This window comes from Mauremys reevesii, linkage group 22, assembly GCF_016161935.1.
Source record: "Mauremys reevesii isolate NIE-2019 linkage group 22, ASM1616193v1, whole genome shotgun sequence".
Taxonomy (NCBI): Eukaryota; Metazoa; Chordata; order Testudines; family Geoemydidae; genus Mauremys; species Mauremys reevesii.
Window position 1 is genome coordinate 751,421 of NC_052644.1, and position 130,033 is coordinate 881,453.

The 130,033-nt window shown below is 61.3% G+C and overlaps 5 protein-coding genes across 24 annotated transcripts; all 5 read right to left on the reverse strand.

The window, feature by feature from the left end:
- Positions 1–841: 841 nt before the first annotated feature.
- LOC120388073 lies at positions 842–49,936 on the reverse strand. Of its 8 annotated transcripts, none has more exons than XM_039509626.1 (6): positions 46,810–49,936; positions 45,991–46,095; positions 43,848–43,995; positions 40,143–40,212; positions 33,390–33,450; positions 842–1,159 (listed from the first exon to the last, which is right to left on the reverse strand). In XM_039509626.1, exons 1-6 carry the CDS (start codon positions 46,827–46,829, stop codon positions 895–897), a joined length of 669 nt encoding a protein of 222 aa, XP_039365560.1. In that variant the 5' UTR covers positions 46,830–49,936; the 3' UTR covers positions 842–894. The 8 variants fall into 8 exon arrangements, 6 of the variants coding, with proteins under 6 accessions (XP_039365560.1, XP_039365562.1, XP_039365563.1 ...); XM_039509628.1 differs by having other exon boundaries at positions 44,905–46,095; XM_039509629.1 differs by having other exon boundaries at positions 46,564–49,936.
- Positions 49,937–52,927: 2,991 nt separating this feature from the next.
- Positions 52,928–69,691, reverse strand: DHX34 (DExH-box helicase 34). Of its 2 annotated transcripts, none has more exons than XM_039509764.1 (17): positions 69,632–69,691; positions 67,412–68,295; positions 66,591–66,902; positions 64,815–65,075; positions 64,433–64,535; positions 64,025–64,242; positions 62,762–62,936; positions 62,421–62,614; positions 60,791–60,892; positions 60,477–60,707; positions 59,099–59,266; positions 58,123–58,237; positions 57,719–57,825; positions 57,001–57,258; positions 55,210–55,386; positions 53,466–53,601; positions 52,928–53,206 (listed from the first exon to the last, which is right to left on the reverse strand). In XM_039509764.1, exons 2-17 carry the CDS (start codon positions 68,144–68,146, stop codon positions 53,073–53,075), a joined length of 3,426 nt encoding a protein of 1,141 aa, XP_039365698.1. In that variant the 5' UTR covers positions 68,147–68,295; positions 69,632–69,691; the 3' UTR covers positions 52,928–53,072. The 2 variants fall into 2 exon arrangements, with proteins under 2 accessions (XP_039365698.1, XP_039365699.1); XM_039509765.1 differs by having other exon boundaries at positions 67,412–68,250; positions 69,632–69,647.
- A 3,220-nt stretch (positions 69,692–72,911) lies between these two features.
- C5AR1 (complement C5a receptor 1) lies at positions 72,912–83,936 on the reverse strand. Of its 8 annotated transcripts, none has more exons than XM_039510774.1 (3): positions 83,766–83,936; positions 80,723–80,862; positions 72,912–73,964 (listed from the first exon to the last, which is right to left on the reverse strand). In XM_039510774.1, the coding sequence occupies exons 2-3, from the start codon at positions 80,840–80,842 to the stop codon at positions 73,032–73,034; spliced, it is 1,053 nt and encodes a 350-aa protein (XP_039366708.1). In that variant the 5' UTR covers positions 80,843–80,862; positions 83,766–83,936; the 3' UTR covers positions 72,912–73,031. The 8 variants fall into 8 exon arrangements, with proteins under 8 accessions (XP_039366708.1, XP_039366711.1, XP_039366709.1 ...); XM_039510777.1 differs by lacking the exons at positions 80,723–80,862; positions 83,766–83,936 and adding exons at positions 74,991–75,174; positions 77,881–78,011 and having other exon boundaries at positions 72,912–74,098; XM_039510775.1 differs by lacking the exons at positions 80,723–80,862; positions 83,766–83,936 and adding exons at positions 74,991–75,174; positions 75,541–76,152 and having other exon boundaries at positions 72,912–74,098.
- A 5,817-nt stretch (positions 83,937–89,753) lies between these two features.
- On the reverse strand, positions 89,754–95,189 carry INAFM1 (InaF motif containing 1). Its single transcript, XM_039510869.1, has 3 exons — positions 95,174–95,189; positions 91,535–91,634; positions 89,754–90,828 (listed from the first exon to the last, which is right to left on the reverse strand). The coding sequence occupies exons 1-3, from the start codon at positions 95,187–95,189 to the stop codon at positions 90,279–90,281; spliced, it is 666 nt and encodes a 221-aa protein (XP_039366803.1). The 3' UTR covers positions 89,754–90,278.
- Positions 94,596–108,128, reverse strand: CCDC9 (coiled-coil domain containing 9). 5 transcript variants are annotated; one of them, XM_039511082.1, is made up of 15 exons: positions 108,057–108,128; positions 107,336–107,371; positions 106,909–107,013; positions 105,519–105,665; positions 104,889–105,155; positions 103,772–103,855; positions 102,715–102,885; positions 102,279–102,466; positions 101,988–102,040; positions 101,400–101,511; positions 97,295–97,373; positions 96,759–97,149; positions 96,427–96,555; positions 96,071–96,144; positions 94,596–95,468 (listed from the first exon to the last, which is right to left on the reverse strand). In XM_039511082.1, exons 2-15 carry the CDS (start codon positions 107,336–107,338, stop codon positions 95,451–95,453), a joined length of 1,821 nt encoding a protein of 606 aa, XP_039367016.1. In that variant the 5' UTR covers positions 107,339–107,371; positions 108,057–108,128; the 3' UTR covers positions 94,596–95,450. The 5 variants fall into 5 exon arrangements, with proteins under 5 accessions (XP_039367016.1, XP_039367015.1, XP_039367013.1 ...); XM_039511081.1 differs by having other exon boundaries at positions 107,336–107,374; XM_039511079.1 differs by lacking the exon at positions 108,057–108,128 and having other exon boundaries at positions 96,759–97,146; positions 107,336–107,539.
- Between the last annotated feature and the right edge of the window lie 21,905 nt (positions 108,129–130,033).

Here is a 130,033-nt window from a genome sequence, read left to right on the forward strand (position 1 = left end):
AGAAGCGGGGAGGCGGCGCACTCCGGGGAAGAGGCGGGGCCGGGGTGGCGATTTGGGGAAGGGGTGGGAAGAGGCGAGGCCTCATGGAAGGGGTGGAGTGGGGGCGGGGCCGGGGGCAGAGGGGGCGGCTTTTGTATCTTTGTATGAAAAGGTGTCAGTGGTGCGGCTCTCGGGCCAATATCCTAGTCCTCATGTGGCCCTCGTGGTGATTTGAGTTGGAGATCCCTGCTCTAACCCTTAGGGTTAGGCTGAAACCTTCACAGGGGCAGATTCTCCCACTTCTGCCCACTGCACCTTGCATTTTGTACTGGCCACTTGTTGCGACTGGGTAGAGGGAACCTGGGCCTGATCCCGGCAGCAGTGTCTCTGGGTTTACGACCCAGGACATTTGCCCTGCTGTCGTCCCGGAGGTTCCTGTGTGTGGAATGGCGAATGTCACTCTGCAGGGTTGAAATCCAGCGTTTTCCATCAGCGCCAAATTCACTTCATGCCTCCCTATCCTCGGACGTCCCTTTGCCATCCCAAATGCTGCCCATTTCCAAGACTGCCCAACACTGCAGCTCTCATGCTGGGGACGGGGGACGGGGTGGGGGTTAGCCCCCAAGAGCCCGTGGCTCAGTACTGTCCTGTTCCTTTGAGCCAGGGGAGAACGTTAAATCCGGGGCAGTGGCGTGGAGAGAAACATGACGGCCTCGGAATCATCTCCAGAGCACACTGTGAAAGTGCTGATGCCCTGAAAAGCACATTATCAGACCGAGGGGGAGGAGGGATGGGCAGATATTACATATGCACAATGCAAATCAGTTGTAGCTCATAAATAATCATCTGTGCGTGCTGGAGCTCAGAATGAAAACGCCAAGCAGAATTTAATAGTACAACATTAGCAAATTAACTTTAGACGAGCGGACAGGGAGAGAATGCGAATCCAGACTTTCCTAGTGTCCCTGCCCCAGCATCCTTTGAATACACCCTGTAGTGCTGAGCCGCCAGTGGTTGGAACGCGGCTGCTATTAAGCAAAACTGCAAACACCAGAGGCTGCTGAAAGCTCCCTTCCGTCTGGAAACAATCCGGGAACAAACTGCACAGACACTCGCTTGTTTCCGGCTTTGGCTTTCGGATGCAGATTTGGCCTGGGACTTCAGTCCAACACAGAAATGCCTACAGGACAGCAAGTTATGTAGCAATTAATTACCTGCTCTCCCTCTGATATTCAGCATGAGTGACCTTCACCCCGTGTGCATGGTGTATTTAGAGCAGTAGAACTGGCAGCCAGGAGTCCTGGGTTCTAATCCTACCTCGGCCATTGATGTATGGTGCCAAATAGCATCATCCCCACCTTGCAGCTGAAGCTTGGCGAGATGAAGTGACTTGGCTGAGGTCACCCAGGGAGCCTGTGGCGGAGATGAGAACTGAACCCTGATCTCATGAGTTCTTATCCAGTTGCCTAGCAGCAGCTGCTGTCCCAGGTGCCATAAGTGCATTTCACTGTTTGTTACTCTTCCATGAGCACAGGCTCTCGTGCACATTGACGTGTCTGCCCCCTCCCATGCACTATACTGCCACCCGTGCATACAGTGACACATAGACCTCCCACGGGCTCAGTAACCCATCACCTCCGGTCTTGCACGGGGTTCTGATCCAGGAGAGGGGGCCTGAAGTCCCAGGGGCCCAGCAGGGTTCTGCTCTGGCCGCCAATCACTGAGCTGGACTGGGAAGCAGTGAAATCCGTCCCGTTAGTTACAACCACAAGGGAGTGTAAATAACCCCCTGCCTAGAGCCTCAAACCAACTGCTCCATCCACCCCTTTCCCATCCCGCGGCAGCCCCACTCTTTTCCTGCAGAGCCATCCGCTCCCTGCCCATGGGGAATGAAGGAGCCGGTCTGACAGGGTAGCAGACAGCTTTGCTCTCCTATGTGCCGTAGGGAAGGTCAGAGCTGGCCCTGTACCTATCTGTGCCACGGTGGCCAGCATGGCCTCTTCCCCCAGCCAGCTGCACGCACTAGGCCTTTGCGAGTCTCACACTGACTTAGGATTTTTAAAGGTGCCTGAAGATGTGACTAGGCCCCTTTGAAGCCCCCCCAGGCACCCGTCTGCGTCCTTAGGCACCTAGACACCTTTAAACACCCGGCTCTTTGGGTCTGTAGAGAGGCGGAGTAGCCTCCCTCCAAGCCTGGCGGGGAAGGATGACCACAGAGCCACTGCAGAATCTAAACAGGGTTTAGCCTTCTGGTACTTAAATCACTTTTTAAAATGTGACCTAGGCTCCTAAGTCACTTCGGGCCAGATTTTTAAAGGGAGTCGAGTGTCAAATATTCAAAAAGTTCTCTATGCCACAGGAGCCGAAGTACTGTGGCAGTTAGGAGCCGGAATCCCCTTGACTGTAGTGATCAATGGTTCCATGTCTAGTTGGCAGCCGGTATCAAGTGGGGTGCCCCAAGGGTCGGTGCTGGGGCCGGTTTTGTTCAATATCTTCATTAACGATCTGGAGGATGGTGTGGACTGCACCTTTAGCAAGTTTGCAGATGACACTAAACTGGGAGGAGTGGTTGATATGCTGGAGGGTAGGGATAGGATACAGAGGGACCCAGACAAATTAGAGGATTGGGCCAAAAGAAATATGATGAGGTTCAACAAGGACAAGTGCAGAGTCCTGCACTTAGGACGGAAGAATCCCATGCACTGCTACAGACTAGGGACCGAATGGCTGGGCAGCAGTTCTGCAGAAAAGGACCTAGGGGTTACGGTGGACGAAAAGCTGAATACGAGTCAACAGTGTGCCCTTCTTGCCAAGAAGGCTAATGGCATTTTGGGTTGTATAAGTAGGGGCATTTCCAGCAGATCGAGGGATGTGATCATTCCCCTCTACTCAGCACTGGTGAGGCCTCATTTGGAGTACTGTGTCCAGTTTTGGGCCCCACACTACAAGAAGGACGTGGATAAATTGGAGAGAGTCCAGCGGAGGGCAACAAAAATGATTAGGGGGCTGGAGCACATGACTTATGAGGAGAGGCTGAGGGAACTGGGATTGTTTAGTCTGCAGAAGAGAAGAATGAGGGAGGATTTGATAGCTGCTTTCAACTACCTGAAAGGGGGTTCCAAAGAGGATGGATCTAGACTGTTCTCAGTGGTGGCAGATGACAGAACAAGGAGCAATGGTCTCAAGTTGCAGAGGGGAAGGTTTAGGTTGGACATTAGGAAAAACTTTTTCACTAGGAGGGTGGCGAAGCACTGGAATGGGTTACCTAGGGAGGTGGTGGAATCTCCTTCCTTAGAGGTGTTTAAGGTCAGGCTTGACAAAGCCCTGGCTGGGATGATTTAGTTGGGGTTGGTCCTGCTTTGAGCAGGGGGTTGGACTAGATACCTCCTGAGGTCCCTTCCAACCCTGAGATTCTAGGATTCTATGACTTTTCAATGGAAGTTAGGCTCAGCCCCGCAAAGATCTTTAGGTGCCCAACTCCCATGGGTTCCACTTGTACATCACTGCTGAAGAGGGGACCCGAACTCTTAAGTCACTTAAGCATTTTTGAAAATTTTCCCCCTCATCTCTAACCGCTGCAGCTTTCTTTTCCCCCTAAGAGCCTCTTTATTTCCAATAAAGGCGGAATTTGATGAATTGCTTATGAAAATTGTTGTTGGCTTAATGAAAAGTGCTGCAGAGCATGATGTGCCCTTCACGGCACCTTATGGAATCACAGCAGTGTGACGCTAATGCAGGACTCCAGCGAGCTCTGAGTCCAGGGAGGGGAAAGAGACGTCTTATGTGCTGTGAGTAAGGTCCTGGCTCTGTCGTGGAAAGTACCAACGCTCCTTGCGATTCCTCGGACTCCTGCTCCACCCCTCCGGCTGGTTAACCATCAAGCCCCCAGAGTGTCCGAATGAAGGCAGAGTGGAATATTTGCAAAAGTGCCTTTGAAATCCCAACCCCGCACTCTGGTGAAATGTCAACGAATTCCGCTGAACATCCAAAGCAAACGTCTAACGCCTACGGCGAAATGTCAAAGTGGCAGGTGCCACTGGCCCTTGGGGGGGTGTTTGTTCTTTCAGTATTGGGGCTCCACGGACAGGAGGAGGTCACACGAGTCAGCATCAGTAAAGGGTTTGGACACACAACGGTACAATTCAGGGCAGGGCCCTCTGGGCAGACAGCCCAAAACAATCCAGCCCCCCGAAGGCGGCACATTGCAAACAGAACAGGGGGTCTGTGACATTTAGTTTCTTGCCCATTGCGAGCCCCCAGTGTTCACACCTCAGGAGCCAGGCACCTCAAACCCATGAGACTGGCTTGGAAGACGGGATGTTTCATATTCCCGCTCATTTCTGAGCCGTTAGGCAGGTGCCAGCCACGTTTTCAGGGTTTTCTCTGCAGCCACAAGGGCTAGAAATGTACATTTTAAAAACACTCAAAGCTGAAATTCTCCCATGGCTCTCAGAGCTGGGGGCTAGGAAAACACCCAACAGTCTGCGACTCACGCTAAGCCCATGAGAACTGGCAGCACTGCCTTCCCCAGGTCCAGTTCTGCTTGCAGCATCTCAAGCTGCTGCCTCTGTTTGTTGGGGGTTGTTTCCCATCAGCCCTCTTCATGACCCATGTGTCTCACTAAATAACCACTCTTCTTCCATGGAGTACCCGCCCTCTCCTTCTTCCCCGACAGCTCGCCTGGTGCTCCCTTTAATTCCCACTCAGCCCAACAAAGTATGTTCCTTGGCTCACAAGCCAATCCGCCCCACTCCCTAACTGAGCATCACATCCTGCCGCCAAAGCAGAGACCGCAGCCACTCAGCTTCACGTCCATTTCTGTGGCCTCATGGCACCTAATGCAAGGGTTACAGATTGCTCAATTGAGATGTGGGGAGAGAGAGAGAGTGTCTATGGGGATGGATGGAGAGAGGATGGGGATGGATGGATGGATGGATGGATGAGTCAGAGAGAAGGCGTGCGTGGGGATGGATAGAGAGAGGTGGGGATGGAGGGATGGGTCAGAGAGAAGATGTGCCTGGGGATAGATAGAGAGAGAGAGAGGAGGAGGATGGATGGATGGGTCAGAGAGAGGAGGGGGATGGATGGATGGATAGATCAGAGAGAGGTGTGCCTGGGATGGATAGAGAGAGGGTGGGGATGGATGGGTCAGAGAGAAGGCGTGCATGGGGATGGATAGAGAGAGGGTGGGGATGGATGGATGGATGGATGGATGGATGGATCAGAGAGAGGTTATGCCTGGGGATGGATAGAGAGAGGGTGGGGATGGATGGATGGATGGGTCAGAGAGAAGGCGTGCCTGGGGATGGATAGAGAGAGGGGGGGATGGATGGATGGATGGATGGGTCAGAGAGAGGTTGTGCCTGGGGATGGATAGAGAGAGGGTGGGGATGGAGGGCTGGGTCAGAGAGAGGTTGTGCCTGGGGATGGATAGAGAGAGGGTGGGGATGGATGGATGGATGGATGGATGGATGGGTCAGAGAGAGGTTGTGCCTGGGGATGGATAGAGAGAGGGTGGGGAGGGATGGATGGATGGATGGATGGATCAGAGAGAGGTTGTGCCTGGGGATGGATAGAGAGAGGGTGGGGATGGAGGGATGGGTCAGAGAGAGGTTGTGCCTGGGGATGGATAGAGAGAGGGTGGGGATGGATGGATGGATGGATGGATCAGAGAGAGGTTGTGCCTGGGGATGGATAGAGAGAGGAGGGGGATGGCTGGATGGACTGACAGACAGGAATGGCTGCTGACAGACAGATGGAGAGTAAATGGGCTGTGTGACGATGGATCCATAGGGATGTATTTAAGTGGTGCCCATGCCCAGGACTTGTGATGCTCAGAGCTCTGCACAGGATGATTTTCACCGTAAAACAGCTGGGTCCCCATGCTGCAATCCTCACTCAGGCAAATCTCCTGCTGAAGTCCATGGCATCAGCTTGGTGTCAAAGAAACCAGCTATTCCCTGGGTTCCCCAAACTCTCTGTAACCATGGCGGCACCCTCTCCCATCACTAAGAAGTCTGTTGCCATAGTAACCGAGCCAGTTCTCTCCCCCCCCCATTAATTGAAGACAAATATTCACAAATAAACCCAACCCGAGTGTCTCAGAATGGTTTGGGGCCCAGGAACAGAACGTGCGGCTGGAGAAATGGGACATGGAGCTGTAATTAAAACACAGCGCTGATTGGTGCAATACTGATCCACGTATGGCATGTGTGCACACGCACACGCACACGCCCAGGTGAAAAAGGCACACACACACGTGCACAACACACACATCCATACTCATCCCACGTGCAGCTCCCATAGCTGCACAGAGCAGCTCGTAGGACCCACCTGCCCTGATCTGACCTCATGGGGCCTCTGCCCATGGTGCCTGGCCGAGCACAGGAATCCTGTGGCAGAAGCTGCCGCATCAGTGGCATTAGGACTCTCAGACTATTCCCTTTAATAAATATTTCACCAGGCGCGGTGGCGGGTTTATTTTCAGCTTTGTTTCATGTTTAATGGAATGCAAATTTCATGAGTTTTTAATGGCATTTGCAGAGGAGAGCCCTGAGCTGTGCCAGCCAAGAGAACGGGGGCCTGTCTTCCTCAGGGGCGAGCACGGGTCTATTCTCTGGGGGGTTGTGCAATTCCACTTGAAGTGTCTCAAGCATCCAGCCCCCTCTCCTGGGAAACCTGAACTGGTGGAGGCAGAGAGAGCAGAAAGGAGACTGTGGGCAAAGCACCTCTAGGAGACGCAGCAGCAGCATGGCCCACGGGCCGGCACTCAGAACCCCTGGGTTCTAGCCCTTGTTTCGCCACTGACCTGCTGTGTGACCTTGAGGAAGTCAGTCCCCTTCCCTGCTTCAGTTTCCCCTCACATCGTTGTCTGTCCAGACTGTGAGCACTTCAGGGCAGGGACACTCTCTGATGCATGGCAGGCAGGGTGGGGAGCCCAGGCACTGTCGTCATCTAAACAACCACAGCCGCTCGGCCGGGACAAAACATGGGAATTGTTGTCTGTGGAACATTTCTGAATGAAATGGGGGGGAAAACTTGGTATAAATTTTTTCCAGAATTTTCCATTTTTATGAATATTTTAGCAAATTGATTTTACATGAACAATGTCCCTTTCAATTCATTCCAATCTTTTTGTTTGTTTGTTTCCATTGGGGAGGAAGGGTTTTCCCCCTCTTTTAAAAGTGGGGGAAGGGGGGAGGCAGGAAGAGCAATGGGGGGGGGGAAGAGACCTGAAATTTTTACTTTCATGCAAAAATTGGTAAATTTCAAACTACACAGAAACTCCCCAGGGAAATCTCTGTGTCATTCAAAAAGGCATTTTTCCTGGGTGACTCTTTAGCTGGGATCTTTCTCCTCGCCCCGCCGGCTGGAGCTGTTTGGAAGAGTTTGCTGCCTATCTGCTTTCACTGGGCAGAAGCAGCGGCTGGCAGGGAGCTGTCCTGGTGCAGCTGGGGCGGGTAGGAGCTGTGATTATATCAGACTCTGGGACTGGAGCGGGGGAGGGGGGTGTCAGTCTGTATAACTGCTGTGTTTATTGTTGTTGGTTCTGGACACATTAAAAAGATGGGTGGCCTCATAAAAGCCTTCATCACGTTTCCATTACATAACAGTAAAATTATACATTCCATTCAATTCCCGGCTCGTAAAACCAATTTATCCCCCCCATAAGTGCCATTAACTTGCCGCCCCAAAGATGCCCCCGGAGATTAGGCTGCAATAAATAAAGTAGGGACTAGCACTCCCCCTTCCCATGATGGGCGGGGAGCCCGCGGCAGGCAGGCATCAGGAGGGCACCTCCCCTGGGGAAGAGCCAGTCGCTGCAGGGTTTCCTGCACCATCTTCTGGAGCAGCTGGAGGTGGGGCCGCCAACCCTGCTCTGATCAGCCTGGCTGCTGGACTCAATACTGCACCCTAGTCCTGAGTCCCCCAACCCCACAGCTCTGCCGGTGCCCCTCACTCCCGACCCGCAGCCCCAGCTGCACCCCTACACGCTGCCCAAATTGTGTTTTCTGCTGTCAGAAGGACTGAAATCGTGATCATCGGAGACCCTCTTCCTCCCAGCAGCCCTGGTAACAGCAGCCACTCAGGCTACGTAATGGACAGGGCCGGTCTGATACATTCGAATTACAGCCAGACTAGAAACCTGGATTCGCGGCTGAGTCTCGGGGCTGCTGTAGCCAGTGGCAAGGGGGACCCCTACCCAGCTTGTTTTTCTGCGTCTCCGGCTGTGGGTGGCTGTTAAAAGGCAGCTCAGTTGCGTGTGGTGCCCATTTAGGAGAGTATTGTTTCCGGAGCCTGGCGGTGTCTCCTGCCTCCCTCCATCATTACCCTGCACGGAAATGGTGTCATTGACCTTTAAAGCTTTTATGGCTCCTCCAGGGCTTTTACCCCTCTTGGCCGGCAGGTAGGAGCCGTTCCCTCTGAGAGCCAAGTCCTGTCTGACTTCCGGAGGGGCTGCCGCCTTCCTCAAGCGGCCAGCTCTCCCAGGCAGATCTGGCTTTGCAAGAGGGTAGCCCCTGTTCCCCATCCCCCGGCAGCGGGACAGTGCAAATCACAACCACTCCACCCCACACCCATGCTGCACCAGTGTGGATTGCTGCACAACCCGGAACTGGGTCCCCAGGGACTGGAGGAGATACCAAGCTGGATCCCCAGCGGGTACAAATCAGCACAGCGGTTAAGAGTAACAGGCCTGTATGCAGCCTTGGCATTCTGAGACCTAAACATTTTTCCATTTAACAGGCACATTCTGTGTAAATATCCTCCCAGCCCCGCCTGGCTCATCCCTGTGCAACTCTGCATGCTGCTCCCAGCTGGGCAAAGCGGATTTGCATTCCATTTTCTGTCCTGTCACCAAAAGAGCAAACAGATCTTGTAAATGGGCCACATTTCACATGTCTAATAACAGAAACAAAGTGGAAAAACCAGCCCTTTGTCACGGGAGACAATAACCCCAGGGTCAAAGCAGAGGGGAAGACGCCTAGAGAAAACGATCCAGGGAGATGAACGAGCCAATGGGGACCCGCATGTTCATTTTAAGAACCCGTTGATCTGAGCCTGTCCTGACTGTGATGCAGTGGGAAACTTGCTCTGTTTACAAATTAAGCCAGTTCTGCTGATCTTGGTTTAATCCCTGTTTTTGCACATCACAAACTACTGCCCACACTGGATACAATAGCAGGAGGGGCTGCAGGCTGGGACAGAGGGGAATCAGCAGAGCCGGGTGTAGGGCAGGCAGGCCAGGGCTGGGTAGCAGGGGAGCTGTGGCTGGGTTGGCAAAGCCGGGGGCTGCACGTTAGGACTGAAGGATATTGGCAGAGCTAGGGTGGGAGGGAGCCCACGGGTGGGTGGGATAGCAGGGGGTTGTGGGTCAGGATTGAGGGGCACCACAGAGCGGAGTGTGTGAAGATCTCAGGACTGGGAGAGCAGAGGCTGCGGCACTATATTCGGTGATAAGAGTCCACACGCTGGGTCCTGGCAGCCTTTGCGCTCTGGCCGGGGGTCTGTGGAAGCAGCTTGGTAGAAACATCACCAAGTCAGACCCGTCGAGCCCAGGGTCACTTGCTCCCCGTGGGACCAGAGAGGTCTGAGACGAAAGGGAAACTCCTGTGGGTGACACAACCTGGCCCGTCTCAGCGCCACTAACGTCCGTCGGTCGAAGGGTCCTGGCAGTAACACAAAGGCTGCAATTGAGGCCAAGCTGCCAAGCTTCTCCCCAGACAAACGGCTCCTCCAGACCAGCTAAGCAAAGAGCCGCGAGTCGCAATCGGCGGGTTCTAGCAGGATAAATCTGGTCTTCAGTTCTCCTGTGCACGCCACCACCCCCTGGGTGCCTCTAAGAGGCAATACTTCCCCTCTTGCTAGCACAGAGTCTGAGTGTAGCAAAAACTTTTAGTAAAAGGAGGGAAGTAACTCAGCATTAATTTGGAAAAACACCACAGCTAGGCTTCATAAACACAAACCACAAGCAAAAGACCCACCCCTAAGTAAGCAGGGCAGTGTCCTTTTCCCCTCAGGATCTTAAGCCCAGCAACCCAAAACTCCCTTTAACATGCCCATCCCTTCTCTGAACCCCACTCACAGTTGCTGTTGTTGGTACTCGTCACCCCAATGGCCACGCCTCTGAGGGGCTCTGCTGTGGCCCACTCCCCCAGCTGCACCTATCCAGCACCAGCTGCCCTGCTAGCCATGCCTCTCCACCAGCTGTCCACTCACCAAGATGCCTTCAGACCCCCCCCTTAACACAGCTTTCAGTGATTTCACTTGTCAGGGGGGGAGCCTCACTGGTGGTGCACATTGGTCAATCTAGTGCAACACAGACACTATCCCAAAACAGGTCTAATAGTTAGACCCAGGTATCAGTGATTTCAGCTCTACAGCATGTAACAAGACTATCAATTGAATCTAAATTAGCTTTTTTTATTATACCCTAAAAAAGGCCACACACCATCCTTTAATCCTAGCCTCTCAAACCCACTCCCACATCTCTCTACTCATTAAGGTGTAGAACCCATGTCCCCAGCCTAGCAAGGGCTATTTAGCTGAGGGTGAGTGCCTCCATTGGCATATGCCAGGTACAGTTCTGCTGCCTTCAGTTCACACAACAAGGATAACAACCCTTTATTAATCCTGCCCCAATATCAAGGAGACTGGGGATCCAACACCAGCCACCAGGGATCATTTGGGCAAGCAATCTCATCATGCTGAGCACCTAGGCAGGGTGGGTGTGTCCATGCAAACGAGATCAGCTTCTGAAGTTTTTTTCCACAGCTCACCACTAGATGTCAGAGGACACCTCATTCAGACCCTGCTTACAAACATTTGTGCCCCACTCTCCTTAGAGGGTGGCATCTCAAAAACATGAAATTATCCTGACAAATTAAAGAAACAACTCAATAGTGTGTACTACACGTGTGTGCGTCTGCGGCTGCTGAATGACATGAGCAAACATTAATTGTGAAGTGCTAATCAGTGGGCAAAACGTGAAACATCACAGCATTTAGCAGCAAATAAAATGTAACGTCAAAACTAAAAATAATGTCAAATTGCTTTAATTAGTGGAAAATTCCTGTCCAGACACTTTGCTAATAACCCTCTTGAATCTAACACAATGTGCTAGGTGATAATGAATGTGTTTAAAATGAGATCATAAATTGGAGAAGTTATTGCTACATTTCTGTCTCTGCAAACACGCCTCTGTTTTTGTGTCGTTTTTTTCCCATGACTGTGTGTGTGTGTGTGCGCGTATGTTTGTCTGCCGGCATGGATGTGCACAGCTGTCTGTGCATGTGTGTGTGTGTCTGTGTGTGTGTGTGTGTGTGTGTGTGTGTGTGTGTGTGTGTGTGTGTGTGTGTGTGTGTGTACAGCTGCAACACTTTTGGGTGCTGGGTGCAGATCTGTGGCACAGCCTTTCCAAAGATGCCATTTTTGGGGGAAAGTCTGTTCTCCCGCAGAAAGGAGCCGTGTCCCCATACTCCAGATGGGGGCAGGCATTTTGCTGTGTTGGCAATTAAATGTGCCAAGGTGCGGTGATGGGGGATGTGCCAATGGCCCCGCCTCACCGTGGCCATTTCACTGAGCAAAAGGCCGGCACGCCCAGACAGAGCCCTGCGGGGGGTGGACATTGCTCCGGGATTCTCGCACCCCTTGGGGGCAGGGGGGCTAAAAGTACCTAGGCCTCTTGGGGGGTGGGGGAGGTGGCATCCTAGGCCTCCTGTGGGGCAGGGGGCTAAGTGGCCCCTAGGCCCGAGGGGGGCGTCCTGATGTCACTGCAATGCAAAGGCAGGGAGCCACCTTCGCGGCTGAACGCTGGAGCCGTCCCTCTGCGAACGCTGCCTGGCGCCCCCCAGCGCCGTGGCCCCCCAGCTGCTGGAGAGGTGGCGTCTGGGGAGGTCATGGCTACTGTAGCATTTCAACAACGTATCGCACTCGGCGCCCACGGGGCCCAGACACTGAGAGGTGTTAAGAATTCAGCGAGTGCAGCTCGTTTGCCAAGCCCCTAATAACCAGGGTGAATATTTATGCTCATGAAAGTTAATGGGCTGGCAGATCTGCCGGGTGAATTACGCTTATTCTTCTCTCTCTCTCTCTCTCTCCTCCACACACACCATCCGTCTAATCTATCTATCCTCATCCATCTATCTCTCCGTCCCCAGACTGCCCCTCTATCTATCCGTCCCCAGACACCCCCTCTATCTATCTGTCCCCAGACACCCCCTCTATCTATCCCCAGACACCCCCTCTATCTATCCGTCCCCAGACACCCCCTCTATCTATCCCCAGACTCCCCCTCTATCTATCCGTCCCCAGACTCCCCCTCTATCTATCCGTCCCCAGACACCCCCTCTATCTATCCATCCCCAGACTCCCCCTCTATCTATCCGTCCCCAGACACCCCCTCTATCTATCCCCAGACTCCCCCTCTATCTATCCGTCCCCAGACACCCCCTCGATCTATCCCCAGACTCCCCCTCTATCTATCCATCCCCAGACACCCCCTCTATCTATCCCCAGACTCCCCCTCTATCTATCACCAGCCAACCCATCTATCTATCCTTCCCCAGACACCCCCTCTATCTATCTGTCCCCAGACACCCCCTCTATCTATCCCCATCCAACCCATCTATCTATCCGTCCCCAGACACCCTCTATCTATCCCCAGACTCCCCTCTATCTAACCATCCCCAGACACCCCCTCTATCTATCTGTCCCCAGACACCCCTCTATCTATCCCCATCCAACCCATCTATCTATCCTTCCCCAGACACCCCCTCTATCTATCCCCAGACACCCCCTCTATCTATCCGTCCCCAGACACCCCCTCTATCTATCCCCATCCAACCCATCTATCTATCCGTCCCCAGACACCCCCTCTATCTATCCCCAGACACCCCCTCTATCTATCCCCAGACTCCCCTCTATCCATCCCCAGACTCCCCTCTATCTATCCATCCCCAGACACCCCTCTATCTATCCCCAGACTCCCCTCTATCTATCCCCAGACACCCCCTCTATCTATCCATCCCCAGACACCCCTCTATCTATCCCCAGACTCCCCTCTATCTATCCCCAGACACCCCTCTATCTATCCATCCCCAGACACCCCTCTATCTATCCCCAGACTCCCCTCTATCTATCCCCAGACACCCCTCTATCTATCCATCCCCAGACACCCCCTCTATCTATCCCCATCCAACCCATCTGTCTATCCACATCTACCCTCTCTATCCCCACACCCCCCTATATCTATCTATTCCCACACATCCTCTATCTATCCATCCCCAGACACCCCCAATCCACCCATCTATCTCCACACACCCCTGTCTCCACCCCACCCCCTCTGTCTATCTATCCTGTTCCACCAGGGCTGAGCTGGTGAGAAGGGAGTGGGAGCTCAGCCCTGGCCGTACCAACCCACCCCACCCTATTATCCAACCTGTTTGTTTCCTTTCACGGTTTGGCCTGTTCCCCACTTGGCTGCCAAATTGTGCCACGTCGGGCGACCAGCCTGGGCCCATGGGCGGCGTTGCAGGCCAGCGCCCAGTGAGCCCATCACCGCGGTTCCCAGCCCCAGGGGGCGGACAATGTGGGGGAGCGTCGGCCAAGCCCACTGCTGAGGGGGTTGTAGAGCACGCTGGGCCGCCCCTCCATCCCCGGCGCCAGCGCTGCGGGTACGGTGAGTTCGCTCGGGGACGGGGACAGCACCACCTCGGCCAGGTGCTGGGGATGGAAGTGTGTCTGCAGCTGGGCAGTGTGCAGGGCAGCACCGTACGCGTCGTGCCGTGTGTGGGGGTGTCTCTGGCCGGGTTAGGCACTGGGTAGAATTGTGTCCTGCCTTTTGCGATGCTGCGTGTAGTGTTGTCTCAGCACTGGGCAGCACTGTGTCACATGGCTGCCTTAGCCTCACTGTCCCGCTCACCAGCAGCCACCCGAGGTAAGCCCGCGCCCCCAACTCCCAGCCGTGAGCCCCCCAAACCTGGAGCCCCTCCTGCACCCCAGAGCCCCCCCAAACCCGGAGCCCCTCCTGCACCCCAGAGCCCTCATCCCTGGCCTCACCCCAGAGCCCGTACCCCCTCCTGCCCCAGCCCTGAGCCCCCCAAACCCAGAGCCCCCTCCTGCAACCCAGAGCCCCCCCAAACCCAGAGCCCCCTCCTGCACCCCAGAGCCCTCATCCCTGGCCTCATCCCAGAGCCCGTACCCCCTCCTGCCCCAGCCCAGAGCTCCCACCCCCTGCCCCAGCCCAGAGCTCCCTCCTGCACCCTAAACCCTTCATCCCTGGCCTCACCTGAGGGCCATACCCCCTCCTGCATCCCAACCCTGTCCTGAGCCCCCAAACCCAGAGCCCCTCCTGCACCCCAAACCCCTCATCCCTGGCCTCACCTAAGGGCACATACCCCCTCCTGCACCCCAACCCCATCCAGAGCCTCCCAAGCCCCAAGTCCCCTCCTGCACCCCACAGCCAGCACCCCCATCCCAGAGCCCGCTTCCCCAGCCGGAGCCTCACCCTCTCCCACACCCCAACTCCCTGTCCCGGCCCAGAGCCCCCTCCCGCACCCTGAACCCCTCATTTCTGGCCCCACCCCCCTGTAGAGCCCTCACCCCCTCCCGCATTCCAACCCCCTGCCCCAGTGAAAGTTGGTGAGGGTGCGGGTCCCGGGATTGCAGTACAGGCGTACCCGAGTGTGCTGCTCCTCGTCTGCGGACAGAGCGAAGAGCGTGGAGAGGGCTAAGTGACTTCCCGAAGACCTGGGCAGAGTGGGGAATTGAACCCGAGTCATAGAATCCTAGAATCTCAGGGTTGGAAGGGACCTCAGGAGGCATCTAGTCCAACCCCCTGCTCAAAGCAGAACCAACCCCACTAAATCCCCAAATGGCCCCCTCAAGGATTGAAGTCACAACCCTGGGTTTAGCAGGCCAATGCTCCAACCACTGAGCTCTCCCTCCTCCCCGTCCTACCCAGTGGATCATCCTTCCTCTTGTGTGAATAGAACAGGCTACGTAACTGGCGTGGCTTTGCAATACAGACAGGCCCCTTTGGTTCTTGCATAGTCAGATCTTCCCACCCGCTGCTAAGGAATCGCTTCTCCCGGAGCGAACAGCCGCCGCGTGGGGACGGAGGGCTGGCAGCAGCAGCAGGAATTAACTGAATGTTTTAATTTAAAATACATCACCAGCTGCTGAAGGATTTGCGATTTGCTTAATGCAAACCCCGACTGCTTTGCGCCATCTTCTCATCTCCTGCCAGCCCGGCGGCCAGCTTGGCTAATTTGAGGCCATTGAAATATAGACGCAGACGCCTGCCTAAATAATTCTCAGCAGCACCGACTCTGAGCACTGTTCTCTTCCTTACCCTCTACCCCAGGAGACTGCGGTATCCAGCCTGACGGGGCGGTGGCACCTGGCTGCGGTACCTGCTGGCACTCGGAACAAACAAACCGAATCCTGGTAAGTTAGTGAATGGAAATTGTGAACAGTTTAATGAGAGCAATGAGAGCAATACGAAGGCCCCAGTGCGTCACAAGGGAGCAGGCTCGGGGGCCATGAGGGGGCAGTCTCCCTTTATATAATTCTGACTATTCCTGCTAGCCACAGAACTATCCGATCCCTCTTTGAATCTTCCTAAGGTTTTGGCCTAAGCAAGATCCTGTGGCAATGAGTTCCACAGTCCTTTCCTTCCCACGTTGCACAGAGGAAAAAGGAAAGAGACCAAGAGACAGGGGAGTGACTTGCAGAAATACAAACATTTCTGCTTCCGGTGTGACCCTAGCGTGTTGATTGAGACGTCAGTCAAGGTCTTGAGGGCATACAGGATTTGTGCACTAATTTGGCTATATCGATGCAATTGCCATGCTGCTGGGCCCTAGTGCATGGACAGTGTAAAAAGTGAACTTGGACCAGCACAATTCACCCTTTCCAACCAGGGAAAGCTGCAGTGGGGCAAGACTCCTCTGGCAACCATAAGAACGGCCGTACTGGGTCAGACCAAAGGTCCATCCAGCCCAGTATCCTGTCTACCGACAGTGGCCAATGCCAGGTGCCCCAGAGGGAGTGAACCCAACAGGCAATGATCAAGTGATCTCTCTCCTGCCGTCCATGCACCACAGTTACACTAGAGCTTTTGCACCAATATTGGTGGGGAGAAAAAACCTCCACAGCTTCCTAAAGCTTCAGTTACTGGAGAGAGACGTCTCATGCGGAGCTGCCTTGCTGCAATCCACCTGGCGTGACCTGAGCGCACTGATTGAGAAGGCTGGCCTCCTGCTGTGACGAGTGACGGGGGGCCAAGGGGCTGTCACAACCTCTCATTCCAATGGCAGGTGCTGCGGCGGCCTCCTCATTAGGGAGCCGAGTTTTGCCCAGGCAGGATGAGATTCAGGCCACGTTGGAGCAGGCTGTGATGAATTTTCCTCTGTGATAAATGAATATTCCTCCGAGTTTAATTACTTTACTAAGAAGTTCCCGAACCATCTTGCAGACACTTGACGAAGCCCGGCGGCACCAAGTGGGAGCGATGGGACCCCAGCAATGCTGTCTGCAGGAGCAGACGACACGTGGAACCCGGCGGCGCAAGGAGGAGACCGGCAAGTGCCTGTCCCTCCCATTAACGAGCCACAGAGAGGCTGTGACAGGTCAGGGTCTCCTGGCTGGGGTGGGGGATGGACAGAGATGCATCCTAACCCGCCTGAGCGTGTGACATGGGGGTGGCGGGGCCGAGTGCATCCAGAGCTGTCCAAGAGGGGTGGCAGGCACCATGTCCCCGTTTCAGAGCTGGCGCAATGACGTACTCCGGTACGCACTAGACTGTGCCGACTGGTGAAGCTTAAAGAGCCCCGTGGCCCCCTGGCTCCGTCCGCAGGAGCCTGCCTGGCTGTTCTGTGGTCATTTCTCCTGCGGTTCCCCGTGGGTGGCAGGAGCTGCTGACAGGCCAGACACAGCTGTGCCCTGCAGGAGGGCTGTGAATCCCTCCTGCTCCCCTTGCTCAAGGAGCGCCTACCCCAGGCACGCACAGCCGACGAGGAAGGACAAACAGGCGTCGCTGATTTACCTTCTCTCGCCCTTTCTGTATTGCTGTGTCCCCTCTGATTCATCTTCTCTCTACGCCAGAGCACCGGGGAGTGCTGCTCAGCCTGCCTGGCCTCCCCTGCTAGCAGCACAGCTCCCAGGTTCTGCGGCCAACCCATCCGGGGGCCAGGGTGGCCAGACAGCAAGTGTGAAAAATCGGGACAAGGGGTGGGGGGTGTTAGGAGCCTATATAAGAAAAAGACCCAAAAATCGGGCCATCTGGTCACCCTACCCGGGGCAGGGCGTCATTATACCCAGTCAGAGAGCTGCAGCTTCGTCCGCTGTCAGCACTGTGGGGTGGCTGGCAGGGCCTCTGATCTGCAGCCAGCCCCCCCCCCCACCACAACCTGTGGGGACAGCCCCTCCTGAGATGGATTCAGGGGGCTGTGCTGCGCTCATTTCAGGCTTGGTTTTACACATTAAATCCCAGGCCTGGAAGCTTGCGCCGGCCTTGGGCTCCACCCTGCTCCTTTAATCACATCTGTGCCTCTCTGCAAGGTCTGTAGAGTTGCGAGGGCATCGGGCTGGGTGTGATTTGTGAGTCCCTTCCAGCGGCTGCAGCCGGGGATGGTTAGTTCGTCATTCCCGTGTTTTGCAGGGAAGGAGCTGAGACCCTCCTGTGCTGCAGCAAGTCAGGCGCGCCAAGGCGAGTGACTTTGAGACTAAGGAATCATTGGCCGGTTGCAAATTACATTAACCTCCCCGTGTGTGTCTCTCGCCGTCAAGAGCCATAAATCCCTGTCATGCGGGGACTCCTGCGACCTTGCAGCAGGCTGACGCCTCCAGCTTTTGTGTGTGTGTGTGTGTGTGTGTGTGTGTGTGTGTGTGTGTGTGTGTGTGTGTGTGTGTGTGTGTGTGTGTGTGTGTGTGTGTGTGTGTGTGTGCGCGCGCACAACAGGGGAGTGTGGGGGGACGCAGCTATGGGATACAGTAAATAAATAAAGAGCTGGAGTAGGTGTGCAAGCTTCTAGAGGTGACCAGATGTCCCGATTTTACAGGGACAGTCCCAATTTTTGGGTCTTTTTCTTAAATAGGCTCCTATTACCCCCCACCCCGTCCCAGTTTTTCACACTTCCTGTCTGGTGACCCTACAAGGGCACCAAGGCAGCAAAGGAGCCCAGCCAGGAGCAGGGGAGAGGCAGAGATGCAGACAGAGATGCAGACAGCTGCAGATGCAGAACAAGAATCAGAGAATGCAGTGGAAGGAAGGCATAGGAGAGAGACTGGGCATCTAGCTGAGGTCTGGACAGCCCTCCCCACCCCGAGCCTCTTGAGAGATTCATTGGCCTCAATCCCCAGGGCTTTGCCCCCCGTGCTGTCATTTACACTAGGTGAAGAGCAGAATGGCAGTGTTTCACACTCACTTTTGCACTAGTGTAAACGACAGCAAAGGTGCAGGGAATTGGGCCTGTAGGCCTTTTCTAAAAAGCAGGCTTTGAGGGAAAGCCGGGCTTGGCTACCCTGCCCAGAAGGAGAGGCAGACCCAGGATGCGAGCCCCCACAAGCTGCGCAGGGAAGAGACCCGCCTAAATAGCTGCTGGTCTCACGCCTGTTCCCAGACGACAGCGAAACTGACTCGACTTGGGATTTGGAGTGTGGCTGGGGAAGGCCATGTCCAGAGGCTGGGGATCTGCACAATGCACACTCCTGCCAGTGCCGTGGGTCAGCACCAGGGAACTGTACCTGTAACCACAGGAGTGCACGGAGACGCCCGCATAGACCATGCCATGGCTAGCGATGGGGCGGGGAGTCCCCGCTCCTGGCCCCAGCTCCAGCCCCAGCTCCAGCTCCAGCCAGGGAATGATTCTCATGCACACACGGAGCTCAGTGCCAGCTGCGAGCGCCTCCCTGTGCAGCCCCCTGAGAGGAGGCGAAGGGAAGAGGATGAAGAAGCAAAAGAAAACGTCAAGCCCAGCCCGCAGTGGCACTGGGGGTTGCTTGTCTGCGGCTGTCATGGTGACAGAGCTGAGATGCGCCAAGTGCAATCGAGGGGGGGCGCGGGTGAGGGATTCGCTGCTCTGCATCCGGGCAGGGCTCCCATGGAGCCGCTCAGCATGGAAGAGGCAGGGCTCCACCCGCAGTCCCGTCTGCGTCAGATTCACACTCCGGGCCGAGGCCCTTTCGGTGGCTTTTGCTCACTGACACTCACTGAGGGCCTGAGCCTGGGCTATACTCAGGCCCCCCTCTGTGCTGCTCCGGCAGCGTAAAAGGGGATATTCAGCCTGGAAAATCACCTGCACCCGTCTCTTGCACAGGGGCCTCCCTGCCCACTGGGGAGTCCTGTCCCCATCCTACTCAGGTAGGGGGTGTCGAGCATTGCACTGCGGCTATTCTCCGCTCCCAGGGGGCCACAGTGTGAGTTAGAGCAGCCCTGAGGCTGCTGTAACTGACCCCGGGGCCAGGTAAAGCCCTGCACAGAATGCAAGGGGCCAGGTTCTGTGCTGTCCTGCAACCGCTGCAGCCATTCACCCCCGTGACAAGTGTGCTGGAGTAGGGACTGTCTGTGTGGGGGATGGGAGAGCCGGGGATTACTTTAGGTGAGGGAGAGGTACTCAGCCTGTAACCTGAGCCAGGGAGGGGGGAGGTGTGTCAGCACCTTTGTCGGGAGCCAGGGTCGAGCTGCAGACTCCTCCGCCCCTGGGACCGCTCGCTGCGATCCCCCGGGGGACCCTGTTACTGCAAGGTCCTTCTCTCTGGTCACACACTCCCAGGGGTTAATCACCCCTACAATCGTCCCTTCGTTTTACTGCTCCCCAGTCACTTACTGCAGGAAGCGCCGTCCATGGGGTGCAGTAGATCCCGCCGCTGCCACCAGTTGTCACGGAGTGTGGGGGAGTCCGGTCCTGCACCCCTCTTCCTGGGACCCACAGTGACTCTCAGGAACACCGGCTACAGCAGAGCTTGGAGGCACAACCAGGACCCCTCAGTCGAGTCCTTCTGGGGGTTCAGGAAGCTTAGTCCCCAGCTTGGGATTCCCTGAATTCCAGCCACCCAGCCCCAAACCGAAACTGAACCAACCCAACTCCCTCCAGCCGGCCCCTTCCTTTGTCCAGCTCCCCGGGCAAAGGTGCTGACACCCCTCCCGCCTGCCTGGCTCAGGTTACGGGCTGAGCACCTGTCCCTCACCTAAAGTCACCCCCGGCTCTCCCATCCCCCACACAGACAGTCCCTACTGCATCACAACAAGTGCATGCAAAGCACAACCAGGCTGGCCTGGCAGCAGGTTGCACCCACTTTGCCCTCCCGGGTGGACTCCTGGGTTCTAGCCACAGCTCCTGGACCTGAGTGGGGTCTAGTGAGCTAGAGCAGGGGCTCTGGAGGTCAAGTCTCCTGGGTTCGAGTCCCTGCTCTGGGAGGTGAGTAGGGTCTAGCAGGAGTGAATTAGGAATGAGGACGCCTGGGTTCCTGTTCCCAGCTCTGCCACATCCCATTGTGGCCTTGACCAAGTCACTTCTCTCTGTGCCTCAGTTTCCCCATCTGCAAACCAGGAGCGGTGATATTTCCATCCCAGGGCTGCCATGAGGCTTAGGTATGAGGTCCCAGACAAGGGCGGCAGGGGGTTGTACATAACCCGCCATGGGGGATGTCCTCCCCCATATGACTCTGCCCCGCTGTGCGCCAGCCCACTGGCTTTGCGGCTCCTGGCGGCTCCTGTTTGTGTGGCTAGTCGATGTCCCACCCTGCACCTGCGAGAGGCGGTAACGTGATAATTAGAGACTTTTATAAACTCCAAATGCGGCACAGAAGCCATCAAGCCCGGCTGCACTTTGTATGGGGTCTCGAACCTTGTATCTTTTATCCTCAGCTTCCTAGCAGCTAGCAGAGGTGTGGGAGACACTCCCACATTTTAAGGGGACACGTCTGCGATGGTTGCAGAGAACTTTGAGTGCTCTAATCAGCTGTCTCTGCGCCTGCTAATCCCCTGGGTCAGGGGAGATCAGCACCAAGGCAGCTGGTGGCTGCAGTGCTGGTAGCGGAGTAGGGTCCCGGGGAGGAGCTGGCCCGCAGCAGCAGCAGGGCGGGTCCCAGTTAGAGTGCAGGGAGACCTAGCGACCCACACAGATCATCTGTAACGGAGCCCAGGGCTGGCTGATCGCGGCGTTACAGCGCGCTCCCCTCCAGAGCAAACAGCCCTCAGTGCTGGCGCTCAGCGGGGCCAGACAGACAATGTGTGTTCAAAGCAAGCGCCCAGGAGGGATTTCGGTGTCTCTAACCAACGTGGCGCTGCCTGGACTCTGTGCCGTCGAGCAGGCGCTTTTCCCATCCCAGGGGACCAGCTGCCGTGTTCAAAGGCCAGGCTGAACCGGTGCGGCGGCCCTGGCCATCTGCTGTCGGGTCTCATTAGCGCCAATGCCAGCTGCGGGAGCCAACATCCAGATGACTCCCAAGCCCAACACCTGCAGCTGCATATTGATAGGACACAGAGACGCGGCAGGAAAGTGGCATTTGTCCAGCGTTCGGGCTGCCAGCAGGGACGAGCCAGAGAACACAGGGCCTCCGCCCGCAGCGTGCCAGCCCTGCCAGTGAAGGCTGGGACTCGGGCGTGCTGAGGTCAATTCCTGCTTCTGCCACAAACTCCTGGGTGACTTCACCGCTGTGTGCCTCAGTTTACGTAGCTGATAATGGGGATGCTCCCAGCGCACAGACAGGCTGCACGGCCTGCTGGTTAGCTCAGTGCTCAGGGACCTCCTTGGGTGAGTCCCTTCTCCTGGGCCCCCTGGTCTGTTTGATTGTGAGGGCTTTGGGGCAGGGACTCGCTGCTGCAGAGGCTCGGTGATACATAATATCGTGTAAGAATAATGCCTCACCGATTGCTCCACGTGGGTGCTTGGAGGGGGCCTGTGATGACCTAGCGAAGAGACGGGCTGACTGCTCAGTATGGGCAGATCAAAGCTGGGCCGTGTCCCAGGTGCACAAGTAACTTGGCCTGGGAGTCCCCCTGCCAGAAGCCAGGCTTTGTCCGGTGTGACAGTGTTTCGGGAGTGATTGTTCTGCTCCGTTGAACTGTGCCCCTCTCCCACCCCTAAGCAGCCAGCTCCCCCGGGACCCTTTAATGGGAACGCTGGGATGGCCAGACTCACAGAGGGGTTTAATCCAGCCCACTGGCCTGACCCCAGCGCTTTGGAGGAAGCCGCATAAAACCTTGCAGAGATGGGATAAACCTCCCCCCGGAAGCCAGGGATGGGCTCATGCTCTGAAGCGGGCGTGGATGGGGGGCAGGCAAAACTCCTTCTCACGATAACCCTGGATGCTCTGCCTTGGCATATCAATGCTCAGGCCTTTTCTGAACCCCGCTAAGCCCAGGGCCTCCGGGAGAGCCTGCAGCGGATTTCCACCAGCCAGTGATGCTCTGGGCAGGAAAAAAAACTTACTCGCCTGCATCAGTTTTGAATTTGCTGCCTTCCACTTCCACTGCTCTGGTCCCTGGGCTTGTAAGACAAGGCGGAGGGAAGTGCCCCGACCTCTCTCCGCTTGCCCATCCCGCCCACACCCCTTCTGCTTGAAAACCCCATTCACACTCAGCACAGACACCGGCGAGGGGTCTGGAACGAAACTGTTCTTCACATCAGCAGCGACGCGAGCGGGGGCGGGAGCCGAAAGCTGGGATTCAGCTGCTATCGCCCACCGTGTGAGCACTCCATTATTGATGAATTGAAGGACAGTACTGCAGCTAACGGAGCCCACTCCTTCTGATGCCAACACGCCTCCGCAGAGCAGCCTGCTCCTTGGGTGTGATGGAATTTCATCAAGAGTGTTTCCCTGAGAGCTGCAGATGGAGCTGCTGTGACCATGGGGGGCGTGACGGTGGGGCCCTGCTCACTGCTCGGCGTTAGAGACAAATTGCTCTGACCCTCTTGGTTTCAGCCTTGCTAAGGAGACAGCAGCTGGGCGGCTGCTGGAATAGCTGAGTCAGGTGTCTCTCTAGTGAATGTATCTGTCATAGAATCCTAGAATCTCAGGGGTGGAAGGGACCCCAGGAGGTGTCTAGTCCAACCCCCTGCTCAAAGCAGGACCAACACCAACTAAATCATCCCAGCCAGGTCTTTGTCAAGCCTGACCTTAAAAACCTCTAAGGAAGGAGATTCCACCACCTCCCTAGGGAACCCATTCCAGTGCTTCACCATCCTCCTAGTGAAAAAGATTTTCCTAATATCCAACCTAAACCTCCCCCACTGCAACTTGAGACCATTACTCCTTGTTCTGTCATCTGCCACCACTGAGAACGTTCCTATTTTTCCACATCCTTCTTGTAATGTGGGGTCCAAAACTGGACACAGTACTCCAGATGAGGCCTCACCAATGTCGAATAGAGGGGAATGATCACGTCCCTCGATCTACTGGCAATGTCCCCTAGCCTTCTTGGCAACAAGAGCACACTGTTGACTCATATCCAGCTTCTCGTCCATTGTAACCCCAGGTCCTTTTTTGTCATCATACTCATACCTCTAGCCATCTACCCTAGCCATAATCCATCCATAGCCATAGCCTTCTCCCTGTCATACGCATCCCTCTATCCATCCATCTATCCCCATACCCACCTGTCTATCCATCCATCCCCATATACAGCCATCTATCCATTCATCCATTCCCATACACACCCCTCTATCCATCCATCCCTCCCCATACACACCCCTCTATCTATCCAGCCATCCCTCCCCATACACACCCCTCTATCTATCCAGCCATCCCTCCCCATACACACCCCTCTATCTATCCAGCCATCCCTCCCCATACACACCCCTCTATCAATACAGCCATCCCTCCCCAGACACCCCCCGCTCTCCAGCCAACCCACCCCATACACACCCCTCTATCTATCCAGCCATCCCTCCCCATACACACCCCTCTATCTATCCATCCATCCCTACACATACCCCTCTATCCATCCAGCCATCCCTCCCCATACACACCCCTCTATCTATCCAGCCATCCCTCCCCATACACACCCCTCTATCCATCCATCCCTCCCCATACACACCCCTCTATCTATCCAGCCTTCCCTCCCCATACACACCCCTCTATCCATCCATCCCTCCCCATACACACCCCTCTATCCAGCCATCCCTCCCCATACACACCCCTCTATCTATCCAGCCATCCCTCCCCATACACACCCCTCTATCTATCCAGCCATCCCTCCCCATACACACCCCTCTATCCATCCATCCCGGCAGTCACTGACGATTCCCGCACACCTGACTCAGAAACGAAGCAGCAGCATTAGCCTTGGGCCCCCACCAGAACATTACAGGCCCCCAAGGGGGTTTATACACTGCCAGAGCGGATGTGATGCAGCTGAAGGAGCCATACCTGAGCTAGCGCAAACTCGGGTCCCAGGGCATTCAGGGTGGGCTAATTACCCAGGTATCCAGATGGCCTCATACCGCCGGCACTGCCACCGCGGCTGGGCTGGCCTCACCGCTCTGGTATCTGAGCTAGCTGGATTGAAGCAGGGCTTAATTTGTGCCAGGGCTGAGCCCCAGCACCCCTGGGCCTGGCCATTCAGAGCCCTGGCACCCCTGGGCCTGGCCGTTCAGACAGGGGCGGCTCCAGGCCCCAGCACGCCAAGCACGTGCCTGGGGTGGCAAGCTGCGGGGGGCGCTCTGCCGGCGCTGTGAGGGCAGCAGGCAGGCTGCCTTCGGCGGCTTGCCTGCGGAGGGTCCGCTGGTCCCACGGCTTCAGCATGCCTGCAGGAGGTCCGCCGAAGCCGCGGGACCAGCGGACCCTCCGCAGGCAAGCTGCCGAAAGCAGCCTGCCTGCCGTGCTTGGGGCAGCAAAATGCCTAGAGCTGCTCCTGGGTTCAGAGCCCCGGCACCTCTGGGCCTGGCAGTTCAGAGCCCCGGCACCTCCGGGCCTGGCGGTTCAGAGCCCCGGCACCACTGGGCCTGGCAGGCCAGAGCCCGGCACCTCCGGGCCTGGCGGTTCAGAGCCCCGGCACCTCCGGGCCTGGCAGGTCAGAACCCCGGCACCTCCGGGCCTGGCAGGTCAGAACCCCGGCACCTCCGGGCCTGGCGGGTTCAGAGCCCCGGCACCTCCGGGCCTGGCGGGTTCAGAGCCCCGGCACCTCCGGGCCTGGCGGGTTCAGAGCCCCGGCACCTCCGGGCCTGGCAGTTCAGAGCCCCGGCACCTCCGGGTCTGGCGGTTCAGAGCCCCGGCAGCTCAGAGCCCCAGTATATCTGGGCTGGGCAGTTCAGCGCCCCGGCAGCTCCGGGCCTGGCAGTTCAGAGCCCCGGCAGCTCCGGGCCTGTAAGGGAGCAGTTGGAGCATCATAGGAGGAATTAATTGTGATCTGTTTATGTAACGCTGACAGACCCTGGTTGCCGGCAGGCAGGATTGAATCTGGGACTTCTGGAGCTTAATACATGAGCTTCTACTGCATGAGCTAAAAGCCATGTGGCCCTTAGCTAAGGCTGTAGAGCAGACTCATTAATCTGTCTCTCTAACGGGTCTCGGTGCCACCTGATTGGACAGACACCACACCCAGGAGGTGTGAGGGTTACACGCACGCCCCAGGAGACGAGAACTGGCCATTGTCTTTTTCTGCCTACCTGTGATTTGTTGCTTGTACAGTAATCGTAGCTGCAAGCTACGCTTTTGGCTCAAATAAAGGTTTGAATTAATAACTCTGAGTGTCTTGCCCAGACAGGGCCGGCTCCAGGCACCAGCATCCCAAGCAGGTGCTTGGGGCGGCAATCTGCAAGGGGCAGCAGTCCCTGTGTTTTTGCCCCCAAGCAGTGCGCTGAATTGCCGCCGGACTGTGGGGGCAGTCCGTTAGTGGGGCACGCGCGTTTCCGCAGTGGCGGCAATTCAGCGGCAGCTTCTATGTTCAGCTGTCCGCGGCGGTGCAGCGTCTGTCTTCAGCCGCCACAGAAACGCGCAAGCCTCCCTAAATGCACACGGACTGCCCCCGCCTTCCGCAGCAGCAATTCGGCACTCTGCTTGGGGCGGCCAAAACAGTAGAGCCAGCCTGTGCCCAGAGCGCGTCAGCTGCAGGAGCACTGCAGTGCAATGGCTTTTCTCTGACTGCAGCCGGAGCATGACAGCTGCAGGAGCACTGCAGTGCAATGGCTTTTCTCTGACTGCAGCCGGAGCATGACAGCTGCAGGAGCACTGCAGTGCAATGGCTTTTCTCTGACTGCAGCCGGAGCGTGACAGCTGCAGGAGAGCTGCAGTGCAATGGCTTTTCTCTGACTGCAGCCGGAGCGTGACAGCTGCAGGAGCACTGCAGTGCAATGGCTTTTCTCTGACTGCAGCCGGAGCGTGACAGCTGCAGGAGCACTGCAGTGCAATGGCTTTTCTCTGACTGCAGCCGGAGAGTGACAGCTGCAGCAGCACTGCAGTGCAATGGCTTTTCTCTGACTGCATCCGGAGCGCGTCAGGTGCAGCAGCACTGCAGTGCAATGGCTTTTCTCTGACTGCAGCCAGAGCGCGTCAGCTGCAGGAGCACTGCAGTGCAGCCGGTCCTGGCTATCGGCAAACTAGGCAGCTGTCCAGAGTGGCAGATTCCTGGGTAGCTGCCATGGGCAGCATATTTGGCCCTGCTGCCTCTTTGTCATGACAGAGGGGCAGCCAGGCCAAGTCTGAGTGGCCCTGAAGCCTCGTGCACCGGGTCGCAATGCCCCTCACTTAGACTTGGTCCATGCCCCGCAGCCGGGCCAAGTCTGCCACCCTAGACCGACGAGGAGACAGGCAGCGCACTGAAGCTTTGCTTAGGGCAGCAGCTTGTCTTGAGTGGCTTTCCTCTGAGCTCACCTAGCTGGAGTGGGTGCAAACGCGGCATGGTACAAAACCGAAGCAAAGGGATCTGGGTGGATTTGTGTTGGGATTTGCTTAAATCAAAGGGGGGGGTGCACCTGAGGCCTGGCCACCACTTTTCTGTGGGAGGTGGGGGCGTGGGGTGCATGTGGGCAACTAGTGAACATCCATGTGTGTGTCTGTGTGTGTGTATGTCTATGTTCACCCGTGTGTGTGTGTGTGTATGTGTATGTTCACCCGTGTGTGTGTGTACATGTGAACATATGGGCATGCTTGTGCACAGATACACCATTATGTGTGTGTGCATCTCTGTGCTCATCCAGTGGTGGGTGTGTGTGTGTGTGTGTGCACACACACGCACGTGCATGCTCCCAGTGTGGGCAGCCATGTATGCACATCCATGTGCACTGTGCGTGTGCATTCGCACCCACAGGTGTAGCTGTAATTGTGCATGTTTCCCTAGAACCCTCAACATATCACAGCACCAGCCAGCCGGCTCTGTGGGGGAGGGGGGGTGTTTGCATATGTCCTGGCGCATATTTAATCATTCCATTGATTGCTCAGGCCTGGCCAGTCGCTGCTCTGCGATCAATGCAACTCATTCTTTGGAAATAAAACACTCGAATGGAACAATTCCATGCTCCCTCTAGTTGTGGGGGGAGATTGCTAATCAGCACCAGCGAGGGGTGACCAGGCCTTTCATCTCCTCGGTACCTGGCCTCCCACCTACTGCCAATCCCAAATGAATCCACTTCATAATAGAGCCACACCTGCAATGGGGACATAAGAACGTCCATTCTGGGCCAGACCAAAGGTCCATCTAGCCCAGTATCCTGTCTTTCAACAGTGGCCAATTCCCAGCTTCTGGCAAAAATGAAATAAAAAAACAGACAGCGTTTGCATTGTGTGGCTAAGCACAGAATTCAGCCCCATATTCCAGTGAATTCCACAAGCACATGCCAAATCCCCATCTGGTGTAAATCAGATGTAGCTCCATTGAAGTCAATGGGGCCAGACCCCCATCTGGGGTAAATCGACACCGCTCCATCAACATTAACAGGCTCTGTCAATTTATACCAGCGAGAGATCTGTCTCTTTAAAGTAGTAGTCTAAGCCGGGCTCACTTGCCAAAGAGCATTAGTTTAAATGGAGAGGCCAAGATCGTTATTAATTCCTTCTGTTGCCCTTAGTTTCTTAAAGCTGCCACTGACAGATGTTGATATTAGTTTAAAAGCAAGTTAAATCCCCAGCCCTGACTTTCAGCAGCTCTCATTAGAGGAACAGACCTGCAGAAAAATACACCACAGGGATCAGAGAGGACTGCTTGAGAAAAGAAACTGCATTTTTTCACTGGCCCATTGCTAGTTCTACTCCTCAGAAGGATAAATCCAAAGTGCCGGAGCCAGACGATCTGAAAATGGCACCAGATTGAAATTCATGGGATTCAAGCTCATAAAAATTTGATTACTTTAAATTCCCTGCTCGTGACTGATTGTAATGTTCTCTTACTGATCCATATTTAAGAAACGGTTTATTTCACCGAGCCCTCTTCAGACTCAGCCCTTCCCTAGCCCCTCTTCTCTCTCTCAGTCTCTCTCGTATAAAGCGAGAAGATAATTGCAAAGAAATAAATGATGTGGCCCAATCACTGTGCCAAGTAGGAATGGCTGAGGCTCTGCGGATTCATCCCAGAACAGCATCAAGGGCTTTTTGTGCATTTCCTTAGGCCTGGGTGCTCAGCTGCAGTCTGTAAACTTGTGCCCCATCTACGTCTCCTGCGTACAATACCTGGGGGTTCCAAAGCGGGCCCTAGGCAAAGCCTCCCCAGAGCTCACTGCCTGCTTTGCATTGCTGCAGGAGGTTCCGAATGGGGAGCGCCTTTTGCACAGAGGCATTGCTGAGTCTAAGCCCCCGGGTGCATCTAGCCCTTAGGGTAAAATGGTCAAAGGCCCCTAAGTCACTTTTTAAAATGGGATCTTGGCTCCTAAGTCAGGTAGGCGCTTTGGAAAATGTTGCCCTTTGTGTCTCTCTTGGCCTCTGGGATCTGGAACTGTTCGCATGGCCCTGACTTCGATGGGTGGCATGAGGCTCAATAGATTAACAGCGTGTGAGACTCTTCGGTAACGAGAGCGGGAAGCTAGCGAGGCAGGTCTGTGCAATGAACAAGGCTATTTCTCATTCCTGAGCGCCGCTCTCTCCCGGGTGAGCGTGCGGCGGAGCCCTCGCCGCCGGTAGCAGAACTCCCCCGCTGCGGGGAACAATGCAGGCAGGATGTTTATGGCCAAATATGCAAATCAAGGCTACTCCCAAGTTATTTAAAAATAATAATAATAATACTGCAGCTAAACCGCTGTGTCTTGTTTTCGGCACCACAATAGACTGTATTTAATTGATATAATTAAATTCTACTCTGTTCCTCTCATTTACGACTTATTTGTAGTGTAGAATCATTATTTAAAGTGCTGGGCCTCGGGAACAAGCCGCGGCGCTATCTGAGATATTGAAGAAGTCAGTCACCAGTTGGTCTGCTTTGCCACAAAAATAACCTCAGCGTTTTACCCGGGCACCCTCCAGCACACTCTCACCCCCACCCCCAGACCCGTCACCTCGTCGCGCCGGGCGCTGCCCAGACCCCAAGCGAGATCGGGGGCCCATCACGCCAGGTGCTGCACAGACCCCAGCCAAGATCGGGGCCCCGTCGTGCTGGGCGCTGCCCAGACCCTGGGTGAGATCAGGGCCCCGTCGCACCGGGCACCGCCCAGACCCCAAGCAAGATTGGGGCCCCGTCACGCCGGGCTGCACAGACCCCAAGCGAGATCGGGGCCCCGTCGCGCCAGGCACTGCCCAGACCCTGGGTGAGATCAGGGTCCCGTCACGCCAGGCGCCGCCCAGACGCCGAGATCAGGGCCCCATCCTGCCATGTGCTGCCCCAAAGGATCATTCTCCCCAAGTTACAGATGGGAATTGCGGTCCAAAGAGATGAAGGGACCTTCCCAAGGTCACCCAGGGAATTTGTGGCCAAGCAGGGCGGTGATCCCACAGCTTTCTGGGCACCATCCCAGGAGCTCATCCCTTAGGTCCTTTGGTGCCGGGGCTCTTATAGCTCCACTTTACAAAATCTTCCTTTCCACTTGTCTGTGAAGTGTCTCACTTTGTGCCCTAGGACTGTGGGGTCTGGCAGAACTTGCAGGGATCAGTTTGGGATCTTTGGGAGGAGAAGATAAACACACGTTAGTTTGCATCAAAACTCCACTCCCCCCCCTCCGGCTCCTTTTTTGAAGTGGGGTGTCCTGGGATACCCAAGAGCAGGTTCTCACACATTTAAAAAAAAATCCACTGCAGACCCTGACAATCCAGGATTTAAAGTGACTTTCCATAAGGCTCGCAGCCAAAGGCATTTGGGGAATATTTTACTCTAAGGGAACATTCATGCATATTTAACTAGTGCTCAGTAAATAATTCACCAAAATTGATTTTTTATTAATAAACTAATGTGAGCTGGATTATCACGCCAGGATTCAGAGACAGATACACAAGCGCGTGAGCTTTATAAATGGGGCTGGGCGACTGCTTTCATTTCCCATCTCTACATTGTGTTGTAACATGCCGCACCATTTCTTTTTAAAAAACAATGTCCATAAATCACTTAGCACCTGTTATTCATAGTATTTCCAAGCATTACATGGAGTTCTGTCGTGTCACTGAGGTTTTGGCAGAAACGGTACAGGAATTGTCACAGACCAGAGAAACCCCATTAGCCCCAGCAATCCTAAGCCACCCCCACTGCATGCACTTCCTCTGGGACACAGCAAGAAAACGGGATTTTAAGAGCTGAAAAAACTCTTGACTAAACAGCACTTAAAGTCCAGGTTTTCATTCCCACAGCGGGATGCAGCCATGAACAATGGAGCCCAGTCACCTCAAAGTATTAAAGAATTTCTTTCTGCAGATACCACGGAAAAAAAAGAAGTTAACAGCCCTGAAAAATATTCTGCTAAACTTCCACCCCAGCAGGAGTCACTTTGTCTGGGGGCCGTTCAAAGGGCTGGAAAGTGACAGGCACAGGCAAGTGCATAGGTAACAATTATGGTGAGTGGCAAATCATTATGAGCAGCTATGATCTGCATTAGCCAGACTCTGCTTGGGATATCGAATACACCACTGGGTTCCTGGTGCCATGGCTGACTGGGCTCAGGGTGGTTGATGCTCAGTGCTGATGCTGAAGATGGGGGGCAGGGGGGAGGAGTGTAAATTTTGCACTTATTTAGCACCCTTCAGCCAAGGTCTTAAACCACTTTACAAAAGGGGCATTCAATGCTGCCAAACGCTATCCAGGAATCAAGAACGTCGGCCATGCGAGATGAAGACGCTAGCCAGGAAAGCAGTGATTCTGTATAACTGGGGGAGCCATGTTAGTCTGTATTAGTGATTCTGTAAAGGATTTAGGGGCCATGGGTGGAAAGCAGCCGAACATGAGCCCCCCCGTACAACACTGTAGCTAAGAGAGTGAACTCGGTGTATAGACCGGGCCATACTGAGCAGGAGCAGGGAGCTAGATTTACCGCTCATGGAAAAGGTTCAGGAAAGAGTTACAAGGATAATTCGTGGTCTGGAAAATCTGCCTTGTGGTGAGAGACTGAAAAAGTTCAATCTATTTAGTTTATCGCGGGGGTTAAGAAGCAACTTGACCATGGTCTGTAAGTAGATACATGGTGAGACGATAGTAGATGGCTCTTTAGTTTTCCAGACAAAGAGAGAACAAGATGCAATGGGTGGATGTTGAAGCTAGACCTGCTAACACTGGAAATAAGGGGTAACTTTTTAACAATGAGGGGAAGTAGCCACTGGAACTAGCTACCGAGGGTCATGGTGGATTCTCCATCGCTGGAAGTTCTGAAATTTGAGCATCTTTGTAAAAGCTCCTCATTCGCTCAACCCGAAATTATGGGATTGACATGGGAATCATAGAATGAAATTCTCTGACCTCCTGCCTGACACGGGCCAGACCAGATGGTCAGAATTGTCCCTTCTGACCTTAACATTGAAAGGCGGGTCCGTCCCACTATCTTCATCTCACAGGCGAGGTTCAGACAGGAAAGGTGCTTGACCATGTTCACACACAGCAAATCAGAAGCAGTTCTGTGACTAGAACCCAGGAGTCCTGATTTCCAGCTCCAGGTTCTAACAACTAGACCTCACCCTGAGAGATGACATTCTTCAGAGGAACTGTTAAACTGAGGTCCAGGCATCTAGACAAAAGCTATCCATCTTATTCCAGAATGCAGGAGTGTGTTTCTCCCCCCACCCCCGGGTTGTTTTTGAATTTTGCAGGAGGCTTCAGAATGAAACTTATAATGAAGATGAAACTTCAGTGCCAGAGATTTTACTGTCAAGCTGTCAAAATAATATCCTTAATTCAGTTCCCACTGTCATCAGGAATGTCTGCGTATAGCTGACAAGCGTTAACCTCTGCATCGTCAAGGCGGGATAATTCACAGCATAGGGAAACATGCAGTTTATGTCTAACACATTCGTTCACGGTTTCTGAATTAAATCAGAGCAGTGCAATGCTAATGAGTTTATCAGGTCTGACTGCTCCTGGAAGAGTCGGTGGGATGAGAAATACTATACATGATAAAACATCAGCATCTCTTCTAAGATTTTCTTTTCTAAGGTAACGAAATCACCTGAAATGCAAAAGCCTCCTGACGCTACACAGACCTATCTAATGACAGACTCCTAAATATTTAAAGGAAGAGCATGATTCCGTTAGGTAACTCAACAATCAAAACCAATTACAATCAATTTCACCTCAGCAAACAACATTTTTTCTCCTTTATTGTTTTCACTACAAAATTAGTAAAGCACCCAGGGGGCCAATGAACTTTCCCTAACTCATTTCGCTGTAATACACCTCAATGCAACATGGAGTCCTGGTATTATTTCTCGTCTGCCTGATGGAGAGACGCCCCAGCAATAGACTCTCAATTTTACTTGCCTGAGGCAAACAACTGGGGACTGAGGTTAGCAGCGAGGGGTTCGGTTCGTTTGCATCCCCATCGCGAGGTGTGACCTTAAAAGAATCGGCTGCTCATGAGAACTAGCCATCTCTCTTGGCAGCAGGGTGTAAAGATTTCCCTGGAAGTCACAAGCCATGGCCCCGCTCTGTGACTGCAGCATGTACCTAGCCTCGCCCATCAGGCCGGCGGCACGTTGTGCCGGGAGCTGTACAGACAAGCCTTACCCTGAATGCTCACAATTTAGACACAGGAAGAATCAATTCCCCATTTCACAGATGGGAACTGTGCTCTGGAGAGTGTCTCTGGGAGAGCTGGGAATGAATCCAGCTCCTCAAAGTCCCACAATAGCCCATTCCTCTTCCTCTGTCTGCAACACCCAGCAGGGCCCTGAGCCTGACGGGAGGCAAGGGGCCTTCTGTAAGGTCAATGGCGTAACACATGGGCTTGCCTTTCCGTCACTAGCGCATGGGGACTGGGTTTGAACCAGGCCCCAGCACTCTGGGGTGTAGGAACAGCCAGTTCTGACAACAAGCAGATTTCTGGAGAACTGCTGTTCCCAGCATTACTCACCTGCCAGCAGAGCGCACGGAAATCTTGCCATGTGCAATGGCGGGGAAGCAAAACACTCTGCCTGTAAAAAAACCAAAAACTCGTTATGCACATCAGCCTGAGACGCCCACGCAGGGTGACCAGATGTCCTGATTTTATAGGGAAAGTCCTGATTTTTGGGTCTTTTTTTATATAGGCTCCTATTACCCCCCACCCCGTCCCGATTTTTCACACTTGCTATTTGGTCACCCTACTCCCATGATAAATTGCGGGCTCTCTCCAAGAGGTGAGTCGTGGTGCATCATGGGAGATCTAGGCCAAACATTTTGGCTGATATTTTTTGGTTTTACATTTTTCACCAGTGCACTTTTCTCATGTAGAAAAGCTCTTTGGAACAGGTTTAAGCTAAAAATGAAATAAACCACCCTTATTCTGAAATCAGACCATTCACACAGGGGCTTGCCTGGGTTTAACTAAACCAGTTTGAGTGAAGTGGAGCACACTCTAAACTCCTGACATAGCGTGGCTGGTGTTACATTCATTTCCCCTTAGTACCGGTTGAGAGTTGGTCCTTGCCTCATTTTGCAACTAAGAACTCCTCCCTCCCACTCCCACCCCTCTCCACGCCTCCTTGCTTCATCTATGGGGCATGATGCATGTAATTCAGGCCCCATAAATGTAACTGACATGACGCGGGGAAGGCATATTACACCATCATTACTGGCTGAGCTTAACACGCTAATGAGTTCGGTTTATGACACGCTGCTGTCATAACTTTTTCAATTACAAAGTAAGAGCCATTCACAGGGAAAGGCGCCTCCGTTTATTTTCTCTGACATTCGCATTTTCCTCTAATTGCTTTTCTTCAATTAGCTGATTAGGGAAATGGGAAGTGGCAGAGACGGAGAGAAAGGGGTTTTATTCTGGGACAGCTCCTGCTGGGGTAACTGCTACAGACACAGGTTTGTAAATTCCTCAGTGGCGCTGCGCTGAGAGGTGAGGCACCAGGTGAGAGGCACTGGTAGGGCATAGTGGGTAGAGCTTTGGCCTGGGAGTCAGGCGAGCTGAGGTCTCTTTCCGGCTCTGCTACAGACCTGCTGAGGGACCTGAGGCAAGTTCCAACTTCTGTCTCCTCCCACCCTGTGTCTATTTCAGACTGTGAGCTCTTTGGGGCAGGGCCCGGCCTACGGACTGGAATAATCAATTGCATAAATACAGGCTGGGAAATGACGGCCGAGGGAGAAGTACTGCAGCAAAGGGTCTGGCAGTGTGTGTGGCTCACAAACTAAATATGAGTTAACAATGTAACACTGCTGCAAAACCCTAAAAACGAACATCATTCTGGGATGTATTAGCAGGAGTTTTGTAAGGAAGAGATGAGAAGTGATTCTTTACTCAGCACTGACAAGGCCTCAGCTGGAGTCCTGTGTCCAGTTCTGGGCACCACCCTTTGGGAAGGATGTGGACAAATTGGAGAAAGTCCAGAGAAGAGCAACACAAATGACAGGTGGTCGAGAAAACACGCCCCATGAGGGAAGATTGAAAAAATGGCGTTTGTTTAGTTTGGAGAAGAGAAGATTGGGGGGAGGGGGAGGGGACATGGTAACAGGAGCTTGAGTACGAAAAAGGATGTTATGAGGAGGAGGAGGAGGATAAATGGTTCTCGTTATCTACTGAGGACAGGCCACGAAGCAATGGACTTAAATTGCAGCAAGGGAGGTTTAGGTTGGGCATTAGGAAAAATGTCCTAACTCTCCGGGTAGCTAAACACTGGAACGAATTCCCTAGGGAGGTTGTGGACTCTCCGGCACCGCAGGTTTTTAAGAACAGGTTAGACACACAGGACCGCCGGGGGGGAGGGCAAATGGGGTAATTTGCCCCAGGCCCTGCAGGGCCCCCCACGAGGAGAATACAGTATTCTATAGTAATGCAACTTTTTTTTAATGGAAGGGGCCCCCGAAATTGCTTTGCCCCCGGCCCCCTGAATCCTCTGGGCGGCCCTGTAGACACGCACCTGTCAGGGCTGGGCTAGCTAACATGTAATCCTGCCTCAGGACAGGGAACTAGCAAGGTCCATTCCAGTCCTATATGTCTATGATTCTGTAATGTGGGGGGGTCCCTGATTTCAGATGGCCCCACAACTTGCTGCTGTAATGCAAATAAAAATACTCTGCCCGTGCAAACAGCTCCTTTGCCTTGTCAGCACTGGGGTTTGCGCTGGTGCAGCTACCCCGGGTGCTGGGCTGTGGCCAAGGTTTTCCCTAGTCGAACAGACAATGGCACGTGAAAGCTCTTAAAACCCCCTCTTGGGGCAGTCAGTTGCCAAAGGGGTTTTCTGAAGGCTGTGTCATTTTCTAAGGCTATTTAAGGAGTTTGCAGGCAAAGGGGGCTCTGTGTCTGGGAGGAGGGGGGTAATTGGGGTCTGTGCCTTTAAGGGATGAGCGTTTGTGAAGCTCGTTACACACAGCCAATTGGAACCCGACACAGAACAAACCACGTTGTGCAAGCCCCTTGAACTCCGAACCTCACAAAGGCACACGGGCACCTAAGCACACAGGTGGCTCCATGTGCTGCAGTCACACCTGGCTCCAACGGCAGTGTAGACGTACCCCTAGTCTGACGTCTCAGTGCTTGTCTACTCCCCGAAGCGTCGCCCTTGAAGTGCTCACAGGAACGTAAATCCCACCCCAGGGCACCACAGCACATGAACAGATTTTCCCCTTCTGGTGGGATGGCTGGCCGCAGCCTGGGGCCAGCCCCGGCGGCAGGAGGAATCCCTGGTTAACTCAGGAACATGAAGCCTTCAAACCAAGGCTTTTGAAGAGAACCCCATGCTCCAGGAGAGATTAGCTCCAGGCCTGGTCAGGTCTAATACCAGAGAGGGGAACTGCGGCATTAGAGCTGCAGGTCTCCTACTGCAGGAGAAAGGCAGCTGTAGCATCCCTCAAATCCTCCTAGCCGTGCCCCATTGTTTTGGGGCCTGGTGGGGCCTTTAAGCAGAGACAAGATGCTTGAGCTGAGTGCACGATTCACACTAGAGCATGTATGTGCGGCCCGTAGCTGCCTGCAGACCAGCCATGAGCAGATCCCAATTTCCGGCCTTTTTCCAGTTCATTAAGAACATAAGAACATAAGAAAGGCCGTACCGGGTCAGACCAAAGGTCCATCTAGCCCAGTATCTGTCTACCGACAGTGGCCAATGCCAGGTGCCCCAGAGGGAGTGAACCTAGCAGGCAATGATCAAGTGATCTCTCTCCTGCCATCCATCTCCATCCTCTGACGAACAGAGGCTAGGGACACCATTCTTACCCATCCTGGCTAATAGCCATTTATGGACTTAGCCACCATGAATTTATCCAGTTCTCTTTTAAACATTGTTATAGTCCTAGCCTTCACAACCTCCTCAGGTAAGGAGTTCCACAAGTTACCTGTGCGCTGCGTGAAGAAGAACTTCCTTTTATTTGTTTTAAACCTGCTGCCTATTAATTTCATTTGGTGACCCCTAGTTCTTGTATTATGGGAATAAGTAAATAACTTTTCCTTATCCACTTTCTCAACATCACTCATGATTTTATAGACCTCTATCATATCCCCCCTTAGTTTTCTCTTTTCCAAGCTGAAGAGTCCTAGCCTCTTTAATCTTTCCTTGTATGGGACCCTCTCCAAACCCCTAATCATTTTAGTTGCCCTTTTCTGAACCTTTTCTAGTGCTAGAATATCTTTTTTGAGGTGAGGAGACCACATCTGTACACAGTATTCGAGATGTGGGCGTACCATGGATTTATAGAAGGGCAATAATATATTCTAAGAAAATCTCCAACTTTTTATTCTCCAGCCTGAGCACTAAGGCTGGTGAGTGGGCTGTTAAGTCACATGGTATTAGTGCTGTTCCCTGATTGGATGAAGTTGCAAGCACTTCCCGCACAAATGCTTGCAGGTGTGAATTTAAATTCCTGCCTGGGGCTGTCAAATCCTCCTCTGCAGGTATAACACGCTGCTGGCTGGTGAGGGGCATGATAATCTCTCTGCGTGTTCATTTCGTTCAAATGAATATGTGCAGGGACCGGGTGCAGGTCTTACATCTGCACAGAGTATAAAGCCAGACAGGGTTGTTATGATCTCGTCTGCCCGCCTGTATAACGTGGGCCATAGGACTTCCCTGCATTAATTCCTGTGTGAACTAGAGCACAGCTTTTAGAAAAACATCCAAGCTTGATTTTAAAGTTGCCAACGCTGGAGAGAAATGAACTGCACAAGCCCATCTGCAGTTGTGAATGGAGCTAAGATCACACGACCCTCATTTCCACCGGAGTAATTCCCAAATCCATGGAGTAACCCTGGATTTACACCAGAGCAAATGAGCAGAATTTGGTCCCTTGTGTTTACAGCTCAGCTAGGGTGTAGGTTGTCTGCATTGTGTAAGCGGTGTGGAGACTGTGTGCAGTTTTGTGTATAAATTATAGATACCACTATGCATAGAGTTTAAGGCCAGATGATCATCCACTCTGCTCTCCTGTGTAACCCAAGCCAGAGAATTTCACCCAGTATAGGAGTAAAGGGCTTGATTCCCTGCTGCCAGGGGCAGACACTTCCACGAGTGCAAAGTGGGTGCTGGCCACAAGAGAAGCCTTGTGCACTAGTGGAAGTGACAGCGCAAGGTGCAGGGCGGCTCAGGACAGGGCCTTGGGTGCTTTGGGATCAGTGCAGCAGGACAGAGCTGCACACTGGAATTGGCACCTGTCACTCAAGGTGTGGTGTTGGACCAACCCGGGCTCCCTGCGTGACCTTTGGTTTATCTGCAGAGCAGCGCCACACAGGCGCTTATTGTATTTGTGATTTGATTTCAATGCAGCAGTTGAATATCTTCTGCGCAGGCCATTGTGGCATGTTTCTACAGAGCGCACAGGTAATGAAACCCAGAGAGTTTGCTAACAGCTGCTGGGTAATCAGGGGCTCTTCACTAGTAAGCGGCCCCTTTTCTTGTTATCCAGACACCACAGACGGTTCCTCCGGGCGCTGGGCTGCGTGTGACGGACATGTCCCCACACGCTGGGCTGCAGCTTCAAAAATTAATTATTCCACTTGAACTAAACAACTATTTTGATAGGCAATTGCTCCCAGCTGCTGCCTTGTCCTAGGAACAGCGCTGCCCGGGTCCATCCTGTGGCCAGATACAGAGATGGGACCATGGGGCTGCTCACAGACCTTTCAAAACCCAGCGCTGCAGGTCGGGTGGGACTCAGGCTGTGCTCATGTGCAAGCTAAGACCCAGAATGCTCTGCTAGTTCGTGGAGCTGCTGGGTGGGTCTGAGGCATGGGAACACACTAAGAAACCTGGATCTTCTTTCAGGAGACCCTGGGTGCAATTTTGCATTGCCCTCCACCCTGTGAAGTCATTTATACCAGTGCACAATGCTCCCATTCTGCTTTGGTAAAACCAAGATCGGGGCCGACCTTGACTGAGATCAGGGCCCCCCGTTGTGCTGGGCGCTCACAGACCCTGGCCGAAATCAGGGCCCCCCCCTTGTGCTGAGCACTCAGGGTGACCATATGGCAAGTGTGGGACAGAGGGTGGGGGGTAATAGGAGCCTATCTAAGAAAAAGCCCCAAATATCAGGACTGTCCCTATGAAGTCAGGACATCGGGTCACCCTAGAAGTGCTGCTGCACAGACCCTGTTCCAAGCAGCATTTAGACAAGCCAAACAAAGGGTCAGGAACAGAACCCAGGTGTCCTGAGTCCAGAGCCTTTGCCACTGGCCCTGGCTGCTGCTCCGTAATGGTGAGGTGCAGGGGCCATGGGCCATGGGCCATGGGAGGGAGAGAGGATTCTGCAATCAGGAGTGAGGGAGATGCCTTCTCTCTCCCTGCTGAGGCCCAGCACCCCAGGTGGCCAGCAAAGCCACCAGCGTGACAGCGCTGGCCAAGATGGCCTCTAGGGATAAAACCAGGGCCTGCCAGCGCTCGGGAGCTGAGTCGCTGCAGCCTGAACCAGAGAGCCAGGCTCCCGTGCTGGGGCTGTAGCAGGCTCCCCTCCTCTGTGGATTGCACCGTGCACTGAGCGGCATGGTCCCTCCAGCTGAGACGGTGCCACAGGATGCTGTCCTGGGAGGGGGCTTTAAGGCCTGCTGGGGAGACGGTCATGCCTGGGAAACTTCAGCTCCTATTTGCCTCTAGTGCAAGTGCTTTGCTGCTGTTGTAGTGCACAGGTAAGCCCTGGGGGGCCCTTTTTGCACAGAGGGGGGCATGTATCATGCATTGAGCGTGGGCCATGAGTGGCTTTTTGCCCCCATGGCGACCCATTTTATCAGCTGATGAATTGGATGGAGCTGCAGCGGCTGAAATGTCATTTCCAGGCCGATGTCTCTGCACCGGGGAGCCAGCACTTGTAACTTCAATCAAGAACCCATCACATTTCGCACCAGCCTCTCTCCCGCAAGAATCAAGCCAGCACTGGGCCCATAACAAGACGAGTGGCTCCGTCAGCCGAGCCTGTTTCTCCCACCTCCGGGGCTAAGTGCCCGGGCTCAGCCTCAGAGAGCTGATAACTAACAACCACGGATGAGACGGGGTTTAAAAAACCAGGTGCTGCTGCCCAGACGCCTGGAGCGAAAGGGAAATCTTCATGCACATGAGACGGGGGGTGGGGAGAAGAGTGAAATGGATGAGGCAGCCGGCTGGCTGCGATTCACTAGATATCATGATGTTTACTGCGGGTTGTCAGCAAGGCTCCAAGTGATGAAATGTGGATAATATTCCAATTTGGTGCCACTTACCCTCGTGGTCCGTCTCTCCCCCGGCCCTGGCTCGCTCTGTCTGAATCCGCCGCGGCTTCACAGGCTGCGTCTGAACATAATTATAGGCGCTTCACTAGATTAAACGGGGTAATGTTCGCAAAGGGGTTTGAAGATGAAAAGTTCTGCACAGGTGCTAATTGGGGGAAGAATTTATTAATTAGCACTTCTCACAGCATCTTTCCTACCAGAATCTCATCGCGTATTAACTAAGGCATCCTCAAGGATTTTCAGGACACCTAGGTTCTATTCCCAGCTCTGCCACTGACCTGCTGTGACCTTGGGCAAATCACTGCCCCACTCTGTGCCTCAGTTTCCCGTCCCAGCCTGTGGCTGTTTGGCCTGTGAACTCTTTGGGGCAAGGAGTGTCTCTCGCTCTGTGTCTGCAGGACCCGGCACGACAGGGCCCTGAGGTTTACCTATCACCTTACATAGCATCTGTCTCTTATTACTCATTATTTACAGTAACACCCAGGAGCCCTGGCAGACCCCATTGTGCCAGGCGCTGTACAGACACAGAACAAAAAGTTTATCTCTTGCCCCTTTACAGCCATTTGTGACTTTCTCCATATTTATTTCTCTCAGGCTCGTATCTACTGCATTTGGCCAGTTCACATCATTGCCTGAACCTCACAATATTTTGTATACATGCGACATGATGGGGTCGAAACTAGCTGTGACCCCTCAAGACAGAGCTCTGGAGTCACTGTGGATAGTTCTCTGAAAACATCCGCTCAGCGTGCAGCCACAGTCAAAAACGCCAACAGACTGTTAGGAACCCTTGGGAAAGGGATATAAAGAGAGAGGAAATATAATAGTGCCATTGTATAAATCCATGGTACGCCCACACCTTGAATTCTGGGCGTCCCATCTCAAAAAAGATACATTAGAATTGGAAAAGGTGCTGAGAAGGGCAGCAAAAATGATTAGGGAGGTGGAACAGCTTCCGTATGAGGAGAGATTAAAAAGCCTGGGACTGATCATTTTAGTCATCTCTTTTCTAAGAGGGGAGAGGATGGAGGTCTATAAAACCAGGAATGGTGTGGAGAAAAAGTGTTATTTACCCCTTCACACAACACAAGAACCAGAGGTCACCCAATGAAATTAACAGGCAGCAGGTTTAAAATGAACATAAGGAAGTAATTCTTCACCCAACGCACAGACAACCTGTGGAACTCATTGCCTGGGGACGCTGTGAAGGTCAAAAGTATAACTGGATTTAAAAAAGCATTAGGTGAGATCATGGAGGATACGTCCATCAATGGCTCTTAGTCAAGGTGGTCAGGGACACAGCCCCGTGCTCTGGGTATCCTTAAATATCTCGCTGCCAGAAGCTGGGACTGGACAACAGGGGATGGATCCCCTCAGCCTTCTGCAGTCATTCACAGCAGCGCCAAGCGGGCATGGAACGCAGCCAAGTAAAGTAAAAGGAGGGGGTTAGACAAAAACAAACATTCTCACTTCCTGACAATGGTTTTTTTGTGTTTTTTCATCAAAAAGTTAGAAAGGGAAAACTTTCGGGTAAAACTTTTACCAATACTTGGGGGTTATTTTTAAACTGACACAACAGTTTTCGGAATCTGATCATTTTCTAGCTGTCAAGCCGGGACTCTGTAGTGTTGCCCCCTTTGCACTGGGGCAAGCGGCTGCACAGGACGCCGCTAGAGCAACGTGCCCATGACACCTCAGGGCAGAGCCCAAAAGCTCCTGGAAAGGAAAGGGGGGTTTGCGGAACACCAGGAAACTGAGACTCCTGCCCTCGCCAGCTCAAAATATACGAGCGGCCGTAAAACTGCTCCAGAGTCTCATATGAGTCGACAAACCCTTGCCATGGAAAATCATCCATCAGCTGTGTTTACATGTGAAACTTTAACAGAGGCGTGGCAGCCCCCCACACTCAGGGCAGCCTGGGGGTTATTTATTCCCGGCTCCCTGAAGGAGCAGAGGTACCTCTGCTGGCATCAGTGAGGTGCAGGGGGATCGGTTCAGGCAGGAAGTGACATCGATCTGTTAAACGCTCTCAGAGGCTGGAAGCAGCCAGGATGGGTGAATGCCTGGAGCTCTGGGCATGGGGCTGACCAGCGCATTCAATGTCAAAGGTGACGGCCCTGGAATTAGCAAAGCTGGGAACTGGCTGTGAAATAGCAGCACCAGGAGATGGGAAAGAATCACGGTCTAGTGGGTACAGCAAAGGGTCAAAAAAACAGAATGCCTCTCCCAGCTGTGAGAGGGGTGTGGGGTCCAGTGGTTAGAGCAAGGTGGGGCTTGCAGCCAGGACTCCTGGGTTCTCTGCCAGCTCTGGGAGGGCTGTGGGGAAAACGGTACAAATGGCTCCCTGGAGACTGCCAGCTTGGTTAAAATGTCTGTGCTGCCTCTGCAAGAGACTCCCACCTTAAACCCAGGGAGTGCTATGCTGGGGACTGCTTTGGGAGCGGAGACTGGCAGCAGAGCGAGACCGGGACCACATGTCTCTCCTTGCATCTAAATTAACAGCAAGGGGGTAATTTCTCCCCGTTTAATTAAGTGATTGCAGGCAGGAGTGGAGCCAAGATTCCCATGCTGGCTGCCCATAATGTCAAATAAATTAATTGTTAAAATGAGCCTGGGAAATTTCAGGATTTACTTTCACAAGTGTCATAATCTAGAAGGTTTAATTGCAAACTCAGCATCTCCCGTGCTCCAGAGCGGAACAGGGTTGGGAAAACCGCCTCAGCTGGGATCTGGGACAAGGAGAGCCGGCTGAATGGTCAGAGAGGGCAGCAGCTGCTACCGAGAGGCCGTATGGGCTAGTGGGTAGGGCCCTGGATTTAGGACTCAGGACACCTGGGTGCTAGCCTCTGACGTGCAACATTTAGCAAGTCACTGCCCCTCTCTGTGTGTTTAGTTCCTCTCTCACTCCTCTATTTACACTGTGAGCCCTTTGGGGAGGGGCTGTCTCTCACTGTGTCCCGTACAGCGCCCAGCATGATGGGGGGCCCTGATCTCAGTGGGGGCTTCCAGGTGCTATTATAATAGCAATAATAATAGTTATGTTCTGGGTTACCACTGAAGCATCCATGCTACTGCTGCTGTTAGTATTACCGATTGATTGCTTCATTTATTTCCCTCCTCAAAATTGTTTTGACCAAGCCACACAGGAAATCAGGAAAAAGAATTCACACTGAAACAATGCCAAGGGCCTTAAGCCAGGAGCCTCGGGCCCAGGAGAAAAACTGAGCTGCAAACGGTTCTCCAGTCCAGGGAACATTTTCAAGATACTGAATTTTTTTGAGACAAAAAGTCAAAATCTTAAATTTTCAAAAACCAAAATAATCTGAAAAACATGTCAGTTCAGGTCAACCAAAACGTTTGGTTTTGTTTCAATGTAAAATGTTTTTAACGTTTCTTTGCTGGGATTAGCAGGAACTTCCAAGTGAGACGTCACGGAGAACTAGAACACAGAATTTGTTGTTTAGAAAAGTTGCAATGTCGGGGGTGGAGAGGGTGAATCAAACATTTTCTGAGTTTAAAAATTCTTTTTCTGCGGTTTCAGTTTCAGCCACACACACACGCCCCCAAAGATTCCTCTCCCGCTGGAGCTGGGGCCTACGCTGGGCCTGTTTGCTGCCCAAGACCCCAATCCCAGGTTCTGTGCATGGCAACACCTTAGCGCTGCAGCCCACACCCCGCTCCCAGTGCATCCCTTACCGGGCCGAGTCCCAGTCTGGAGTCGGGCGGGTGGGGGCTCATTCTGTTCCCTGTATTCTCTGCGGAAAGCCATCGGCGCCTGGTCTGTTGTGGAGCGGAGAAGACAAGGACAAGGGGTCGGGGGAACGGGTTCCTTCCAGCGTGTGTACTGCAGGGGCAGGGGATGCAAATCAGAACACACTCGCAAATACGCTCTGCCCAGCTCAGGAGCCCCGGACAGGTAAGTATCAGAGGGGTAGCCGTGTTAGTCTGGTTCTGTAGAAGCAGCAAAGAGTCCTGTGGCACCTTATAGACTAACAGATGTTTTGCAGCATGAGGGCGTGTGTGAATACCTTCTTCACTTGATGCAAGACCCCCTTTGACCCTAACCCGGACAGGTAAATCAATCAATCCGCGTATCCGCGTGCCCCTCTCTCGAGCAGAAAGTGCTGGGCACCCGAGAACGTTTGGTATCCGCCGATTTCTAGTTTGCCTGCCTCTGCTGGGAACTGAACCCAGAAGTCCTGACTCCCAGCCACCACCACCCTGCTCTAACCACTAGACCTCACTCCCCTCCCAGAGCTCGGGGGGATAGAACCCAGGAGTCCTGACTCCCAGCATCCCCTCGCTTGAATCCATTAGGCCCCCTCCCCTCCCAGTGGGAGAGTTTAGCTGGGTGCTCCATTTCTGACTTGCTACTGAGCAGAGAGCCTGAAATAATGGCTCAGGGAGAGTGAACTCCCCCTACATTCAGCTTATCGGGTGTTCACTCTGAAACATAACAATGACGGTTTAAAACTGCATTCCCAAACTTTTGCCCACCTCTCAGGAAAATGAAGCCACTCATGGCCCTCTTTGTATCCCAGGAAGGTCGGAGACAGAAATAAAGGCCAGCGATGGGGAGGCCTTAAGGGCAGCAGATTCCACACACACACACACCCACGTGACCCACCTGCAGAAATAGGGCCCGAAACCAACAGCAGCTAGCTCCATATTCAGATACTCCCCTGCACCCCCGTCCAGGCCTCCCCATATCTGTGGGGCTCCGCTACAGCCTGAGGGGAGATCAGCATCCTACCTTCCTGCCCTGCTCCACGGCCTCCGATTGTAACTGGAATTCAGCCCCTGGCTCTGGTACAGCACACGTCATAGCGAGAGTCATGGCGCGAGCCCCTCTGACTCAGGCGACGGCAGCAGCTCAGGCCGGATGGTCACGATGGACCCGTCGGGCCTTGAAAACCCCGAACGTGCCTCGCACAGAGCGTCTGCTGGACATGGCCGGAGCAGCTAGTCGCTGAGGCAGCCCCTTAGTTTCCTCGTGCTGTGGCACAAAGCCAACACAAAGCGTTTCTGGAACGTGGGAACGATCATCCCCCCGTTCAAAACCCAGCAACCTGCCGACGTGAGTCACCCAGAGCGTGACTGGGACGCGGGGAGTCTCTGAGAGACGAGACAGGAACCTTTAGGGAGGGGTTTCCCAACAGGCCAAGACCTGCCGCCACTCACATCAAAGGGAGGGACTCCTGGCCCATTTGAGACTCCGGCCTTTAAAACCTGGACAATGTGGGGGAGAGATTTCCCAGCTGGCTCAGAGCTCAGCAGGCCTGGTGGCAGAGAGCCCATGCCCGTCCTTGCCTCATCCCATGGGCTCCTCAGAGCAGGCGGCTCTGGCCACGCACGGCCACAGAGAGACGGCGGCAGCAGGAAATGCCTCGCACTCCCAGGCAGCGCTGGTTGGAATATTTTTCATCTACATTTTTTTATGAAAAGTTTGTGGGTTTTTTCTTTGTTGGTTTGACCAAAATGACCATTTTCATGAAAAATTTCTATTTGGAGTGAAATTTTCCTTTTTTCCCCTTTTTGGATGAAAACACAGAACCTTTCCCAGGTTTGAGGTATTTGAAAACAAGAGTTTGAGGGGGATTTGGCGTCAATGAAAAAAAAAACCCAAACTTTGGGAGGTGGAGGGAATTTTCCACAAAGTCCAATTGTCATTTTTTGTCCTCTACGGCTGTCCTGCATTAGCTTACAAGGCCATCGGCTGGAGATCCCAGCTGACCCTATGTGTGGCAGCGTTCTCAGACTGGTGTGGTGCCAGCAGCCGACTCTCTCTGCTGCTTCTTTCTATAAACTTGCTAAGGGGAAGTTTACTTGCTGCCCTGACCTCTCATCCGCAGACTGAGTTGAAAAATACCACGCCGATCCCAGGCGTCCTTCTTCTGGTCTCTGATCCATTGATTTCTCTCTTGGCATTTCGATGTTCTCCCACCTGGTGCATATTTAAATCCATCAGCTACAATATCTAAGGAGGTTGAGTTATGTCATTGCCCTTAATATCCGCTGCCATCCACAATCTTTTTAGCCCCCTCACGTATTACACGGGGCTGTCTCTGGCCATTACCAGACCCTGGAGGGCTCCCCCCCTCTGCCCTCATCCTAGACCATTCATCAGGATTCCTGGAGAAGAGTTTGGAAGACAGCAGCAGGGAGACCAGCAGGGAAGCTGCCTGGAGCTCCTGGTCATTGCATAAACATGGAGATTGGCGCCCAAACAGAGAGAGAGACGCCCGTCTCCCTTCTCGCACCCCCTCCCCATGCTGTAGATAGAACCCAGGAGTCCTGACACCCAGACAAGCCCCCCCTCAGCACACCTCGGCTCAAACCACTAGGCACTGCTGCCCTCCCTGACCCATTGACATAACCCACGAGCCGCTCACACCCTCCAAAGGCTGCTTACCGGAGAGGGGCCGCCTGGGGCAGGACATTCAAACGGAGGGGCAGCCCGGTCAGATATTCCCCCCACACACACACACACTCGCCACCATCCTTCCGAGCTGCCGGGCTCTTTGCAGCTTAGTGCGCTGCTCTGGGAGAGGATTCAGCAGCCTTTCGGGTGAGCTCTCCGCATGCACCGCCGTTTAGGAGTGATTCATTCCCCTGCCTGGCCTGGCCAGCAGCTGTGCATTCCCCACACGTCCCTCACCCGGCGTGATGAGCGGCCATAACTCTTTGCCTACAATAACAGTGTCTCTGCTCGGCCTCCGGGGCGTGGCGGGCTCCGATGCGTAAAGTAAATGTATCCCCTGTGGTCCTCGGTGCGGCCGAGCTGCGGGCGAGGGAGCTCTGCTGCGGCGAGTGGATGGATGGGGCCTTGAGCGGAGTGTCAGAGACATGACAAATACAGGGCCTCTCCCAGGCTGCTTTGAACTCGGGAATGGAGACTAGAGGGCAAATTCACCCCATTCAGAGGGGCCAGCACGAGGCCTAGCATCTCCCTACCACCCTGACCCAGAGGCAGATGGATTTCTCCCCCCACCAGCCCAGTGATCGCCATTCTCGGCCCCATGCCCGTGCACTGAACGAGTCACGCATCAGAGAAATGCCACTCGCGGACGCAGCTTTCCTAGGCTGTAATTCTGATCGATCTCCCTCCATCGCCCCGATGATGAACTACAATCTCCTTTTATTATCTCAAGCCTCAGTTCATGAAACTGGTGACATTTCTGTTTATGAGTTATAAATACAATTTATGCCCTAATTACTGCGCAGGAACAGAGCTTCCATCATTTAAACACTTAGCGCAAGAGGGTTTGTAAATCTCATGCTACAGCACCCCCGCCCCACATCCCGTCTTGGGGACTTTTAATGTCACATCATCATTAAAAATCCCTCGTTAAAGAGCAGTTCCAAATGCGCTCGGCTCTCACCATCCCAGCCCAAGCTGCCTGGTGCCTGGTTCCCAAATGCTCTCCACTTGTAAATCGCAGCAGAGTTTGGATGTAAAGCTGCACATGGCGCATTAAACAGCAGGGGCTGGCTGGTTTTACAACGGCGAAGGATTTATCGTGTCTCAGCACAGCGTGGATGCCTCTCTGGCTGTGAGAAAACCAACACACTCCTGCACAGCTGCCTGTCCTGCCCCCTCGCGGGTCGGCCGTCTGCACAGAACACCTCACTTCTCTCCGGGAACAGTAAGATTGCAGTTGGATAGGGCAGCTGTCAGGGGGCGGGGGGCACTGCTGTCACATATGGCCCTGTAATGCCCCCAGCTTCAGCAGCATCACACTGGATTTACACCGGTCTGAGAGCAGCCTGTGAGGCCTGGGTCTGGCTCCAGTCTTAATTGGTATACCCAGTTCTGAGGAGACCAGCCCCGCTCTACAACCCTCCAATGCATGGGGCTGGAAGTCTGTTTGAAGAGACTAAACTATCTAACGCGCCTGGCCCAGAGGAGCTGCTGGCTTCGCAAACTGGGAGACGCCATCCCTGAGGGAGTGAGCAGTGTCTGATCTGACATCCTGTCTCCGCAGACAGGCAGCTGGCTAACCAAGCTGTCACTGTATTTACAATGCACCCAGAAGCAGGATGGGTGGGTGGCTGGGCACACAACACTGGATGGCTTCCCAGGAGACCCAGCTTCAAATCCCTGCTCTGCAATTCCCCTGCTGCGTGACCTAGGGCAGCCACTTTGGGGCAGCTTGTCAGAAGATCCCCTCTCCCCTTCAGGTACCGAACCATGGGCCCGTTTCTCCAAAAAGCAGCAGCATCCAGCATGCTGAGACCTCTGGACAATGTGGCCACTTGAAAGGGCACCGCGCTCATTTGAAAATGCTGCTGCCACTCTCTCTCTGGGCCTCAGCTGTGAAAGAGAGACAAGGGTTCTGTCTTTGTCAGTGTGGTGGGGCACTCTCCGGGGCAGAGACTCTCGTGCTCTGTCACTGCACCGCGCTTTGAAAACACCTGTAGATGCCACTTGTGCACCCAGGGGCACCGACACAGCCAGTATTTGCTCCTCCAATTCCTCCTCCGTGTCATTGTGGCATTGATGCCACCCGGACCCGCCTGTGCTCAGTTTATCTTTAATTGTGTTGAAATCAATAAGCGTTTACCAGGCAGCTCCGGCAACCGCGCGCTAAGAAATTAACTGACATTCCATTAACCTCGACAGACCGATTAATTCCCCAGCACAGGGCAGGATGTGACACAATTACAGATCGATCGCCGGATTCATTTGATCTCTGTTCCTATGCGGCAGCTTCGCTCACAAGGAGAGAGACAAGCCCCCGGGATGTTTGGGACCTGGCTCTGACCGAGGGAATCCTCTGCATTTAAAGAGGGGCATTTTTCTTGCAGTGGGGTGGGCTTGTTCCGTGGGTTGCCTTGTTTACGGGATTGTTTATGGTAGGGTCTCTTGCTGTCCGCGCTGGGATAGGCTGTTTGGAACAGCTTCAGTGATTCAATAACACTTGAATGCATAAACCTTTGGCTGAATTTGGCGTTGGAGAGGAGATGGATGGAGGGTGAGAGAGATCATCTCCCCATTGTGAGCCAACTGCCCCCCAACAATGTGAGGCATAGGGGGACACAGCAGCCGGGACCACGGGCACCAGACCAGCCCCCGTCTCCCCAGCCAGCAGAGGGTCATAAACCTCCAGTGTGAACCTGCCACGAGACCAGGCTACACACCCGACACCTGTCCAGAGCTGGGGAGAGAACACAGGAGTCCTGACTTTTAAGCTCACCAGCTCATCCCCTCTGCGTAAAGCATTCTCTCCCCGTCCCCCCGCCTCGAGTGATGCTTTGTCCAAAGGACCAGTCTGAATTAATTCCATCGTTCCAGTGGACAAGCTACCCTGCCAGTGGTACAAGCTACCCAGCCATTTATGACTCTGCGATCACTCCCTTTCATACTGCAAACTCAGAGCCAGGCCAGTAAACCGCACTGCTCCGGGGGGGCCTGTTCTGCATGATACCCCAACACCTTCGGTTCGTCATCAATCAGGCTATTAACAATGTATGGGCCACCTTCCCCTGTCAGTTCAGTAAACAACACATCTGGCTGCTGATCCCGAATTAGGAGGATGTGAAACCCTTGAAGTGCTGCAAGGAGAAATCACAAAGCATTGCAGCTCTTGGAAACAGCCCGCGAGCAGCATGCAGACAGGGGCAGCAGCAGTTATTGTCTTAAAAGGGACCTTCCAAAACCGCAGTCGAGGGAGTGCGGCAGCCCTGGGAGGGTCTGTGAACTCACAGCTTTGACAGGCCAAACAGCAAGGCCAAAGGAGCAAATTAATTCAGGTAACTTTTGGGTGAACGGTCGTGTAGGCGAGTCCCTGCTCTAACCACTGGCCTCCCCTCCCCTCCCAGAGCAGGGACAGAACCCAGGCGTCCTGGCTCCCAGCCCACCCTGCTCTACCCACCAGCCCCCACTCCCCTCCCAGAGCTGAGATAGAACCCAGGAGTCCTGGCTCCCAGCCCACCCTGCTCTACCCACTAGCCCCCACTCCCCTCCCAGAGCAGGGACAGAACCCAGGAGTCCTGGCTCCCAGCCCACCCTGCTCTACCCACCAGCCCCCACTCCCCTCCCAGAGCAGGGACAGAACCCAGGAGTCCTGGCTCCCAGCCCCCCTGCTCTACCCACTAGCCCCCACTCCCCTCCCAGAGCAGGGACAGAACCCAGGAGTCCTGGCTCCCAGCCCACCCTGCTCTACCCACCAGCCTCCCCTCCCAGAGCAGGGACAGAACCCAGGCGTCCTGGCTCCCAGCCCCCCTGCTCTACCCACCAGCCCCACTCCCCTCCCAGAGCAGGGACTGAACCCAGGAGTCCTGGCTCCCAGCCCCCCCTGCGCTACCCCCCAGCCCCACTCCTCCCAGAGCAGGGACAGAACCCAGGAGTCCTGGCTCCCAGCCCACCCTGCTCTACCCACCAGCCCCCACTCCCCTCCCAGAGCAGGGACAGAACCCAGGCGTCCTGGCTCCCAGCCCCCCTGCTCTACCCACCAGCCCCCACTCCCCTCCCAGAGCAGGGACTGAACCCAGGAGTCCTGGCTCCCAGCCCCTGCTCTACCCAGCAGGACAGAACCCAGGGCCCTGGCTCCCAGCCCCCACTCCCCTCCCAGAGCAGGGACAGAACCCAGGAGTCCTGGCTCCCAGCCCACCCTGCTCTACCCACCAGCCCCCACTCCCCTCCCAGAGCAGGGACAGAACCCAGGCGTCCTGGCTCCCAGCCCACCCTGCTCTAACCCACTGGCCCCCACTCCCCTCCCAGAGCTGAGATAGAACCCAGGAGTCCTGGCTCCCAGCCCCCCTGCTCTACCCACCAGCCCCCACTCCCCTCCCAGAGCAGGGACAGAACCCAGGCGTCCTGGCTCCCAGCCCACCTGCTCTAACCCACTGGCCCCACTCCTCCCAGAGCTGAGATAGAACCCAGGCATCCTGGCTCCCAGCCCCTGCCTCCCAGAGCTGAGATAGAACCCAGGAGTCCTGGCTCCCAGCCCCCCTGCTCTACCCACCAGCCCCCACTCCCCTCCCAGAGCAGGGACAGAACCCAGGAGTCCTGGCTCCCAGCCCACCCTGCTCTACCCACTGGCCCCCACTCCCCTCCCAGAGCTGAGATAGAACCCAGGAGTCCTGGCTCCCAGGCCCCCCCCCACTCTAACCACTAGACTCCACTCCCCTCCCAGAGCTGAGATAGAACCCAGGAGTCCTGGCTCCCCCCCTCAACGGGGCCCTGATCTCTGCCAGGGTCTGGGCGGCGCCCGGCGCGACGGGGCCCTGATCTCAGTCAAAGCTTCTATGTAATAAATAACAGGTGACCCATCACTAATGAGGATCCTGACAAACACAGGAGGTCCCTGTCTCTCCACCCTGCGTGGACAGCTCAGAGCAGGAGCTGGGAACACGCCAGAAAATCCTGCAAACACAGAGCGAGGCTGCCACCCCGTGGCCACGCGAAGTCCAGGCAGAGAAGCCAGCCCCTCAGTCAGCGACCGGCTGGGCTGCGCCTCCATCTCCCGGTACGTCCACACTCCAATCTCAGGTGGACAGGGTGTGCACACCGCCCACGTGAACATGCCTATCCCACGGAGATACCCGCGTGCACCCGCCTTCACGCTCATCGCTCATCCTGTAACCTGGGCACCATCTCGGACTCTCCTCGCCCCCAAGCCCCAGGCTCCGGCTAAGCCTTGCTGACTTCCTGCTGCGCCCATCTCTGCCACGCACCCCATCGCAGTGCCCGCCCAGGCCCTCGCTCACTGCCACTCCTGCTCCCGGCCGGGACAGGCGCAGGCTTCCCCTGCGTGGATCTATTCCGCTGCTGCTGCAGAGACCAGGCGCAGAATGGGGGTGTCCCGGGGGCTGCAGGGCACTGAGCCAGCCAGGGCTCAGATATGGGCTGCCCCACGCCCACGCGAGGGTTCCAGCCCCCGGCCTCGGCCCCAGCCCCCGCCGCAGAGGACAAAGCGGCTGTTAGCACTGGTGAGTTTCCCTGTCTGGGGCTCAGACCCAGAGATGCTGGGGCCAGAAGCGGCTATTGTGCCACCCCCTCCGACCTGCTGCGTATCAGAGACACCCCGGAACAGCCCGGGCCCCCCATTCCGACGCACCTCGGGGGCTGCGCTCCTCAGCCAAGGGACATTTATTCACACATGTACAAACACCTGACATGTCCCCGCCAGGGGGAGCAGGGCCTCTGGTCCCACTGGACAGGCCCAGTCCAACCGGCACCCTGACAGACCCACGGGCAGGGGGTCTCTGCCTGCCCATAACGAACCCACCAACCTGACTCACTCGTAACGAACTAACCTGGGAGTCAGCGAGGGAGCGACGCTGCAGGACCCAGCTCCCACCCGACCCCGCACCGCGAGTCCGGCCAGCGCAGCCAGGATGGGCTGCCATGCTTTGTAGGGGCAGGACCACGTGCCCTCCCAGAGCCGGGGAGAGAACCCAGGAGTCCTGGCCTCCAGCTTCCCGCTGAGCCCACTCCCCTCCCAGAGCCGGGGAGAGAACCCAGGAGTCCTGGCCTCCAGCCTCCCACTGAGCCCACTCCCCTCCCAGAGCCAGGGAGAGAACCCAGGAGTCCTGGTCTCCAGCCTCCCGCTGAGCCCACTCCCCTCCCCGAGCCAGGGAGAGAACCCAGGAGTCCTGGCCTCCAGCCTCCCGCTGAGCCCACTCCCCTCCCAGAGCCAGGGAGAGAACCCAGGAGTCCTGGCCTCCAGCCTCCCGCTGAGCCCACTCCCCTCCCAGAGCCGGGGAGAGAACCCAGGAGTCCTGGCCTCCAGCCTCCCGCTGAGCCCACTCCCCTCCCAGAGCCAGGGAGAGAACCCAGGAGTCCTGGCCTCCAGCCTCCCGCTGAGCCCACTCCCCTCCCAGAGCCAGGGAGAAAACCCAGGAGTCCTGGCTCCCAGCTCCCTGCTCTGACCACTAGGCTCCCGTCAGGGCTAGGCCCAGACACAGCCTTGGCCGTCACTGGTGTTGCTTTCTGTGCCGCAGGATCTCTGTGGACGTGAACACGAAGTCCCGCTCACAGGCATCGCAGTGATACGGTCTCTGCAGAGCAGTGGCTTTGGCTGAACTCTCAGCAGCCTCTTCCAGGGGAGCTGCAAGAGCAGAGGAAACGGCGTCACCGGGGGGCCGAGCAGCCGACCTGGCAGCGGGGACCCCCCAGGGGTGACTTGGCTGGGACGCACCGTCCCCGTGGAGCAACGTGGCAGGCGGCCCCCAGCGACTGCAGCGCCTGGGGCAGAGACCGGCTGGGCTGAGCCCCCCATGCCTGCACGGTGACCGGACGGGGAACGCCAGCCCCGGAACGTGTCGTGTCCCAGCCCAGCGCGGCCCCGGGGACCAGCAGAGACTCACCCTCCTGGGGCTGGGGCTGGGGCCGGCAGCCGCTCTCGTGCGTCATGCGCTCCAGGGGGGTGAAGGGCATGTAGAGGGCGCAGTGCGGGCAGGTCCAGAAGCTGCGCAGGCAGTCGCTGTACAGGTCGGCGTCACTCTGCAAGGGACAAGGTCAGAGGGGAGCAGGTGGGACACGGAGCCTCCGCCTGGGGATACCGGCCCCGATCCAGGGAGCAGGTGGGACACGGAGCCTCCGCCTCAGGGGCTGCCGGCCCCGATCCAGGGAGCAGGTGGGACACGGAGCCTCCGCCTGGGGATACCGGCCCCGATCCAGGGAGCAGGGTGGGACACGGAGCCTCCGCCTCAGGGGCTGCCGGCCCCGATCCAGGGAGCAGGTGGGACACGGAGCCTCCGCCTCAGGGGCTGCCGGCCCCGATCCAGGGAGCAGGTGGGACACGGAGCCTCCGCCTCAGGGGCTGCCGGTCCCGATCCAGGGAGCAGGGTGGGACCCAGAGCCTCTGCCTCAGGGGCTGCCGGCCCCGATCCAGGGAGCAGGGTGGGACACGGAGCCTCCGCCTCAGGGGCTGCCGGCCCCGATCCAGGGAGCAGGGTGGGACCCAGAACCTCCGCCTGGGGCTGCCGGCCCCGATCCAGGGAGCAGGGTGGGACCCAGAACCTCCGCCTCAGGGGATACCGGCCCCGATCCAGGGAGCAGGTGGGACACGGAGCCTCCGCCTCAGGGGCTGCCGGCCCCGATCCAGGGAGCAGGTGGGACACGGAGCCTCCGCCTCAGGGGCTGCCGGCCCCGATTCAGGGAGCAGGATGGGACACGGAGCCTCCGCCTGGGGATGCCGGACCCGATCCAGGGAGCAGGGTGGGACACGGAGCCTCCGCCTGGGGATGCCGGACCCGATCCAGGGAGCAGGGTGGGACACGGAGCCTCCGCCTCAGGGGCTGCCGGCCCCGATCCAGGGAGCAGGGTGGGACACGGAGCCTCCGCCTCAGGGGCTGCCGGCCCCGATTCAGGGCGCAGGTTGGGACCCGGAGCCTCCGCCTGGGGCTGCCGGACCCGATCCAGGGAGCAGGGTGGGACACGGAGCCTCCGCCTGGGGATGCCGGACCCGATCCTTGGAGCAGGGTGGGACACGGAGCCTCCGCCTCAGGGGCTGCCGGCCCCGATCCAGGGAGCAGGGTGGGACACGGAGCCTCCGCCTCAGGGGCTGCCAGCCCCGATCCAGGGAGCAGGGTGGGACATGGAGCCTCCGCCTCAGGGGCTGCTGGCCCCAATCCAGGGAGCAGGGTGGGAGACGGAGCCTCCGCCTCAGGGGCTGCCAGCCCCGATCCAGGGAGCAGGGTGGGACATGGAGCCTCCGCCTCAGGGGCTGCTGGCCCCAATCCAGGGAGCAGGTGGGACACGGAGCCTCCGCCTCAGGGGCTGCCGGCCCCGATCCAGGGAGCAGGGTGGGAGACGGAGCCTCCGCCTGGAGCTGCCGGCCCCGATCCAGGGAGCAGGGTGGGAGACGGAGCCTCCGCCTCAGGGGCTGCCGGTCCCGATCCAGGGAGCAGGGTGGGACCCAGAACCTCCGCCTGGGGATGCCGGCCCCAGTTCAGGATGGGGAGGGGCAGGGAGGGAAGGTGAGGGACCCATAGCTGCTGCCTCGGGGCCCCCCGATCTGGGCCAGAGGAGCTGGGGGGGGAGAGGGAGCCCCGCCTTGGAGGCCGCTAGTCCCCATCCAGGGGGGAGCCCCGGGCTCCCGGCACTCACCGCGAGGCAGTTGTAGGTCAGGAACTCGGTCACCCTGTAGCCGCCTTTCTCCTCATCCGGCGTCATCTCCACCCCCTGGAACAGCCCCGGGAGCCCGGGCGCAGCCGCCACCGTCTGGGGCCCCACGTAGAGGTTCTGCTTCTCCAGCGCCGTCAGCCGGCGCAGGCTGTACTGCACCTGCAGGGGGCGCCGGGGGGTTAGCCCCGGGGGACGAGGACGTGTCACCCCGCTACCCGCCCGGCTGCTCCTCCCTGCCCGGAGGGAGCTGCATTCCCGGGCACACGGTCTGTGCAACGCCCTGTGCAACCCGCCCACCCCACCAGCACCGGGGGGAGCTGCATTCCTGGGGGCACCCCACTACCGGCACCCCCACCCCACCAGCACCGGGGGGAGCTGCCCGGGGGCACCCCACTACCGGCACCCCACCCCACCAGCACCGGGGGGAGCTGCAATCCCGGGGGCACCCCACTACCGGCACCCTACCCCACCAGCACCGGGGGGAGCTGCATTCCCGGGGGCACCCCACTACCTGCACCCCCACCCCACCAGCACCGGGGGGAGCTGTCCAGGGGCACCCCACTACCTGCACCCCACCCCACCAGCACCGGGGGGAGCTGCATTCCCGGGCACACGGTCTGTGCAACACCCTGTGCAACCCGCCCACCCCACTAGCAGCAGGGGAGCTGCCCCGGGGGCACCCCACTACCTGCACCCCACCAGCACCGGGGGGAGCTACATTCCCGGGGGCACCCCACCACCTGCACCCCCACCCCACCAGCACTGGGGGGAGCTGTCCAGGGGCACCCCACTACCTGCATGTGACAAAGTGGGACTGATCTTAATGTCTCTTCTGAATGCTGTGTGGGTGCCTCAGTTTCCCCTATGCTTTTCTTAAGTCTCCAGGGCGCATAAATGGCCGACACTCTGTCTCCTGGCAACTAATGGCCGGGGCCCCTCCCCCCCTGCAAGGGAATAGCTAAAGGGGAACAAAGAGATCAGGTGACCTCGGGAAAGGAACTCAGCAGAGAGGAGGGGCTGGGGGGGTGTCAGTCTGGAGCTGGCCGGGAGGGGAAGTGAGGGCAGACGGGGTTGTTTTGCTCGCTGGGCCCCAAAATGGACCTGGCCGAGGGGTCCCGTTCTCTGTACCTACAAGCTCTGTGTTAGACCCTGTTCCTGTCATCGAATAAACCTCTGTGTCACTGGCTGGCTGAGAGTCACGTCTGACTGCGCAGTGGGGGGGCAGGACCCTGTGGCCCCCCCCGACCCCGCCTGGGCGGACTCGCTGGGGGAAGCGCACGGAGGGGCAGAGGATGCTGAATGCTCCCAGGAGAGACCCAGGAGGTGAAGCCGTGGGAGCTGCTTGCCCTGCAGCCAGGCTGCTCCGAGGGAGAGGAGGCTCCTGACTGGGTTTGTGGGGAGCAGTTCCAGGGAATCGCCCAGGGACTCCGAGACACTGCACCCCCCACCCCAGCTGGGGGAGGGGCTCACACCATGTGCGGATGGGTGGTGGTGGAGGTCACAGCCAGTGTCCGGCTGCCCCCCAGCCCCTCGTATTGACGTGTGGGTCAGAGCTGTCCCGGACAGCGCACACCTGGTGGCATGGGCGTGCGCAGGCCCTGCCCCGTGCCTCAGTTTCCCCTTCTGTAGGCTAGGGAGGATGTTTCCGAGCTGCCTGCGGAGCAGAGGGGTACAAAGCTCAGTGGAAAGGTCTCCCTGGGGGGGCTCCAGGGCCAGAGCTGCCCGGGGACAGACCCTGGCTTGGCCCGGCTGCACTGGGGAAGCTGCAGATACCTCGTGCTGCAGAAAGTCCAGCAGCCCCTGCCTCAGCGTCGCCACCTCCCGAGGGTCCGGCCCGCGCCCTGGCTCCCCGCGCCGCCCCTCCAGCTGCCGGTTCAGAAGCCCCTCCCAGGCGGCGCGGAGCTGCAGGGCTGCGGAGAGCAGACGCAGGGCGGCCGTGCTGTCCGGCACGTGCAGCTCCAGCCAGGAGTCAGCCACCAGCCGCGTGCAGTCAGCACTGGTGTCCAGGGCGCGGGAGAACAGCAGGAGAGCCTGGGGGGGAGCAATGGTCAGATACCCGGGGAGCAATGGTCAGATACCGGGGCAGAGCAATGGTCAGATACCGGGAGCAATGGTCAGATACCCGGAGGGGGAGCAATGGTCAGATACCCGATGGGGAGAGCAATGGTCAGATACCCAGTGGGGAGCAATGGTCAGATACCCGATGGGGAGCAATGGTCAGATACCTGGGAGCAATGGTCAGATACCCAGTGGGGAGCAATGGTCAGCTATGGGGGGTCAGGGTCACAGAGGGTGGGGGGGGCGCGGACGGGGAGGACAGGGCAGGGGTGACATCGGGAAGCGCGGGAGCAGGGAGAGGAGCCAGGGCAGGGGGCCAGGCAGGGGAGCCAGGCAGGGGAGCCAGGCAGGGGGCCAGGGGACAGGGGAGCCAGGCAGTTCACCAGGCAGGGCGCCAGGGGAGCCAGGCAGGGGGCCAGGGCCAGGCACCCACCTGCAGGGCCGGTGCCCGCAGGCAGTTCACCAGGTAGGGCTTGTTGGTCTCCAGCAGCGAGACGAAGGCCAGGAGCTGGTGCCGGCTGCTCAACCCGTCCTGGGAACCTGCAAATCCACAAGAGGGGTCTCAGCTCAGCCCTGTGCAGGGGCTGGGGCGACCACGGGGGGGGGCAGGGCCCACAGGCCCACGGCTCTGAGCGGGGCCAGCAGGCTCGGGAGCTGGGCTGGGCTCCAGGGGCCCCGGCTCCCCCCCCCGAAACCCTGCATGACCCCAGACTAGTCCCTGCGTCTCTCTGGGACCCCGTCGTTCTGCCGGGGGGAGAAGGGCCCTTGCTGGGTCTGGCCCGACTCGGAGCTCTGCCAAGGGGCTGGGGCCGGGCCGCCCCCCATCCCTCTCCCTACCTCGGCTCCTCCCGGGCTCTGCTTTCTCCTCTGTGGCCTGCAGCAGCTCCGGGCTGCCGGCAAAGACGCAGGTCGGGTGCAGGACAATCCCCTGCTTGTTCTTGGTGTGAAAAATCTACAAGGAGGCCAGATGAGGCGTCACGGCTGGGGCCAGCGACCATGCTGGGCGACTGCAACGGGTGCTGGAGACCCCAGCCTGGGGCACGGTTCTCTCGGGCTTCCTCCTTCACAGACTCCCAAACCTCTAGCCCAGACCTCACCCCCTCCCAGAGCCAGAGAGAGAACCCAGGAGTCCTGGCTCCCAACCCTACCTGCTCTAACCACTAGCCCCCACTCCCCTCCCAGAGCCAGGAGAGAACCCAGGAGTCCTGGCTCCCAGCCCGCCCCTGCTCTAACCCACCAGCCCCCACTTCCCTCCCAGAGCCCAGATAGAACCCAGGAGTCCTGGCTCCCAGCCCCTCCCCCGCTCTAACCACTAGCCCCCACTTCCTTCCCAGAGCCGGGAGAGAACCCAGGAGTCCTGGATCCCAGCCCCCCTGCTCTAACCACTAGCCCCCACTCCCCTCCCAGAGCCGGGATAGAACCCAGAAGTCCTGGCTCCCACCCCCCCGATCTACTCCCCAGAACGCACCCCCTCCCAGAACTGGGATAGAACCCAGGAGTCCTGGCTCCCACCCCCTTCTGCTCTAACCACTAGCCCCCACTCCCCTCCCAGAACCGGGATAGAACCCAGGAGTCCGGGCTCCCAGCCCCCGCTCTAACCACTAGCCCCCACTCCCCTCCCAGAGCCAGGAGAGAACCCAGGAGTCCTGGCTCCCAGACTCCCCCGCTCTAACCACTAGCCCTCCCTTCCCTCCCAGAGCTGGGGGAGAACCCAGGAGTCCTGGCTCCCAGCCCCACGCTCTACTCCCCAGACCCCCCCACTCTGCTCCCAGAGCAGAGACGGGCCCCAGGAGCCGGAGCGGGCTCAGCGCACCTGGTCAGAGTCCTTGCGGCAGCTGTTGTACTGGTCGGGCACGGCCAGCTGGGGGTAGAGACCCCTGCACAGCACCAGCTTGAGCAGGGCGAGCTGGTGGGAGGACAGGGCCGTGCCGGCCGCAGCCTGGAGCTCGTCCACGTTGTGCCGTAGCTTGAACTTGACGTCCTGCCGAGGGAAGGGGCGACGGGTGTGACGGGGGCGGCGCTGAGAGGAGCTCAGGGCCCCCCCGGCAGCACCTAGGAGCACCCTACTGCAAGGGACACCACTGCCCCGCCTGGGCCGCTGCAGGCAGAGCCCTGCACTGCCCCCATCCCGGCAAGCCCTGCGGGCCCACGCTCCCGAGCTCCCAGCAGGGAGGGGCCGGCACTGCCGCAGCCACAGGATCCTGACCCCCTCCAGCGGCCAGGCTCGGCGCCCACAGCCCCTCAGGGGCACGGCCCCAGCTTCCAGCCAGAGAGGGGAGGGGACGAGGACCAGTGTCACAGAGACAGGGCCAGGAACTGAACCCAGGAGTCCTGGCTCCCAGCCCCCTGCTCTAACCACTGGCCCCCACTCCCCTCCCAGAGCCAGGGAGAGAACCCAGGAGTCCTGGCTCCTAGCCCCCTGCTCTAACCACTGGCCCCCACTCCCCTCCCAGAGCTGGGGAGAGAACCCAGGAGTCCTGGCTCCCAGCCCCCCTGCTCTAACCACTAGAACCCACTCCCCTCCCAGAGCTGGGGAGAGAACCCAGGAGTCCTGGCTCCTAGCCCCCTGCTCTAACCACTGGCCCCCACTCCCCTCCCAGAGCTGGGGAGAGAACCCAGGAGTCCTAGCTCCCAGCCCCCCTGCTCTAACCACTAGAACCCACTCCCCTCCCAGAGCTGGGGAGAGAACCCAGGAGTCCTGGCTTCCAGCCCCCCTGCTCTAACCACTAGAACCCACTCCCCTCCCAGAGCTGGGGAGAGAACCCAGGAGTCCTGGCTCCCAGCCCCACCCCCCTGCTCTAACCACTAGCCCCCCACTCCCCTCCCAGAGCAGGGTCAGAACCCAGGAGTCCTGGCTCCCAGCCCCCCCTGCTCTAACCACTAGAACCCACTCCCCTCCCAGAGCTGGGGAGAGAACCCAGGAGTCCTGGCTCCCAGCCCCACCCCCCGGCTCTAACCACGAGACCCCCACTCCCCTCCCAGAGCAGGGTCAGAACCCAGGAGTCCAGGCTCCCAGCCCCCACCCCCCTGCTCTAACCCGCTGGACCCCACTCCCCTCCCAGGCTCCTTCCTGGATCCCTCCTGCTCGTGGGCGGAGGGCATGGCAGTAGCCAGTGGGAGACACAGAGAAAGCTCCTGGTGCTGGCTCTGGCCCCAGTGAGGGGTGGGACGGGGGGGGCCCTCCCACGCACCTGGATATCGACGCCAGGCGGCCCGGCGCCGCCGGCACCGGCGCCCTCATCGCTGGAGGAGCCGGCCTCCCCGCCCTGCAGCTTCAGCACCTTGCGCTTCCGCCCCTCTGTCTCCTCGTGCCGCCGCCGCAGCCGGTGCAGCTCCCGGCGCTCCCGGTGCCGGCTCTGCCGGGCGTAGCTGTCCCTGGGCCCCTGCACGGCCTCCAGCAGACCGTGGTCCCGGAGCAGCTCCTGGGGGTGGGGGGCGGGAGGTTAGGGGGGGAAGGGGCTGGGTTCTGAGGGGACACCCAGCCCCTCGCCTGCCGCGCACCCACCTGGAACTGGCGCCGTAGGTTGGCCGCCTCGTAGAGCCGGTGCTCCTCCAGCCCCCGGCGCCGGCACCACTTCCGGGAACCGCCAGCCCGCTCCGACTTCACCTGCCGGCCACACCGAAGCCTCAGGTTATTAGGGGAGGGGTGGGGGGCCATCCTACTGAACCCCACAACCCTCGCCATGGGGATCTCCTCCCCCAGACACCCCCCCGCAGCTCCCGCCATGGGAGATCTCCCCCCCAGACACACACACATCCATCTCCCCCATGGGGGATCTCCTCCCCCAGACACCCCCCCCGCAGCTCCCGCCATGGGGGATCTCCCCCCACCACCCGCACATCCATCTCCCCCATGGGGGATCTCCTCCCCCAGACACCCCCCTGCAGCTCCTGCCATGGGAGATCTCCCCCCCGACCCGCACATCCATCTCCCCCATGGGGGATCTCCTCCCCCAGACACCCCCCCGGCAGCTCCTGCCATGGGGGGATCTCCCCCTCACCCCACATCCATCTCCCCATGGAGGATCTCCTCCCAGACACCCCTGCAGCTCCTGCCATGGGGATCTCCCACCCGCACATCCATCTCCCCCATGGGGGATCTCCTCCCCCAGACACCCCCCTGCAGCTCCTGCCATGGGAGATCTCCCACACACACACACACATCCATCTCCCCCATGGAGGATCTCCTCCCCCAGACACCCCCCTGCAGCTCCTGCCATGGGGGGATCTCCCCCCTCACCCCCACATCCATCTCCCCATGGGGGATCTCCTCCCCCAGACACCCCCCCCGCAGCTCCCGCCATGGGAGATCTCCCCCCCACACACACACATCCATCTCCCCCATGGGGGATCTCCTCCCCCAGACACACACACCCCCGCAGCTCCTGCCATGGGAGATCTCCCCCCCAGACACACACACATCCATCTCCCCCATGGGGGATCTCCTCCCCCAGACACCCCGCAGCTCCTGCCATGGGGGATCTCCCCCCTCACCCCCACATCCATCTCTCCATGGGGGATCTCCTCCCAGACACCCCCGCAGCTCCTGCCATGGGGATCTCCCCCTCACCCCACATCCATCTCTCCATGGGGATCTCCTCCCCAGACACCTCCCCGCAGCTCCCGCCATGGGGATCTCCCCACCCGCACATCCATCTCCCCATGGGGATCTCTCCCCAGACACCCCCGCAGCTCCTGCCATGGGGATCTCCCCACTACCCACACATCCATCTCCCCATGGAGATCTCCTCCCCAGACACCCCCGCAGCTCCTGCCATGGGGATCTCCCCACCACCCGCACATCCATCTCCCCCATGGAGGATCTCCTCCCCCAGACACCCCCCCGGCAGCTCCTGCCATGGGGGATCTCCTCCCCCAGATACCTCCCCCGCAGCTCCCGCCATGGGGGATCTCCCCCCCCACCCGCACATCCATCTCCCCCATGGGGGATCTCCTCCCCAGACACCTCCCCCGCAGCTCCCACCATGGGGGATCTCCTCCCCCACACACACATCCATCTCCCCCATGGGGGATCTCCTCCCCCAGACCCCCACATCTCCCCCACAGGATGTAACCACCCCCAACACACCCCACCCAAGGGGTCTGCCCCCAGAGCTGAGGCCAGCCAGTCCCACCTGCACCCACTCGTTGAAGGTGTTGAGCAGCGTCAGCGGGTCGCCGTGGGGGCTCTCGAGGGGCCGGCGGGCCGTGGCACAGTCAGGGTTGGTGCGCGTGGGGCGCAGGAACGGGGACTGCACGCTCAGCGCTGCCGCCACAGTGAGCACCGGCCCGGCCAGCCCGAAGAGCGCGCCCAGAACCAGCATCTTCCCTGCAGGGGGACGGGGGGAGGAGAGCGTTACGCGGGGGGGCCAGCGAACCACCTCCCACCCCCATCCCCAGGGGCCATGCCCCTGGCGCCCCCCCAATCTCCTCCCGTCCCCAGCCAGGGCCTCCCCAGGCGCCCACAGCACCTCACCGATCACCACGTCCACAGGCAGCTGGGCCAGCAGGCTCCCGATGGGCGTCAGGCTCTCGGCCCCGTCCAGCGCCCCCTGCTCCCTCAAGTAGCGCACGGCCGTCTCCAGGCTGGACTGGGGGGGTGGCTCCAGGAAGGGGAAGGTCCGGGGGTCGCCCAGCCCCATGCTCTTCATCTGGGGGGTGGAGAAATGGAAGATTAGCCCTTTGCCTGGACGGCGTCACCGCTGCAGAACGGACGCGCGGGTCTCGTGCGAGGGGCTGCGAATCTGCCCTGAAAAGTGTGTTCGGAAGGTGTGTGAGACAAGCAGGCCAGAAGGTGACCCAGGTGCTCCTGCTAGGCAGGAGAGAAGAGACGCTCACCTCACCCTGGCTGAGTATCAGGGGGGTCACAAAGACACCCACTTACTCTGGGCGCAAGACGGATCGATAGACTGCAGGTGCTGCACGAAAACCCACAAACCGCAGGGTGACCCTGCTTGGACTTTGGGGGTGTAACTGGGGTACAGAGAGACACCTGGGATCCTTCATCGGCTGGCACATTGTATGACCAGAGGATCACAGCCGTTCTGCTTGGTCCATACTGGGAGACACAGCCCAGCTGTTCATTCAGCTCATGCTGAACGGATCCGCTGGCTGCGTGCTAAGCGGAGCTGTACTCCGGGGGTGATGGCGAGCTGGGGCTCCAGGGGGTGACAGGGAGCTGGGGTGACGGGGGTGACGGCGGGGCGGGCTGGGCTGACAGCGAGCTGGGGCTCTGGGGGTGACGGCGAGCTGGGGTGACGGCGAGCTGGGGTGATGGGGGTGACGGGGAGCTGGGGTGACAGGGAGCTGGGGCTTCAGGGGTGACGGGAAGCTGGGGCGTGCTGTTCCTTTGGGAGCGGCAGAACGGGCTGGATGCCGTAGGGTGGCGCTTGGAGGGCTCGGACATTGGAGGGTGTCTGCTGCTGCCCTGCACGACGGCGGAGCCTGCACAAGCCGAGGGGAGGGCTCGTGTGGCCTGTAGCTGCAGAGCTGACCCCCGGCAGGGACAGATGAGCCTTCCTCACGCAAAGGTGCCTCACGGCCCTGGGCAATCCCTGGAAGCGTCCGAGGCTGGGGGCTGGGCCCAGCGCTTGCTCCCGTGACGCTGGAGATGGGGGGCGAGTTCCCCCCAGAGCAGAGCATCTACCCGGGTTCCCCCCTTCACTGGACAGCTCCCACCAGTGGTGACAGCCCCGCCTGGGGATGGGGGAGAGCCCCACCCCACCCCGGCTCTGCCTACCTGCAGCACCAGGGCGTCGAGCGCCACGCGCTGGATCTCCGGCACCGGGTAGGGGGCGAAGGCGTCGTAGTCAGACTCAGCGTAGAGCCGGTAGCAGACACCAGGGCCCGTCCGGCCCGCACGCCCCTTCCGCTGCTCGGCGCTGGCCCGGCTGATCCAGAACTCCTGCAGCCGCTGCAGCTTGGCCTGGGGGTCATAGCTGAGTTCCTTCACCTTCCCTGGGGGGCAGGACAGGCCGACGCTCTGGTGACAACCTCCACCGGCCTCCCCCAGCACCCACCCGCCCCCGTCCTGCAGTGCTCATAGCCCCGGCCAAAGGGGGGTCCCAGGCCAGCCCGGAGAGCGGAGCCCCCACCCACCAGCTGGTGCCGGCCCAGGCCCCCCACCCCCGAAGCGAGGGGGTCTCACCGGAGTCCATCACAAAGCGCACCCCATCGATGGTGACCGAGGTCTCGGCGATGTTAGTGGAGACGATGCATTTCCGGACTCCGGGGGGGGGCATGTCAAACACCTGGGAGATGGGAGTCACAGCCCGACACACTCTGCCACCCCTGCTGGTCCCCTCTGCAGCCCCCCACACAGCCACTCTCCACCCCTCCCCGACACAGTCACTCCCCTGCCCCTCCCACGGCACCGCTCTCCCAGCCACCCAACGCACTCCCCTTCCTAGCCCCCACAGCCACTCCCCAGCTCCTCTGCCACGTTCCCCTCCCAGCCCCATCTCTGAGGCCAGCCCCCCACTGCCAGCCGCTCCCTGCCCTTCTCCCCACAGCCCCGCCGCCAGACCCACCTTGTCCTGCTCGGCAAGGGAGAGGGTGCTGTGCAGGGGCAGCACCACCCAGCGCTGGGTGTGGGTGGCATAGGCCTGGGCCGCCTCCAGCACGGCGCCGATCTCCGCCACCCCGCTCAGGAAGACGAGCAGGTCACCCCGCTCCTCGGGCGGGTATTTGTGGTCGATGGCCTGCAGCACCCGCAGGTAGGGCCGGGGATCCAGCCGCTCCGGCTTCCCACTCGCTGCCGCCTCCTCCTGGGGGATGGGCTGGTAGACGACCTGGGCAAGCAGAGATGCCGTGGCCAAAGGGCAGAGAGAGCCGCACGCTGGGCAGCCGGCCCCACAGGGACAGCGCCCCCATCTTCCCAGCAGGCTGCAGGTGCAGGGAGAGGGGCGTGGCTTAGCCGGCTCAGCACCGGGAGCCAGGACTCCTGGGTTCTACCCCCACTACAGGAGGGGAGTGAGGTCCAGTGGGTTAGAACCCGGGGGGGCTGAGAAGCCAGGACTCCTGGGTTCTAATTCACCTGTGTACAGACACAGCCGCATCTCAGCACCAGGCGAGGGGTCCCTGTACACACAGCCCCCATGCCCCACCCCAGAGGTGGCCGCATCTCAGCACCAGGCGAGGGGTCCCTGTACACACAGCCCCCGTGCCCCACCCCAGAGGTGGCCGCATCTCAGCACCAGGCGAGGGGTCCCTGTACACACAGCCCCCGTGCCCCACCCCAGAGGTGGCCGCATCTCAGCACCAGGCGAGGGGTCCCTGTACACCAGTGGTCTCCAACCTTTTTATGCCCAAGATCATATTTTGAATTTAAGGGCAACCCAGGATCTACCCCGCCCCTTCCCCAAAGCCCCCCCCTCACTCCACACACACACACAAGCCCCCCCACACACACACACACCCCATCACTTGCTCTCCTCCACCCTCACTCACTTTCATCGGGCTGGGGCAGGGGGCTGGGTGCAGGCTCTGGGCTGGGGCCGAGGGGTTTGCAGTGTGGGAGGGGGCTCTGGGCTGAGCCTGGGGCAGGGGTGCAGGAGGGGGTGAGAGCTGCAAGCTCTGGGAGGGAGTTTGGGTGCAGGAGGGGGCTCTGGTCTGGGGCAGAGTGTTGGGGTGCAGGAGGAGGTGGGGGTGCTGGCTCTGGGAGGGGGTTCAGGGCTGGGGCTTGGGGAGCCGGAGGGGGTATGGGCTGCTGGCTCCAGGAGGGGCTCAGAGCTGGGGGTTGGGGTGCAGCCTCCAGCCGGGCAGCACTTAGCTCCAGTGGCTCCCGGGCAGTGCAGCATGGCTGCCACTAAGACAGGTTCCCTGCCTACCCGAGCCCCATGCCGCTCCCGGAAGGGGCCAACGCGCCTCTGCGGCCCCTGGGAGGGGGTGGCACGTGGCTCCGCACGCTGTCCCTCTTTGTAAGCACCCCCCCCCACAACTCCCATTGGCCACAGCTCCCCGTTCCCAGCCAATGGCAGCTGCGGGGCCGGTGCTGTCAGGCAGGAGCAGCAAGCGGAGGGAGACCCCCCCGCCCACGGGGCTGCGCTGGCTGCTTCCAGGAGCAGCATGGGGCTGGGGCAGGCAGGGAGCTGGTCAGCGGCAGCCGCGATCGACAGGGAGATCCCCTAGGATCGACCCGCCAAGCGCGATAGATCAGTTGGTGACCACTGCTGTACACACTACCCCGGTGCCCCACCCCAGAGGTGGCCGCGTCTCAGCGCCGGGCGAGGGATCCCCAAGGATGCAGTAGGGGTACAGCGAGGGGCTCCCCAGTTCCCATCCACGCCCACCCCCCGTGCTCTCACCGTGATGGGGAAGAGCCGCCCGGGCACCTGCACCACGGGTGCGCCCCCGAAGTACCCCGCGAAGAGGCGGATGTTGATGGTGGCCGACATGAGCACCAGCTTGAGGTCGGGGCGGGCGGGCAGCAGGCGGCGCAGCACGCCCAGCAGGAAGTCGCTATGCAGGTGCCGCTCGTGCACCTCGTCGGCAATCAGCACCTGGTACCCGGGCAGCGCCGGCTCGCGCTGCACCTGCCGCAGCAGCAGCCCCTCCGTCAGGAAGACGATCTTGGTGGCCGGGGAGCGGGTGCTCTCGAAGCGGATCTGGTATCCCACCTGGGGAGGAGCAGGGGCGGGCAGGCAGTCAGCCGGGGGGGGAGCCCAGCACCCGCCAGCCGGGGCAGAGGGCCAGCAAAGAGGGACCATGGTGCTCACCCCAGACAGCTGGTGCTGAAATGCATGGGGCTGCCCTGAGAGAACTCGGCCCAGACCCCCAGGCACTGCCTGCTCCCAGGGCACGGCCCAGACCCCCATGGGGGGGAGGGCACAGCCTAGATCCCAGGGCCTTTGTACCCCCAAGGCACGGCCCAGCCCCCATTCCCTGCATACAATCTCACCCACTGCCCCCAGGCAGCAGGGCTAGGGGAGAACTGCGAGCGGCCACGTGGGGTCTGTTCATCTGGGACCCCCGCCGGGTTAGCCGGGACTCCTGGCCAGGAGGAGCAGGGGGGCACAGCAGGTCTCACGTCCTCCCAGTCCGATCTCCAGAACTGGCTACTAATCCCCCCAGCCTGGCACACACCCTGCCAGAGTCCTGGGCCGCCCCCGGCCTCAGCCCCACTCACCTCAGCCCCATACTGGTGCAGGCTCTCAAAGCCCACCCGCTTGGCCAGCGAGATGCAGGCGATGCGGCGTGGCTGGGTGCAGGCCACGTGACTGTACCCAGCCGCCAGCAGGTACTGGGGCACCTGTGTGGACTTGCCACAGCCCGTGTCGCCGGCTACCACCACCACCTGGTTCTGGGCCACGGCCCGCAGCAGCCGGTCACGGTACTGGGCAATGGGCAGGGCCGCCCGCTCCCGCTGCAGCTTGGCCAGCTTGGCAAAGCTCTGCTTCTGGGCGAAGTCCAGGTAATGCAGCAGGGCGGCCCGGAACTGGGAGAGCCGCTCGGCCGGCACCCCAGGGCCCCGCCGCGGACCCCCGCTCCTGCCCCGCGCCAGCCCCTCCACGTCCCCGCTCAGCACCGACAGGTTGATCCGGTAGCGCGGGTCGTACTCCTGCGGGAGGCCAGCCAGCCCAGGGGCGGCAGAGGAGTCGGCCCGGGCCGGGGGAGCCCGCGGCGCCGGCTCCCCCTCAGCCTTCAGGGTCTGGAAGCGCTGGAGCCGCTCAAAGAAGGCCCAGAACTGGCGGCTGTCCTCAGAGCCCGCCCGGATGTAATCCTGCTCCCGGAAATACAGCTCCTCCAGCCGGCGCCGCGTCTCGGGGCAGCTCCAGTCCCAGCGCCCGCCCTGCTGCCCCCGGGACGGGGAGGGGTCTCTGCTTCGCCTTTGGGCCCTGCGCTCCTTCTCCGACGAAGGCATCTCTGCCCCCTTGGGTCGCCCCAGGGGTGGGAATCTGGATCCGGAGAGGACTGCAGGTAGGAAACAGCGAATCTTGGGGGCGGGGCTCAGCCCTCCTGGCCCACCTGCAGGGGTTCCACACAAGGCTGATCTCCCCAGTGCCTAGCAGGCTGGGGGGCAGAAAGGGAGGTGTAAGGACGAGAACTCGTTCTGGAAGAGCGTGAGCCCCAGGCCCGCTGGGCGCCGCCGCGAGCTCCTGGCCGGGAACCATGTGCCAGGCAGGGGGGATTAAACCCAAACACCTCCCTGGGCTAGATCCATCCCCTGGCACCAGAGGGCACCTTCCCTCTCCCACCCCCGCAACACAGCATCCCCCCATGGCCCCTCTCTGTGCTCCCGCGTGACCCCCCCAACCCCTGCTATCCGCCCACAGACCCTCCATTCCCCTATGGGCCCCCAACCCCTGCTATCTGCCCCCAGACCCCCTCCATTCCCCATGGGCCCCCAACCCCTGCTATCCCCACAGACCCCCTCCATTCCCCCATGGGCCCCCAGAACCCCTGCTATCCTCCCACAGACCCCCTCCATTCCCTATGGGCCCCCAGAACCCCTGCTATCCCCACAGACCCCCTCCATTCCCCTATGGGCCCCCAACCCCTGCTATCTGCCCACAGACCCCCTCCATTCCCCTATGGGCCCCCAACCCCTGCTATCCTCCCACAGACCCCCTCCATTCCCCATGGGCCCCCGAGACCCCTGCTATCTGCCCCCAGACCCCCTCCATTCCCCATGGGCCCCCAACCCCTGCTATCCTCCCACAGACCCCCTCCATTCCCCTATGGGCCCCCAACCCCTGCTATCCCCACAGACCCCTCCATTCCCCTATGGGCCCCCAGAAACCCCTGCTATCCCCACAGACCCCTCCATTCCCCATGGGCCCCCAACCCCTGCTATCCCCACAGACCCCCTCCATTCCCCATGGGCCCCCAACCCCTGCTATCCCCACAGACCCCCTCCATTCCCTATGGCCCCCAACCCCTGCTATCCCCACAGAGCCCCCTCCATTCCCCATGGGCCCCCAACCCCTGCTATCCCCACAGACCCCCTCCATTCCCCATGGGCCCCAACCCCAACCCCTGCTATCCCCACAGATCCCCACCATTCCCCGTGGGCCCCCAACCCCTGCTATCCCCACAGACCCCTCCATTCCCCATGGGCCCCAACCCGCTGCTATCCCCACAGACCCTCCATTCCCCGTGGGCCCCCAACCCCTGCTATCCCCACAGACCCCCTCCATTCCCCATGGGCCCCAACCCCTGCTATCCCCACAGATCCCCTCCAGTCCCCCGTGGGCCCCCAACCCCTGCTATCCTCCCACAGACCCCCATGCCCCCGCTAGCTCTGCGCCCCCGGACCCCCTCATGCCCCCGCCCCGTGCACCCCAGACCCACCTGCACCCCACTGGCTCTGCGCCCCGAGCCCCCACGTGCCCCCGCCCGCTCTCACCGCTCGCTCGGGCCCGCCCGGGCCTCGCAGGCCGCAGCCGCCGGGAAGCGCCGCCTCCCGCCCCCGGTCCCGCCCCGTGTCCTTCCCGCAGCGCCCGCCGGGGGCCGCCCCAGCCCGGCCGGAGCCCCGGTGCAGCCCCCCCGAACCGCTGCATCGGGGGGATCGGGGATCCCCTCCCGGCTGGGCCGGTGCACCCCTCCCCGCTGCATTGGGGGGATCGGGGATCCCCTCCCTCCTGGGGCCAGTGCACCCCCCCGCTGCATTGGGGGCTCGGGGATCCCCTCCCGGCTGGGGCCCGTGCACCCCCCCGGTGCATTGGGGGGATCGGGGATCCCCTCCCTCCTGGGGCCAGTGCACCCCCCCGCTGCATTGGGGGGCTTCGGGATCCCCTCCCGGCTGGGCCGGTGCAATCCCCCCGCTGCATTGGGGGCTCGGGGATCCCCTTCCGGCTGGGGCCAGTGCACACACCCCCGCTGCATTGGGGAGATCGGGGATCCCCTCCCTCCTGGGGCCAGTGCACCCCCCCGGTGCATTGGGGGGATCGGGGATCCCCTCCCTCCTGGGGCCAGTGCACCCCCCCGCTGCATTGGGGGGATCGGGGATCCCCTCCCTCCTGGGGCCAGTGCACCCCCCCGCTGCATTGGGGGCTCGGGGATCCCCTCCCTCCTGGGGCCGGTGCACACCCTCCCGCTGCATTGGGGGGATCGGGGATCCCCTTCCTCCTGGGGCCGGTGCAACCCCCCCATTGAATTGGGGGCTCGGGGATTCCCTTCCGGCTGGGGCTGGTGCAACCCCCCCGCTGCCTTGGGGGGATCGGGGATCCCCTTCCGGCTGGGCCGGTGCACCCCTCCCCACTGCATTGGGGGGCTTGGGGATCCCTTTCCGGCTGGGGCCGGTGCAACCCCCCCGCTGCATTGGGGGGGGATCTGCTCCCGGTGGGGGGTGTTTGGGGGAACCCCTCCCTGCAGGGCCTGGGGATGGTACATGTTCCCCGTGCATGGGGGGGCTGGGGCTCCGTGCAGGGGGCTGGGTCAGGCTCCCCCATTACATTGGTGGGGGGGAATCCCCTCCTTGAAGGGGACCAGTGCATCCCCCCCGCCCATCAGGGCTGCAGGGCACAGAGCTCGGGGGAGGGGGCTGTAGGGTTCTGGGGGTCCCACTGCCCCTGGGCAGCTGGGTCTGGGACAGGGGCACCCTTCATCCGCCCTGTAGCCGAGCCCCCAGATTTGCTTCCAGCTTCCAACTGGAGTCTCCTCCCACCCCCCCGAGACAGGGTTTTAGTGCAGGGGCAGACAAACTTTTTGGCCTGAGGGCCACATCAGGTTTCTGAAATTGTATGGAGGGCTGGTGTGTGGTCTGGCCCCTGACCCACCCCCTCCCGCTTCTCGCCCCCTGGGACAGCCCCCCTGGGACTCCTGCCCCATCCAACCCACCCTGTTCCCTGTCCCCTGATGGCCCCCCAGGACCCCTACCCCATCCACCACTCCCTGTTCCCTGACCACCTCCAGAACCCCTGCCCCTGACTGCCCCCCACCGCCCCATCCAATCCCCCCTCTCCTTCCTGAGTGCACCCTGGGGACCCCTGCCCCCATTCAACCCTGTTCCCTGCCCTCTGACTGCCCTGACCCCTATCCACCCCCCTCCGAACTCCCCTGCCCTCTATCCAACCCCCCTGCTCCCTGCCCCCTTACTGCGCTGCTTGGAGCACCGGTGGCTACCGCCGTGCCGCCCAGAGCACCAGGACAGGCAGCCGCGCCACGCAGCACAGAGACCGGGTCAGGTGCCACCCGGCTGGAGCCAGCCACGCTGCCACGCAGCACAGAGACCGGGTCAGGTGCCACCCGGCTAGAGCCAGCCACGCTGCCATGCAGCACAGAGACCGGGTCAGGTGCCTCCCGGCTGGAACCAGCCACGCTGCCACGCAGCACAGAGACCGGGTCAGGCAGCTACACCGCCCAGCTGGAACCAGCCACGCTGCCACGCAGCACAGAGACCGGGTCAGGTGCCACCCGGCTAGAGCCAGCCACGCCAACACACAGCACAGAGACCGGGTCAGGTGCCACCCAGCTGGAACCAGCCACGCCGCCGCGCAGCACAGAGACCGGGTCAGGCAGCTGCACCGCCCGGCTGGAACCAGCCACACCGGGCAGCACAGAGACCGGGTCAGGTGCCACCCGGCTGGAACCAGCCACACCGGGCAGCACAGAGACCGGGTCAGGTGCCACCCAGCTGGAGCCACCACGCCGCCGCGCAGCAGAGACCGGGTCAGGCAGCCACGCCGCCCAGCTGGAACCAGCCACGCCGCCGCGCAGCACAGAGACCGGGTCAGGCAGCTGCACCGCCCGGCTGGAACCAGCCACACCGCGCAGCACAGAGACCGGGTCAGGTGCCACCCGGCTGGAGCCACCACGCCGCCGCGCAGCAGAGACCGGGTCAGGCCCCGGCTCTGCAGCTGCGCTGCCCCAGGAGCTCGCAGCCCCGCTGCCCAGAGCATTGCGCCGGCAGCGCGGCGAGCTGAGGCTGTGGGGCAGGGGGAACAGCAGGGGAGGGGCCGGGGGCAGCCTCCCAGGCCAGGAGCTCAGGGGCTGGGCAGGAGAGTCCCGCGGGCCCATAGTTTGCCCACCTCTGCTTTAGAGCTCTGCTGGGGCAGGGATCGGGGCCAGGCACACACAGCCCTATGCTCCAGGCTCTCACAGGCCAGCCAAGAAAGGGGCAGGAGAGGGTTTGCCACAAGGCTGTGATTTATGGATGAGCTGTATTGCAGCAGCACCGTACACATGCAGAACAGAGACAGTCCCTGCCCCCAGAGCTTCCAGTCGGAGCAGTTCAGTGGTAATACGGAGCTGGCCCCTTCGCTCAGGGGCTGCAGGATGCTCGGGGGGCAGCAGATCTTACTGCTCCCTCCAGCCGGCTCTGCAGAGACTCGGCTCCCCGCACGTCACAGCACCAGCCAGGCTCAGCGACCACGCCAGGCACAGACGTGGTACCCGCAAGGTACCACATCTCAGCATCCCACAGTGCACCGCAGCCGGGGTGCGAGCATCTCGCCTGGTCAGTCCAGTCCCCTGCTCTCTGAGCTGGGGGACCCCCAGGCAGGGCCGCCCAGAGGGGGGGCAAGTGGGGCAATTTGCCCCAGGCCCTGGGCCCCGCAGGGGCCCCCACGAGAGTTTTTCAGGGCCCCTAGAACGGGGTCCTTCACTCGCTCCAGGAGTCCTGGAAAACTCTCGTGGGGCCCGGGCCCCTGGAGCATCTTCCGCGGCAATTCGGCAGCAGGGGGTCCTTCCGCTCCGGGACCTGCCGCCGAAGTGCCCCGAAGACCCGCGATGGGGGGTCCTTCCACCCCGGGACCCTCTGCCGAAGTGTCGGCCTGAATCCTCTGGGTGGCCCTGCCCCCATGGACCTAAACCTTTGTCTCTGTGGCCTGCCCGCTGCTCGTGGAGGTGAGCTGAGCCTTGGCCTCACCCCCTAGGGCTGCCCCCTCCTCCTGGAGGACGTCAGCCAGGCGGCTTTGCACCAAGCCCCGGAAGCCGCGGCCCAGCCCCACGTAGATGAAGGGGTTGAGGCAGCTGTTGACATAGGCCAGGCTGACGACGAGGGGCTGGGTGGTGTCTGCCAGCTTGTACAGACGGGCGCTGGGGGCGTGGACGGACAGGATCAGCCCCACCACGTGGTAGGGGAGCCAGCACACGAAGAAGCCGACAATCACTACCAGCACGACCACCGTGGGCCTGTGCCATCGGACCAGGCAGCTACCCCGGACGCGGGCCAGGACCAGGCCGTAGCAGGTGGCGATCACCACGAAGGGGACCAGGAAGCCGGCGGCGAAGCGGAAGGTAGCGACGGACACCTCGACGGTGGTCTGGTAACTGCCAACTCCCGCGTACTCCAGGACGCACATCACTTGGTCTGAGAACTCCTTGGTGCGCGTCGTCCGGAAGATGAGGGTTGGGAGGGTCATGAGCAGAGCCAGGAGCCAGGCTGCCCCGCTCAGGCCCCAGGCCAGCCGGGTCGTGCGGTGGTTCTGGCACCAGACGGGCCTGGTCACCAGGGCGCAGCGGTCCACGCTGATGGCCATCAGGAGCAGGACGCTGGCAAACATGGTCAGGATGGTGAGGGATGGGAGCAGCTTGCAGGCGAAGTCACCCAGCTCCCAGCGGTTGCCGCGGGCCGCGGGCACGACCAGGAACGGCAGCGCCAGGCAGCAGAGGAGGTCGGCCACCGCCAGGTTGAGGAACCAGACGGTGTTCACCGTGCGCTTCATCCGGAAGCCCGTCACCCAGATGACAGCCGCGTTCCCCGGCACGCCCAGCAGGAAGACGAGGGAGTAGAGAACCAGAGACACCCACAGGATGGGGGTCGGCTGTGGATCCGTCACGTCGAAGATGGGCGCAGTGAAGTTACCGTATGAGTCAAGATCGTAGTCCTCATGCAACTCAGTGACGCTCATTCTGCAGCAGGATCCGCCCCCTAAAAACCAAATTCGGGTTGAGTAAAATTCTCTCCCTTTTCTGCTCTGAAATGGCACCATCTGCCCAAGGCCCGGTGCTCGCTGCAGGAGCCTGCCAGGCCTGGATGTATCGTTGCATAGACCTGGGGGGGGTCCCCCTGTAGGCACCGCAGCCCCTTCCCGTGCTGGTGTCGCACCCCCAGCAGCTGCGCCAGAGGCTGGTCCTACGCGTGGAGGAGCCACGAGAGCCCGACAAGGCCACGTGCATGATTTCACCAACCAGCCCCCGGCTCAGCCGTTCCAGGCCCCATGATTTCTCTGTGGGTTAGAGACACCCAGAGCAGCAGCCGGGACTCCTGCCTGCTGGATAAAATCCCCCCACACCATGTACATGCCGCAGCCACATCCCAGTCGGGGGGACCCTGCTGCAGGATTCTCTGCCCACGGCCTAGTGGGTGCAGTAATGCCCCCCCACCCCGCTTGAGCATTGGCCTGCTAAACCCAGGGCTGTGAGTTCAATCCTTCTGGGGGCCATTTAGGGATCTGGGCCAAAATCTGCCTGGGGCTTGGTCCTGCTTTGAGCAGGGGGTTGGACTAGTTACCTCCTGAGGTCCCTTCCAACCCTGAGATTCTATGAAGGGCTAATTCTTGCCACCACGACCTCCTTGGCATGGGACAGGGCCCTGCTCTGACGTCACCCTGGCCTGCAGCGGTGGGGGAGTGACCCCCCCCAACTGACACAGTCACACTCTGTGTGCCCAGCTGAGACTGGGGCCCCGTTGTGCCAGGGGCTGCACGCAGAGTGAGAGACAGGCTCTGCCCCAACGAGCCAGCAATGCAAATGGACAGCAGAGGGCTCGGTCTCCCCACATGGCAGCGGGGGGCCGAGGTTGGAGAGATGGAGTTACTCACCCCAGGTCACAGCAGGTGTCTGTGGCAGAGCTGTGAGCTGGAGCCAGATCTCCAGAGTCCCAGCCCAGTGCCTTCCCCACTGGCTCACCCTCCTCTGCTGGGGCTTCGGCTCCAAGCTGTCCCCACCCAGGCATGGGCTGGCCGCTGCTGCGCTCTGTGGGTGGGAGTCGTCGCTGCTTCCCTGCTGCATAAAGGGAAAACTCAGCCCAGGGCACCGAAGGGTTAACAGGACCCCCTGCCCTGCATGCCCCTCCCTGAAAAGACCAGGCTCAGCTGGATCTGGCCCTGCGGTTTCCTTTGCATCACACCAGAGCATTGGGCAATGGGGCTGGCTGCCAGGAGGCAGATGCAAAGCTGCAGAAGATGGGGAAGCTGGGAATTCTGCAGCGGCAGCAGAATGGGCCGGAGGCACAGCCGGGGGGGGGGGGGGTGATGGGACACCCTGTGTTTGCCACGCAGTCCCGGCCCGGGGCTCGCCCGTCAATGCCCCAGCCCAGGCAGGGAGCACGTGCGCACAGGCTGTCGGGGCCGTGTAGAGGGGGTTACTCACTCAGCTGTCACACGCGTGTCACGGACACAGGTTCCGTGCCGGGGATGGTTCCGAGCTGCCGGCCGGACTCCGGCGCTGAACCCTTGATTAGTCCTTTCTATTCAGTCAGTTTATGAAGCAGGGCCCACCACACGGACCCGCACCAGTCCCCGGCGGATGGCACAGAGCGAAGCAAACAAACTAGCCCCAGCCTCTGAGTCCCTCCCCCCAGAGCAGGGTGTGGGTCACTGCCGGCTGCTCCTCAGAGCAGGGCTGGCCGGGGGCCCTGTCAAAATGCGCTGGTGAGAGACTCCCCGCTCGGTGCCTGGCTGCTCTGGGGCTCCAGCCCAGGGTCCCTCCGGCCCAGTCTTCAATAGAGGCCATCGCCCACTGCTGCAGAGCTGGTGCTGGGATAACCTGCCCTCCGCCCCGCCCCTGCCCAGCGAGGGGTCAGCTCCGGCCCCGAAGCAGGGGGACTGATAGCCCTCCACCGGGCGGAGATGGGGGCCGCTTCCCGAGAGGCTGATGTGCTAAGAACTCCACCCAGAACATCTGCAACAGCCCACAGCCGCTTGCACAAGCCCCGGCATTTCTGCATTTCTAACTCCTACAGCTCCCCAACCCCCCCCGCCCCCCCACAGCCGAGTAGGAGCTGGGGCAGCTGCCTCCCTGGGCAGGGGTGCGGGGCCGGTTGTGTCAGCAGCTGCCGGTTTGCTTAGGGCAGCAAGAATATTCCCCAGCTGTCCTGTGACCAGCCTCCAAATAAACACTGGAAACGAGAACTGGGGTTAGTGGCTTGCTACTGCCCTGGGGGGTGGGGGAGAGGCCTGGGCACAACTGCCAAACGCCCCCCCCCCAGGATCCTGCTGGCCCCAGGGTCAGGTGTGTAACCAAACCAGCCACCTTTCAGCTGGGCTCTGGCTTTGTTAGTGGTGTGGGCAGGGCCTGTCCTCTGCAGCCCCTAAGACAAGAGGGGCCAGGCCAGGATCGGGGCCTTTAGGTGGGACCATAATTCACAGGTTTCAGCGTAGCAGCCGGGTTAGTCCGTAGCCGCAAAAAGAACAGGATCCTTGTGGCACCTGAGAGACTCACACATTTATTTGGGCATAAGCGTTCCTGGGCTAGAACCCACTTCACCGGATGCACAGAATGGAACGTACATAATTCACAGCCTCACTGGGGATGGTTCTGCTTGCACCCTCCCAGCCAGCGTGTGCTGCCCCTGCCCCGCCCGCTCCCTTCGCTTGTGGCACATCGAAAAGCCCCCAGCACCTGGGCTCCTTGGGTCGTGACCCCCCTGCACCGGCCCGGATCTGACCATGGGATCAGAATCCTGGGGCCAGGGAACGTCGTGCTCCACGGCCGCCGGGAAGCACCCGACTTGGTGAGCTTGAGGACCATGGACCGAGGCAGAGGGAAGCCCCTCAGACCCCCAGCTCATCGGACCCCAGACCCCACCAGGCACCCAGCCTGCGGCTCCTTTCCGACACGCTGCTTTCATGGCCTGCCCCTGCCCCATGGCACCGCAGCTGTCCCTCGCCACGTCCCACGGCCACCGCCCAGGAAAACGCCAGAGCTGATGAGCTCAGCTATGAACAGGGCTTCTGCTTTTCAGTTTTTAACCCATCAGCACCAGCCCAACATCCCAACACAAACTCAAACGCAGCGACAAAGAGGCTCGTTTATTCACTGAACACGGGGAGTGGTTACTCGGGTCTCCCGGGAGCAGCACCGCGCGCTGGAAGGGCGGGATTCCTATGGACCCCCACTGTGTGGTGCGTGAATTGGTCTGCGTAGGCCCTGCTGGCGGGGACCCTGGCAAAGAGAGACCCCCCCGGACAGTGTGTGCAGAACCAGCGCCCCGGAAAGCCCAGCCTTAAAGAGCTAAATGTCACCCCCCACCCATGCTCCCTTCAGGGCGCGGCAGCCCCACTCCCAGCCCCTCGGGTGCCTTGTCCCTGAGCTGAGGTCCCCCCACCCTGGCAAATAAACAGGTGGCTTCATGCCCCACACACTCATCGTCACAGCAAGACTCAAGAGAGACACGGCAGCAGCCACGTCTGTGTTAAGGGCAACCCTGGAAATACCCACAGGAACACATTGGCCTCGCCCGGGGTAAGTGGCAGCAGAGCCCCGTACAGCCTAATGGAGGAAGGCGTAGCACCAAGGATCAAGCCACAGAGCCACCGGTTTATCTGCCGGGGCAGGGGGACCTCAGCCCAGGGGCGAGGGGAGCCGCTGGGACCGGGGCTGCCAGGCCCCGAGGGAGCAATGCACAATCACACGGGGCTGCAGGGAGGGTCATGGTGAGACCTCCTGGGGGGGGTTCGGGCCCACGGATCAGGGCAGGACTCACTCTACCTCTGCCCAGCCAGTCCCAGCTGCTCCAGAGGCCAGTGAGCAGGGACGAGACTCGAGGGGTGACGGCGCCGGAGCCGAGCCCTGGCAAGGGATGGCCGCTGTCTGTGGACGTTGCGGGAAGAAGCTGTTGGTTCAGTTCAATCGGTGTCTGGCCGCGCAAACCAGCAGGAAGGACGCAGGACAGCTCAAGATAAGCCACTGCTCAGCAAATGCCTGAGTGCTGGTAGGAGATAGTGCAAGGCCTGTGCACGCCGGCGAGCAAAGGGACTCGAGCAGTTTGTAACAAGCGTCTCCTGGGCGGTGGGGGGGAGAGAGGCTGTTTGCGGGGCCAGGGTGACATGCAGGAGCCGCTGGGGCAACTGCAGATGCTGGCCCTGTCTAGATCCCCATCACAGAATGGTTTTAGGTAGGAGAGAAAAGGTCGCAGACGGTGTTTTTAAAACCCTACCCCCCCCCCAAATGCTTTGTTCCTATTGTTAAAACAAACAGTACTTTGGCTTGCTGGTGCCAGGACTCACTCAGATCCCTTGGGTCAGCATGGCTGCTACGCCGGGTGCTGCGTCCCAGGCCTGGGCGTGGCAGAGGTGCACTCAGACCTGTAACCTCCTGGGAAGTCTCTCTGGCCCAGTCAGTCAGGGGCTGGCTTGTGCCCTGGAGCAGGAGGGCAGTGATTTCCTGCCAGTCGTCCTCTCCCATGACACAAAACCCAAAACACCAACATTTCCGGGATGGTGCCCCTGCAGGGTGCTGGAGGGGGTGGGGGGCGATTGGATCCAAAAACCTAATCCCCAAAATCCCAGCCCTAAAAGGGGGAAGTTACAGAAAATTCTGAGCCTCTGGCAACAGGGGCAGGAAGCTGGAAACTCTCCCGTAATCTTCCCCCGGTGGATGCTGCTTGCAGCAGCTTGCACGGGGGCCGCTTGCACGGATGCACATTGGCACCTGGCTCTCAGGTGCTCGGCTGCACCCATGCAGAGTGTCTGCCCAAACGCTGCCCCGTTCCGACCTGTGCTTCACACCCTGGGCTGGTGCCGACGACTGCATGAGGGGCAGGGAGAGTCACGCTCTGCGGCCCTGGGTCTCTGTAAGCCCCGCACTAGGGAGGGCAGGTCTCTGTCGCCCTCTCGTGGCTGATTTGCATAAGAGGGTAACAGGCTTCTACTGCTGCCCAGCAGAGGAGTCACCCCCCGTAGCTTGGGAGAGAGGAGCTCGGGCCGAGGGCCACCAGCACCCAATGCAGGGATCCTGCCTGGGACAGCTGCAGAGCTGAGGGTGAGGCTCCATACGCCACATCTCCATAGTTAGCCTCCTGGAGGCTGGTTCTCTCTCGGAGGACCCCAGCCATAGAGGAGACCCCACTGCATGGAGGTCTCCAACCACAGAGAGGACCCTAGCCAGAGAGGAGACCCACCCAGAGTGTGGCCTGTAGCCATGGAGATGTGGTTGTAGAGCGATTCCAGGTGTTGCCCCAGTCCCGTCTCTATGGCAGAGGGGCTGTTGGGGGTGGGGCCAGACTGGGGGGAAGGGATGGAGAAGGAATTTGCGGAGGGGGGACATGGGGAACTGGAGATTGGGGGGAATCAAGGCGGGAGCTGGGAGGATAGGAAGGGGAGTGAGGTGCCAAAGGGTTGGATGATGGGGAAATAGGAGAATGAAAGCATGAATATTCAGATATGCAAATATAGAGGTGGCACTATGTGCATTATATCACCATCTGCCCCACCCCACAGCCTGCAGGGGCCTGGGGCGTGCGAGGGGCGGTGGCTGTACGGCTGTGCCCCTGCACGGACCCCCCAGGGTAACGACGGCGAGCGAAGGGGAGGCAGCTGTCGCCTGACATGTCACAAGCCCAGCCTGCGGTGGGGCTGCCGGGGGCCCGTTCCCCAGCTCACACCCCGATGCTTCGGTCCTCCATCGTGGACTTGGTCTCCTGCGTGGATCTGGTCTTCTTCCTGCTGTCACCCACGGAGAGCGAATCCTCGCTCAGCACGTTGCGGAGGATGGTCTTCAGCGAGCGCTGGAACCGGTCTTTGAAGTCCTGGCCCATGATGACGTAGATGACGGGGTTGAGGCAGCTGTTGACGTAAGCCAGACTCACAATCAGGGGGTCGGACTCAGAGGCGCCTTTGAAGAGGCTGGTGGTGGACTTCTGGGCGGCCTGGATCAGCCCCACCACGTGGTAGGGGAGCCAGCACACGAAGAAGCCGATAATCACCACAAGAATGACCTTAATGGTCTTGCGCGAGCGGGTGAAACGGCTCCTGTGGACGCGGGCCAGGACCAGGCCGTAGCAGGTGGCGATCACCACGAAGGGGACCAGGAAGCCGGCGGCGAAGCGGAAGGTAGCGACGGACACCTCGACGGTGGTCTGGTAACTGGCCACTCGAGCGTACTCCAGGACGCACATCACTTGGTCTGAGAACTCCTTGGTGTGCGTCGTCCGGAAGATGAGGGTTGGGAGGGTCATGAGCAGAGCCAGGAGCCAGGCTGCCCCGCTCAGGCCCCAGGCCAGCCGGGTCGTGCGGTGGTTCTGGCACCAGACGGGCCTGGTCACCAGGGCGCAGCGGTCCACGCTGATGGCCATCAGGAGCAGGACGCTGGCAAACATGTTCAGGATGGTGAGGGATGGGAGCAGCTTGCAGGCGAAGTCACCCAGCTCCCAGCGGTTGCCGCGGGCCGTGGGCACGACCAGGAACGGCAGCGCCAGGCAGCAGAGGAGGTCGGCCACCGCCAGGTTGAGGAACCAGACGGTGTTCACTGTGCGCTTCATCCGGAAGCCCGTCACCCAGATGACAGCCGCGTTCCCCGGCACGCCCAGCAGGAAGACGAGGGAGTAGAGAACCAGAGACACCCACAGGATGGGGGTCGGCTGGAAAGTCTTTGGAGCTGGCGTGTCGAAGATGGGCGCAGTGAAGTTAAATGAGTCAGGATCGTAGTCACCATACGAGTCGGTGTGGCTCATTCTGCACCAGGATCTGTATCCTGTAAACAAACAATCAAATAGAAATGCCAGTCATTTCCTGCTGCTCTGTGGGAATGGAACCGTAACCGCATCGTTTTATTAAAACACAGATCCAGATCGGCCTGTGGCACTCACCGACATAAGAGCTCTGTGAGGCCAGGAGCTTAGCAGGATTTTAAAAAAAGGACTGAAAATTTGTACTCATGGGACCACCTGGCGTCCCGCTGGGAAGGACTCAGGAAGTGTGGCTGGGATCTAAACTGGCTGACGGGTGTTGTGGGGGGGGACCTTCCCCTGCGGACAGGCTGCTCCAGAGCTCTGAGGATTTTTACACCTTTCTCTGAGTGAGCTAGTGCTGGGCACTGTCGCAGACGGGATACCATGCTAGACAGGCCCTGGCCTCATCCACACTGGGAGGGAAGAGTGATGGGTCCCATCAGTCTCACAGCAGGGGAACACGCAACCCAGACCTCAGCTTAATGGCCATGAATTATTGGGGTTCATCCCCCATTCCTATCCTTAACCTCCCCAAAAAAACCTGCCCTTGAGAATGTTCCTGGTTTTAAACCAAACCCCCACTCCCAGCTAGCAGCCCCCTGGTCTGGGGGACCTCACGGCCCCGAACTGCTGGGAAGTGGGTGGAGACGGGACTCGGAGCAGCTGGAATCACTTACAGGTTTGTTTTCAGTTTTAATCTGCAGGAATTAGCATGCGTGAATTTGGTGCTGGATAAAGTGAATCTGCTGCCTAGGTGCTACCAGGACAGCTTCCCCCAGGCACCGTCCCCGGGGCCCTGCCGGCTGCACCCTCTCCAGGATGAGATGGGACCAAGTCCCACAGCCCACCCAGGCATTGGCTGCACTGGCAATTTGCCCCGATTCCAGTGCCTGCCCCGCTGCACAGGCTACGCCATTGTTTGCACTGCTCCAGCTGAACGCTGCTTGGAAAGCAAATCACAGCGCACAGCGGCATTTGCACGGGGGCAGCTGGGACCCCCAGAGCAGACAAGACTTCAGTCCTTGGCCTCTCTGCTGCGCCTACCCTGCAGGAGCCCAGACGGTACCAATGGGTGGATGCACGCCTGCCCTCTTGGGAGCTGGGCTGAGGCCCCAGCACCTTTCGCACAGGCCAGCGAATGCCCATTGGAGGCTAAGGACCTGGGCCCGAGCGTCTCCGCGTTCTGCGCCTGGGCTGCCCAGTTGCAGGACGACTCTGCACTGTGAAGCCAGTTGCCCAACGTTGCGTCCTTCCCGTGATGAAAGAGCAAAGCCGCGTAATTGGGGCAGGAAGGAAAAGGAACTGCTATTTATAAAGCACTCTCTCCGGGCGAGGGCCCCAATCCGGGAGGCACGGGCAGCAATGCCTACAGGACTGGGCCCTCGGTGAAACCCCCCGTCTGATTGGTGCAGGTTGCTGCGCCGAGCTGGGTAGCAGTAAGTGCCTGAGCTCGGCATCTCCCCCTGCTTTAGGCTGGTGACAAGAATAATGTGATCGTGCAACAGCACAACCTCAGATTCACAGCTTCTCTCCCCAGCTCTGGGAGGGGAGCGGGAGCTATTGGTTACCCAGGGGCTGCTGGGAGCCAGGACTCCTGGGTTCTATTCCCAGCTCTGGGAGGGCAGTGGGGTCTGGTGGCCGGAGCAAGTGATGGCGCGTCAGCACGTACAGTTGCTAACAAAGCTAACCAGGCTCTTTAGCCCAAGGCAGATGGCAGCTCCAATGCTGCAGAGTTTCTAGCCACACAGCAATGCAATTTCCCAAAGGAAGAGTTTCATAAACACAGGAGCCCTCCTGCCAGGGCTCGAAGCAGGCTGCGTGGTCATCACTACTGGGGGACGGACAGCTCAGGGCGTGGGGGTGCCCTGGCACCAGACACATATCGGAGCTAGTTGGCGGAGCAGTGTGGCTCTACACCGATCCAGCCAGGCTGGGTTAAACACAGCCCAAGCCCCTAGCTGCCAAAAACATTGACTTAAACTATTCTAACTGAACTAGAGACTGGAACCAGAAAAAAATCCCTGGTGCAGGGGAAAATCTCAAGCCTGGTCCACAAAGGAAAGTGTGACCAGTCCCACCAATCGAGTTACGCTGGGATATGCCGCTGAGGGGGCATTGAGTCCCGTATCGGAGGGGCTTTTCCCGGTTAGCTCAAACTCCTTCCCAAGCAACCTCAACTACTCTGAAAGCCGCTGCCCTGATGTGGAATAAGTGTGTCTACACGGGTGACACCAGTATAACTGCATCACTTTCCATTCATACCTTAGTTATACCAAAAAGCTCACCAGTGCAGAGGCAGCCCAAGACCTCTTTTACGGCAGTGAAGAGTTGCCTATTAGAGAAGAGAGGACGCGGGTGCCAGGAATTGAGCTGTCAGCATCAAACAGAACAGGCTTGCCACACCACGGACAAACCCCGAGACCGTTCCAACAACTCACATGCTGACCCACAGCCTATCTAAAACTCCACCTCAAATGCAGCCACCGCGACAGGCAAATCCTGACCTGGGACACGACTGGTCTGGGAGCAGGCACCGCCGGCGTGGGGTGATCTGTGGGCAGACTATCAGTGCTAGCCCAGGGGACCGGAGGAAAAGCAAATGATCTAGGAGCACCAGCCCAGAGCCAGCACTTAACGTGGGTGGCACCATCTCACCTGGATTCTGATAGACGCCCTCCTTTGATCAGGCCACTTCCAGCAACGCCCCGACTGGCTTAACAACAAGCTTCCAGGCCTAACCCAGACTATCCATAGCAACTTGTGCCTGTCTGAGATAAGGACAATGCCAGGAGCTGCCCGCAAAGTGCAGGCAGGACGACATCGGCATTTGCCCCATGGGCTCGGCTGTTCCCCGCTGGAAGGCCCCACAACGCCCCAGAGAAGAGATGGCTCTGGGCCCGAGGCACAGAGCTAAGGAAGCACTCACCCCGTGTGCCCAGACCCCGCAGGCTGCGTCCGTGCTGCAGGCGATTTTCGCAAGTGTGGACAGGCAGCGAGGGCTGAGGTTTTATAATGCCGCAAACAGGAAGCTCCAGGGCTCTGCAGAGAAATTGCTTAGTTCAGCCCGTAGGAGCAGGGAGTGGGTCAGAGGTGGGGTGGCAGCCCAGAAAGGAACCTGGCTGTGGTGGAGGCTTCCACCCCCATTCCTGGAGCTCTGCGTTGGATTCCCAGTGCTGCCACCCTCCCCTAAACTGCTCTGGGCTTGCAGCCCCGTTCTCCGTCCCCCCAGCACTTCATGCAGGTGTTTACACCCATGAAACAGCTACACTCTCCCGTGGGGTAAATGACAGCGTAAGGTACGTTCTCCGCTCCGGTGCAAACACACGCCTGCTCAGGACGGAGGCGGTGATGGCAGAGAGACCCTGCGCAGACCGACGAGTTGGGCACAGGAGATCGCCAAGGGGCTGTTTGGAACGGAATTGCATCCTGGGGAGATTAACTCACTCAGCAAAAACCTCATCTCAACCTGCTTCCTGCTGCAGCGCCAGGGTGGGCGAGTGCCCCGCCCCACGCCAGGCTCTGAGCTCCTTGCCAGGGGGCTTCTTGGGCGCTACCCATAGAACCCAACCCCCCCGGCGCACCTCGGCCCTGCCCCTGAGGACCCTCTGGTGGGGACTCCATCCCAGCGCCCATTCAGACGTCTCCTCTGCTGAGGCTGCAGCAAGGGCGGGTAGCTACGGGAGGCTGGGTAGGAACCAGCCCGACCTCCATCTCCTTCCACCCAGGAGAGAGGGAAGCAGAGGGACCTCAGACTGTAGCCCCCTCCCAGAGCTGGGGCAGGAACACGGGACCCCTCTGGGGTAGCTACCTGCAGCTCTCCCAGCTGAGAGGCCTTTGCTAGCTGCGGGGGGCAGGGGCCCACTTCAGGCCTGATTCTGCCGCTGCGTTCCTACCTGAGAAACTCCACGATTGCACCTGTGTGAGTGAAAACGGGCACCTGGGCTGTCTCTTCATTAGGCACCTGGGGTCCCACCTGCCCGACCCCCCCACTGGGACCCAGGACTTCAGGGTCCTAGCCCCCGCGCTAGGCAGGGGCGAGTGGTCAGAGCAACAGAGCTCCGGGTGTAGTAAGAGGAGGCCCTGAAACATAAACTCTTGTCAGAGGCCCGGCATGAGGCCTGAGGCCTGGGCTAAAGTCACGGTCAGGACTTTGCGAACATAAAGCGAAGTGAAGCTGTGAGCCAGAGGCAGGCCCAGCTCCCAGCAGCTGGCAAGGGAAGGGCTGATGCTGCAGACAGAGACACACCTAAAAGGTGCTGGACACCAGATAGCAGAACAGTCGCATCCTTGCACACTCCCCACGCGGATAACCAGGAACAGCCTGACCCACCCCAATGGCTGGTTGTCTCTGGGCTGCTCGCCACCCTGCAAGGGCGGTGGGAGCATTCCAGGGCTGTGTAGCTTCCTTGGATCCTTTTAACTCTTTCTTTGTTACTGTTACTTGCGCTGCCAGATTTGTGGCTGTTTCAACCATCTCGCTGCCATAGACATTCGTGGCAGAATTCTTGCTTTTTTACTTTTATTATTTTTTAGCGCCTCGGTTTCTACCATCGCTCTACATAGGCCAGTCCATGTTTCCCCACTTTTCTTAAATTCATACAGACCCCCCCTTACTGGCAATCCAGCAGGTCCACGAGTTCTCAAACTCTGTGGGTATATAAAGGGAGGGGACCAGGGGGTTCCCTAGCTCGAGGTTTTCTGCCATGTTAGATTGCGGTTCCTACAGCGGACAGCTCGCTTACTCACCAGATCAGCGGTCGGGGTCACCAGTGTTGTCACATGCTCCCAGGTGTGGTGCTCTGCTCTGTTCAGTGTTGATATCAATCGGCTGCGTGCGTGTTCCCTCTGTGTGCTGCCCCGGCTCTGCAGATCACTGACACAGCAACCCCCGAGAGAACCCCCAGTGACCACAGACTCTAGTAAGGTACGAAGGCACCTGGCCAGGTTTAAATTGTCAAAGAGACACACAGTCTCCAGCTCCCTGGCATAGAAGTCCAAGGTGCTGCTGAGGTGCAGCAAGCTAGTACTTATGTGCTCCCTGACGATGGACTCGGCTCAGTCAGGGGTGGGACTTTCCACTGCCCCCTCGGCTGGACAAAGACACCCACTCAGAGGTGCAGCTCAGGTGTGTGAATGAAGGATGCGTGGATAATTAAATCAACCTCCAGCATCAGCCCCTCCTGATAACACCAAGGGCTGAAGATGCAGACAACAGCCCTGACAAAGTGAGAAGAGTCCACCCCAAAGGAAAAGAACAAAGGTGCAATCGAAACAAGATCAAAGCCAGGTCCAAGGCTGAAAGTCACGTCTGCGATTGACAGGTGATCAATCACCCAGTTCCCAGAGGCGGCAGGACACAGCAAGACCCATAGACTCTTGTTCAAACTAAAGCCTACAAAAAGGCTGGGTGAGATGGGAGACTTTGGGTAACGTTCTGCTGCCAACATCAAAGGTCATCGGTGCGCGCCCAACAGAGACCCAGCCCTTCCTCATGCCCGGCTTCCCTGGCCAGTTAGCCACCACGAGCTGCGAACCCAAGCAGCGAAATCAAGCTACGGACTCAAGCTACGTTCAGGACTGGTCACTATCCAGCAGCTGCAGAACATTTGGGGGGGGGGGGGCGGAATATATAGGTATTAGGTATTAGCTATTGGTCATAAATCAAATTGTGTTGTCATAATAAACGTGGCATATTGCCTTGTCCCCTGAAAAGAGCCTGCGTAGTTTTATCAGCAGAACAGCGGCACAGAGCTAAGCAAGCACTCACCATGTGTGCCCAGACCCCGCAGGCTGCGTCCGTGCTGCAGGCGATTTTCCCAAGCGCCAACGGGCAGCGAAGGCTGAGGTTTTATAATGCCGCGAACAGGAAGCTCCAGGGCTCTGCAGGCGAATTGCCTAGTTCAGCCCTTAGGAGCAGGGAGAGGGGTCAGAGGTGGGCTCAGGCCTGTCTGCTCCGATGTGGAACCAAGAATGGAGAGGAGAGTAAGCAGAATCCTGATTCTGACTTGGTGGTAGGAACTGATTATGTCCCTGTAAACAGAGTCCAGCCTCTCAGATGGCGGGAGTGGTGGATCTAAAAGCACGAATGCAAGAGGGTGTCTGTGTAGATGCTCAAAGCCCAGAGGGGCTGCAGTTGGTGGACCCTCCCCAGCCAGCCAAGGGATTCTTTAAGCAGGGAGGTTCAGATCTCAACCCCCTAGGAGAAAGGTGAGGGGGAAAGTACCCGAGCCTGCTGATGGGAAGAATGAGTCAACTCTAAGAAGGGAAATGAAATTTTGCGGTACGCACAGTGATGAGAATTTGAAAACTAGTGTTGGTGTTGATGCAAATTACCTGTCTGACAAGGGAGGGGGAAGATTTGCCTATAGTTCTTGGCACAGAAGATACAGCAGGTCGGAGCTTATAGGGATATTTTCAAGAACTCCTGGCAAGATCACAAAAGGTCCAATCTACTTTTGACCTAGTCAAATATTACCACGGGTTTGTAAAGGGATTCAGTAACATTGTTATTTCCATGATAAACCTTGCCAAAAATAGCCTCTTCTAGTCAAACCTGATTTTGATAAACCATTGCTGTTATGCACTGATAATGTTGCTGTTAAACTGAAAAGTGTAATAATCCTTGTGACGTTGCAGTCTATATTATTTTATGAAAATATGCTAATGAGTGTGAATATAATTTGTAACTGGAATATGCTTCATGCAAAAGGTCTCTTGTATGGTATCATTACAAAGCTTATAATCTACTGAGTGTGTTCATCCTATTTGTATGAATGTATCACTCTTGTACCTGAAACTAGGAATATGAAATATAACTCTGAGGCCTATTGTAATTATGCAAAGGGTGGGCAATTAATGGTGGCTTGGAATCTTGATGGCTCCCATTGACTAGGACAATTGACTGTCGGTGGCTCTGTTTCCCTGTAAGTCTTCCTGGATCCATGTGTGCTGGCCGGTAAGTCTTGCAGTGACATGTGATCATATCACTTGAACTGGAATCCATCTTTAACCTGGTGCTTTTCCAGTTAGGAGGGGCGGGAACCCAGAGAGGGACAAAGGATTCCCACCTTGTGCAAAAGATCTATAAGGGGGTGGAACAGAACAAAGGGGGAGCCATCACGAGACATCCTCTAGCTCCCACCTGAGCTGGAACAAGGCCTGTCCCAGGGGAAAGGGTTGGGCCCAGACTAGGAAGGCGTCCAGTCTGCCACATCTCTGAGGGCAAGATTGTATCTGTATTCCGTTTTCTTACTGTATTAGGCTTAGACTTGGGTGTTTTATTTTATTTTGCTTGGTAATTCACTTTGTTCTGTCTGTTACTTGGAACCACTTAAATCCTACTTTCTGTATTTAATAAAATCACTTTTTACTTATTAATTAACCCCTAGTCTGTATTAATACCTGGGGGGGGGGAGGCAAACAGCTGTGTATATCTCTCTACCAGTATAAGCTTTATACAGGGTAAAATGGATTTATTTGGGGTTTGGACCCCATTGGGAGTTGGGTATCTGGGTGCTGGAGGCAGGAGCACGTCTTACGCTGTTTTCAGTTAACTCTGCAGCTTGTGGGTCACGCGGTTCAGACCTGGGTCTGTATTGCAGCAGGCTGGCGTGTCTGGCTCGAACAAGGCAGGGTGCTGGAGTCCCAGGCTGGCAGGGAAACAGGCTCCGAGGTAGTCTAGGCACGTCAGGTGGCAGTCCCCATAGGGTTTCTGTGACCCAACCCGTCACAATACTGAATGAAAAATTCCTGTGATGCCTCCAGCGGTGCCTAGGGACACCCCTTTCTGCATCAATTTTGTGTGTGGGGTGTGACACTGTTTGGAATATGGGAGACTGGAGGGTATCTGCTGACAGCCAGTCGGGATGCAACAACTCCCACAGATGGGAATGGGCTAAAGTGACACGGTCTCTCCCTCACCTTGCAACCCCCCCTGCTCCCTGCAACCCCCCTGCTCACCCCAGTCCTCACCCTGCAACCCCCGCCCCGCTCCCTGAACCCCTCTGCTCTCTGCAACCCCCACACCTCACCCTGCTCCCTGCAACCCCCCCGGCTCTCTGCAACCCCCCCACTCCCTGCAACCCCACCCCACCCCTGCTCCCTGCAACCCCTCCCACTCCCTGTAACCCCCACCCCTCACCCTGCTCTCTGCAACCCCTCCCACTCCCTGCAACCCCCTGCTCACCCCAGTCCTCACCCTGCAACCCCTGCCCCGCTCCCTGAACCCCTCTGCTCTCTGCAACCCCCACCCCCTGCTCTCTGCAACACCCCACTCCCTGCAACCCCACCCCTCACCCTGCTCCCTGAAACACCCCGCTCCCTGCAACCCCACCCCTCACCCTGCTCTCTGCAACCCTCCCACTCCCTGCAACCCCCTGCTCACCCTGCTCTCTGCAACTCCTCCCACTCCCTGCAACCCCTGCTCACCCTGCTCTCTGCAACCCTCCCACTCCCTGCAACCCCTGCTCACCCCAGTCCTCACCCTGCAACCCCGCCCGCTCCTGAACCCCTCTGCTCTCTGCAACCCCACCCCTCACCCTGCTCCCTGCAACCCCACCCTTTCTGCAACCCCCACTCCCTGCAACCCCACCCCACCCCTGCTCCCTGCAACCCCACCCTTTCTGCAACCCCCCACTCCCTGCAACCCCACCCCACCCCTGCTCCCTGCAACCCTCCCACTCCCTGCAACCCCGCCCCACTCCCTGAACCCCTCTGCTCTCTGCAACCCCACCCTCACCCTGCTCCCTGCAACCCCCGCTCCCTGCAACCCCACCCCTCACCCTGCTCCCTGCAACCCCACTCCCTGCAACCCCCACCCTCACCTGCTCCCTGCAACCCCCTGCTCCCTGCAACCCCACCCCACCCCCCTCGATGGGTAGGTTTGTGGTGAGGCGGGACAGAGGCGGGGGCAGGAGCAGTGCCTGGTTTATTGGACAGACAGACAGACAGACAGACAGCGAGAAGGATACAGGATTTGCTGAGCCCCCAAGGCCCTGGGAGCCTGAGTCCATTATGGCCTTGACACCCACCAGCCCAGGCTCCTGGCGCCAGCACACGGTGCCTTGGGGGGCTGGGGGGGCCTATGCTGCTAGGTTAGCCTGGTGCCCTCCGCCCCTGGCACCGGGCAGCCCCCGCCCACGCGGCCCCCCCCGGCCCTGGAGAAGTGGCGGCTCCCCCGGGCCCGTCCTTGGTCACCTCCTGAGGCTGTTCGGCCTTTTCGGCCCCCCCCCCCCCGGAAGCAGGGTGGGACCTGCCCCCCGCCCGCTCTGCGCTTTGGGGCTTTCACCGTCCGGGGGGGTCCCGCTGCGCGCCCCGAGCGATGCCTGGGGAGCCCTTCACGCCCAGGCCGCGGGCCCCGGCTCCGTGCTGGGCTCATCCCTCCTGGCCCGGCTCGGTCCCACGCGGGGAGCCCCCAGGGGCGGCTCCATCCTCCGGCGCCTCAGTGGCTCCCGTCGCGGCCTCTCCAGCCCGTGCGCCCCGCGGGGCCCTGCCGCCCGCTCCGCTCCTCCGCCGGGGGCCGCCGGCCGCCGCCCAGGGCCCCCTCGGCCGCCGCCTCCCGCTGCCCCGGCCCCGGGCCGCTGTGGTTGCAGAGCCGCGGGGCCCGCGGGCCGGGCTCGGTGCCGTTCTCCGCGCCGGGGCCCCGCGGCGCCCACACCAGCCCGTAGTAAATCACCAGCAGCAGCGCGGCCAGCGAGACGCAGAGGAAATAGGCGCAGACGGTGGCGACTCGCAGCCAGCGCGGGGGGGCCCGGCCGCCCCCCAGCAGCAGCTTCCCGCCCCCCCGCGGCCGATCGCCGGCGTCGCTGGGGGCACCGGCTGCCCGGGCCCCTCGCCCTCCCGCTGCTTCATGCCGGCTGCGCCCGGGGCGCACGGGGGAGGCTGGCACGGCCCTGGGCGCACGGGGGAGGCTGGCACGGCCCGGGGCGCTCAGGAACCTCCTGTCCGGCCCGGTCTGGGCAGCCTCGCCTCGCCTCTCCCCCCGCCCCCTCCTGTGCCAGACCCGCCCCCGCGCTGTGCCAGCCTCTCGGCCCCAGACTGCCCCCTCCCTCCGCCCTGCCGGCTCAGCACCCCACCCGGTCCGCCCCCGCCCCCTCCCCTTCATGCTGGGAGGGGGGGTCCTCAGGGCTTGAGCCTACACCCCCCCCCCGCCCACACACACACGGCTAGTCTCAGGCGGGGGGGGGGCATTTCCTATTCTCAGCCTTCAAGGGATCTGCCTCCCCCCAGCCTGGCTGCCGGGAAAAGAAGTGGGGAGACACCGATGCAGCCCCCAGGACTAGGAAGCACCCGCTGAGCTCTGGGGGCTGCAAGGACCCTCTGCCACACACCCCTCCTGGCACAGGTACCCCTCCACCCCCGCACAGGGAGCTTGGGCTGGAGAAGAGAGCGCTGCCCCCTCCCATTCCCCGCTCTGTGGCGCCTGGAGACCCTCACCCCCAATCCCATCCCTGACCAGTCAGCGCCTGCCACCCGCAGTTTCGCCCCTTCCAGCCCCAATCCCACGCTGGGCAGACTCCACACGGGTGCACAGTCCCCTTGGCTGGGGAGTTCCACACACGCCAGGCCCCAGGGACCCCACTGGTCCCACCAATCCTCCCTGGAGAGTCCCAGCAGCAGCAGGGGGGCTGCACGGCATGGGGCAGGGAGTGACTCGGGGCCTGGTGTAGGCGCAGGGCCTGGCCCCATAGCACCTACCACAGCACAGCCGTGGCCTCCCCCTCGCCAGGCCTCACCAGCAGGCAGCGGCTGGGGGCTGCAGGGCTCTGCCTGTCACACCAGTCAATCCCGTTCACAGCTCGGGAGCGAAGGCACAGGGAGAAGGGACTGGCCCAAGGCCCTCCAGCAGCGCTGTGGCAGAGGTGGGAACAGAACCCAGCTCTCCTGCCTCCCAGCTCAGTGCAGTCACCCCGTCACCGCACGGCTCTGTGCATTAGTGCCAAGGCCAAGATGTCGTCAGGGGTATGTTTGGTCAAAGTCCTGGATGGGTCACAGGGTGGTGAATTTTTATTTATTACCTGTGACCAAAAATGCCTGTCTAAATCTCTACTTCTGGAGCCCTGCTGCTCCAGTGCTGGGGGTTGACTGCCCCCCAGCTTCTGCTCCCAGGACTGCTCTCCGGACGCCCCTGGGGCCACTGCCCCAGCACTCCCTGAGGCTTCCCCCAGGACTGCTGCCCAGAGCGTCCTTAGCAGAGGCTGGTGAGGGTGGCCCAGGACCACCGGAGCAGCTGGCTCCAGGTCCCTCCAGAAGCAGCCGGTGTGGCTGGCGGTGGGGCACCTGAGTAGCTGGCCCTGAAGTCAGCCACACCAGCTGCTGCAGAAGTCACAGCCTTAATTATTGCAAGGAACGCTCCAGCCTGCACCCGTTTGAGAGACACGTCTGGGGGCAGAAGAGCGGCTTGCAGAGAGGTATCTACACCTGACGCTCTGGCCTTGTGGTCTTAACGAAGCCAGATTTCCTCCCCGCGTCTGCTGGCTTCTGCGTCGGATTTCTAACACCTCCCTGTCCCCCCTACAGCTAAGAAACACGCTGGCTCCATGGATTAACGGGCAGGGTGGGGCTAGGTGGTGCCCGCAGCATGGGCAGGGATTGCATTAGCCTCCGAGAGGCTGTGCTGTGTCCATGCCACAGGCCAAGGGCTCACTGCAGGTTTGCTCTGGCACAGGAGGCTTCCTCAGAGCAGCCAGACCGGGTCAGACCAAAGGTCCATCTAGCCCAGGATCCTGTCCTCTGACAGTGGCCAGTGCCAGGCGCCCCAGAGGGAATGAACAGAACAGGGAATCACCCAGTGACCCATCCCCTGTCGCCCATTCCCAGCTTCCGGCAAAAAGAGGCCAGGGACACCATTCCTGCCCATCCTGGCTAATAGTCATTGATGGACCTGTCCTTCGTGAATGTATCTAGTTCATTTTGAACCCTGTTATGGTCTTGGCCTTCACAACATCCCCTGGCAGGGAGTTCCACAGGTTGACTGTGCGTTGTGTGAAGAAATAGACTTTATAGACTGTAGGACCGGAAGGGACCTCGAGAGGTCATCGAGTCCAGTCCCCTGCCGTCATGGCAGGACCAAATACTGTCTAGACCATCCCGGATAGACATTTATCTAACCTACCCTTAAATATCCCCAGTGATGGAGATTCCACAACCTCCCTGGGCAATTTATTCCAGTGTTTAACCACCCTGACAGTTAGGAAGTTTTTCCTAATGTCCAACCTAAACCTCCCTTTTGTTCTATCCTTAGAGGCGAAGGTGAACAAGTTTTCTCCCTCCTCCTTAGGACACCCCTTTAGATACCTGAAAACTGCTCTCATGTCCCCGCTCAGTCTTCGCTTTTCCAAACTAAACAAACCCAGTTCTGTCAGCCTCCTTCCTAGGTCATGTTCTCTAGACCTTTAATCATTCTTGTTGCTCTTCTCTGGACCTTCCTTTGGTTTGTTTTAAACCTGCTGCCTGTTAATTTCATTGGGTGACCCCTAGTCCTTGTGTGATGAGAAGGAATAAACACTTGTTTACTTTCTCCACTCCAGTCATGATTTGATAGACCTCTAGCATATCCCACCCCACCCCGCCTGTCTCTTTTCCAAGCTCAACAGTCCCAGTCTTATTAATCTCTCCTCATATGGAAGCCGTTCCATTCCCCTAATCATTGTTGTTGCCCTTTTCGGAACCTTTTCCAATCTCACTAGATCTTTTTTGAGATGAGGTGTAGCAGATCCGCGCCTCTTGCTGGTCAGTCTGGGAATTAGCTTCCCAGCCTTGGAGCGCCTCCTGCTGGCCGCTGTCTCGCCTGCCTCAGGCCCCATGTCCCTCCCAGACCCCAGCACCCCTGCCCCTTGGGGTGCTGCCCACAGTTCTGTGAGGTCCCATTTGTAGCTTCCAGGGAACCACAATCCTGCCCCTTGGACAAAGAGCGACTGCTCTGTGTCACCAGCAGCCGAGCGCTGAGCACCTGGTGCACAGACCAGCTGTGCTGACTGCAGGAGCAGCCAGCCCCAGGGAGCCCAGCACCTACAGAGCCCCGAAAGCACCCACGAGCCAAACGGGGCTGGGGAGGTTTGGCTCTGTCAGAAGGGAGCGAGGGCCAGCTCTGCGCCCAGCCAGCTGAGCTCTTCTGGTCCCCACTGTGGGGGCTAGATTAAACCTATTAACTGATTTGAAACTGGGTTTAGCACCGAGGTTTGGCCGGTGGGCAGCTGCCCACCCATGTTACCGCAGTGATCCTGCTGGTTCCACCAATCCAGCTACATTTACCCAGCGCCCATCACCGCTGGGACCCTACCGGGCTTTACACAGAGAGCACCCACTGTAGTGCAGCCATCTCTGGGGTGGAAGCCGAAACAGCACACAGCAACGCTGCACCAATGGTTGAGGTGGAGCCACAGCTGCTTTAAATGTTCTGGGGGAGGGTGGCTTAGGACAGGGGATTAATTAGCAAGGCTGGAATGTGGCCAGGGCCCTGGGTTTAACAGGTACAGAAAGCACCAGCTGCCCAGATTTCTGTCTCACAGGGACGGCCCTGATGGCTAAGCCCAGAGGGATTCCACAGGGAGCACGTGCCCGAGTGAAGGGGCACCTGTAAGGTTGCCCATCCCCATGGCAGCGCCCAGGAGCACAGGCTGCGCCGGTAAGAGATTTGTCAAGTCACATGCCCCCACCCCTTTAAGCTGCAGTCTCAGAGCCGAACTGTGCACACAACACCCGCGCTGCCACCCCATCCCCTCCCCGCCAGGAGGAGCCCGACGCAGCCAGGCCCCGCGGCTTTGTGAAGGTTTTATTGTAAGAAAGTCAGGTACACGGGCATTGCTTTTACATGATCGAAAGCGGCCGGACAGCAGGGGAGACCTGGGCAGGACAACCAAGCATCCCAGGGCAGCACCGGGGAGTGAAAACACCTCTAACCCCAAGCTCCTCCCCCCCCAAGCGAGTGGGTGGGGGAGTTCTACCCCCTGTGGAAAGGATTCACAGACTGCACAGCAGTGGGTGGAATCGGCTGCCTGGGAGCGCAGACCAGGAGGACAGGGACACATCCAGCCGGCCCGCAAACAGCCCCTTGCAATGGTTACAGCTGAGAAGAGGCGAAGCATGGCTGGCTCCAGCCCTCCCTGCACAGGAGACCTTGGCTAGCCGTGCTTGGACAGGGCTAGCTGTGGTCCCTGGACTTCGGAGCTAGCAGTGCAGGGCGAGCCAGGGGCAGCCGCATGCACCAGGGGCCCTGGCTCAAATAGTCTTTACACGGGGATTTAGGTCACTCCTTAATCCCATTAGGGGGACACACAATCTAGCCATGGGCCCTCCTGGACTCCAGCAGGGGAGGTTAATTGTGGACAGACGCACGTGGGATCCCAGACATCTTGCGCCGCTTGCTGGAACGACCTCCTCGCCCTGCTGCTCGGTGTCATGCAATTCCCACCAGAATAAACCCTCCAGGCCACCCACCCACCCACACCCCTGCACCCCCAGGCTGGGACCCCGGGGAGGTTAACCCAGACAACATCCACACAGCTGAGCCTCAAAGCACGTCCTGCCCGCACGGCTCTACCAATCTGTGCATGTCATGGAGGGAGCTGCCTGGCCTTTGCCGCAGCAGCCTCACGGGGGTGGCTCTGGGGCGTCACGGCTCTCCCTGATCCTGTCAAACGAAGAGAGAACGTGCCGTGAGTTCCAATCCTGGCCACGGATTGTGTCGCTGCAGCTGACAGAGACACGTCACCCCACATCCCAGCAGGCAGCGCCGACCCGCACCTCTGCTGCACTCCTGCCCCCAGCTCCTGCGGGGCCCTGAGCGGGGATCAGGGTCCCGCTGCACGGGCGGCTAGCAGAGAGCTCCCAGCTGGGGGGCCCAGCAGCTAAAGCCACTCAACCGCTCGCCCCTCGGTGACCCAGCAGGAGCTGCTGCTTTGCCACGTCCTCAGGCCAGACCCCGCCCGATCCTGCTCCACACCACCCCGCTGCCAGCAAGCTCAGGCCCTAGGTTAGCTGCCCCCTGGGATGCACAAAGGGGCCTGTCTCGCCCTCGCTTGGCACAGCCACACGCGGCAGCCCCGAGCCAGGCAGCGGCCGGTTTCCCTGTTAGGGATCTGCCTATCCCCGTCGCAGAGCCCGGCGCGCCAGGCGGGTCAGTCCGCAGCCGGAGTGCCCCTGCCAGCGGGGCCGCCAAGCAGCAGGGGGCAGAGGGAAGGGCGAGTCCCACTAGCGGCCGGCGGGCAAGGCCGAGCTCTTACGGAAACACACCTGCTCGACGTCCGTGATTTGCACCGCGCCCGGCGCCGGCTCCGCCTCCAGCTGGCTCGGGGTCTCTGCGGCTGCTGGGGAGGGGAGGGAGGGAGCATCAGCACCCGGGGGCTGTGGGCAAACCCCCCCGCCCCCGCCCAGCCGCACATGGCTCCCTCCCGGCTGGGGGTGAGCACCCCAGGCACCGAGCCTGGCACGCAGCCCCGCCAGCCCTGCCATGGCTCCCCGGAGGCCAAAGGGGAGCCTCCCCCCCCCACACACACACACACCCCAGGGGGTTCCAAGCAAGTCCCTGGCTCTTGCCCCCCCCCCAACCCCCATCCACGCTCAGCACAGACCCTGCCCACCCCCAGCACCTTGCGTTGCAGGGACCCCCGGCTCCTCAGGCCTCTCTGTGCCGCCAGGGGCTGCTAGCGCCATCAATCTCCCCGCCGGCTCCTCCTGCCGTGCGGCCTCGGCCGTGCGCCGCCCGCCTGGCTCTGCAGCTGGGGGGAGATTGGGAGCCCTTATTTCCTGGGGTGATACCCCCCCGGTGCTCCCGCCCTCTGGGACCGCACCCCAAGCCCCACACCAGGGCCCTCTCCACTGCCCAAACGGGGCACACGCCCCAAGCCAGACCAGCCGGATACCTGCCCCCCCACAGGCTCTCCTCCCCTCCCACCGGCAGAGCCCGGCCAGTGCCCCTTACCTGCCGTCTCTCCAGGGGGCCCTGCCCGCTGTGCCTGGGGGGGGCTGTCCCCCACACTGCCCCGGGGCGAGTTCAGCTCCATCTCCTCGCCCCAGTCTGAGACAGGCTGGTAGCCCTCCGCTGGGGAGAAGGGGCTGAGGGCTTTGCCCTGTCCTCCATGGGCTCCTGGCGGCGGCATGTCCAGCTTGGGGGCTGGGCCCCGCCCAACCTTCAGGGCCCGCGGGGCTTTCGGGGACTCCACCGGGGGTGCTGCCTCCTCCTCCTCGCCCGACGAGCTGAGGTGGCCTTCATCCTCCTCCTCCTCCTCACTGACATCCTCCCACTGGTCCTCATCCTCGTCGGGAGGCTGCCGGGGCTCGGGGGGCAGCTGGGTGGCCAGCCCCTCCGCCTGCTGGCACAAGGCAGGGCTGTTCAGACAGCGGGACCGGGCCTGATCCTGCCTGGGTGAGTTCCCGGGAAAGGATGGGGGGCGGGGCTGTAGGGGAGTGGGGAGACATGGGGCAGAGCTACGTGTGGAGAGGACCCCGCCCCCTTACCTGCGGCTCCTCGTGGTGGGGGTCGGGCTCCTCCACCACCGGCCCCTCGTCCTTCTCCTCCCACCGGTTGTCGTGCATGCTGGGTGGGGGAGGAACAGGCGTCAGGAGGGCCCAACCCAGCCAGACCCCATTCGGCACCCGCCCCACCCAGCGCGGCAGAGCCCAGCCCAGACACACCAACCAGCCCAGGGGAAACAGGTGCAGTGAGAGCCCCACTCCCCTTCGTCACGCAGGGAGTTAGTGGCTTAAATAGGACTAGAACCCAGGAGTCCTGGCTCCCGGCCCCCAACACCGCCCAGTGCTCTGACTTACCAGATCCCACTCCCTCCGCCCAGAGCCAGGAACAGAACCCAGGAGTCCTGGCTCCCGGCCCCCAACACCGCCCAGTGCTCTGACTTACCAGATCCCACTCCCTCCGCCCAGAGCCAGGAACGGAACCCAGGAGTCCTGGGTCGCGGGCCCAAACACCGCACAGTGATCTGACTTACCAGAGCCCACTCCTCCGCCCAGAGCCAGGAACGGAACCCAGGAGTCCCCAACACCGCCCAGTGCTCTGACTTACCAGATCCCACTCCTCCGCCCAGAGCCAGGAACTGAACCCAGGAGTCCTGGCTCCCAACACCGCCCAGTGCTCTGACTTACCAGATCCCACTCCCTCCGCCCAGAGCCAGGAACGGAACCCAGGAGTCCTGGCTCCCGGCCCCCAACACCGCCCAGTGCTCTGACTTACCAGATCCCACTCCCTCCGCCCAGAGCCAGGAACGGAACCCAGGAGTCCTGGCTCCCGGCCCCCAACACCGCCCAGTGCTCTGACTTACCAGATCCCACTCCCTCCGCCCAGAGCCAGGAACAGAACCCAGGAGTCCTGGCTCCCGGCCCCCAACACCGCCCAGTGCTCTGACTTACCAGATCCCACTCCCGCCACCCAGAGCCAGGAACAGAACCCAGGAGTCCTGGCTCCCGGCCCCCAACACCGCCCAGTGCTCTGACTTACCAGATCCCACTCCCGCCGCCCAGAGCCAGGAACGGAACCCAGGAGTCCTGGCTCCCAGCCCCCAACACCGCCCAGTGCTCTGACTTACCAGATCCCACTCCCGCCGCCCAGAGCCAGGAACGGAACCCAGGAGTCCTGGCTCCCGGCCAACACCGCCCAGTGCTCTGACTTCCAGAGCCAGGAACGGAACCCAGGAGTCCTGGCTCCCGGCCCAACACCGCCCAGTGCTCTGACCTCCGCCCAGAGCCAGGAACAGAACCCAGGAGTCCTGGCTCCCAGCCCCAACACCGCCCAGTGCTCTGACTTACCAGATCTCCGCCCAGAGCCAGGAACGGAACCCAGGAGTCCTGGCACACCGCCCAGTGCTCTGACTTACCAGATCCCACCAGAGCCAGGAACGGAACCCAGGAGTCCTGGCTCCCGGCCCAACACCGCCCAGTGCTCTGACTTACCAGATCCCACCCAGAGCCAGGAACGGAACCCAGGAGTCCTGGCTCACCGCCCAGTGCTCTGACTTACCAGATCCCACTCCCGCCACCCAGAGCCAGGAACAGAACCCAGGAGTCCTGGCTCCCGGCCCCCAACACCGCCCAGTGCTCTGACTTACCAGATCCCACTCCCTCCGCCCAGAGCCAGGAACGGAACCCAGGAGTCCTGGCTCCCGGCCCCCAACACCGCCCAGTGCTCTGACTTACCAGATCCCACTCCCTCCGCCCAGAGCCAGGAACGGAACCCAGGAGTCCTGGCTCCCGGCCCCAACCCCGCCCCGTGCGCTGACTTACCAGATCCCACTCCTCCGCCCAGAGCCAGGAACGGAACCCAGGAGTCCTGGCTCCCAGCCCCCAACACCGCCCAGTGCTCTGACTTACCAGATCCCACTCCCTCCGCCCAGAGCCAGGAACGGAACCCAGGAGTCCTGGCTCCCGGCCCCCAACACCGCCCCGTGCTCTGACGTACCAGATCCCACTCCTCCGCCCAGAGCCAGGAACAGAACCCAGGAGTCCTGGCTCGGCCCCAACACCGCCCAGTGCTCTGACTTACCAGATCCCACTCCCTCCGCCCAGAGCCAGGAACGGAACCCAGGAGTCCTGGCTCCCGGCCCAACACCGCCCAGTGCTCTGACCCAGAGCCAGGAACGGAACCCAGGAGTCCGGCCCTTGGCCCCCAACACCGCCCAGTGCTCTGACCTACCAGATCCCACTCCCTCCGCCCAGAGCCAGGAACGGAACCCAGGAGTCCTGGCTCCCGGCCCCCAACACCGCCCAGTGCTCTGACTTACCAGATCCCACTCCCTCCGCCCAGAGCCAGGAACGGAACCCAGGAGTCCGGCCCTTGGCCCCCAACACCGCCCAGTGCTCTGACCTACCAGATCCCACTCCCTCCGCCCAGAGCCAGGAACCGGACCCCGGAGGCCTGGCTCACACCGCCCAGTGCTCTGACTTACCAGATCCCACTCCCGCCACCCAGAGCCAGGAACGGAACCCAGGAGTCCTGGCTCCCGGCCCCCAACACCGCCCAGTGCTCTGACTTACCAGATCCCACTCCCGCCGCCCAGAGCCAGGAACGGAACCCAGGAGTCCTGGCTCCCGGCCCCCAACACCGCCCAGTGCTCTGACTTACCAGATCCCACTCCCTCCGCCCAGAGCCAGGAACGGAACCCAGGAGTCCTAGCTCCAACACCGCCCAGTGCTCTGACTTACCAGATCCCACTCCCGCCACCCAGAGCCAGGAACGGAACCCAGGAGTCCTGGCTACACCGCCCAGTGCTCTGACTTACCAGATCCCACTCCCGCCACCCAGAGCCAGGAACGGAACCCAGGAGTCCTGGCTCCAACACCGCCCAGTGCTCTGACTTACCAGATCCGTGCTCTGACTTACCAGATCCCACTCAGGAGTCCTGGCTCCCCCCCCCCACCGCCCAGTGCTCTGACTTACCAGATCCCACTCCTCCGCCCAGAGCCACCAGGAGTCCTAGCTCCCCCAACACCGCCCAGTGCTCTGACTTACCAGATCCCACTCCCGCCACCCAGAGCCAGGAACAGAACCCAGGAGTCCTGGCTCCCGGCCCAACACCGCCCAGTGCTCTGACTTACCAGATCCCACTCCTCCGCCCAGAGCCAGGAACAGAACCCAGGAGTCCTGGCTCCCGGCCCAACACCGCCCAGTGCTCTGACCAGGAGTCCTGGCTCCCGCCCCAACACCGCCCAGTGCTCTGACCTACCAGATCCCACTCCCTCCGCCCAGAGCCAGGAACAGAACCCAGGAGTCCTGGCTCGGCCCAACACCGCCCAGTGCTCTGACTTACCAGATCCCACTCCTCCGCCCCAGAGCCAGGAACGGAACCCAGGAGTCCTGGCCCAGTGCTCTGACTTACCAGATCCCACTCCTCCGCCCAGAGCCAGGAACGGAACCCAGGAGTCCTGGCTCCGCCCAACACCGCCCAGTGCTCTGACCTCCGCCCAGAGCCACCAACACCGGCCAGTGCTCTGACCTACCAGATCCCACTCCCTCCGCCCAGAGCCAGGAACGGAACCCAGGAGTCCTGGCTCCCGGCCCCCAACACCGCCCAGTGCTCTGACTTACCAGATCCCACTCCCTCCGCCCAGAGCCAGGAACAGAACCCAGGAGTCCTGGCTCCCGGCCCCCAACACCGCCCAGTGCTCTGACTTACCAGATCCCACTCCCGCCGCCCAGAGCCAGGAACGGAACCCAGGAGTCCTGGCTCCCAGCCCCCAACACCGCCCAGTGCTCTGACTTACCAGATCCCACTCCCTCCGCCCAGAGCCAGGAACGGAACCCAGGAGTCCTGGCTCCCGGCCCCCAACACCGCCCAGTGCTCTGACTTACCAGATCCCACTCCCTCCGCCCAGAGCCAGGAACGGAACCCAGGAGTCCTGGCTCCCGGCCCCCAACACCGCCCAGTGCTCTGACTTACCAGATCCCACTCCCGCCGCCCAGAGCCAGGAACGGAACCCAGGAGTCCTGGCTCCCAGCCCCCAACACCGCCCAGTGCTCTGACTTACCAGATCCCACTCCCGCCGCCCAGAGCCAGGAACGGAACCCAGGAGTCCGGCCCTCGGCCCTCACACAGCAAGGCAAGGGAGGACTCACCTGTAGGGCTTGGCGGGCACGGGTCGGCCCTGGCCCTTCCTCCTGCGCTCGGCCCGGTGCTCGGACAGGAACTCCCCAAAGGTGGGCGGCCTGGGGGGGCGCTTGTTCTCGTCTGAGAGGAGAGGGCAGCAGGGAGTTAACAGTCGGGGGGCAGGGGAGCTCACAGCAGGGCTGCCCCGTCCCCTCCCCATGGCTGTGGGGAAGGCAGGCCAGGGCCGGACGACGCTTCCCAGGAGCAGAGGCCTCCGGATCACCCCAGGGTCTGTCCTTGCCGGGGTTACAATTCCAGTCCAACCCGTGGAGAGGCAGCAGTCTGCCCGGGGGCACAGAAACAGACTTCCCCCCACAGGGTACTGCCCCCAGGGTGCAGCATCCCCCAGCCACCCACTACCCCCATACTGTCCAGCAGGGACCCCCCCGCTTCCTTGCGCCTGGGGCGGGGGCTGTCCCACATGGACCCCCAAGACAGACATCCTCCCCTAGGACCCTCCGCCAGGGCGTCGGTATCCCCCCACCTGTGGGGACAGGCAATGGCAGAGGGAGCCCCCCCCGTCTCCACTGGGCCCTGGCGCTGCCAGGGTCACTTACCACGCCTGGCGCCCGGGTCCGGTCCCGGCACCGTGCCACTGCCCTCCTTAAACCTGAAAGACGCATGCTGGTTAGTGTAGCCACGGGCGACACCCCTGAGCTGGGTGTGAGCCCAGAGACACCCCTGCCCCCCACTGACCAGCCCCCAACCCTGCTCCTCAGGCCGGGCCCCTATCTGCCCCGACCCCCCCACCGCCCCGCCTAGCGACCCAGCTCAGGCCCCAAGAACCAGCGCAGCCCCGGGGCCTCCCCCCTCCGCCCCGGGAATCCCACGCTCCGCCGCCCTCCTACATGGTGTCCGTCTTCTCGGCGTCCCACTCCCGGCACCACTGGCCCGTGGGCTTGCGGTGCCGCGCCAGCCGCTCCTGGTCTATCTGCTCCCGCTCCTTCTTCCAGCGCACGTACTCGGCCCGCTCCCGGCCCGTCATGGACAGCGTCATGTCCAGCGGCCCCCCACTCTTGGGGCCTGGCCGGCGGCCCTGCGGGGAGGGGAGAGAGACACACGGCTCATAGCCAGGAACAGGCGTCTCACAGGGCCCTGGAGCGGGACCCCCACCCCGCCCCACACACTCCCACTCAGGCACAGCGCCTGCCCTGAGGGGTCCCAGCCCCACCGGCTGGCCACGGTAGGAGGGGCAGGGGGCTGGGATACACCCCCCCACACACGCCACCTCCCTCAGACACCCACCCAAGGCCCTCCCCGGCTCCCCCTTCCCGGGGTACGTACCGGGGCGTGCCACTCCTTCTCCATGCCTGTCTTGACCTTGTCGAAGTCAGGCCCCCCCCAGTTGCGGACGTGCCGCCGGCTCCCCTCCTTGCGGTCGGCCTCTTGGAAGGAGCCGCTGCGCCGCGGGTCATCCAGGAAATTCCGCACTGGGTTCTTCTCCTGCAGCCCGTCCTGCAGAGAGGCAGGGTCAGCCCGGAGCCACGGCTCCCCCACCGTCTCACCCAGCCCCACTGCAGGGAGGGCGCTGTGGTGCAGACAGCTCGGCACAGGGGGCCCAGAGGCCCTGGGGAGAGGGGGGAACCCACCTTCTCCCCGCACCTCCCAGCAATGGGAGCAAAACGGGGGGCGGGGGAAGAGACGGGTTTTCCGAGCTGGCCACGTACCGGGAGACTTTGGCAAACCAGGAAAGTGCTTGAAACCAGGACGGCTCATTGTTAAAGGCGGCCTGGTCAGCAAGCTGTAAATTGGCCATTCAGCAAACTCAGCTAGGCCAAGGCAGGAGGGGAGGGAGTTTTGGGTGCCACAGAAAGGGCAGCTTGACCCCACGCCCTGCCTGATAAGAATTGCGTTGGAGTTGCTGATCTGCCCCAGGAATGTCTATCGGGGTCTCAAGGCTGCAGACTCTGGAAACCCCCCCACCCAGTCACTCAATAATCAGGAGGAGCCTGTTACTGTGTCACTGTATTACTAGTGTATAAATAAGGGGGGAAAGCTGGAGATGGGGGGACTCTTCAGGACTGGTCTCTGCCTCGGGATGCATCTTGTGCTCCCCAGCGGCGGTTGGGCTGCGCTGTGCCACTCGAGAGCCGCACTCCGCTCGGTAACTATCGGGGTTGGGGGGGTGTTACTAACCTGTTGCAGACGTGTGTCAGTGCTCGAGACTACTCAAGTTTAGCTTTAAGTGAAAGCACTCGTGTGTTGTCCTGTCTGTGCCAGCCACCTATCGGTGGGACGGCCGTGTCTCCCCTGGTTTATTTCCTGACACCTCCTCGCACAGAGTGAAAGTTACCAAGAGCTTTGGGTTGAAAGAACCCTGGGTAACAGCCCCCCCACTCACCCGCTGGTTCCGCTCATACTCCGCAATCTTCTCCATTTCCTCGTTCATCTTCTCGATGTTCTGCCGCCTTCGCTCCTCCCACTCCTGGTGTGGGAAGGGGAAGAGTGAGGGGGCACAGCAGGTCCAGGGGACACCGGCACCACCCGGGGGGGGACGACCCACATCCCATTCCCTGCCCCGCCCCCAGCCAGCCAATGCCCTGGGGCTAGATCGGAGCCAGCACCCCCTAGCGCAGAAAGGCCCCAGGGTTATGAGGAATAGTCAGCACGGATCAGTCACGCCAAACCAAACCTAATTTCCTTCTACGGCAGAGCATTACTGACCGAGCGGACGAGGAGACGTATCCTGACTTCAGGAGGTTTCTGGCACAGTCCCATGGGACATTTTCATAAGCAAAGCAGGGAAACGTGGCCTAGAGAACGTTACTCTAAGACGGGTGCCTGGCTGGCTGAAGATGGCACTCAGCGAGGAGTTATCAGTGGGGCGCTGTCAAACCGGGAGGGCAGATCCAGGGGGGTCACGCGGGGGCCAGTCCTGGGACCGGTACCAGTCAATATTGTCCTTAGTGACGTGGATAACAGAGTCTGCTCATCAGGTCTGTGTACGATGCCCGGGAGGAGGGGCTGCCGGGACCAACTGGAGAACTGGTCGGGATTCAGCCAGGTGAAGGACTTGGGACGCGGGCGCTGGGCAGGATGAAGCGCTCAGCTCCAAACCAGGGAATGACTTCCCAACGCTCGGGGCAGAGACAGGCTTCCCCGGGCGGCTGGGAGACCGGGCCGGACAAACCCCCGTCGGGCCTGGCCTGGGTTTCCTTGGCCTGGCTTGGCGCCAGGCGCTGGACACGATGACCTCTCGATGGCCCTTCCAGCCCGGCATTGCTACGATCCCATGATCTCCACCCGCCACCCGAGCCAGCCAACGCCCCCCAGAGACCCCCCATGTCCCACTCTGCAATCCGCCCCCCAGGGAGAGCCCTGCTACGAGCCTTCACCCCCTGCCCCCGCAGAAAGCAACAGGCGACACCAGCACTAGTGCAGCGAGCGTGAACGCGCGTGCAAGGCCCTATCGCTGAGCTAGGCCCAGCCTGGCAAACTGCCCACAAGACGTGACGCACCTTGGATTTCCTGTCAGGGCCTCCGTCTCCTGCCCCCGGGACCGCGCCGGCCCCTCCTCGGCCCCGCGGCCTGCGCCCTCTCCCGCCCGGAGACGGCCCATCCCCTCCGGCGCCTCCTGCCCCTTCCCAGCCCGGCAGGTCTGGCTGCTCCGCCCGCGGCGACCGGCTGGAGGGGTACGGTCCGACCCGCCCTGCACCCCGGGGGGGTGGGCCACGGCCAGCCTTGGGCGCGCCGGGGGACCTGCTGCCGCTGACCACGCGCTTCTCCTGGGGCAGGGGAGAGAAGCAGAGAGTGAGGCACCAGGGCCAGGCCTCAGCTGCTCCCCCGCAGCCCCCCACCGGAGCTGTGCCCCCCTTATCACCGTACCCTCAGCTCCCCAACAGCCATGCCCGCCCCCGCCCCCTCCCTACAGCTGCTGCCCCTGATGGCGTCCCCACCCTGCTCCCCTCCACAGCAGCTGTGCCGCCACTGCTGCCCCCACCGGTTTACCCACCCCACTCTATCAATGGCTACCGTCCCCACAGCAGCCATGCCACCCCCACTTATCAGTGCTCCTCTACCTTGCCCCCCCATGCACTTGGTGGCTGCCCCGTCCCTCTCACCCCCATCCCGCCAGCCCCAGCGCTCACCCCGGGGGACAGCGAGACCTGGACAGTGATGGAGACGTCCTTGTCCGCCCGCTTCCTCTCGGGCTCACCCTCGGAGTGGCGCGGCCGGCGCGAGCCCGTCACCGCGATGCCTTCCTGCTCGGCCTTCTTCCGATCCTCTTCGATCTCCTGCGGGGAGCGGCAGGGACGTGACGGGGCTCCCGGGCCGAGCAGGGGACGCGGGGCCCAGCTGGGCTGGTACCTCCCCACCCCCCGACCTTGATCCCCAGAGCAGAAAGGGATGGGGGGCTGGCACCGTAGGGGAGGGGTCGGCAGCGTGATGGGGGGCTGGCACCGTAGGGGAGGGGTCGGTGGTGGGATGGAGGGAGCTGGCACTGGGAGAGGGGGCTGGCACCAGGATAGGGGGGCTGGCACTGTAAGGGAGGGGTTCGGTGGTGGGATGGGAGGGCGGGCAATGCAGGGGAGGGGTCGGCAGTGGGATGGGGGCTGGCACTGTAAGGGAGGGTCGGTGGTGGGATGGGGGCTGGCACCGAGGGGAGGGTCAGCAGTGTGATGGGGCTGGCACCGGGATGGGGTCAGTGGTGGGATGGGGGCTGGCACTGGGATGGGGGCTGGCACTGGGATGGGGGTCAGCAGTGGGATAGGGGCTGGCACCGTGGGGAGGGGTCGGTGGTGGGATGGGGCTGGCACCGGGATGGGGGCCTGGCATTGCCAGGAGGGGTCAGCAGTGGGATAGGGGCTGGCACCGTAGGGGAGGGTCGGTGGTGGGATGGGGGCTGGCATTGCAGGAGGGGTCAGCAGTGTGATGGGGGCTGGCACTGGGATGGGGGTCGGTGGTGGGATGGGGGCTGGCACTGTAAGGGAGGGTTCGGTGGTGGGATGGGGGCTGGCATTGCCAGGAGGGGTCAGCAGTGTGATGGGGCTGGCACTGGGATGGGGGTCGGTGGTGGGATGGGGGGGCTGGCACCGTAGGGGAGGGGTCGGTGGTGGGATGGGGGCTGGCACTGGGATGGGGTCAGTGGTGGGATGGGGGCTGGCACTGTAAGGGAGGGATCGGTGGTGGGATGGGGGCTGGCACCGGGATGGGGGCTGGCATTGCCAGGAGGGGTCAGCAGTGGGATAGGGGCTGGCACCGTAGGGGAGGTCGGTGGTGGGATGGGGGCTGGCACCGGGATGGGGCTGGCATTGCCAGGAGGGGTCAGCAGTGGGATAGGGGCTGGCACCGTGGGGAGGGTCGGTGGTGGGATGGGGCTGGCACCGTGGGGAGGGTCGGTGGTGGGATGGGGGCGGGCACCGTCGGGGAGGGGTCGGGGATGGGAGGTCACTGGGGCTTTCCTACTGGCCAGCCCTTTCTGGGGCACCAGCCCGAACCCCCGCAGCCCCCCGGGGCCGGCACCGGCCCGGCTCCCACCTGGTAGCGCTTGATGAGCGCCTGGTTCTTCTTGCGCAGCGCCTCGATGCGCTTGTCCAGCTCCGCGTCCTTCTCCTCCTTCGACTTCAGGTCCAGCGTGGCCGACTGGGGAGAGAGCGGGGAGAGCTGGGGGGCCCCACGGGCCGAGCCAGGGCAGGGGCTGCCCCACACGTCCCCCCCACCACCCCCAGAGGGGCTCGGCTGGAGCCCGACGCCTGGCACCTCGGGGGCTGACACGGGCTGGGAAGGGTCCCCCCAACTCTGCGGTGGGTCAGAGCAACGGGGGGACCCGATTGTGGGGAACCCCTGATCTGCCAGCAGCACCGTGAGCCCAGAGCTCCTGCTCCACCCCCACTTTTCCAGGGCACCCCAACCCGAGGGGGCGGCCGGAGCCAGAGCTGTGACTGCAGCCCCCCCGCAGACTCACCATCTCCGGGGCCGAGCCGGGCCGGGCCGGGCCGCTCTGCTGTGAAAGACACCAGGGGTCAGTCCGGGGCCTGGCCCCTCCCGTGTGGGGCAGGGCCAGGCCGTGACCCCCACGGCACCGAGCTGGGGGCGCCCCGGGCACGCAAAGCGCCATGGGCGGAAAGAGAGACCGACGGGGGGAGACCCCCAGCGCCCCCAGCAGCCCCACAGCACAGTCCCCCTAACCCCCCACCTCCCCACCCCCGCCCCACCTCCCAGCCCCCAACCCCACCCCAGCCCCACCTCCCAACCCCCCAGCCCCCAGCCCAGTCCCCAACCCCACCCCAGCCCCACCTCCCAGCCCCCAACCCCACCTCCCAGCACCCCACCCCAGCCCCACCTCCCAGCCCCCAACCCCACACAGCCCCAACCCCTCAACTCCCCATCCCAGCCCCACCCCAGCCCCACAGCCCCCAGCCCCACAGCCCAGTCCCCTAACCCCAACCCTCCCCACCCCAGCCCCACCCCCAACCCCCAGCCCCTCACCTCCACCCCAGTCCCCTCCCAGCCTCCAACCCCATAGCCCCCAACCCCTCAACTCCCCCATCCCAGCCCCACCCCAGCCCCACAGCACGGCCCCCCACCCCAGCCCCACCTCCCAACCCCAGCCCAGCCCCACAGCACAGCCCCCAACCCCTCAATTCCCCGCCCCACCTCCCAACAGCCCCCAACCCCCGCCCTACCTGTCCCCGCTGCTCCCCCTGCCGCGCTCCTCCCACCGCACCACGTGGCTGGGCCCCACATCCGCTTCCTTGGCCCTGGGGGGGGGCCTTAAAAGGGCCACGACATCCTGTCAGTCTGTGGGCCCCCCGCGATTGGCGGGTCTGAGCCACGCCCCCACACGAGCCACGCCCCCAATCAGGGTTAGCGCTGCGCGGCCCCGGGGCTGATGCTTAGGGGTGACCCCCCCACACACCCCCGGGGCGACCCCCCCATCCCCCCCGGGGCCAGCCTCAGTCGGGGGCTGGGCCCAGGGTGGTGCTAACTCGGGGTTACCCAGCACCCCCAGCCAGAGACAGGGGCCTCTCTGTCCGTCCGTCCCTCCGTCTGTCTGTCCCTCCATCCGTCCATCCCTCCGTCCGTCCGTCCCTCTGTCTGTCCATCCATCCCTCTGTCCATCCATCCACCTGTCCCTCCATCCCTCCCTCCATCTGTCTGTCCCTCTGTCGGTCTGTCCATCCCTCTGTCTGTCCATCCATCCACCTTTCCCTCCATCCCTCCCTCCCTCCGTCTGTCCCTCTGTCCCTCCCTCCATCCATCCATCCCTCAATCTATCTGTCCCTCCATCCGTCCGTCCATCCCTCCCTCCATCCATCCACCTGTCCCTCCATCCCTCCCTCCATCCGTCTGTCCCTCTGTCGGTCTGTCCCTCCCTCAATCTATCTGTCCCTCCATCCATCCGTCCGTCCCTCTGTCTGTCCATCCATCCATCCATCCCTCCATCCATCTGTCCCTCCATCCATCCACCTGTCCCTCCCTCCATCCATCCCTCAATCTATCTGTCCCTCCATCCATCCGTCCATCCCTCTGTCTGTCCATCCGTCCATCCATCTGTCCCTCCATCCACCTTTCCCTCCCTCCTCCCTCCATCCGTCTGTCCCTCTGTCCCTCCCTCCATCCATCCATCCCTCAATCTATCTGTCCCTCCATCCATCCCTCTGTCTGTCCATCCATCCCTCCATCTGTCTGTCCCTCTGTCGGTCTGTTCCTCCCTCAATCTATCTGTCCCTCCATCCATCCGTTCGTCCCTCTGTCTGTCCATCCATCCCTCCCTCCATCCATCTGTCCCTCCATCCATCCATCTGTCCCTCCATCTGTCCCTCCATCTGTCCATCCATCCATCCATCCATCCCTCTGTCGGTCTGTCCCTCCATCCATCTGTCCATCCCTCCATCCATCCGTCCATCTGTCCCTCCCTCCCTCCATCCATCCCTCAATCTATCTGTCCAGCCATCCCTCCATCTGTCTGTCTGTCCCTCCATCTCTCCATCCATCCGTCCATTCCTCCGTCTGTCTGTCCCCCCATCCGTCCATCTGTCCCTCTGTCCCGCCATCCATCTATCCATCCGTCCATCCTTCCATTCCTCTGTCTGTCCCTCAATCTATCTGTCCAGCCATCCCTCTGTCCAGCCATCCATTCCTCCGTCTGTCCCTCTATCTGTCCATCTGTCCCTCCATCCTTCTATCCATCCAGCTGTCCAGCCATCCCTCCCTCCCTCCAGCCATCTGTCCATCCTTCTGTCCATCCCTCCATCTGTCTGTCCATCCATCTGTCCATCCCTCCATAGAATCGTAGGACTGGAAGGAACCTCGCGAGGTCTCTAGTCCAGTCCCCTGCACTCACAGCAGGACCAAGTATGATCTAGACCATCCCTGGCAGGTGTGTGTCCAACCTGCTCTTAACAATCCCCAGTGATGGAGACTCCCCAACCTCCCTGGGCAATTTATTCCAGTGTTTAACCACCCTGACAGTTGGGAAGTTTTTCCTAATGTCCAACCTAACCCTCCCTTGCTGCAGTTTAAGCCCATTGCTTCTGTCCTGTCCTCAGAGGTTAACGAGAACAATTTTTCTCCCTCCTCCTTGTAACAACCTTTTATGTATTTGAAAACTGTTCTCACCTCCCCTCTCAGTCCTCTCCAGACTAACAAACCCGGTGTTCTCAATCTCCCCCCGCAGGTCATGTTCTCTAGACCTTTCACCGTTCGTGCTGCTCTTCCCTGGACTGTCTCCCGTTCATCCACATCCTTTCTGCAATGTGGCGCCCAGACTGGACACAACCCTCCAGCTGAGGCCTCGTCAGCGCGGAGCAGAGCGGCAGAATCGCTGCTCGGGTCTGGCTGGCAACACTCCTGCTAATACAGCCCTGCCGGCTCCTCCTGCGCCCGCTAGATGGAGCCCGTGGGCCGCGGCTGGGAGAGCGAAGGCGGCCGGGGGCTGGCGGGAGGCTGCAGCAGGGAGGGATGCGGGATGCTCCAGCTGAGAGCAGGTCTGAGCAGCGTCCCGGAGAAGTGCCAGGGCCCAGGCCCAGCTCAGTGCTCGGGTGGGAGCCCGGCAGCAGCGCGCTCGGCCCTAAAGGGGCATCTGGGGTTAAATAGTGAAAAGGGGCCCCCAAAAGGAACAAGTGCTGGGCTTTACCCCAACCCCACCAGCCCTGCTGGTGCCCCTCACTCCCAACCCGCAGCCCCTGCTGCCCCAGCCCTGGGCTCCCCGCCCCACACAGCTCTGCCAGTGCCCCTCAATCCCAACCCGCAGCCCCTGCTGCCCCAGCCCTGGGCTCCCCGCCCCACACAGCTCTGCCAGTGCCCCTCACTCCCGACCCGCAGCCCCTGCTGCCCCAGCCCTGGGCTCCCCGCCCCACACAGCTCTGCCAGTGCCCCTCACTCCCGACCCGCAGCCCCTGCTGCCCCAGCCCTGGGCTCCCCGCCCCACACAGCTCTGCCGGTGCCCCTCACTCCCCACCCGCAGCCCCGGCAGCCCCAGCCCTGGGCTCCCCGCCCACACAGCTCTGCCAGTGCCCCTCCCTCCCGACCCGCAGCCCCTGCTGCCCCAGCCCTGGGCTCCCGCCCCACACAGCTCTGCCTGGGCCCCTCACTCCCGACCCGCAGCCCCTGCTGCCCCAGCCCTGGGCTCCCCGCCCCACACAGCTCTGCCAGTGCCCCTCACTCCCGACCCGCAGCCCCTGCTGCCCCAGCCCTGGGCTCCCCGCCCCACACAGCTCTGCCAGTGCCCCTCACTCCCGACCCGCAGCCCCAGCTGCCCCAGCCCTGGGCTCCCGTCCACACAGCTCTGCCAGTGCCCCTCACTCCCGACCACGCAGCCCCTGCTGCCCCAGCCCTGGGCTCCCGCCCCACACAGCTCTGCCGGTGCCCCTCGCTCCCGACCCGCAGCCCCTGCTGCCCCAGCCCTGGGCTCCCCGCCCCACACAGCTCTGCCGGTGCCCCTCGCTCCCGACCCGCAGCCCCTGCTGCCCCAGCCCTGGGCTCCCCGCCCCACACAGCTCTGCCAGTGCCCCTCAATCCCAACCCACGGCCTCCTACTATCAGGGCTGGATTAACACTCCTGTGGGCCTGGGGCTATTAGATTTTGTGGGGGCCCTGGCGGTTTGGAGTGAGGGAGTGGGCTCCGGGCTGGGGCAGGGGATTGGGGTGCGGGAGGGGGCGTCGGATGCAGGCTCTGGGTGGGAGTTTGGGTGCAGGCGGGGGCTCCAGGCTGGGGTAGGGGGTTCGGATGCAGGAGGGGGTGCAGGGTGCAGGCTCTGTCTGGGAGGCGCTTACCTTGGGCAGCTCCTGGTTGGCAGCACAGCAGGGCTAAGGCAGGATCCCTGCCTGCCCTGGCTCCGCGCTGCTCTGCTCCCCGAGGCGGACAGCATGTCCGGCCCCTAGGCAGAGGGGCCAAGCCGCTCTGTGCGGTGCACGCTACCCATGCACGCAGGTGCCACCCTGCAGCTCCCATTGGCCACAGTACCCAGCCAATGGGAGCTGTGGAGCCGGCGCTGGTGACGGGGGCAGCGTGCAGATATTCCCTGAATGCCCCTCACCTAGGGGCCACAGGGGCACATCGGCGAGCTGGCGCTCGCAGCTCCAGGCCCAGGGTGGGCGCTGAGGCTCGGGGACTGGTGTCTGGGCTGCAGCACAGACACGTGCTGTGAGACGGGTGAAAAGAAGCAGTGGGCCGCATCCGGCCCATGGGTCTGTGGGACCCCCACTTAGCCTGAGGCCCTGGGCTGCAGCCCCTGAAGCCCCTGCATTAATCCGGCCCTGCCTACTATCCCAGCCCTGAGCTCCCCACCCCTCACCTGCGGCTCCTGTTGTCCCAGTCCCAGGCTCCTCACAGCTCTGCTGGTGCCCCTCACTTGTGAGTATTAGCCAGACCATCCCTCACAGGTGTTTGTCCAACCTGCTCTTAAAAATCTCCAGCGACGGAGATTCCACAACCTTCCTGGGCAATTTATTCCCACACTTAACCACCCTGACAGGAAGTTTTTCCTAATGTCCAACCTAAGCCACCCTTGCTGCAGTTTAAAGCCAGCATAAGGGCCCACAGCCCCCTGGTGTCCCAGCCCTGCACCCCCCTCCCCAGCTCCGCTGGTGCCCCTCACTCCCGACCTGCAGCCCCTGCATGGAGTCCCCCGTGTATCGCTCCCTATGTGAGGGGTTTGGGTCTTTTGGGGACCTTTTTGTCCCTTCTGGTGGCCCGGGAGGCCTGAGTGATGTGGAGTCGAGCAGACCCAGAGTCCCCGCTGCACCGAGCTGCCCGCCCCTGCCAGCCCCGCAAGGGTGTTGCCAGCTTCATCCTGCACAGCATCCAGCCCTTGTTTCCATGGCAGCTGCTCTTCCTGCTGGGCTCATGGGTGCTGATTGGCTGCCGCTGCCTGGGCAACACAGATGGAGGAGAAGGCTGGACCGGTGGGGGGGGGAGTCACTTATTTATAGGGGGGAAGACGCACCCAGGGTGGAAGGGTAGGAGCAGCAGGCCCCAAAGGGAGGGCTGGGTGCACCCCACCCAAGCAAGGTAACCCCCCAGGTGCCCTGGTGCCAGCCCCTCTCCCCCTGCGCCCTGCCCAGGACACCCACCGGCCCCTCCTGCCGGCGCAGCGAGCGTAGCAGCTGCCTGGGCAGAGGGGCGCAGTGTCCAGCTTGAGTCCCCCCTGCCCAGCAGCAGGAATGGGGGCCGCAGGCCCCTTCCCCCCTGAGCGCCACCCACACCCAGCAACGAGAACAGGGCTGTGCAGCACGGCCAGGCCAAGGGGTCTCTGAGACCTCGGCAGCCGCTCATCTGGGCACCAGGACCTGCCTCTCCTTTCCCCCCCATCAGCTGTTTTCTCCTTGCCCCGTGCAGATTGGAGCCCCGGGTGCCAGGCACTGCACAGAGCCCGTGGGACGGGGGCCCTGCCCCACAGGCTCCCAGCCCCCGTTACAGGTGGGGCTCTGCGGCCCAGAGAGACGAGCTCATGCGGCGAGAACCGGGCACAGACCCCAGGTGTCCTGCGAACAGGCTCCCATCTGCCACCTTTGCCAGGTGACCAGTTCAGAGCCCGCTCTGAGAACCCAGGTGTCATTCCCTTTTGGCAGCCACCGATTGGGCCTTGGCTGACTTCCAAACTGGGGCACTGAATGAGGCTGCCTGGGACAGGGCCAGAGGCAGCCACATCTCAGCACCGGGTGAGGGGTCCCTGTATAAACAGCCCCTGTGCCCCACCCCAGAGGTGGCTGCATCTCAGCACCGGGTGAGGGGTCCCTGTATAAACAGCCCCTGTGCCCCACTCCAGAGGTGGCTGCATCTCAGCACCGGGTGAGGGGTCCCTGTATAAACAGCCTCCACGCCCCACCCCAGAGGTGGCTGCATCTCAGCACCGGGTGAGGGGTCCTTGTGCAGCTGTTAAAAAGCGGGGGTGCTTCACCCCAGAGGAGGCTGCATGTCAGTGGCGGGTGCTATGCATGTGGTGCTTGGCTGCATCAGCACCGGGAGCCTTGGATGTGCCAAGGTGGGGCCCGGCTGACCCCGGTGGGGCCCCTACAGGCCCCTGGGGGGGAAACACCCCAGGGAAGCGATAGAGAAACTCCCAGCAACGGCATCAGGCTCAACCTGCTTTCACCCCCCCCCCCCCACAGACCCCGAGATGGGACAGCAGAGAGCAGGGGCTTTTCCTGAGAAACTAACCCTCCTCCCCGCCCCCCCGGGGGCTCTGGCTGCTGGCTCAGTGGGGTGAGGCTCCCTCTGCCCCGCTCTGCAGAACCAGGGGATTAGCCACAGCCGCCCATGAACCGGGCTTGTCCTGCCGCCAGGTGGGCTCGACTCCCGGACACCAGGGCTGCCAGATGTGCAGGACAAACAGCTGCTGCCCCCAGCTGGACCTGGCGCTGGAGGGAGGTCGGGATAATCTGGGATACCAGGCCCAGTCCTGCCTGCCCCAGCCCTGCAAGCCTCTGCAGCCCTGCCCATGATCTGGGCAGGGCAGCGACCCGGCCCCGTTCCATGCCAGCCCCTGGGGGTGCAAAGGGGGAGGGATGCGGCCCCCATGCTCTGAGGCTGGGGGGCTCTGGGGTGCAATGGGGGAGGGGAGGGATGCAGCCCCCTGCTCTCAGGCTGGGGGTCTCTGGGGGTGCAAAGGGGGAGGGATGCAGCCCCCCCGCTCTGAGGCTGGGGGGCTCTGGGGTGCAATGGGGGAGGGGAGGGATGCAGCCCCCCCCCACTCTCAGGCTGGGGGGCTCGGGGGTGCAATGGGGAGGAGGATGCGCCCCCGCTCTCAGGCTGGGGGGCTCTGGGGGTGCAATGGGAGAGGGATGCAGCCCCCCCGATCTGAGGCTGGGGGGCTCTGGGGTGCAATGGGGAGGAGGATGCGCCCCACTCTCAGGCTGGGGGGCTCTGGGGTGCAATGGGGGAGGGGAGGGATGCAGCCCCCCCCGCTCTCAGGCTGGGGGGCTCTGGGGTGCAATGGGGAGGGAGGATGCAGCCCCGCTCTCAGGCTGGGGGGCTCTGGGGTGCAATGGGGGAGGGGAGGGATGCAGCCCCCCCCGCTCTCAGGCTGCGGGGGGGATTCGGAGCAGACGCACGTGGTCCTTGTTCCTTTGGTGACAGGCTCTTGCTGGTCGCTGATTGGCTGCGCCAGGCGCAGCCCGCACCAATGGGAGGCCGGCTGGGGGGGGCAGTCTCAGCTGCTGGGGGGGAGCGCAGCCAAGTGGAACCGGCGGCGTTAATCAGAGAGCGGGGAGGGGGGGGTCAGAGCGGGGTCAGAGGTCAAAGTGGGGGGGGACAGGGTCAGGGGAGAAAGGGCCAAGGTCAGGGGCGGGGACGGGGGCAGTCGGGGTTCAGGGCACAGAGCAGGGCGGGGACGGGGGCAGTCAGGGTTCAGGGCACAGAGCAGGGGCGGGGACGGGGCAGTCGGGGTTTGGGGCACAGAGCAGGGGCGGGGACGGGGGCAGTCAGGGTTTGGGGCACAGAGCAATGGGGCGGGGACAGGGGCAGTCAGGGGTTTGGGGCACAGAGCAGGGGCGGGGACAGGGGCAGTCGGGGTTTGGGGCACAGAGCAGGGGCGGGGACGGGGCAGTCGGGGTTCGGGGCACAGAACAGGGGCGGGGGGGGGCAGTCGGGGTTTGGGGCACAGAGCAGGGGCGGGGGGACGGGGCAGTCAGGGTTCGGGGCACAGAGCAGGGGCGGGGACGGGGGCAGTCGGGGTTCGGGGCACAGAGCAGGGGCGGGGACGGGGCAGTCGGGGTTCGGGGCACAGAACAGGGGCGGGGGTGGGGCAGTCGGGGTTCTGGGCACAGAGCAGGGGCGGGGACGGGGCAGTCGGGGTTCGGGCACAGAGCAGGGGCGGGGGCTGGGGGCAGTCGGGGTTGGGGCACAGAGCAGGGGCGGGGATGGGGCAGTCGGGGTTGGGCACAGAGCAGGGGCAGGGGATGGGGCAGTCGGGGTTCGGGGCACAGATCAGGGGCGGGGGTGGGGCAGTCGGGGTTCGGGGCACAGAGCAGGGGCGGGGACGGGGCAGTCGGGGTTCGGGGCACAGAGCAGGGGCAGGGGATGGGGCAGTCGGGGTTCGGGGCACAGATCAGGGGCGGGGACGGGGCAGTCGGGGTTCGGGGCACAGAGCAGGGGCGGGGGCGGGGCAGTCAGGGTTCGGGGCACAGAGCAGGGGCGGGGCGGGGAAGTCGGGGTTCGGGGCACAGAGCAGGGCGGGGGGCGGGGCAGTCGGGGTTCGGGGCACAGAACAGGGGCGGGGATGGGGGCAGTCGGGGTTCGGGGCACAGAACAGGGGCGGGGGACGGGGCAGTCGGGGTTCGGGGCACAGAGCAGGGGCGGGGACGGGGCAGTCGGGGTTTGGGGCACAGAGCAGGGGCAGGGGGTGGGGGCAGTCGGGGGTCTGGGCACAGAGCCGGGGCGGGGGACGGGGGCAGTCGGGGTTCAGGGCACAGAACAGGGGCGGGGACGGGGCAGTCGGGTTCAGGGCACAGAACAGGGGCGGGGGTGGGGGCAGTCGGGGTTTGGGGCACAGAGCAGGGGCGGGGACGGGGGCAGAGCGGGATTTGGGGCACAGAGCAGGGGCGGGGATGGGGCAGTCGGGGTTCGGGGCACAGAGCAGGGGCGGGGATGGGGCAGTCGGGGTTGGGGCACAGAGCAGGGGCAGGGGCGGGGCAGTCGGGTTCAGGGCACAGAGCAGGGGCGGGGGACGGGGGCAGTCGGGGTTCGGAGCACAGAGCAGGGGCGGGGGACAGGGGCAGAGCGGGGTGAGGAGACCTGGAGACGGGGGAGTCTGTGCGGGGTCAGCAAGGGAGATGGAGTCGGGGTGTGCAGCAGGGTCGGGGCTGGGGGGGTCCAAGCAGGGCTGAGGCCAGGGGGTTCGCGGAGAGAGTTCGGGGAAAGTGAATCCTCGAGCCCCAGCCCGCAAGGGGTCTGCAGGAGGAATGGGCCAGGGTCGGGGGTGGGGAGCAAAAGGCCTGTGAACCCAGCCCCCCACCCTCCCTGCCCTGGGTCAGACCTGGCCCCCCATCCTTCCAGCTCACTGTCACCGGGACACGCGGCATCCCCTGGCCGCCGTGTGCTGAGTGCCAGCTGCCTTGCCCCTCGTGCAGCTCTTTGCACCAGTGCAAAGTGAGTGTGAAAGGAGGGGAGTGGGGTCTGGTGGGTTGGGGGGGTGAGAGGGCCAGGAGCCAGGACTCCTGGGTTCTGTCCCTGGCTCTGGGAGGGGAGTGGGGGCTGGTGGGTTAGAGCAGGGGGGCTGGGAGCCAGGACTCCTGGGTTCTCTCCCGGCTCTGGGAGGGGAGTGGGGGCCAGTGGGTTAGAGCAGGGGGGCTGGGAGCCAGGACTCCTGGGTTCTCTCCCGGCTCTGGGAGGGGAGTGGGGGCCAGTGGGTAGATTGGGGGCCTGGTGTCAATGGGGGTGCAGGGCCCTTGGACTTTGGGCTGGGGCTAAGGGGAGGGTCAGTGGGGGAAGGGCCCCCGTACCTGTTGGGGAGCCTCAGTTATAAACTGCATCTCCTGTTCCCTGCCCCCAAGGACCCCACCCCAGGGGGCTGGTGTCCCCAAACTCCCGGTCTGACCCTGGACACGTTGGCTCCAGGCTGTTGCCACGTTCTGCTTTCAGCCACGCCTGCAAACGGGGCCCGCGGGCCGCCAGCCCCCAGCCACAGCCGCCACCTGGGTGGAAGTTGAATCAGCGGGTGGTTTCCCACGTGTTGATATTACGCACCCGGTTAGCAAATTGTCAGGGGCTTTTTGGAGGGCTGCGGGCAGCTCAGGTGACAGCGGGAGGCGGGTGTCATCGCCGTGGAGGTGACATCAGGGCCCGGCTCTGCAGCGGAGGTGAATGCTGCCCGGCCGGCGCCGAAGGACCTGGCCAATGGGACAGTTATGGGCTCCAGGACGGGAGCCGAGAGGGCAGCGTCTTGCCCCGACCAGCTGGGGGACCTTGTGCAAGTCACGTCGCTGCTCTGTGCCTCGGTTTCCCCACCCACCCTTTGTCCATTTAGACTGAAAATTCTTTGGGGCAGAGACTGTATCTCGGTCGGGGTCTGGGCAGCGCCCGGCCCGACGGGCCCCAATCTTGGCTGGGGTCTGGGCAGCGCCCGGCGCGACGGGGCCCTAATCTCGTCCGGGGTCTGGGGGGTGCCCGGCCCAACGGGGCCCTGATCTCGGCTGGGGTCTGGGCGGCGCCTGGCCCGAAGGGGCCCTGATCTCAGCCGGGGTCTGGGCGGGGACCGGCCCGACGGGGCCCTGATCTCGGCCGGGGTCTGGGGAGTGCCCGGCCCGATGGGGCCCTGATCTCGGCCGGGTCTGGGGTGCCCGGGGCGGGGCCCTGATCTCAGCCGGGTCTGGGGTGCCCGGCCCGACAGGGCCCTGATCTCGGCCGGGTCTGGGGTGCCCGGCCCGGCGGGGCCCTGATCTCGGCCGGGCTGGGGTGCCTGGCCCGGCCGGGGCCCTGATCTCAGCCGGGGTCTGGGCGGCGCCCGGCCCGACGGGCCCTGATCTCAGCCGGGTCTGGGCAGTGCCCGGCCAGACGGGCCCTGATCTCGGCCGGGGTCTGGGCGGCGCCCGGCCCGACGGGGCCCTGATCTCGGCCGGGGTCTGGGCGGCGCCCGGCCCGACGGGGCCCTGATCTCGGCCGGGGTCTGGGCGGCGCCCGGCCCGACGGGGCCCTGATCTCGGCCGGGGTCTGGGGGTGCCCGGCGCGACGGGGCCCTGATCTCGGACGGGGTCTGGGGGGTGCCCGGCCCGACGGGGCCATGATCTTGGTTGAAGACCCCCTGTTGGAGCAGGCACCTGACTCTGGCTACTCTCTGCCTGACACCTCAGGTGTTGCGGACACCTGTGCAAAGTGCTGCCGGAACAGGATTCTCTGCTGGCCCAGAGAATTTCATACCCATTGTGCCCAGGTCTGGGGCCAGCGGAAACTGGGTGTAAACGCTCCCACTCTGGGCAGCGCAGAATTGGGCCCAGGCTGCGGGGCTGGGGAGAATCGGGCCCCACAGCATCTGCTGATGCAAAGCACTGAAGGTGCGAGAGACTCGCCCGGGGGTCACACCGGCCAGAGCCATTTGCAGCCACTGGTGCATTTTAAAACGAGCCTTTTGCAGGGGGAGGGGCTGCCCGGGATGATTGGGGAAGGGGGGGGGGCTGATCCTGGCAGAGTCTGCACCAGCTGGGAATGCAGCTCCCCCATCCCATCAGCCGAGTGGGACCCAATAAACTGCCTGGGAGCACAAGCGCCCGCCCGCCAGCTAAGCCGGGCCCGTCCCAGTTCAGCCAGCAGGTCCTGAATGACCGTGGGCGGGGGGGGGGGGAGGGGTGTGTGTGTGTGTGTGTGTGTGTGTGTGTGTGTGTGTGTGCTACAAACACACACACACACCCCCCGCGTGTGCATTGCATCATGTGAGCCGGGAAGTTGCTGAATGGCCGGTGCTGTCTCTGGGTAAACTCACCTTGGCAGCAGCATGACTCATTGGGGGGGGCCTGGCGCATGTGCGGCCACCGGGGAACCGGCTGGCGGGGAGGAATAAACAGGCCATGATGTCAGCATCCTCGTTCGAGCGACTGACTAACGCTGGCTCCCCGGGGGCCCGGCTGGCACGGGAGGCTGCTATTGGCCAAGCCAGGCGCGCAGGGGGCCTCCTGCCTGCCCAGCCTTCGCAACTGGTCTCCGGTTGGCTCGGGTGCCCGAGCCGGGGCCTCCCCTCCGCGCACGGGATCCCACAGCCCCCGGGGGCGCGGGCGCGTCCCCGGCTCGGCTCCGTGTCCCGCCTCTCAGGTCGCATCAGGAAAGCAATTAATCATCCCACCCGCCGGGGACGAGCGAGCGCGGTGACCTCGCCCGCCAGCCAGAGTTCACACCCCCAGATCTAGTCACCGGCACGATTTGGCTGGGGCGCCGCAGATTTGTGGCACCAGATCGTTTCCACTAGCTGGGATGATTAGCCACGGGAATAATGGGGGGTGGGACTGAGGGCCGCCATCCGAGCTGGCTCCGGGGGCAGGCACCTGCAGGGAAACCCTCCAGGTACATCTGGGGTTTCGAGCGAGGTGACCTGAGGAGACCTGGGATGGGGGAGCTGCATTCCCAGCTGCTCTGGGGGAGTCCCCGTCCCACATGTCCTGCTGCTTTCCCACGGCCCTGTAGCTGATGCACCCGGCAGGCTGCCCCGGGGGCATAACGGGGAGGAAGCGCCTGCCCCCCACAGCCCTGCAGGGGGCAGCGGGCCGCACCATCTGACCGGAAGAAGCGTGCAATATTGGTGTGCAAAGCAGTGAGTGAGTGCAAGGAGCGTGCAAAGCGGTGAACATGCCATGAGTTTGCTGGGTCTCTGTTCCCAGGGGACAGGGGACCCCCATTCAGTAGCACTAACCCTCCCTGTTATTGCAGCCGCAGACCTGGGGCCAGGGAGACCAAGCTCCCCGTTCAGAGGGGTCCCCGTGGGGCAGGGGAGCACATCGGGGAGCACCCCGCAACTATGAGCCTGCTCTAGGCACATGGTGGGGGGCGAGGGGATTCAGCCTCCAGCAGCTGCCAGGCAGCCCCTCCCCCCCCCACCAAAGCGGGAATCCCCATCCCTTAGCCCCATGGTGGGAATTCCCCACAGCCTGGACAATCCCCAGGCTGCAGCCCTGGACAAAGTCAGAGGCCCCAGGTCCAGACTGAGGGGCACCAGAACTGTAGGGGGAGGGGGAGCCCAGGGCTGGGCTAGCAGGGGCTGCGGGTCGGGAGTGAGGGGCACTGGCAGGGCTGGGGGGAGCCCAGGGCTCCGTGCGGGGAGGGGGGCACTGTGCAGGGCCGGTCCAGCAGATGAAGGTGGCTCCTGGAGGCAGCTCGGTGCCAGGAGGGAGGGGGGCGGCTCGGGGAGCCCAGCTGGGTGGGGGATTCAAGCCCTGCACAATCCCCCTCTGTTCCAGGGTCTGTGAGTGTCTGTGCCGGACCCGGGTGTGTGTGTGTCATGTGTGCACCGCGTGGGCGACAGGTCAGGCGCTGCAAGGGGGGTGCTGGGACACCGGGGCCTGGCTGGGCCACGCCTGGGGAGAGCCACAGAGCGGCTCTGTGGGTGTTCACGTGTACGCCTGCCTCTGCCTGTGCACTAGTGTGTGCGAGCACTAGTGTGTGTTCACGTGTACGCCTGTCTCTGCCTGTGCATTAGTGTGTGCGAGCACTAGTGTGTGTTCACGTGTACGCCTGTCTCTGCCTGTGCATTAGTGTGTGCGAGCACTAGTGTGTGTTCACGTGTACGCCTGTCTCTGCCTGTGCACTAGTGTGTGCGAGCACTAGTGTGTGTTCACGTGTACGCCCGTCTGTATGTCTGTGCACTAGTATACATGTGTGTTCACGTGTACGCCTGTCTCTGCCTGTGCATTAGTGTGTGTTCCCCGTACACTTGTGTGCGAGCACTAGTTTGTGTATGCCTGTGTGCATCAGTGTTTGTGTACACGTATGCCTGTCTGTGCCTGTGCATTAGTGTGTGTACATATACACCTGTCTGTGTGTGCATGTGTCTCTGCATTAGAGTGTGGGGGAGTGTGTGAGAGAAAGACACACACACACGGGGGGGGAGGATGCTCTCTCTGCTCCCTGCCCTCCAGGCAGGTGTCCGATACTCCAAGTGGCCGTGGACCTACCTTCCCCATGGTGCCTGACCCCAGCCTCCCTTCCGCTGTTCACAACACAATTGTGGCCTCGTGCGAGGCCACGTGTCCTTCCCAGTCCCCCCGGACACTGACCGTGAGCCAAGGGGCACTGACCGGGGGTCCTGGGCTGGGGGAGCTGCCCTGTCCCCTCCCCCACTTGTTCTGAGGAGCAGACGCAGTGGAGGGGGTGAGAGGTGCCTGGTTAGTACAACCCCCACGCCCCCCCCCCGGAGGGACAGACCCCACTGTGGGACTGGGCAGGTGCATTGTGGGAGGGGGCTGCTGGTGGCTCTGGGCCCGATCCTGCCCCTGGGGAGGTTGGGGACAGCAGGGCCAGTGGCTGGCCTGGCCCTGCCCCAAACGCCACATGGGGACGCATCCAAACCAGCCATTCCGGGGGGGTGGGCTGGATGGACGGGGGGGGGAGGAGGGAGGGGACAGACAGACTGGGGGAAGGCGGAGGTGGGGTGGACGGACAGACAGACTGGGGGCAGGCAGGCGGTGGGACAGACAGATGGGTGGGGGCAGACAGGCTTGGGGTCCGACGGTCGGACAGACAGACTGACAGAGGGGAGCAGGCAGAGGGGGTCGGACGGACAGGCTGGGGTCGGACAGACAGACAGGGGAGCAGGTGGGGAGGCAGACAGACAGACGGACGGGGGCAGGCTGGGGTGCGGACAGACAGGGGAGCAGGTGGGGGCAGACAGACGGGGCAGGCTGGGGGTAGGTGGGGCGGGCGGACAGACAGACTGACAGACGGGGAGCAGGCAGAGGGGGCGGACAGACAGACAGGGAGCAGGTGGGGGCAGACAGACGGGGGGCAGGCTGGGGGGGTAGGTGGGGGGCGGGCGGACAGACAGACAGACGGGGGCAGGTGGGGGCTGCAGCGGGCGGCCCCAGCTATCGCCGCCCGCGGGCGGGTCGCACCGATTCGCCGCCCGGCGCCGCTCCTGGTTGGCCCGGCCGCTGTTACCGGGGACGCGGCTTCTGCCGCCGCAACTTCGCCTGGAAACCGGCCGCGCGGCTGCGCCTGCCCCGAGCCGCCGCGCTGAGTGGCTGGGCCGGGCGGGCCGGCCCCGAACCGGCCGCAGCCCCACCGCGCCCAGCTCGGGGGGCTGGATGGGAAATGTCTCCGCCCAGGGCATCCCAGAGCCGGGAGAGAAACCAGGGGTCCTGGCTCTCAGCCCCCCCCTCTAACCACTAGTCCCCACGCCCCTCCCCTCCCCTCCCAGAGCCGGGAGAGAAACCAGGAGTCCTGGCTCTCAGCCCCCCCCTCTAACCACTAGTCCCCACTCCCCTCCCAGAGCTGGGGAAAGAACCCAGGACTCCTAGCTCCCAGCCCCCTGCTCTAACCACTAGCCCCCACTGTCCTCCCAGTGCCAGGGAGAAAACCCAGGGGTCCTGGCTCCCAGCCCCTCATTCTGACCACTAGACCCCACTCCCCTCCCAGAGCTGGTAGAGAACCCAGGAGTCCTGGCTCCCAGCCCCCTTATTCTGACCACCAGTCCCCCTCCCACACACCTCAGAAATGCAACCCCCAACACTGGCAGTTGGTGTTAGGCTAGTGCTGCTGCCCCCCAGGATTCCTGTGAGCCCCTCACTAGGTGTGTGTGTCTGTGTGGGCCCATGGGATGTGGGTTTTAACAGCAAAGGGGTTTCTCAGCTTTCGCTGTGTTACAGCAGGGCAAATCCAGAGTCGCCCCATTGAACTCAGAGCCCATGGAGAGTCGCTGCCCTGAGCATGCTGGAGTCATGACGTGTGGCCCCTGGTGCGACGCACGGCCCCTGGTGCGGTGCACGGAGGGCGTAACAGCAGAGCCTGGCACGTTCTCCCCATGGTGGAGAGGGGAGCTGAGGGCCTGAGAGAGGCAGGGACTTGCAGGGACTAGAATCCAGCTCTCCTAGGCAAGCTCTTTCACCCCATGCTGCCTCTGCCCCCAGAACGCCCCAGTTCTGGCCCCTCACAGCAACTCCTGCGCCCGCAGGCCGGACGGCACATCCTGAGCCACATCGCCGCAGCGCAGCTCTTCCCCCACTGCAGCCTTCAGTGACGGAAACACAAAGCTGATGAAAGTCACCTCTGAGTCACACGCCCCAGCGGCTTTGGGAACTGGTGCTTCCTGCCACCCCAGCCACTCACCCTGGGTCCCGGAGCCCCCCGGAGCCTGCTTCTCCCCGGAGAGTGTGTGTGTGTTCGTGTGCAGCTGGGTAGGGACGTCTTAGGGTCTGTATCTGTCCATCTTCCCACCTGCTGTCATGTGTAACACCCAGCTCGGGTTGCCGAGGTGCCCAAAGTGCCTGTAATTGGTGCCTGAACTCATGCAAGATTCATGTGTATTTGTGAGCTCTTTGAGGCAGGGTCTGTGCTGTTCTCCGTCTGTGCAGCACCCGGCGCGACGTGGCCCTGATCTCAGCCGGGGTCTGGGCAGCATCCGGCCCGACGGGGCCCTGATCTCGGTCGGGGTCTGGGCGGCGCCCGGCCCGACGGGGCCCTGATCTCAGCCGGGGTCTGGGCAGCGCCCGGCGCGACGGGGCCCTGATCTCGGTTGGGGTCTGGGCGGCGCCCGGCGCGACGGGGCCCTGATCTCAGCCGGGGTCTGGGCAGCGCCCGGCCCGACGTGGCCCTGATCTCGGCCGGAGTCTGGGCAGCGCCCGGCCCGACAGGCCCCGATCTCGGCCGGGTTCTGGGCAGCGCCCGGTGCGACGGGGCCCTGATCTCGGCCGGAGTCTGGGCGGCGCCCGGCGTGACGGGGCCCTGATCTCGGTGGGGGTCTGGGCAGCGCTCAGCGCCCTGATCCCGGCCGCGGTCGGGGTGGCGCCCGGCCCGATGGGGACTCTGATCTCTAAGCACGGTTGCAGCACAGACAACAAATCACAATGGTGCTAACAGTCCATGGCACAGGACCATGGGCTCAGAGGACAGGGACACAGTTCGGGTTTGTGAGGAGGCAGCGTGATGTGTTATTTGCCCCAGGGGAAGCTTGGGGTCAGAGCTAAGGTTATTCTCATAGAAGTTACAAGGATAGGGGGTGTCTGTAACCACCATGGTGCCTTCAGTGTCTCGTTTAATCTGCACCACGAAGCGTGCGGTGACAGTGCGACTGGTTCTGTGTCGCTGCAACACCCCCACCCTTGTGCTAAGCCTGGGCCCTGGAGCAGTCAGCATCTCAGCCATAGGGCCTGGCTGCATTCAGGGGGTTTGCCGTGAATTGTGCCATTTACCCACCTTTCCCATTGCACGGGTGCAAGAGCTGCTTTAACCAGTGCTGGGAGAGGGGGAGGTTCACATGGCACTAGTGCAAGGGGGGAGGACCCGGGGGGTGCATGTTATGGCTGCACTGGGGGGTGGCAGATGCTAAATATTCTCTCAGGGCCCTGGTAAGAGAGGCATCTGGAGCCACCGGTGGGATGACGGGACAGGCTGTGAAGGCCAATTGCAGCCCCCCCCCGGTTTCCTCCCCCTCCCTCAGACAGGGATTGGGAGCCACAGGAGTCACACAAGGGCACAAACCCAGCCTGACTTGGGGGGGGGGTCTTCTCCCCAGCAGGGCTCAGACTAACTTCATCTCACTTCCCAACCAACCCCCCCTCCACCCGAGTTCTGCCCGGCCCCGAATCCCATGCACCCCACTCCCCCACCTTCCCATGCAGCGCTAGGCCCCAGACACTCGGGGGCCCCATTTCCCTCTCATGGATCCAGCCCCCCCTCCGTCCTCACCCCATGTAGCCGCATTCCTCACTGTGCACCCCCACGCTCCATTCATGCACCAACCCCCCCATACCCTCAGTACACCCCCAGCACCCCAAGTCCTATGCATGCACCCCCACAGCCCAGTGCATGCAGGCTGCACCTCCATCCTCCTCCCTAGCTACCTACCCCCACGCCCCAGGGCACCCCCGCTGCACCCCCCGCCTCCTGGCACCCCCAGACCTCATACCCCCTCGCCCTTCGGACCCCTGCACGCGCCCCTCCCCCCTGGGGGATCCCCGCTCGCCGCAGGCGCCTGCACAAGCCCGAACTTGTCCGCGCGGGGGCGGGCCGGCGCTGACGTCACGGCCCGGGGGGCGGCGCGAGCCTCGAGCCCCGGGAGCGGCTGGAGTCCGCGCGCGACTTGTTGTGGCTTTTGCTTGTCCCGGTGCAGCTGAGCTCGCCGCGCCCGCCGCGCACAGTCGGAGCCTCCGCGGGACCCAGCGACCCCCGAGCCGCCCCGGGAGGGTTCATGCAGCTGCAGTAAGTGAGGTCGGGGCGGTTGAGCAGGGTCCGGAGGCGGCGAGGCGCGGGAGGCGGAGGCAGGTGCCCGCGGCACATGGCGATTGTTTTGGTGCCGGGCGGGGACGCAGCCGGGGCGGGGCCCGGTGTCTTGGCTCGGTCCTGGGGAGGGGGCAGTGCCCGGGGCGTGGGGCGGTGTTGGGGGGCCGTGGGGCAGGGACTGAGAGCAGAGCTGGGGCTCGGGGGGCAGTGCCTGGGGGCCGGTGCCTGTGGATGGGGGGCAGATGCCCAGCCCCCCTCGCCACCCCCAGATCTCTCCTGGAAAACGGGAGTTTGCAGCCTCCCCCGGTTGCTCCCAAACCCGCTGGGCTGAGCCGGGCTGGCGGGAGGGGGGACGGGTCCCGTCGGGGCTGCCCGGGTTTGTTTACAAACATTGCCCCCCCCCCCCGCCGGCTCTGCGGCGACACCTGGTGGGGAGCGCGGGTCCCTGCGCCCCGGAGGGGGCGGCCGCGGTCCCCCTGCCCGGGTCCCTCCCGCTGCCCCCCTGACCGCCCCGTCCCTTGCCCGCAGAGCTCACCGAGCGCCATGGCCAGAGCACCGCAGGAGGGGAGCCGCGCTCAGCCGACAGCCGCCCTGCCAGGGGACCCAGCCTTCCTGCGGGGGGGGGCGGTGGCCCTGCCGCCCGCCGTCTGCCCGGGCAGCCTCGCCCTGCCACCCCGGCTGACCTGCAGCCTGTGCCCCGAGGGCCCCGCTCCCTGCTCGCTCTACCGCTGTGTCCGGGGGCCGGAGCCCCCCCGGCGCTGGGACGCCCCCGAGGCTGGCAGGACACATGGTGAGTCTCCCTGCAGGTGCCCCCTACCCGGCCGGGCACCTCGCCCTAGACGGTGCCCCCCAGCACCCATGGGGGGCACCAGCATGGCCAGATGGTGTGGGGGAAGGGGCAGGAAACCCAGCAACTAGGGGATGTCCTGCCCTGGGCATGTGGCCTCCTGTCCCTAGAGGTCAGCTCCTGTCCTGAGCCCCGACCCCCCACACCCTTTTATAGCCCTGGCATCTGCGGGTTCCCACCCCTTCTCCCTGGGGGAGGGGACAGCTGCCCCGTGGGGCTGCGGGTGCAGCTGCATCCTGCCCCCCCTTTGCAGGTGCCAGCGGGTGCTGTATGCAGCCTGTGGCCAGCGCAGGCTGGCTCCGGGCAGTGGTTCTGGGAGGGCTGCGCGTGCCCCTGGCACGGCGAGCTGGGCACACGGCTGCCCAGACCCGTTGTGGCGGGCGGCTCGTTCTCAGAGGCACCAGCTCTGGTCGTCTCCTCCCTAGACACGGACCCTTGGGAGCCCTGCAGGGTCACAGGCCGGCAAGCACCAGGCCCTGACCCGCCAACCCCAGGACGAAGGCAGCCTGGGAGAATGGTCCGACTCACCCATGCAGCACTGCTGAGCTCAGGGGACGGGGGCAACCCAGATACCCCCAGCCAGTCCCCCAAAAGGGACAGGTCCATTGTCACCCATCGTGCAGGCTGATGCACCAGCAGAGCCGGGGGGGGGGGGGGGATGCTCCCTTGCCCGGCACTGGTCCCTGGGTTTTCCTGCAGGGCGGCTCCCCCTGCACCCCCAGCTGCCGCAGACCATTCGCTGTGGCCCTGCTAGCCCCTGCCGGAGACTTCCCGGGGCGGCTCCGAGTCGCTGCGCTGCCCCAGCCTGGCCGGCTCTGTGTCACCATCCGGCTGGGCCTCCGGCTCCCCGCGCCGCATGCAGCTGAGACACCTCGTGTCTGAGTAAACAGTGCACGGCCCCAGACCGCACTGCTGACTCATGGCTCTCCTCCCGCAGGCCGCCGCCGGGCTCGCTTGGCTAACGAGGGGCTGCTCGTTAGCAGGCGGGAGGCAAGGAGCCGGGCAGGCAGATGGCACAGTGTGATTGTGGGGATGGGGAGGTTGACCTGGGCAGCTCAGTTGGGCCGACAAGCTCGGGCATGTCCCAGCCGGGCAGAGTTTGATTCTCTGCAGGGCTCCCCCGGGTGAGTCTCCATGGGCAGTGCTGCTCTAGGCTGGGCATGGGGCAGGTCTCTGCTCCCCCCCCAAGCGTGGCACTGCAGGGTACCGGGGAGGACGACGGGGGGGACATGGCCAGAGCAGCCACACGAGCCCGTTGCTGAGCTCGGGCCAGGGGTCGTTTGAAATGGGCATCCCGCAGATCAGCCAGGAGACAGGGCTACTGAGCCCCTGGCCGGGGGCTGCCCCCACCCCACCCCCCGTCCGTGGGAATTGTTCTGGGCTTTCCTGTTGACGAGCACTGGGGCCTGTGTCTGTCGGGAGCCGTATCCTGGCCCGACCCCTCTGGGCCCCACGCCAGCTCTGGAACCATGCACTGGCTGGGCTCCGCTGCCAGCCCTGCTGTCCCCATGGGGCAAGGGGCAGAGCCCCCCGCCACCCCCGACCCACTGGGGAAGGTCCTGCCTGGGGTGGGTGCTGGGCTCACCTCTTTCCTGGGAGGGGCTGTTGGGGCACTGCCCTGCAGCCTGCCTCCCCCCTGACCGCTCGGCTCTGCCCCCCCCACAGGAGAGCTCCAGCCCATGCAGGATGAGGGGCCCAACAGGGAGCGGCCCCCCACCGAGCCAGCCCCAGAGGGTGCAGTGTCCAACGGCCGCCTCCCTGGGGAGCCCCTGGACCCGGAGCACGCACTGGGGGCCCAGCTGCGGCGCATGGGCGACGCCTTCCACCAGGCCCACGAGAGGCAGGTGAGTCCCAGCGCAGAGACCAGGGTGTGGGGGGAGCCTGGGCTGGGGGTGGGGACCCTTGAAGGGAATTTGTCCAGCCCGGGTGGGGCTCTGGCCTTGCGGCCGGGGGAGTGAGCTCAGGGCAGAGGCGCCCAGCTCCTGTTGGAGTCACGCGCTCCTGGCGAGGGCAGGGTCAGCCCCCCGGGATGCCCCTTGCTGGGGACGGGGGGCTGGAAAGAGTTAATGGCTCTCCCAGGGAAAGAGAGGCAGTAATAGAACCCAGGAGTCCTGGCTCCCCACTCCCCTCCCAGAGGCAGGGCTAGGACCCCCCCCCCCCCCCGCACACACACACCCTTGCGCTGATCCAGCCCCAGGCATGGGAATCACGCACACACACACACACACACACACCCCCATGCAGAAGGGGAGGCTGGGCCCGGGGCGGTTGGGCAAGCGAGCCGCTGAGTCACGCGCTATAAATAGCCCTGGGTATATAAGGCCATGGAGCCAGCGGAGCGGCAGGAGAGGCAGCCCAGCGTAGCCACCCCCGCCGCACGCCCCGTGGCAGGGCGCCCTGACCTCCCCCCGGCAGCGGCCGGACTGGGTGCTGCTCACGCAGGCAGAGCTGGGAGGCTGCCTGGGCACCCCAGGGAGTTAGGAAAGAGGCAGCCAGCCCCGCTGGAGCCTGGGGCCAGAGGGCTGAGCCCCGGGGGGGGGGAACCGCAGAGGGTCCTGCCGCGGCACTAACTCGGCCTCTCTCCGTCCCCGTAGTGGCGGGAGCGGCAGCGGCAGGGAGCGCTCTGGGCCCGTTTCTGCCACTTCGTCTCTCAGCTGCTGGGCGCCTTCTACAACATGCCTGTGGACGTGATGCCTGAGCTGCAGCCCAACTAGCCCCTCGGGGGGCCGGAGCCGGGGGGGGGCAGCCCCCCCAGCGTGGACTGCGGAGCCTCTTGGCCAAATGTAGCAACTTCCAGAGCTCACCCCCCCCCCCCCCGGGCAAGCCACGGCTCCTGCGGGCTGGGCCCCAGGCTGCTGCCCCGGCCACGGGCACCGTCTATTTATTTATTTATTTTCGAGTACTGACTGGGAGCCCCGCGCTGCAGGGTTGAGCCCGCAGGGCCCCATGGTGGGGAGCGGCCCCCGCAGAGGCAGCCGCAGGCTCCCCCCACTGTTCCTCTCAGGGAGCGCCCCCCGGGGGGGGAGGGGGGGGACGAACACACATGTGACAGCCCCGGGCGTTGCCTCACCCTCACCCCCGACTCCCCTCGGGGCAGTGGGAAGAGCTGGGCTCCGGCAGCAGCAGGGAGGGCGAACTCTGAAGTGGGCTCAGCCAGCCGCCCCGCTGCTGCCTCCCTGTGCCGCTGGGCATCCTGAGTGGGGGGGGGGACCCCCGCCTGCCCCCACACCCTCCCCACGCCCAGCGTGGTGCTGCGGCTCCGGGCGTGGCCAGCCCGGAGCCCGGTGCTGCGCCCAGACCAGGGGAGGCCCTGGCACAGGCTCACTGCGGGGGGCCGAGCGGGGCGGCAGGAGCACTGTAAATACTGTACATAGGGACGCTGTACAGGGAGAGGCGTTGTATATAGACCCCGGGCCGCGCTGTACATACGGGGACATTGTACATAGGGGGACGCGCTT

Excerpts from the sequence above, each read along its gene's own strand:
- CCDC9 (XM_039511077.1), bottom strand. The coding sequence starts at position 107,488 with ATGGCGCTTTGCGTGCCCGGGGCGCCCCCAGCTCGGTGCCGTGGGGGT. Across the intron at positions 102,886-103,771 it reads AGTATGAGCGGAACCAGCGG|GACGGGCTGCAGGAGAAGAA; the intron begins GTGAGTGGGGGG and ends GCCTCTCTGCAG. Across the intron at positions 102,467-102,714 it reads AGAAGGAGTGGCACGCCCCG|GGCCGCCGGCCAGGCCCCAA; the intron begins GTACGTACCCCG and ends CCCTCCCCGCAG.
- DHX34 (XM_039509764.1), bottom strand. The coding sequence starts at position 68,146 with ATGCCTTCGTCGGAGAAGGAGCGCAGGGCCCAAAGGCGAAGCAGAGAC. Across the intron at positions 64,243-64,432 it reads GCGCTTTGTGATGGACTCCG|GGAAGGTGAAGGAACTCAGC; the intron begins GTGAGACCCCCT and ends CCTGCCCCCCAG. Across the intron at positions 57,826-58,122 it reads AGAGCCCGGGAGGAGCCGAG|GTTCCCAGGACGGGTTGAGC; the intron begins GTAGGGAGAGGG and ends GTGGATTTGCAG.
- C5AR1 (XM_039510773.1), bottom strand. The coding sequence starts at position 80,842 with ATGAGCCACACCGACTCGTATGGTGACTACGATCCTGACTCATTTAAC.
- LOC120388073 (XM_039509626.1), bottom strand. The coding sequence starts at position 46,829 with ATGGCCGCTCATCACGCCGG. Across the intron at positions 46,096-46,809 it reads ATGGCCGCTCATCACGCCGG|GTGGGAGAACATCGAAATGC; the intron begins GTGAGGGACGTG and ends AATATGCACCAG. Across the intron at positions 33,451-40,142 it reads GGGAGAGACGGACCACGAGG|GCAGAGTGTTTTGCTTCCCC; the intron begins GTAAGTGGCACC and ends GTTTTTTTACAG.
- INAFM1 (XM_039510869.1), bottom strand. Across the intron at positions 90,829-91,534 it reads GAGGCCACGGCTGTGCTGTG|GAGGGGGCGGGGGGAGAGGC; the intron begins GTAGGTGCTATG and ends GGTCTGGCACAG.